The sequence below is a fragment of the Coturnix japonica genome, unplaced genomic scaffold, assembly GCF_054131305.1.
Source record: "Coturnix japonica strain WE unplaced genomic scaffold, WE-NBRP24 Scf044, whole genome shotgun sequence".
Classification (NCBI taxonomy): domain Eukaryota; kingdom Metazoa; phylum Chordata; class Aves; order Galliformes; family Phasianidae; genus Coturnix; species Coturnix japonica.
The window spans coordinates 851,862-973,757 of record NW_028188947.1 but is presented as its reverse complement, the minus strand read 5'-3'; the positions used below and the strand labels follow the sequence as shown (position 1 = coordinate 973,757).

Sequence of the window (121,896 nt, the reverse complement as noted above, 5' to 3'; positions counted from 1 at the left end):
TGAATTCTCCTAGTAACTGCCTCACTATGTAGCACGCAGCAGAGGTCTGATACCTTCCCTACTGAGACAAGTAGCATTGCCTTCTCCTTTGGGCTCTCCATACTCTTCCAAATTATTCTGATTGATATAGACCTCGATCCATGCTAATTATGCAGAGCTTCCCTTATAAAGTGTAGTTGCCATAGGAACAGTACCGGGTGAACAGGTGCGTGGAAAGCTGTGATATATTAAATGACAGCTACCCTCTGCCACTGCGATGCAGATTGCCATTCTCAGGGTTTATTTATAGCAGGTAGTAATTAATCTGTGTGAATCTCATTTCATTGAGAAGGAAAAAACAAAAACGCACAGAATCATTAGCAAGATTCCTAATTACATCCATACCTTTGATTCTCAAAATTTTGTTGCCATCAGACGGAGCTGTCATTATGAGAAACTCTAAGCTGTCACCTGTAACAAATACCTTCTTACAGCTACCACATTAAAACTTGCATTAGCGTTGCTGCAGTGGAGCAATAAAATAGTTTTTACCCTTTAAAAAAGTAAAGAAACAAAAAGGAGATATAAGCTTTAGTTGGCTTTTAAATGGAGGCTCCTAATTCTGGAATGGGAATCAAGTGTACAGAAACCTGAATTTAGCCCAGACACCAACTGTTTCTGTGCCTGAAGCAAGCCCCTTAACCTCCGTTTCTCAGTCACTGTCTCTCAGGTGTTAGGTGAACTAAGAGCAAACAGTCTGAAAGCACTTCAAAGATGAAAAAACGACTCGTTATGCTATGAAAGGGATAAGCACTGTAATTTAAATGACTGCATGAAGTAGACTTATCTACCAGGCATACCAGGCATGACTCAGCCTGGTGTCTTAGAGCTGCTTGCGTAAAGTAGATAAGCTTGAGAAGACAAAACTAAACTACATTTTCTGTGGCTGATGAGAACAATGATTCTCACAGCGAGGCAATACTAGCACCAGGTAGAGTACGTGGATCTTGCCTGTGTCTCAGTTTTCATCCTCTTGCTTTCTTATTATTATGTTTATGATCACAGCAAACACTCCAAGAAAATAGAAGTGATAGAAAATGATCACATTCTCAAAACACTCTTCTAAAAGTTTTGTCAGTACACATCTCAGATGAAAACATACAGTGATTCCCAGTCGCTGTTAGGGATGCCGTTGGAAACATTCTTACAGGCAAGTGTTAGAATCACAGCAGTGTTATGGGATACCCTGCAGAACATTATTCTAGAAATCATGCAAAGGATCCACATCAAGATTTAATTTCAGCTACATTCCAAAACAGCATTTCGTTCGTGGTTCACCAGGTTCATATTAGAACCCTGTAGGCAACAGGTAAACTTGCAGTTCTAAGATAAAGCAAAAAATCACAATGATGTAGCAATTACTCATTTCTTGAATAGACCCAGTTAAATCACAGCATGAAAAATGAAGGCTACATTGGTATATGCCTAACCTGCTGGGAAATCCTCCCATGATAAAATCCTTCTTGAGAATATAAATATTTCACAGAAATGGGTTACACATGGTCTGAACCCTGATATTAATCACTGCCTACTCAGACCATGACCTAGTTTTTAAGCTAAGCACATTCCACCTTTGCAACAGGCTCTACCAAGCTTAGTTCTGATGCTGGATAATACAGGGCAATAGAGAGAACATAACTCCTGCTATTGAGAAACTAAATCCCCTTTTACTGAGTCTTATACTAGACCTGCCTATATTTGATCAAATCCAAGAGATCTGATGAACATGAATTGAAATTCATTAGCAGTGTTTCCACATCATTATAGAAAATGAGGTCTCAGAACAATGGAAATGAGTTACTCTTGCAGACGAGACTGTTTCCACATCCAGGCTTGCGTGCTAAAGCTTTCTTCCAACTGGCCAGGAAGACCCACACCATTCTTAGTCTCAAGCAGATATTGCCCTGTTAGACCAGGCACAGCTGGAGAATGGGATGCTGTAACTTTAACTGCTGCTTGTATCCAGCATGAGTCAGGGACACTGAGCAGCCTGCAGACAGTTTGTATGTGCTTTGTACCAGTTAAAATGTTGCTAAACTGGGCAAACCCAAACAGATTTCATCCTACTTCACGCAGCAAGAGAGGCCTGAGTATTAATGCAAAACTTTAGTTGGCAGGATATCAAACCTGAACCTCTCAAATCAGCTCATTGCTCAAAAATCCCCATTCAGGCCAATTTTTTTCCTAAGTGTTCCCTGCCTAATTAAAGATCCCAGCCTAATTCACAGGTCAGAATTCCTCATGTTTTCCTACATCTGCCACAGGCCTCAAAAAATGAAAGAACACAGAGGCCAGCTTGGCAATTGGGAGCTCACATCTACTGGATGTTAACATGTAACCTCACAAGTTTCATCAGTTCCTTCAAAATCACTTCTTTTATCCCCAGTACCTGAATTGTCAGCTAGGAGAAGCTGCTGATAGCTTCTGAAGCTTACTGCATTACGTACTTGGTCTTCAAAACCAAAACCACATGGAGAACTGACCTTTGTAAACATGCTTTTTTCACTGTCTCTTCCTGATGCTGCTCCTTTGCTTACTGCACCTCACCATGGAGTCTAGTCCCAGTCAGACTGCAGCTTCCCCCAATAGGACCTCTCTCATTTTTAATCACACAACCACAGAACAGCAATAGTTCATAATGTAGTATATAACAGAGTTATGGTCAATCAAGGACATGGGCAAGAAAAGCACTGAATGGAAAGAGAAAATACTTCATTCTCCCCACCTCTTGCTAAGAGATGTTGGGGGGAAAAAAAAAAAAAAGACAAATTCTTTTACACCCAGGAGCTTGTCTTTTTTTTCCTTCCAACTCTACCCATTAGTTTAATAAAAGACAGTACTTGCTTTGCCTAATAATTATTAGGTCTAATGTCAAGAGAGTTAAGGTCTTAGTTAAACTCTATTTAAGCAGGATTTTAAATTTAAGCATGCAAACTTAGCACTCTTTACTGTGAGAGATCCCTTGTGTGCCCGTGTAAAAGAAGAAGGTGGACTGTATGGGTCACTGCTAGAACTCATTTAGAAATAGCAACCTGGATTATTTTTTTCTCCTCTCCCTTAGCAAAACCAGAAATATTAAAATGCAACACATGATTTCCACTAAGGCATTGGTTTTTACATGAAGCATATCAAGTACTCCATTTTGAACGCCTCTTCAGGGTCTCCCTTCTAAAGAAGCATCATGCAGTTCTAAGCTAAGGACCATACAACAGCCCTCTTCTGCAAATTCACATTCAGCTTGTGATTACTGTGTCACTTTTTCTAGGTGACACGACGTTTCTGCATCCAGAGGACAAGAGGAAAAGTTTTTCTGTTCTGCTAACGCAGGTTCCAAAGGTCTGATTCGTTATGAATCCATAAAAACAATCTCACAAGAGTTAACGCAGAATCAAAACTTATCACAGACTGATTACACCGCTGGGAAAATTGTCAGTAAAGGAAAAAGGGACCCACTATAATAACCCACATTCAAATTCCACTGCATGGCTGAAAAAGAGTCAGCTAGAATGACATCCAAACTAAACTTAGATTTGTGCAATCTGTGGAAAATACGTAATAACCATCAAGGTTTGGGTCCAGCAAACTTCTGGACAATTAAGGAAACCTTTTGTTGTTGTTTTGTTTTTAAATCAACAGGATTAACAACACACAGGAAATGGTCTTTATGAAGAAATCCAAGGCCTGCCTATCCAACTGTCTGTACAATTCATTGTCCGGTTTACTTCATGCTAACTTTGTCTTTCAGCCAAGCCAGCAAAGAGTTTCTCTATAATATTTACAAGAAAGCTTCGTTTCATTTCAGTCCTTTCCCCCAATCCCAAAAGGAAACTTCTCTTTTCTTCATTGAACACACTCCCCTTTTACATTGCTTTGATAATTCCCACTTCATTGGCCTTTGTCAGAACTGTCATCTTTTCACTTCTGGAAAACCTTACTGGGATGTATCTCGGGACATGGCATCAGTGACACTTTAGTGACCACAGAGTTTGCTGTTGAATGAGCCCAACCTGCTGACCCTCAGATTAGAAGTTAGGTACCACAGCAGGTCTCTGCTAGAGCTTCAGAGCAAGCAGCAAAACAGTAAAACATTTGGTAGGGAAAGGAGAGGCATCATGAAATAGCACAAACTTTCAATATATGCAGAGACAGGAGGAAAGCTATCCATTGCAAATATTGTATCATTTCGGTTTATTTTCCAATCAGCCTCATCTTTCTCTTGCTTACCAGATTACTGCAAGGCACGGCTGCAGTTGTCCCAGGGCTCCCAGGCTCTGAAGGCAGCTTTCACTGAAGAGAATGGATTTTCCTCATAAGGATCCTCACCCTGCCTGGAAACTCTCAGTCAAGCATGCTCTGTGTGCCACGCACCCTGAACCAACTAGTTTAGACCATGCTTGTTTAGACAAAGAAAAAGGAAAGATCAAATTTCACTGCGATGTTTGAAGCCACTGAGGACTGCCAGTCCCACAGATGGCAAGCCTAGAAGAAAGAACCAGCAGAAAAAATTAAGGGCACAATTATCTCAGAAGATACAATTGTTACAAGGTACGAGTGCACTGTATCCTAAAAATTTATGAAGAAACTTAAATTTATATTTATATACATGTATGTATGTATATATATATATATACATGTATATAAATATAAATTTAAGTTTCTTCATAAATATACATACATGTATATAAATATAAATTTAAGTTTCTTCATAAATACATAAAATAGATATTCAAAGAAAAGAGATGAGAATTCAGAGCCATCAGCTGCTATGGGACATCGATAGTCCATTGTGATGCAATTCCTGATCATTTTAGCTAATAAGCCAATAGACTGATCTACCCATGCAATCCCTGCAAACCCAGCTCTGTGCTCAGCAGGCATTTTGCAGAGGATATTGCATCTTTTTTACTGCAGCTTGAAGTAGATCAAAATTCAACCTCAGCAGAGGCACAACCAACAGCTGCTGCTCCCTAGCACAGAAAAAAGCCATTGGAGTGCTTTTCAAAGCTAACCTTCTCAAGCTTGTGCCTGTGACCTGCTCCCCTCTCCATTCTGACCTCACCCAGGAAGCTTGCCTTCCTTGTAGCACATTCATTTTGTCTCTTTTGCATGGGTTGTACAGGCTGCTGTGTTTTCTTTTCCATCCACATCTTCACCCTCATCCTTCCCCCTACCTTTTTTTTTACTTCTTTTTTTATACTGTGCAGGCAAGCTGCCAGCATTAACACTTTGGTTAAGGACTAAGCTCAATCACTGGCCTGTTTCAATACAAATCCCTGAGCTGCTCTCCTGGGGGAAACAGGTTCTTCACTCCCCACTCCTCATTCAGTTTTCCCTCAGGAAACACCCGGCAGGGAACAGGCAGGGACTGGCACTGTACCCCGGAAGGACAGAGGAATAACTGGCTCAGACACTGCCCTCAGACCCAATGCACCTTCGTTCAGTGAGAAATAAGGTAAGCAAATAAAAAAGCAGGGGAGAAGTTTCTCACCGCTTGCCCTACTCTGCTTTTGGGACATGCATCCAAATAGCTCAGAACTGTTCATACAAACACCTCATAGTGTGCACATCTCCATTAAATCAACACAGAAGCTTTTCCAGATAAATCTTCTCTGGAGAACAAACTTGGAAAACACGTGATTCTATTTCTTTCCTCACCTCATTAGTTAATGTGGGAGCGTTGTCTGACTCCCACATCCAGATCTGCTGCTGAACTGGTCTCTCTGGGCTGCTCTGCACATTGAGGCTCTTCTCACACATTACCACATGCCTCCTGCTCATCGAGATTCAAGTGCAAAACTCACACATCTATTTTTTTGTCTGTTTACCGATCAAGACGAAGGTATCCTAAATTGACCTTTTCAGGAATTGCTGTCTTTAATACAGTTACTCCTCTAAGAAGCCCAGCCCTACACAACCCTATCAGAGTAGAGAAACAAAACAAAAAAGGGAGAGTGGTGCCCAAGGTTCATGTTCTCCTCCACCTGCATACAAACCATTCTCACTGGATTCTGTCCTTGAAGCAGCTTTTACGCCAGCCTGCAGCCCGCTGTCTCTTGGGCAGAGTGCTTGTACTTCCAAACACAAACACCTTCCAGCAGGAGAGCAACTCTCAGCAGTTCTCCTCTACTCTTGTTGTCTCAAGCATAGCAACCTTGTTTAGTACGACTGAATATTAAGACAGTCTTAAAAACATGTTCTTATCTTCCTCCTTGCCCCACAATTGCTTCTAACTAATGTCTTCACTGATGTAGCAAAGTTATAAGCAATTAGTAAGTTCTAAATAAGGTGATTTGGCTTGCTGCAGGTTTTTGTTCTGAATTTAAAACTTAAGCATTTTTTCAGTGCCAGCCCGTTGCCTCCAACAGTCAAGACAAACAACCAAGGAGCGAGTTTTAGGACTGAGTCTCCCCTCACCTTAAGAATTCTAATCCACACCTTTTCACAGCACCCAGGTATACCTTGCCAGTGCCTGATTATTCCAGGTCACTCAAACCCTAGCTAGTGTGCGCACAACTCACCAAGGCAGACTGCTGGCTTCTTGCCCCCTCAAATCATCTTCCCAGCTCCAAGGCAGTCACAGGACACACTCAAGATGTGTTTCATGAATAAACTTGTTTGGAGTCACAATGCCCAAACAGGTCACAGAATTAGTCCAAGAAATAAACTGATGTGGGGCAGAGGGAGTGACGTCTTCTTTTTCACCCAGGTCATCTCAAGAGTCAGCTTTCCAGCACAGACCTGCAAACTGCAGCACAAGGCACCTGAACCACATGCCAGCTTTCTCCCTGAGGAAAATAGATAGCAGAGCCAATCCGACTCCTTCAGAGAAGAGCAGCTAGTCAGACAGAAGGAGAGAAGGGACTACTAAAAGCTGAGCCAATCCAGCAATAGGAAGCCAAGTCAAATCCATAAAGATATGTCCTTGGTTTTGGATTTTGGCTTGTTTTAAGGATTTTTCTCGGTGGTGTTCATGTTTGGTGAACTTTTTGTTGTTGTTGTTCTTGTGTTTTGTTTTTTAAAGATAGTGTTCTTGAAGAGTTAAACTCACTCAAGTTCATTTTACAATGAAATCGGAATGTTTTAGATGGAAACAACCTCTTATAAGTGTAATCCTATATTCCTAATAAGCAGAATTAACAGTTCTAGGACCATTGTTCTCTCACACACTGTAATGGAGAGCATTATACCAGCAATGGACCATCTGGAACAACAGGCAGGGAGAGCCTTGGAGGATCAGAATGGATAACCATTTGCAGACTACATGGTTTTGGGGGAGTGAGACTTTAATAGCAGAGTGCAAGCATCTGTTTTCCCAGATACATGATCTGATTTGAACCATGACTCTTTGATACTGGTACCTACTGTTTTACTAGAGCCAAGTGGCTCTAAACAATGTCTATTCAGTTACTGCTAGAGAGAAATAAACAAGTTAACAAGCTTATTTTCAATAAAGTTTAGAATTGGAAGAAGAATCTACTTATGTTGTGTAAATCTCCAGCTAGAAATTAAAATATCTGGACTTGGTTTAATTACATTTTGAATGTGGCCCCCAATAGGACTCTGTAACCTTTAGGGTTTAATAACTTCAGCTCATTTAATGTCCTTTCATTACATTACTGTAGCAATCCAAGAGTAAGGTTTGAAAACTAAAACTCTGTGCTTCCTCCTGGGCTTTCCTATATGTTCACCATCTTTAGCTTAGACTCCCAGGATACTCACGCCAAGTCTTACAAAATTGCCTTAGCAGAACAGAAAAATATCTTCTTTCACTTTATTCTATATACTTATTCTTTGTAGAGGAAGGAAAGGGGAAAAAAAGTTTGCCAAGCAATGCTCTGCTGAGTACCTACAGAAGATCCTGCCTAACTTCATGGAGAAAATCCAGGCAGCTCTCCTCATCCAGCCCCAGGAATAGGTCGGATAGCAAGGTACAGGCCCAAGACTGGCTGCTATGTTATGACCTGTTAAAAGACAGATTGCCCAACTTAAAACCTGCCACTAATAACCATGAATTTGAAAAACTCTGGATGAAGAGTCATAGAATTAACCAGACTGGAAGAGGCTTTTGGAGGTTGCATAATCCAACCATGCTCAAAACAGGGCTAACTTGCCCTAGTTGTAACAGCAAAGGACCCATTTGACAAAGTCTCCTACAGCACCTCCACTTCTCTCCTATGCATTATGTCAAACGAAGTGTTTTAGAATGTGGTTCTTGTGCTGACAGGCAGAATTAAAACATCTGGAGACTACATTTTCACATCTATGAACTCTAATGTCAAGGCAAAAATCATACTGGTGTGCAGGAAAGCAGAACCACAGAAATGCAGAGCGGGAGGCCAGTAGATGGGAAGCACCTCACTGCAGGAACCACTCTGTGCTGACACCACAGGTGGGATGCACATCACTGAGCTTCAGAGCTGATGACTGTGATACAAACATCTACTCTCCCTCCATAATCAGTGGAAAGAAATAAACCTCTCAGGCACAATTAATCTGACCTATTTAAGTGTTGCTTTAAGATAGCAGGAATTGCACTCGAGAATCTACTGACTGTCCTGATGTGATCTCCACTGACTCTAAAGAGACATAGTTGTAAGGAGATGAATCCTACCCAGTGATTGCTTTTACTCACAGCAAACCTTAAAATAGAAATAATGTGCATATGTGAACAAAGCAGGGGTGGAATATACCTTTCAAAGCCAATACCACTCAATGGAGACTGTAAAAGGATAGCGTTTCTCTTACAGTGAATAGATACAAATCTGTACAAAAGACTATAAAAATACATAGACATACACTTATAAGTGTTTCTCAGAGTTCCTTTCAACTACAATTTCTGCATCTCCAGGCAGCTGTCCCCCTTCATTAACAAGTGCGAATACATATCGAGATGCCTCTGACTCCACAAACAAACTGAATTCATGCTTTTACTTTACAGGGTGCTTTAAGAAAAAATATATATGTGTATATATATATATATTTTTTTTTTTTTAATGACACTTCATTAATTTTTTTTCCTAAATCCTGTTCATAATAAACTAATTTCTCATGGCCCAATAACAGTGTGGATAGGAGGATGTTCTCTCCATGGATTAACATCAGGACTGTAAGTCCCAGTGCCACAATTTGGCCATGCCCACACAGACAAGTACTCTTCCCTCATTTGCCACTAAGGAAAGATTAGGACATCGTTTAATTTCTAGACTGTTCTAAATCCAGAACTGCTAGAAACAGAAAAGACCAAGATTCTTTTGATTCAGAGCTACTAGATATTGGAAAACACTGTGAAATTAATGCAACAGCCCAGAAAGGGAATGCAGTACATGGAGTGCTAACGCACAGATATAGAGTCTGCTGGCATATTTTTTCTTGTCTAAAAGCAGCCATAAGGAAGAGGAGCTCTTCAAAGCTCAAAGCCCAAGAGGACATAGCAGTTGCAATGCTCCACTACGAAATGAGAAATGCATGCAGGACGTTTCAGCCCTATTGTGAACCTATTTCCTAAGAGAAGGTCAACTCAGAGAGGCACGGAGGGTATTCAAAAGGCAAAAGCTTTTGACCCACAGGAGCTGTTGCTATGCCTGATATGGCTCTGAACAAAGACAACTGTTAAATCCAGGTATTATACACATATAGAGCACTTATACTTGAGTGCATAAAATAGCCACTAGGGCAATTACCATTTAAAACCATAAAGGCAATGTTATAACAGAAGTCTAGTGTTGAACATCCTCTAAATATTATGGTTAAGGTTTTAAGCCTGATACCTACTCCACTACAAAATGAACGTGAAAACTGCAGCACCAGACTATAATCCGACGTAGGTTTAATCAAGACTGAAATTTGTCACTACAGACCTACATTTAATTTAACAAATACATAGGTGAAACATCTGTGAATCTACCACGGCAAGTTTCAACTTGATGTTATGCGCCCCATGTTTAACACAGGCCAAAAAGACAAAGCTCTGATGATGGAAAGCCTCAAATCAGGAACAAACAGCTCCAGATTTGTATGGCTTTGTACTGCTGCCACAGCACCCATATATGTCATTTATGTATACAAATCCACTCATACACACTGCTGAGCTATTACCAAATCTTGAAAGGAATTTCCCAGCTGCACAAAAATGAACTACCACTTGGGCTAGCAAATGAATTTGTATGTGCAGCAATAACATCTGATTGATGTCACTGTCACATTCTCTTTAGTTTCAGAGAATTTGATAACCCCATCAGATACTGCTGCTGTGAGGAGAATCCCTATTTGTTAATCCAAATGGCATCTGTTACTGGAAAAAAGTAGAGACATCATTCCTCAAAGATGCAGTTCATATACTGTTGTTCATATATTCCCAGCTAGACATGATTTCAAGTACTCTGAAGATTAAAGAGGAGCTGTTTTGTGTTTCAATTAAGAAACAATTTGAATCAAACAATCAGCTTGCCTGCTCCTAAGGAATTATATTCTCGGTACATATATTTATGCCTACACAAATTACCTTTTGTGCATTCTCCTGAGTGTGTGTGGCATGTAGCTGTGTGTTGAGCTGCCCAGTGGGTGCTGGCAGACACCATACCTCTGTACTCATATTTGGGAGGAAGACGTACCAGCAGCTGCCCCTAAGAAGTGTATTTATTGATGCTTGTACGCAAGTATGTCATGATGACCCATCGCTTCAGTTTTTCCTTCTGATCTCTTCCCCTCCCCTGCAAATCTCTGCTGAAGGCATAACAGTCCTTGAAGTATAGTTTTAAAGCAGATAAATGATTTCATTTAGGACTCGCCATAGATCCCTTTTTGTATCCCAAGCTATCAAGACCAGACACTATCCTCTTCAATTCTGCTAAAAGAGCAGAATGATACAAGTACAAGAACAGAGGTAAAAGTTGAATATGACAAGATTCATGTTATAGTCAGACATCAATTATATTACAAAAGCATTTTCATTTGTGTCTCTAACAGCTCTAGAAATAAACAAAAGGAAGGCACATATGATTTAAAAGTTACATCCGATTTTTAAAAGCCTGCTTTAAAAGTTCTGATTCCTATAACATATGTAAGAGCATTGAAAGTGGAAGAAGCACATGACTCTAAATAAGTACACGAAGATTTAATGCAATACAGGGTAGGCAGTGTAACTGCCATTAGTGAAGTTGCAAGAGCAATTGACCTTATAGGACAATGATATTTTAAGTGTCTATAAACTGGTAGTAAAGATGTTTCAACATTAAGTGCCCATATAAGACTTCAATAATGTTTGCGGGGTTTTTTTTGAGTACTTCATGTTTTACTACACTGCATTTCTGGTAATAACAGAGCAAGTAAAACACAGCTTAAGATTTATAGCTTAAGATGGTCAAGAAATAAAGTCAAAGTTTTCTTTAAACGTAAATTATTTCTGCTCTCAAAAAATAACCTTAAATATCCATTGTTCACTATGCTCTCAATAAAGCAGTCTTTAATGAGACACTAAAATTTGTTTGTGGAGACTTGTTTTGTAACAGCACTTAGGACAAATCTATTCTAGCGTCATGTACAACCGTAACAGTGTTCCCTTTAACTTATCATCTTACACTACATTTTTAAATTAGAAAGACCAGATTATCTTTAACTAGCTAGTCAGCTGCAGCTGATGCGCTGAGGACCCCACAACTTCAGGTTTCTCACTCATATTGTGAGAATGGCTCTTCCTTACAGTTTCAAGCACCCAGGACTGACGAATGAAAACCTAACATGATGCACTCTGCCACAGCTACTGAATGAAATCTTGAGTGTGCAAAGCATCTGACCCAAAGCCCAGATGTAGACATGAGAGGCATGCAAAGCGTTTCCATTCAGAAATGAGCATAACAAAGCAACTTTGATTTCCCATGAATCTGACGTCCAGGATGATCAGAAGGGTGAGCGAGCACAGTGATTTTCAACCTGAGATCCATCATCCAGAGACACTGAGCCTGTTGGCCCAAGCCCCATCATCAACTAAAGCAATGTGGGACTCTTACAGATGCCATGAATTCTGCAGGTTTCATTAAATGCCAGCAACTGACCAAAACATTCATAGGACTGCTCGTAAGTGTGGAATTTTGAAAGGCACAAGTTTCCCAGCCAATCAGACTAGTTTTCATATCTCCTGAGCATTATGTACCAGCATTTCCTATTTCCCTCTGATATTTTTATAATAGAAATTTATTACAAGAATTTAAATTAGCATCAACAAGATTAGTTAAGAGGTTTGTGACTTTACTAGTTTCTAGAGCATCCCCCTCATGTGATTTGACACGTGGCTGAAATTGGTTAAATTAAGTCAATGAAAAAGGGCTTGCATTACATATTTTGTTCAATTGCATCTATGCAGATTCACAAATTCTTCTTGCTTATAAAATGAAAGAGTCTGAAGTTAAATTGGATTTTATGTCATTTCCTTTAGGTTCTGCCCATAGGTTAGTACAGTGAGGTTACAAGAGTGTTCATGAAGAGCAAAACTGCTTTCCAGTTATGATTCTATGAGACTGGGCTCTTCCTACCTCCTCTCTTCACAGCAACAATGTGAAATTTAATTTAATCTATTTCAGAACTGCAAAGACAAGTACTTTTTTAGCAAAGCATAAGAGGGTTATCACTTTGAAGAACCACATTAGGCACTATAGTTCAGTCTTACACAAGAGATTAATTGACATGTGCTGTAGATTAATCAGAATAAGGCTTTTCATTATGAGTGGCCAAACATAACCAAATCACTTTGGAAGCAAATTACTGACTTGCCTAGAAATATATATGCAACAATTGCAAGTTTATTATTGCTGCTTGAGCAAATGAAACAGCCTTTCAAAAACATTTACCTTGATTCTACATGAACCTCCTCTCACCTGCAGAATGCCTACATTAAAACTAAAACTAATCAAAAGCTACTCCACACTCAACAGAGTACTAAGTTGTCAAGCACAACTGGCATTCTCCTCTCAACAGCAGTGCTTGAGTCAAATTTCTGGCTGAAAAGGCTGCATCCTTTCATATACATCCACTTGATAAACTATGTTCTACAAAGAGAAGTTTAATGAACAGGAAGAAAAGAAATGGAAATAGGAAAAAGAAACCACAGTTCTCCTTTTGTAGTATAGCCTTGTAACAAATAGTGCAGCGAAGAATATAGAAATTCTGATCTTTTGTCACCTGTCAAGGAATCCAAAGGAGGCAATACATGTTGTTGACACTGTGAAACCCAAACTTTTTCGTCTGACTCTCACACCCACTTTGCCCATTTTCCATTTGTTTTTAAATAAGGTCTGGAAAAAGCCCATAGAGCTACCACAGACTAAGAGCACAATTTAGGGCTGTAACACAACAGAAAGCACAACTACAACAGCAGAGGAGCAAGATCACAGGCTGCAACAAGTGAGGATTTGCTCAAACACAGCAGACACAGAAATAAAGAAAAGTAGCTACTTACTTTGAGAAGGCCTCAGGTATACAGGAATCTCCAACAAGATATCCTCACCTTCACCACCAACCCTCAAATGAGGTGTTGGAAAGGGTAGATCTTGGCTCCAGCCCTTCCAATCACTCAGACACATTACACGCACTTAAGCTCCCCTGGGTAGGCCCTGCCTTCCCACCAGGAGCTCCGTCACTGGTGCAGGCTGTGACTCAGCAGTTCTGCTTCAAGAGTATCTATGGGGAATGAAATAGAGAGAAACTTACCAACCACTGCACCGTGAAATTCCACAACATGAAGAGTATTTTCCTGAGTGCCACACCACAAAAGAAAAACCTTCATACACGTGTCCCATTTTTTCATAGGCTATTACTTTTGTTACATGCTTCACCCACCAGAAGGCAAGTTCTAGTTCAAATTCATTTTGATTCAAGTTTAATTAGCATCCTTTTCATGGAAAATTATCCTGTGTAACTGCTGACATGTCAGTGCATCACATACTTGTTGATCTTTGTTTGGAAGCGGAGAAAATACATTTTTATGGCATTTCAAAAGAAAAGTACATCCACGTGGAAAAAAAAAAAATCACACACTTGACTATAAAACACAAAAGAACTTCACGTGTACCAAAGCAGCAGCATCTGTACACTCAGCCCAGAAAATAATGTTTCTTTCCTGTGTTAAGTGCAAGTTTCTAGCACAAATTTACTTGGTGCAATTTTGTTCTGGAAAAAAAAAAAAAAAAAGTTAAAAACTGTTTGGATACACAGTGAAATCAGATGCAGTACATCTTTATTTTTAATGGAATAATAATTGTACCCAAATTTCATATTCAGCCTTTGAAACATTTACCAGGGAAAAAAAAAACAAACAAAGGTGTGCTGTGAAGGTTTTTTCAGCATGACTCATATTGCTGTCATAAGAGTAAAAAAGTTTGAATTGATTTTGGTTGTATTGTTTCTTTATCTATAGCAATTGTCTGTCCTCTACTATCTATCTGGCCACCTACTACTTGTGTCAAACGAAGAGATCATCTAGCAAGTGACCCCTGACTTTGATTAAGACACTGATTGCACTATTACCTGATTGCATATTTGTATTCCTTGTAAAAGAGTCTGAACTACAAGAAGAAAGTATCTAAGCTCAATTTTGAATGAAATATTTTTGTTTTGTTTTGCAATAGATTCACCTCTCCTAGCACCTATATCACACCATCTTCTAGAAGTAAACAAGTGTAAGCCTTAAGTGAGATCTGATTTTGTCACTTATCATCTAGACACAAATGGACACAGAGCAGTCTTGTAAATAAACTTACAGATAAACAGGTAAAGGGCAAAGACCAAAGATTTCAAAACAAGGTTTATATGAATAACGTGTCCTCTCTATGAACTCTGTTTGACAGTGGATTGTGCACATATGGGTTTTCCAGGGCATAGGACAGGATATGTCAGTCAGAATAAGGTCATGAGCCCAAATGCTGACAACTACATTGCATGTGGAACACAGAGCTCAAATGCCAAGACTGGGACTCACCTTCTGGCATAAACCACCCACGAATCCCAGAGCCAGCAACTACCAGCAACTCATGAGAAATGAAGCTTGCCAGCACGGGTACAACCTGGAAAACAAATCAAGGACTGATTGGCCAGAAATTTATTCCCACGTAAGGAGTATGTTATTTGATTTCCATGCCATTGTTCTTCTTTTCAGAGGAGAAGCTGAGTTATTCAAGCTCAGTTTCTCTTTGTACTTATTCAGTTCATTAGTTAATGAAGGCTTCCTTATATTAGTTAAATTCAGCCACCATTCATCTACCTGTTCCAGAGTTCACAACACATGCCCTCTGGCACTTCACAAAGACCAGAATCTGCCTCAAAACAGGAATAATATATCTTATGAAAATGGAGATGCTATTGTTCATATGCTTTACCCCTGACCTATTTCCTCTGCACTCACAGGGCTGACCTGTTCTCTATAATTTTATACTGACTAAAGCAGTAAAAGGCTGAAGTTTATTGTAATATTCCATCAGTCTTTGTTTAGCCAGAAAGGAGGAAACTGCATTCAATCTGTTTGGGTTCTTACTGAATAGTGAAGAGCTCTGTACTCATCCAAAAGCTGCAGGTTCCTCTTCCTCACTAGCAAACACTGATAGTCAGTTCCCTTCCTCAGGTCTTTTAATCCCTGTTCTGCTACTACACACACCAGCTTCATTTATACCCCTACAGGTCACCTTCAGCTCTTCTCTTTCAGTCTTAATTAAAGCAAGTGGGTGCTGCCTACCTGTAAATCTTTCCCAGACTCAAAGCTGCTTCTTCTTCTCTTATTTTAGAGATGCTGATGCACACATTTTCATACTCCCAAACTGACTATCCTTGCTGGCAATCCTAACTCATTGTTTAACAGTTTGTACGGAGCAAACTCTGAATAACGCACTGATGTGTCAATTATGTGGGGTGGCCACAAACTGCTTGCTGACATTCTTGGCAGTGCCAACACACTGCCTGCCTCTTAGCTAACTTAAGTGCTGCTGATTGTTAAAAACTCCACACTGACACCATGAAATGTGGGAAAAGGTACAGAGCTGTGGACACCACCTCACTGTGGGAGCAAAGGGGAGCCCTGCTGGTGGAGTCTTACTGATATTCAATCCCCACAAAAAAACAGAGCTTATTCCTACTCAGAATGTAACTGATCCAAGGCTTTGCAAACTTCCTACTTAAAGATTAGAGACTGCCTGACTCTAACATGGGCCATCCCAACCGTCTCAGTGAATAATGGTGCTGATTATGGATCAAAGTCTGGTAACTCAGCTTTTCCATCAGCAAACCCACAGAGGGCTGCTTTCAGTCACCTTTCTGACCAGGGTGTAGGATTGCGCACCAGAAAGTTACCACGTCACTCACTTTCCGTGCTTGAATGTGAACTTCAGGATTCTGCCTTAAATATCCCCAGCTTAGGCATAACCCACTGCTCACTTGTTTTGAGAGCTTCTCTCCTGATTTGCTCAACACAGCAGACATAGTTATTTCCTAATTGCAGACAAGCTCCAGATGTAGGTCAGGGAGTATTTAGCTAGAGGAGGCTAATAAAACAAGTCCCCAAGTGATGGGCTTGTCTTTGTTTCCCTGACATTGCTTACTTTTGAACATCAGAGACTACGAGACTGTTTTGGTACAGGAAGTATGTTATGGCTGATGTAGCATAACAAATACTAGCTCTACATCCTTCTATTTAGGCTTCAATAATGTCAGAGGGCAGAAGTGACAATCAATGTATTTTGCATTCAGCAGAGATGACAGGCAGCTAAGAGCAATGGACAGACACAACATGGCAGAACAGAAGGTACTTGCCTGGAATAAATATCATCTTTGCTCCAGGCCTTCAAGAAATAACATTTCCAGTTTAGATTAATTCGTAATGCACAATGTATGATTGCAGACCTTGCTTTTGTACACAGACCTGGCCTTAAACATTGTTTGAACTGGTGCTGTCAGTCCTTTCTTGATCATTAAATTTATTTCCTAAAACTTAAGAAGCGTAAATGAAAGGCAGCTTCTGAAAAACAGTATTCAACATTTTTATGGAAAGTAGGTTTCTGGCTCTGCTCTTACTAATGCACCCTTCAATCATAAATAATAAAACTGGTGAGTTCTATCTCTTTTTCAGAAAAGTTAGATGGAACTATCACCCAGTGTATACAAAATAGGGCTTCAAAGACACCTGCTCTGCAACATAATAGAAGAAATGGTGCTGAATGATGGATGGGAATCAGTTAAACTGATTTCTGGGACACGTTGTGCATTAATAAATCAGAGGCTGTGTGTTCACTGAAAGAAGCGTAGGAGGCACATTAAGAACTTTTACGGGAGTAAAGAAAAAAAAAGTTAACACTGTATTTCAAAGGAACCTACAGGAGGATTAGTACTAAAATCTTTTTATGAGCACTAATTCTGAGCACTTACATGAAGATCAAGAAAATAGTCAGCTCCACAGGAAATCCTGGAAGTTAATTTTTTTAGAAGACCCTGCCGCATTTCACTGCATTTAATGACAACCATGCGCTATTTCTGAAGCGCTCTTGCCCAGCTCACAGCAAAGGTATTAGTTCCAACACTGATTGCTAATTCTAACACTACAAAAACACCTTCCTGCTTAGCAAGAACACAGCTTCAGAAACCAAGAGAAAAGCACTGAAACTAGAATCAAATATACACCATCATGGATCCCAAGAAGTGCCCGCTGCAACACTATATTGTGAGCAGAGAGAGAAGCCTACAAGTCCTCGTGACTTGAGTCTGCAGACAACCTCAGTGCTATCTTATCTTCACCTTCCAAGTGGCTGGCTGAACTACATTTAAAAAGGAGGAAGAAAAAAAAAGAAATAAAACTCCTCCCAACCTGAACCAAAGATTGACTCCTTGCAGCTCCCAGGGACACAGAACTTGTGTAGGCAGAGAAATTTCACCGGAAAAAGGAAAAAAAACAGATATTTTGTCTTATTCATTTACAGAACGACCCTGCTGCTAATAGCACATTGAGGGTGCTGTTAGAGGCTACAGAGCAAAATGATTAAGACAACCATAGAACAGCTATATGCTAGGGAAACAACATTTCAGTTAATAAGACAAGATGGTGCAGAAGTCTGTGAACACAGAACCACTCTTCTGTCAATAAACTCTTACCCTGTTTTCCTACTTTATTCAATTACAGACTCTTAGAATAGATGTACCACCATATAGTGGGCTTATATACCATTCAGTTAAGGTAACCTAACCATAAATACTTCCATGATTTCAGTAAATTGGAAAAAAAACCACGGTAAGTGAATACAAGATATGTCCTTCATTTACTGTCATTGTAATATAGTCGAGCTACAACACAATCTTCATTTAGGCAGCTCTAGGTACTAGACCACTTTCAGCAATGGACATGTTATAGCACAAAGAAACACGGGTTTCTTGAAAGCACTCTTGCATCAAAAGCTTAGCATTGTTATGGTGTGTGCATTTTAATGGAGTGGATTGTGTTGTGTATTCATCCTACAGCTCATAGGAGACACATTTTCTAGAAAGCTAGAGGTTAGACAGCATTCTTAAGATGAAGAGCAGGCTGTTATGAGAAAACATAAAAACATGATTTGAGACAACTAAACTAGAAATTTAGAAATATATTGTAAGGCTTATAAATAATTGAAAAGAGAATGTTCCAAAGTTTTGATGTGTCATAAAAGCTTAGTTTAGAAGGTGATGAAATTATTTCAATTAAACAGAACAAATGTCAGCCGTGAATGCCTAAGCATTTTAATGTATTCATCCTGTAAAAGTACGGTGCATGCTGAGGCACGGAGGTGGTAGGGGCTCGCACAAAGGCAAGTTATTTGTGAATATAATTTGGACTGTACAAGAAATACGTTCCCAGACTGAGGAAGAGTTTCTCAATACAAAATCTGTAAAAGCTCCAGTGTTGCAGTAGAAAACACTGACTTCAGAATGACAATATACAAAGATGAGGATGCAAATGGTCCAAAGCTACCGAAACAGTTTGGTCATAGCAACAGAAAAAAAAACTTCTTTAACTTGATCCTAATGCATATAAAACAGTTTTGGAACAGACTGATTCCATCGTCTTAAATGGTAGCACTCCCCACCCTGTAAAGGATACAATATTTCATCTAACATAGGAGAAATATCTAAGTACCTAGTCAGTCCAAAGACAACATTCCCCTCAAGCAAAAACATGAACAAGGCAAAGAAGCTACGCACAAACAAATACAGTGGGTAAACCTGGTACTCAGATTATTTCCCTTTAAGAAAAAGTGACCAGAGAAAGAAAATAATCAGAAGGCAACAAGCTTTAAAGTAAACAAAAACAACCTGCTGCTTGGGCACTTCAGAAACTATCAACTGTAGGACCCCAAAAGCACTTCAGAATACAGCTGGTTTTGATACCATTTCTTCTTCTTTGAGCCTGATTCCCTCAACCAACCATATCATTGAACTTGATACCAGATTTATCATATTTGCTAAATAGTGAGCATACATTACATACAGGTGAGTAAACAACCTGTGATGGTGCCCAATACTCCAATCTGTGGAATTCAGAGATCCCAAGCTACAGACTGTGTCATATGCATGTATTCAGTATGCTGATGTACAATGTGCATTGTTAGTTATGATACATTTTCAATTTGGCTGCATCTAACAGCAGCACCATGGACTCAGCTGATGTTATATTACCTGTAGATGAAGGTCTTAGGAAGGTGGCTTTGTCACATTGTAGAGTGAGAACCAAAATCAGTACTTCAGGAAAGGTCTCTTTCAGGCAACTTCGTATTCTTACACATCTTCCTGTAGGAGAGCAAATAAATGGATGATACTTGTAGCTGCTCACAGCAGTTCCTAAACACCTAAGAACAAATGGATTTGAGTTATGACAATCATATCAAACCGACAAACATACAGAAAAATATAATACAAGCTCGAAGCACTAAAGAAGAGTGTTTATTACTGGTATTTAGCTTCTCCCAGTATCTTCCAGTCATTCTATCCAGCCAAAAACCAAAGCTTCCAGATCATACAAATAAAACCTGATTCCTTTGCTCCACAGTAATAATAATGTACTGGACTATATTTCATAGAACTTATTTGTGTCCTGCGAAACAGACTTTTCCATGACTGCCTGTTGTTAATAACCTCTCATGGGCTCACGGGAAACCTCAGTTTATGGCACAGCGGGAGAAATGTCTCCAAATAACAGTTTCATTTTAAACTTCTTTGGCAATCCAGCCAGGTGCACCAACCTCACTAAGGAACAGGGATAGAGTTCCATCTAAGAGACTGTCAGATGAGTGGTAACTCACAAAGCCAAGGAAAATGGGTATTTGGTAGGTAAAATCAGGCCTGTTGGAGACTTCACATGGGACAACTGGAAATATCAAAGGCTTGCTGAAGTGCAAGACTGAGCACAGCAAACTGAGAACAGACTACAGTAATAGCACTTAGGGAATGGTGGAAGCTGTTACACAATCATTACAAACAGAAAGAAGGCAAAACACTGCAGGTATTCAGCAATTTGTAAGAAACAGCAGCCTCTGACAGGGTGTGAGCTATGTAGACAAAGAATGATTATGGATCTTCAGGCTACAAATGAAATTCATTCCTAGGATTCAAGTGGAGAGCAAGCCAAACTTTTGTGAAGAAAACTAGGAGGAGGTCTCTTCATCACAGAGAGAGAGGAACAAATGGTGATACTTAAAAAAAAAAAAAAAAGTCATGAGAAGCATAGAAAAGGGGGGAAAAATCTTTCAATAATAATAGATGAGTCCAGAATAATCAAATGAAACACTTGGAAAATTTAGATATATGCAGCCATAAGCATAAAGCATAAGCATAAAACTACTTAAATCTGCTTTTAATTTCTATTGTAATTTTTATCTGCCCAAAATGGCTATTAGAGTTTGCTGAACAGCACAGTCATTGATATGTTGATACATGATTACACAAGGCACAATGTCACATTTGGCAATCCAAATCCTAATTAATGAACAGTCCTTGAAATAATACTAACTCGAATGATCAAAATTTAAAGTGATGAGCTTGCAGAAGGAAGCAGCATCCCATGATTTCTTTTCCACTGAACCATGAGATCTACAGGAACAAAATAGAAAATGAAAAATAAGGTTTTATGCAATCAAATTAAAGACAAAAGCAGAGAAGAAGAAAAACAATAACAGTTTCTTTATCATCCCGAGCACTGGTAGTAAGAGTAACTTATTCCTCATAGCCTGGAATGTCATGGCTGAAGCTGGAATCGAGAAATCAACAAGTCACAATCAGCATCTGGTTGATGGCCAGAAGGATGCTCAACATGTATTCCGGTATTAAAGACAATCTACAAGCAGATAATAACGTTGCAGCTTGCCTTGCCTAATGGTGTCCAGTGAATCCATATTTCACATCCCAGCCACACTTCTTGCACAGCCATCCTTTACATGAGGATTTCATACATTACAGAGGTAGTTAATCCGATACCAGCAGAAAGCACTTCCAGGCCTCCCATACATGCAGCAACCTATAGTAGCAGTAGCTGCATTCAACTTATAAAACTAAAACCAAGAGCCTCCTATTTCTAGGAATATATTATATGGCGAGGTACAGAGTAAATGAACAATAACTTGTATCTTTTCCTATGTATCATGGATTTAAGTTTTAACGAGAGCGGGGGAAAAAAAAACACTTTTATAGAGGATTTTACTAAGATGAGTGACACTGTTCTAATTACATTGAATAATCTTGAACCAAAGAATTTTTTCCATTTCATGCCTTTAATGGATTTAAAGAAAATAAAAAATAAAAAAGAAAGAAAAAAAGAAACCCACAAATTACCTTAAGAACTGAATAGTTCTGACGATTAACAATATTTAACCAGAAAAATACTTCAAAGACATTAAGCATCTTTCCAAAATCCCATTCACCCAGCCAACAGGAACAAGCAGGTTGGTTCTGCAGAACAACTAGCAAGGATATGGCCTGCCTCACTGATTTCCACAGCAAAGCTGACTTATCCCAAGGAAGACAGTGAAATGGCATCTGAACTCCTTACAGAAATGTGAAGGAGAACTCTACGGGTGATTTTAAGGAACTCATCTGAGTTCAGACTCCTTCCACAGCATCCTGCTGAAGACCAAGGAGATTTTTTTGCCTAAGGCCCTGAAGCCAGCTGCTGTGACAGCCTGTGCAATGGGGCAAAGACATATCTGATTGCTCTGGATCTGGATCTTCAGGATGTTAGGTCTCACAAAAACTGCTCAGTTGCCTTTTTCAAGGGGCAGGAAAACCCATAGGAATGATACCAAAGCTTTGGTCAGTTACCTTGACATTTCCTATAATACAAGCCAGGTTAAAAAAAAAAATAACAGGAAAAAAAAAAATTAACAGAAATCTAACATTTGCCTTGTTTCTAATGTTGAAGGACAAATGAACAAAAATAGAAGTGTGGTTTTCTCTTTAAACTTCTCATTTGAGGACCAGACCTAAGAGGTTTCTCACTCTATTCTGCAGTTTTAGACGAGACAACCCTGTGATGAAGGCTCTGCTCTTTGAAGAATCCTTCAGACCTCACATTCTCAGAGGAGAATACAGACAGAGGGACACATTTGCTACAAAATCCTCCCCCTTCTGCATGGCACTCCAGCTACTTTCAGATCTTGGTCCTTTTCTCAACCTTTGGGAATACCCTATTTAGCTTCAATAAGGATGCAGTTTGGGTAGTATTTCCTCACTACCATCTTCTCCCCTCCTCTACTGAGTGCCCCAATTTCACTGAACATGCTTGAAGTATAGATGTCTCTGTGAGAAAGTTATTAAAAAAAAACCAAACCAAATCACATTATATCCACAGTCAGGTCACAGACTGAAGAGGTAAGATCTGGACTAGAAGCACTGCTGACTTCCTAAATCAGTTTCACAAACCACACCAAGCATTCCACTGCTCTGCGCCAGCCACCCAAAAGATAAACTGAGGAGGGAAAAGAGAAATAAAGATAAGGCGTGATCACCACGAAGAGGAGAACTGTACACTCAGACACAGAGCGCCTCTACAGTGACACAGGTTCATGCAGATAAATGCATTTCCTCAGCACTTCAATAGAGATCAATAGCAATCCCTTGAGATAAACACCGCAAACAATATGCCACCACGGGAATAAATCAGAAGATTAGAAGCAGAAAGGATTATTTATGTAAAAGAGCTGCATTGCGTTTATTCCTTGGTTTGTGCAGCAGGTTTCTGAACGTCTCTGAGGAATTCTAAACTGTTCAATTAAGGACTGCTCATTACTTATAGCACTGAAAGGCAGCCACCCCAGGCCCGCTCTCTAGCCTCCACTAGCAATAGAGCCAGCATTGTTATCGTACATTGTTCTTTCCTTGAAGATGTGGCCATGGTTTTCAGATTATACAAAGAAAAGTCTCAGTCCTTTATTGCATAAGGAGAAACATGAATGCACCCTTATGCCAAAAAACTTGATAGCTACAGGACTGACAGCTGGTGTGAGAGCATGATGACACCACTCACTCACCACCTCCCCTCCAGTTGTTTCACCAAATACGACAGTCTTAGCAGACCCTGGCCTGTAGCCTTGGTAGAGGCAGATTTGTCCAGGACAGGTTTATGCAAGATCAGGTATTTCCACTGGATGTAAGACACTTTCAAGCTGGCATCTAAGAAACGCATCCTATGGAGAGAGTTTACCAGGGCTCCTAAAAGCAGTTTACAGTAATGGAAAACCAGTTCCTTAAAAGAAAATAAAATAAAATAAAATAAAATAAAATAAAATAAAATAAAATAAAATAAAATAAAATAAAATAAAATAAAATAAAATAAAATAAAATAAAATAAAATAAAATAAAAATAGAAATAGGAAGAAATCACACACAGCACAAGTGTTCCTCATGAAAGGTGCTAAGCCTTTGCAGTGCTGCAAGGAGTGCTGTTTCGTACAGTCCTGTTTTTAATTCAATTATCTCAAGCTCTGCTGGAGGTAAGGAAATGCTGTTTTGACACAAAGGCTTTGACTTCATATGGTATACAAGGCTAGAGATGGTAATGTTGGGCCTTCAGAAAGCTTCAACTAAAGTCACAAAATTCAATGAAAAATAGTATGGATTTTCCTTTTTGATAGGCGCAAGGATTATCTTCCATCACTAGAAAAAGCTATAAAGTTATATTCTGTGAGAATACCTTGAATTGATATTTCAAAGGGCTTCTTTTGAAAGAATGATTTATAGATCACAAAGATCAGTGGGTCTTTTATCAAAGAAAATGGATTCCTTTTCTGAACCACAAAGAAAAGAATAATGACATCCTAGACCATATTTTTGAAAGTTGTGTACAGCCAAGAAGACAATAGCTACAGCAGGTTACCACTTTACAGCAATGCGAACAACTCACTAATTACAGATGAAGTCCTTACAGTGCTTTGTGGAAGCCAGAAAGCAAAAGTTATAGTGCAGGAAAATTCACACTGAGAGTTATCTTACTCACTCAGCACATATTAAAAATTACATGGAGGTTTTCACTAATAAGTGCATATGACATAATAGAAAAATGGATACAAGTGTGCCAGTGTGCACACTTCATATCTTACCAGAACTCAAAACATGCATTTATGTTAAAGCATGCTCCCTGTATGAATTTTAAGTTACCTACTTCTTGACCACATCCCCTCCTCAGCTCAGCAATGAAATTCCTATCAAGTTTTTATTTGAATAGCCTGGATAGACAGGCTTTCCAAAATTATTTTCAGTGCTCAATGTGGTGGTACAGTTGATCTATTTCCATCATTTCATGCGCATCTGCTAAAGCATTACTCATCACAGCAGACATGAGATTCCCCCATTAGTTTCCTATAGAAAGTTCCTCCAACCCACCAAGCCCCAACCTTTTTCTGCAGCTCATGAGCTCACAGAACAGTCTAACCCATAACCCTTGGCACTCGACAACTGAGCTAAGTCAGGCTTAGCAAGCAAGAAGAAAAAGAGCATATTAAAATAACATAATGCAACCTGCAGCACGGTTTTTTTATTAGCTTAATCAAATAGACATGATAGTAAAGAAGATAAAATTAAGAGTAAATCCTTACACAAGTTTATCCCTTAGATTCCCAAGATATCCAAGGACAACATTATTTCTACAATATTTTTATCAGTGCTTATTCCTCTAGTGCAGCATCACATTGTGCAAAGGGTACAGTCACAGGTAAGAAAAATCTTACTTCTTTGCTGCTTCCCTTTGTCTTTTTACTCTTCTTGTCGTCGAAAGCTTTGTTCTTTTGGGTTAATGTGGCATGTCTCCAACACAGCCTTGGAAAATGACTATAATGTGATTTGGGTTTGGTGTCATTAAACCTGATTACCAGGGAGTGCTCATGAAAATCCATAATTACCACACAAAACAAAAGAGACTTTTGTTTTTGTTTTGCTGGGGAACAACAAAGAGCTTCACTTCAATTTAACTATTTGGAGTACTCAAGAAAAGTTAGTCATATTTTTCTCCCTCTGCACTTCTCTGGGCTTTGTAAATATCATAAAATACCAAAATCTGCTGAAAAAATCAATCTTCTCTCAAAACTGATTTCTTATATAATGCCAAATATACAGTCTTTATTTAAAATAAATAAATAAAAATAAAAAGCCCTAGAGAACATAAAGCGTCTTGATGGATGTGCTAGTGCTTTGGGTACAAGCTGGACTTTATGATTAGATCTATAATAGTGGAGGAAAAAAAGAAAAGTTGGCAATATCAGTGTAGTAAGCATTCAGATAATCGAACTGCCTCACCCCCCAGAACAGCAGTGTTGCAGGAGACATTAACCAGTAGCATGGTTCTCCTCCCCAGTTTTGGGGCAGTTCTACTACCATGGCTGATGGACAAGTGATGTCCACAAACCAGGAAAAGCTGGTTTAAGAGGCTTATAGTCTCTCCAGTTGTGTTAGATTAGAAGTTTATGTGGCCACAACCCTGGTTTTAAGCTAGTGGGTGTTCTTGAGCTACAAATGCCACAGACTCCTCCTCAAGCAGCTGTTATATCTGCATCCAGGGTTGTTCACCACAGGGTAAATACTGCCCCATTTTGACACTGAGACACACCAGGAATACCTGTGCAAAGCTTGCTGAACTCCATTCAGACACTTGATTAACTGTCCTCTATCTACCTGAACAGCAGGGTCTGTAGGCTGGGAAGCTGCCCTTGAAGTGCTCTAACATGCAAATTCAGCGCTGTAGGTGGAAACACTTGCTGTAAAATAATATTTGAGGAACTATCCAGCCCTAGGCAGTGAAGCTAAAAGACACTGACAATCTCAGTTGTAAAATGAGAAATGTAAGAGGTAGACCAAAGTCACCTTCACGTTGTATGAGAGAAGTAAGCAAACTCTCTGTTGATTATATTAGAAGCAGGTAAAATTCCACTCACACATTTGCCCTCCACATGCAGGATGATCACGCTATCTAAATATGTGAAAAATAGCAAGTTTACTGCAGAAGCTCTTGGCTTGCCTCTCATGCACAGATTTGTAGGTACATGCAAGTACAGCTGATAGATTAGCTAGCTAAAAATTCCACCACTCCCTTCTGATCCAGTTTCGATTAATTCATTAGAAACAAATACCTGCATATCCTCCCCCTGGCCAGTTCCTTTTCAGCCCCACTGTATCAGAGACTTAAACACTGGGAGCCAGGTGAGAGCTTCCTAAAGCTGGAAACTGTCAGCAGTTCAGACTGAAAAAAAGCCAGACAAACGGCTCCTGCATTTTCTAACCACTGAGAAGCTTTGGCTGCATGAGAGGTATTTAAGGCACCAAAAAGCTGTATGGTCATGTACAAAAGCACCAAATAACCCAGAGCTTCCATTTGCTTTCCAGTGAAAAAGAAAGCAGAACCTAGCTTACAATATGAAGGTGCATACAACAGACCTGGAGAGCTTTATCACACAAATCGAGTTGGTGGAAACAACCTCTTACACTTGCCACTTCCCCGTCATCTAAGAGTATTAAAAACAAATGAAAACCCCACCTGTTGGATTAACATTGAACCCGGACAAGGGACGATCACTTAATTTAGTAGAAAGTTTAAAACAACCTTCAAGTATCGTCAGCAAAGGCAGTGTAGAAATTCTCCTTTTTGCATGACACAGTTCTGCCAATTAGCCGAAAACTGCAATTACCAGTTCTTTGCTTTATTATTTGTGAAGAACCTAAACTTTCTGAGGATGATAAATGGCCTCGTGGAAAATGCAATGCTCAGTTCTGCTAAATTTGCACTTTTCTGTTGGTTTTTTTTTGTTCTTGTTTTTTCTTTTTCTTTTTTCCTTTATCTATTCTTCCATGTCATCTTTGAAGAGAAAGAGGCAGGGGCTGCTGGGGGAAACAGGGCAACAGGACACATATCAGGGCAGAAAATGGCAGGGAATGGTTTAGAGAAGAACACAGAGCTGTTCTCATTTAGCTCGCTGACCAGGGCCAAGGCATATTCCTACACCTTCATTAATTAAACAGAAAAGTTAACATTGTTAGCAACATTAAAAACAAAACCTCATTTAAATTGTTCTGAAACAAAATTAAAAATAAAAAAATAAAAAAGCCGATATATTCAGAGGATGACCTTTGAGAATTCTGGCTTCATTAACATTTCAAACAGCAAAGCACAAAATTAAGACAGGAAATAGAATTACAGAGCTATTTGACTGCAGAAGTATATATCATTAGCATGCCCATAATTAACAGGATACCAGTGTTTGTCCCATTGTCTCTGCTAATAATGGTGTAACATGCAAATGGGATTTCTTCTAAGAAAGTTAAAGGGGATATTTAAGTTCATTCCACGTTTCAAGCATACAAGCACAGCCAGACAAGCCCCTTTCTGCTCTGTGAAAGGGATGTCTCCATGCCTGCCTGCCTGCCCTCCCAGACTCCCACAAAACAATTGCAGAGGGAGGGCACCAGCTGCTGTGCTTGAGGCACAAAGGCCAGCTATCCAAAGTCAGACATCTTTTCCCACCTCACCACAGCAGTTAATTCTTTGGGGAGCTACCAGTGACCCACTCAAGTGTCATGAAAAGCAGTTCAGAGGCTAACATCACCCATCAACATGATGCCCTACAGGATAGCAGATATCATTCCTCTTACGGGGATCATATTCCTTAGACATGACAGCACAGCTCTGCCTGTCTCTTGTTCAAAATGCTGAGCTCCCATGACATCTGTCCATGACAGTTGTAAGCAGCCACACATCTCCACCGCCCTTACAGTGCTTGTAACTGAGCCCGCTCTTCTAAATGCTTCGGGACTTGGGATCCTGAAGCAAAAGGAGAAAAAGGCATAAAAAATAAAGCTTTACAGGCAAAATACAATTGACCACCCTATGTTAACAAAGGACTCCACTCTGGCCTAATTCACTAGAATAAGACATGAATGCAACACACTGAAATCAGACTGAGCTGAAGTGCTACCAGGAGTCTTCCTCTGGCATAAATCAGTGAAAATGTCCACCTTTGGGCAGCACACTTGGATCCTTCATTAGACTGCAAACAACCAATTGATGTACAGTTTCCCCACCAGGCAGATAACAAGCTCCTCCTCCTTTACAGGGCAGTGTGCATGGGTTGGTTCATAGTTATCACCCCACTCTTAAGATCATTTCTGCTGTTTTCCCAGTCATACTCAGTAGTCCTCACTGCTGTGAAACATTGCTCTGATATTCTGCCCAGTCTCAATTTCATTCTCTTTCCCTGTGTTAGATCTTCTCAAACAGATGCTCTTCATGGTGTTTGTACTCCCAAGCTGTGGCACCTGGAGGCTGCCTGATTGTAAACTGACAGGATGTAGCATTTTTCCATCTCTCTTTCATCAGATCAGCCTGAAAATCTGGTAAGATCCATCTCTGCCTTGTGATAGAGAGGCGAGACTCAGCTCGGAGTTTCTGAAAGGATCCTGCTTCTTCCGAGGGCACAAGTAAAGGCTGGGTGTGAGGGAGACTTGAAGCATTGCTGCCAGCCCTATAATTCTACGATTAAACAAGTTACATAATTTCAGTCTATTCCCTCTTTACCTCTTTTCCATGCAAACAGCCTGAAGTAGCACGGAATGCAGCTTATTGACTTGTAAGGAATGGGATGGAGAGGGGTAGAGGATTATCCATCACCTCCCTTTCTTTACATTACATCAGGGCATCATTTAGATTATAAGTTTGCTTACAAACTCCTTGATAAAAAAAAATCAGACAGATACTTAGCTGGTCAGCTGCTTTGGTTGCATAATAAACATGGACAGAATTTCTCATCCTCAAGCCATTGTTACAGCACAAACAAACTAAGGGCTAAGGAAATAATTACTGTGGGGCTGAGAGACTCAATAAACAGCAGAAGCTGTGGGATGAACCAGATTTGTTGATCCCAGCAGATAACTACAATTAGGATGTAATATTTCCTTAAGTTTTTGTTTACCCCTTTATTGTTTATCAGTATTAAAAAGGCAATTTATACTTTGCAGTTCTCTAGATTGACCAGTGTATTTCACAGCAGGCAGGTGAGATTAAACTGTCAATCACCACAAGCTGTCCTTTCCCTGTTCTTATATTATCAAAGCCTATTGAGATTAGAGCCATAGGAAACTGGAGGAAATGCGTTCATTTGCTTCAAGTTCATAAGCTTATGAAGTTTGATTCCTACACACCCGTAGTCTTCTTTAATAAAAAAGCAAAATCCCAGAAGTTCCTTCAATGGTAATGAAAGAATTTAAGACTGAGAAACATTATATGCATTTTCTGAACTTTTCTGAGACATCACAGAATGTCTTCCCAGAGTGCCCTAACACAGCAGCCAATTGGAAAAGAAACCTCCTAGAGGCTGACCTGTTTAAATGGGGAAGCCATTTATCCCGCTTGGCAAGATCACAAGAAAAGCTTCAAGCTGCTTTACTTTTCACAGATCCCTTACCCAGCGTCTCCCTCACAAAGCAGTCAGAAGAGTGGTCTGCAGGTGAGGGACGCTTCAAAACGCTTCACTGGCTCCACATATGAGCACCCAAAAAAAGTCTTTCCATGACACATCAGAAAGGTGAACGGATTTCTGTCTGGAGAAACTCTCTGCACTTTCCTAGGGGTCTGAACCAAAACTTTGAAGCCAGGGAAAACCATATATAAAATAGATTAGGGCTATAGCTGAGTTTGAACCCATGGAACAGAAAGATAAATAAATAAGAATACACTGAAATAAATAGACTCATTATAGTTGCAACATATCTTGTTCTAGTCAGCTTAGGCTGTAGGATTAAACTGACCAATAGACCTTTTTAAGACTCTGGCAGTCTGGAGCCATGACCACTGACCTGGGGAGCCTGTTCCAGTGCCCAGCCTCCCCATGGCTGAAGCCTTTTCCTGATATCCAACCTGAACCTCCCCTGTGTTATTATATAGTTAACATTCAGGTAAATTACTTAGCATGAGCTAATTCAAGTCATAAAATCCACAGGACATCTTGACACCATGACAAAGAGAACAGCATAAGGAAGCAAGGAAAGAATAAGAAATTGCCCACAGAAAACTGCCCATGGAGCTCTGTGTCAGAACGTAGGCATATTGCATAGCTTTATTTCTAGTGTAGGCAGAATCTGTCTTTTTCTTTCTAGACCTCTTGTCAAGACCAGAGAAGTGGCTCTTCCAACCAGAGAAACTTGGGGAAAGAAAGCACTCTGGGCTGCCACATCCTTTTCTGCTCTCTGTGCTGATCAAACTTGGCCAAACTTTACCTTTGGATGCTCACTGACAAGTCCCTATTAGCACAGAATTAAAAGAATTTATGTGAGCATTTTTCTTAGAAGCCTCTACTAGATACCCTTTATAATTCCTAGTCAAAACCTCCTTTCTTCCCACTAAAGCCCCCTGCCACTTAAAAAGGAGAATTGCCTCAGGACAGATGTATCCCTACTGAGAAACCACTGAACACTTCCTGTCCATCCCTTAACTCATGAGTCACATCCTCTGGGGTGTCAGTCAAACACACTGAAATTAAAAGCTTTCACAGCTTGGAGAACACAATGAAAAGGCAGAAATGTGAAAGAGTGAAGGACTGAAAATAGTTGCTCCTCAATATGATTGATTTTTAAATCCCCCGCTTCACACATATTAAGCAGCAGTCCTGCATATCCAGATGTATGTTTCAGTCAAGATGAATGGGCTCAATAAATCCAGTAAACAGGAAACTGTTGAGGACAGGTGGGCATAATTCTTTTTTCCAGCTCCAGTCTGCTAATTGATAAAGTATACGACTGTTGGCAGTTCATTTTTCTCACCCATTTACAGGAACTACAGCTACATATTCTTATGAAACTCCTCAGCAGCTTTAGACTGCAGAAGCAGGGGAATGGGGGAAGCAAAACCTTGCAGTTTGATAAACATACTGGAGCTAAGTGAAGATCTAATCTGGTACTATGATGGCTGACATTTTTGCAGGGTGAGACCTTTAGACAGAATCTACATCCAGATGCTTCTGTTTTCAGAAGTGGCCAAAATACACATCCTTGTGCTTTGCCCTCCCACCCTCAGATCTGGTAGCTCACAGTGCAGGATGTGTTTGAGGACATCTTTGGTGGGATCAAAACCAGACCTCACAATAATCACATTCAAGTTAATCGCTGCTATTGTGCTTGAGCACAACATCGACTGGAAGTGTCCAAATAAGTACTTTCATTTGGTGCTGTGCAAACTTAAAATTCATTGAGAGCGTCTCCTACCAATGACTCATCAGCAGCTATGGCGAAAAACAAAAGGTGCCACATGGGTTTCATTGTCACATTTTCTAAAGGGAGAATTGCCCAAGTGCAAAGACGAGACCAGGTTTCAAAAATAGTACAGCAAGATGTATCAGTGAAAAACACTGTCAGCAAAGTATTTGTTTCCCAGAGCAGGCAAGGACTAACACTACAGAAGCCATCTTATAAAGAAGACTATGAAGAATAGCAGACATTCTTCCTGGCAGGATTCAGAAAATGATACGTTACTGCAATGCATGGCACAAACAGAAACGAAGAAGCACAGCCAAGATGAGATTCGGAGTCTATGTTTGCAAGGAGCTTTTACACAGTAAGGGGACATGCTTGAGATTAACAGAGAAGCTTATTAACAGTAAGCCACCTTTCTATACTTACAGAAGTATCAAATCTAATGAGCAGAGGCAATGCCACAGCAGCAGTCCACAGAAGGACCTCAAGTCCCAGGAAAGAATCCAGACTTCAAGGGGCACATGCTGAGTGTGTTCCAAAACTTAGCACTAACCCTGTCTGCTCATCCAATATTGTTCAGCAGCAGCAGCAGCCATCACAGTAGTCTGCCTACTTGTTAAAGTTCACAGACAGCAACGGGAGAACCAAAATCAGTTTCCAGGAAGATATATTACAAAAAGAAACAAGCCCAGCAGTAAGAAAAAAAAATCCCCATCCACTGGTACTGTTGAGTACCAGTCTCCCTGCATAGATGTTAATGGGCAATAACAAGGAATTTTCATTCCCACAGACTTCATGTGTTTGAACCTCATCAAGTATACTTACAGCAACATAAGTAATGTGAAAGAAAAGGCAAACCCTGCGTTGTGATAGACATCCATGTCACCTTTCTGGTCAGGCTAACAGCTGGGCAACCAGCAAAGAAACCAGCTGGGAGGCAGCCAGGCTTGTTATCCTGCAGTAAAGATGCCATAATTTAGCAGGCACAAAGAGAAATCAGAAAGATTTATTTGAGACACTTGAGAGACCCCAGATAGTTTGTGGTAAAGGAGGAAGAAAAAAATAACTGATTTTTCAGTTCTTAAATGGAAGGGGTAAGATTGGGCCAAACACCTGCAGACATAAGCAGCAGTCACCCCTCTTCAGAGGCACAAATTAATCCACACAGAGCCCACGTGCAGCAGCAGGAGATACAGCCAGAGCTCTCTAGCTCTAGAAGGAAACTGTAGATGACTAACTGAGGGCCAAATAGTATTATCATTATTCACGTTGCCTGGTATATTACGCTGTGAGCGGTCCCTTTGGTTTCAATTAGTTGTTATCCTGATGGGTGCTGACTTAATAGCAGATAAATGCCCTTCCTTGGCAAGTGCTGAAATACCACCTTACGTGTTCCTACTGGATGCCTTATTGCTTTGCAGCTCATCAGTGCACTTGAACTGATCTCAAATAGGTCTCAATGCTATACCTCTTGCTTCAGAAGCCAGCTTTTTCCAGAGATGCATACCTTGACCATCAGCAGGACCCAGAGGAGCAGCTGGCCCAGGAACAACCCCAGCACTGAAGCCGTAAAGTTCATGGATTGCTATCCCTCATCTTCTGCAAGGTACATGTTGGTGAAGTGTGGCCAGGAGGAGGAGGCTGGAGAAAACATTTTTGATGTCTCAGTTTTAAGAGAGAGATAGAGAGGTGCTGGAGTGTTAGTTACAGCAGAGCCAGTGAGCTCAGAAGCCACCCCACGTGTTTCAAAATGGAGCTGTTCTGATTTTATATATGCCCTCTGCACAGGGCTGTGTGAGGGTCAAACAATCCTAAACAAAAATACTGAAGATAAACATAAACCTCCAGGAAGAAACATTTGTAAGAATCAGCTGCTACTTTTTCATTTCACAGCTTTTTAGGAGACTTTTACTGAAGGTTTTTTCATGGCTTCAAAAAAGCATGTTAAACACAGACTGGATGCCTTGTATTTATTATGCAGCCACTCTAGCTTGCATGGGAACAAGACATTGTTTTGCATTACATTTTTCTCCTAACATCTCCATTTGTATACAACACTAATCTTGCTCCATAGCAGGAACAGACTGACATAATGTCTTCTAAAACTGCATGTTTTTCAATTCCAGAGAGGAAAAAAATAAGAAAAAAGAAAGACCAACTTATTATTTTCTCCTCCTCCACCCCCATCTTCAACAGACAAAGCAGTTTTCCTATGACCCCAAGGAGCACAGGCCAACAGCAGAGCAAGCCTGGGGGCAGCAACATTATAGAAAAAGTTGAAGCCTTTGATGAGAAGTTCCCTTTTCATCTGTAACTTTAAGCTCTATCAATTGCTCAAACTGCTTTTTTCACCTCTGATGACTTTGCTGAGCAGAATGGACTTTTCAGCACCAGAGTGCCTAGGAAGACCCCAGAGGTAAAGCTCCAGGTAATATCTCCTACACAGGAGAAAGCAAAGCATGCTCCCAGCAACACCCGCAATGGTCAGCAGGGATTGGATGGTCATGCACAGCTTGTTTTCTTCTTTCCAGCTGCTCTGTTGGGCCTACCTGACAGGTGGGTAAGAGGATTTATCTCCCCTGTGGTAAGTAGGAAAGTTACATAGGAGTTCAAATTACAAAAGTTTTGACTGTATCATGTGCCTGTTCCAGCCTAAGTCTTAAGTAGCTGTCTGACAAACAACAGGTGCTTCTGCTAGCAAAACACATGAGGAAAGATGGGAAAAACAGTCCAAGGGAAATAAGAGGGGAAAGGCTTTACATCTTATGTGCCTTCCTCAGGACTTTATTGGTTGCAGGCTCACCATTAGATGCAGACTGGCTAGATACTGGGGAAAGCAGCCTAGCTCACTATGTCCACCTTGGAGCCAGTGACTTGTATTTTTACTCATGTATTTTTTAATGACTGAGGCCAAAAAACTGCTGGTGTAGATCTAGGAGATGCCAGTGACACCAGCTGGGGACAGCTAATAGAAATGTGTCTAAGTTCGTCTGCAAGAGACCATCAGAAGCCGAGGGAATGAAGAAGAAGAAAAACTCAAGTTATTCACAGCATGAACTAGGCACTTCCTACGCAGTCACTCATGGAAATAAATAGTCCCATTTTGACTCTCAGCCATTTTTAATCACAGAAGAATTGAAGCCTTGTTACCTTAGAAGCTTGTAGACATTTAATCACTCTAAACCTCATCATTCTTTGAAAAAGCAGCTGACTGGCTCCTTTCCTCTTAACCAAAATGCTGAACCTTGGTCTATTCATGCATAGCTCAGTTCAGAGCAGGGAGACCTGCACAACCCCAGCAACATCCAAGCATCTTTTCTCACACAGGGCTTTGGATGACCCAGAAAAGCTTGTAAAACAAGCAGAGATTTTCCTAATTAAATGGAGAGCATCAAAAGTAATCTAAGTTCTTAGAGAAATGTTACAGTGTTTATAAAGGGAAGATGATGCTGTTCAAACTGCTCCTGTGAGGACCATAGGAGCAGCAAGTTTCCAGCATCTAGAGTATGTTTGTCTACTAGATACTTAGTAATATATCTATGTACACTTATTAAAAGTGAAAACATATACAAGCCTTGGCAGTCTAGACACCCGCTGTGGATTTAACACATACTGCTTCTATGCCCGTTTATTTTCTCACATGCCTAGAGCGCACCCAACAAAGCCCAGAAGGCTTCAAGAAAAACCTTCTAGGGTGCAATACCACTGCCATAGGCAGAGGTAGAAAATAAATGACTTCAGGTGCTTTGGGAACATTAGTGGTGCTGCAGGCAGAGAGGCAGGCAGTGGAAAATAAATACAGCTAAGCAGCGGGAAGTAGATTACTTTTGCTCCTTCAGGTTTCCCACAGGGGAAGGGGATGGGAAATACGAGGCTAGAAAGGACTCCCAGAGTTACCAACACCCCTAGTTTCCAACTGAGGAAGTTATCCTCTTTCCTTTCAAACTCTTCAGCTCACCCTGCTAACATTGGGAAAAGCAAGCAGCGAGCTCTGGTGGAGTCCTGCACACCGGCTACCACCCACACCCCAGCTGGCAGCTCCAGGGCTGAGATATCTTGGCCAGAGAAAGGAAAAGAAAGCCTCAGGTGGAGCTCCTCTTGACTTGTAAAGCTGACACAACAGAGACTTGGCTAGCTTTAGCACATCAAGCAGGCAAGTTCCAGCCATGTGTCCTGCATAGCGCAAGTCTTGCATGGTGGAGCAGGAGAGAGGAGGCACCCAGACATCTTTTGCCAACCAAACTTGTGTTAAACAGAGCTAGGTACCCACCAAAACAGCATACATACACATACCTGCATGATCTGTAGCAGCTATCCTTTGGTGCAGATCTCAGAAGGGCTGAAACAGGGCCTGGGCAGGGGTGGGTAAAGGCCACAGGTGAGGCCTCACACAGCTGTTGGGGCAGAGGGGCCAGCGTGGCACTGGGAGGGGTCTTGCAGCCACCCTCACTCTCTGATGTCCCTCCTTTGCTCACACCAAGGAGTAGTTCACCACTTTTTCAAGTTAGTAGTCAGAAAAAATGCCGCCTCTAAGCATGTCCTTACCAGCTGTAGGCCCGCCCTTGGGGAGGCTGTTGGAGAGCCCGGATTGCCAGCACAGTGAATGTATGGCACCTACGAACTGTTAAATCACTCTTCATCAATGATAATCTCTGCAATTGCCTTAAACAAGAGCAGCTTTTGAACAGTCCTCACAGGATGAAAATGCACGAAGACAAATCTTTGTACACTAACAGCCTTCCTACCCACCTGCCTGCACATTCTGCATTGTGCAGGGCAATGACTGCTCCCGAGGATTCAGACTTCCCTCTCTTACGGCTTTTTAAGCCACATAATCCCACAGGAAATTTAGCTATCTTTTAAAAAGCAAAAGGAGAGAAGAGAACACAAACCTCCAGCCCTCCAGCCCTTAGAAAATAGTCCCACAGACACCTCAAAATTCCAAGATAGGGTGAGGAGAACTAATTTGTTTTTTCTTGTTTAAATCTCACACTATGACATTTTTTGCAGCTGGCAGTGTGCTCAGCACTCTTCAGCAGAGCAGCCTTTCTGCATGCTGCAGTACTACCTCTGTGTCACAGGCAAGAGAAAGGCAGAAAGAAATGCATAAGCCTCTCCCCAGTTTCCTCCCATTCTCCTAAGACCTGTGGGTGAACCATTGAACCAGTTGTTTGGAAAATTTCTGCTCCAGCAGGCTTATTCAATCATCCCAAAAAGAGACAGAGGCGAATCTTCAGCTCTCTCATTTTGAATTCACTGGGGCATTCCCCTGTGGAATGTCTCAAAGTACCGAGGGACACAGCCTCTATTTTATCATTATACCCCAACAGTAGTGAGCCCTTCCCCCTTTTCCTATTGGCTGAAGTACTTGGGGTTCACGTTCTTCTCGGTTTGCCTGTCAGCCATCACCCCCAGTAGGTACCCCCCCTTGTTTCCTTTGGTTGTACAGACTTTGCAATCTGGGTTCAGAGTTTGTTGTTTTGCCCAGATTCTTCATTAACATCATATGAAACTAAAAAAGTTTCAACTCACATTTGATTTTTAGCTTTCTTAGTGGAGATATTTTTTGAAATAACACTGTGAAAACATAGGAAATAATTTTTAAAGTAGCACTTGGCTTTTTAACGTGAATAAATTTAAAACTCCAGATTTACTTTTAACTTCTTTGCTTTTTCATTATTAACTTTCCCATATGCTGTACTCATCATAGCCCGATGTAGAAATATGAGGAAGTAATTTAATATGAAGATGGAAAAGGCTTGGATAGATAGAGCAAGTTCAGTCAGTCTGTAGAAAAAATGATCTTGCAATCCTTTCTGACAATGAAGAATGAAAGAACATCCTGGCATTTATTCTTGTCTGGATATCTGGAAGCTACTGAGGGTCTAGCGAGATCGAAGAGAGACTTGTCAGGCACGATGCTCTCAGAAGAGAGTGGAAAGTTGTACAGCCTGCACTCCCAAGAGCAGCGTGACCCATCTTTATGCAGGATAAAGCATATCACTCTGTGCAACAGGAATCTGAACAAAGGGATCTGCAAAGTAAATGTGTTAGGTACAGCAAGCTCTGTATTTGGGGTTACTGTATTTTCATTGCATTGTGAGCACCCAGAGGTCACCTACACTTGCTCCAAATGAGCCCTGATTCCCACTGCACAGCACTAGCGGGAGGTGAAAAAGCCTCTGTGCAGGTGGAGAAGACCTTCTGTAACTCAGGAAAACAGGGCTTCATTGCACCCTGCTGCTAACACCCAGAAGCAGTGAGGCAGGTACAAGTCATATGTATTTGTAGACCAAAGGCTTTGAATTTTGTTATGAGAAAGGAAGGAAATACTCGATAAAATTCTACTTTTAAGACTACCTCTCATCCCAAAGTGGTTATCTAGCAAGCAAAAAGGTGTCTGTATTGAAATGCCAGAGCAGGCTGAATTCCTCTGCAGCTGTCAGAAAATGTTTGTTTTCTGCATAAGAAAAAGCTTAAAAGCCTCCATATGGAAGCAGGAAGACTTTTTGGCATTTAAAGAATTAGCACAGAGAAGAAATCTATGCTTCAAGATATTTCTAGGGCTGACTGCAGCAGAACTGCAGGAGGGAAAAAAAAGAAGGGAAAGCAAAGAAGAAAACAAAAGCATTAACAATATGCACATTGACAAGCTACCTGGACAGTGGAACAAAAGTATATTTGGGAGTGCCACTGCTGTGGCTAAAATAATTAAATGAATAAACTGATGTCTTAAACAGTGCTACACTAAAATGGAGCAAACACAAATTAGTGGCCGTTCAAGAATTGTACACAGAAGATTTTAATTGGAAAGGGTATTCAAGTAACGTAGCACAGCTTGTACTAAGTTGTTTAGGAAAGATATTAGTTCTTTCCTTTAGGTTTATAAAAACATACACAAGGTCTGCAGCCTAGAAGCCATAGCCCACCTATGGCTCAGTCCTTGGGGAAAAAAAAATGTGATACAAGCCTTCCAAAACTGGAGGGATTCTGAAGATCACTGTTACCAAGAATAAGATGTTACTGAGCTAGATTTGCAGCCTCAAGTGAGTCACAGAAGAGAAGCATCAGTATGCTCCAGTTGGAGCAAAAGTGTTGGCTGCTTTCACAAGAGGCTGACTCCAATCTGAAATACAACACTGCCATTCTGCAAAACGTGTTTCTCCCTTCAGTCTTGATGTGATTGCAGCGTGGTGATATTCAGATACTATGAAGCTTAATTTAAGAGTCCATTTGCAGATGGAATGTTATTTGATAATCTGCATCTGTAAGCAAGAAGTTAGAGAAAATACAATGCAGAGCCAAGTTCAGGCACTGCAAACATGCTGTAGCAGTAATATAAAGGAAAACAGGGCAGAGGAAGAGAATATCTCCCCTCAGGGGAAAAGCAGTCTTACTGATGAACGAGATAAGACGATTAATAGCTAGAAGAGAGCAGATCAAAGGCTGGAAACTAAAATCAGTGTTAATATAAGCTGTCCACGCAGGTGACAAAAGCTCAGATCATGGTACAAAGACCAGATCAGATAAGAAAGAAGGCAGAAAGCTAACTTGCTTTTGACCCCTCTTTAAGATGGAAGAAGAAAGAAGCCTAAATGTCAGGCTGCCACACAGAGGGCTGCAGGAAGGCTCACAAGCCATAAAATCCAATCTAAGCATGCATGCAGGTAGCATTAAGGATCTTGTCTCTGCCAGCTCATAGCCAACCCAAACAAGGGCCAGAGCTTCACTTAGGAAAAGGCTTTTCAGGATCTTTCCTGAGGACAGAAAGCATTTGAGCCTCAGGACACTGGTACGTGTGTGCTTCATCTTGTGCCCACGGGCACGCTTTAGGAAGCATGAAGACCTGCAGGGGAGGAGCAGAAAGTCTGACTCCAAAGCTGGAAAGAGATGCTACACAAAAGGTCTTGAAGCACAAATATCCTTTAAACAACAATGGTAACGCGCACTGGTCTGCTCATAGCAAATATAAACCAGAGACAGGAATTTCTTCAAGGCTACTAAGGCAGAAAGCTCTGTAAATATTATCAGATGCAACAATGCGGGTTACAGTGAAATTTTCACCTCACCGAAGACAAAATACAGAGGTATCTTCAAGGGAGAAAAAAATCAACTGTAAGACATGGAGCCCTCATACCCTTCACTGAATACCCCATTGGTATTGGAGTTTAATAGTGCTGCTGGAGCCAGATGCAGCTGCTCATTGCTCTTGAGTTTTTTACTCAAGGGGTACAAAAGCTAAGGAATTGCCTTGCCAGGTAAGCATCCCTGCTAAGTAACCCTGATTAATCTATCAAATGATGACAGTGCTCTGAAAGGATGAGCAGCGCTGCGATCTTCATGGTTCAAGGCTTCACAGTTCAATGAAATCATCTCTTGTCAGCTTTCCGCAGGCTCTGTCAACTCCACAGATACTGCATCACACAGGTTGAAATCCTGTCTCAGTTAACAAATGCCCTTGCTATCTGGGTCTAGAAGCGTGCCTGGGAAATTTTATGAATGAGGTATTACGTGCTACTACATGAGGTACTACATGCATGGGGGTACACAGAGAATGCAAGAGAAGGGCACCAGTATCTGGAGAAACAGAATATTGAAAGCAGCCTGCAAAAAAGAGAAATCAAAGGTCTACTCAAGGGGAAAACAGGACGACATGGCACATGGGGTGGGCTTGCAAAGAAACCACTAACTCCCATCACTGCTGGATTTCCTCTCCACAGGTGGCACAGCCCTAAGCAGAACATCTGTATAGGTTGGTGACTTGTGACTGGTCGTGGACACCCAGTGCTACCTGAGCAGATGTAGGAAAAGAAGAAAGCCAACAGGGAAAGATATGAACAGAGACTATCTGGCTGGACTGCATCAGATACAGAGCTCTAAATCTGCTGAGAGCCAGAAAGTCTGTTCTCCCTTTTAGCCTACACAGATGTTTTCGTTAAGGTATTAGGTACAGCTCATTATAACAGCATCAAGATGTTTGATCGAGCATTACTGTTTATGGCAGAGAAAGAGCACTAGCTAACAGGGAAATTGGAGGCTCTTTTTCAAATATGCTGTGACTAGCAAATTTTAGCAACCTATGCTGCGAAAACCCTATTTTTTATTGAGGGAACAACATGACCCCATTGTGACAGTATAGGTGTTTACCCATTTTGCCTGGACTGCAGACACAAAAACAGCTTTCTGTACAACAGCACTTATTGTATTTCAGATTGTTCCAAGTCGCCTTTTAGCAGACATACTGCTAATGCTGGAGATGCTAGATACACTGAGGTACAGCAAGGAATCAGTTAGCTGTAGCTCTTAGATATCCCATAGCCAATAGAGAAACACTGCCAACAGGACCCTGCTCTAGGCTCTCTGATGCACTGATGGTAACGGCAGTTTATCGAGATGATATGCCGAGTCTCCAGAGCAGTTCACAGGTCCCCAGTTTTCCTCCTTTCTTGTGAGTCAGTTTACAAAAGCTGATTGCATTTACAGCTTTGATGAGCTCTGTGCATTCGTGAGAGCACAAATTAAATATTGCTTCAGCATATATGGGGATGTACAAAACCCCTTTGGTACACTGATGTTTTACCTCCACTCTTGCTGGAGGATTACATTTCCACCTCTCAGATACCTTCCTTCCCAGACCATACACATTGCACTAGGAACTCATTCCTGGATCTACAGCAACTTGTAATGTGTATGTAAGGAGAGACATCTGCTGTGGGGGCTCTCAGCCTAGCCCCTTCATGTGGTGAAGTGGTATCAGCCCTATACCAGCCCACACAGGAGCCCCCAGGTGCAGCCAAAATTATGCTCCCTGACGTCCCTTCCTATTCTGGTACTGAACCACCTTACAGCCTCTCTCCCCTGGGCCCCTTTCCTCAGCCCACACAGACACTGGCCAGCACAGAGAGCTCATGGACCTGTGGAAGCAATGTTTCTGCACCAGCTGATCCATGGGCAGCACTTGCTCATATGAAGAGCCTCCTCCTGCAGCCCTGTGCAGACAGCTGGGAGCTGTCACCCTTTGCCCTGCGAAGGCCTAAAACAGACGAAGTCTATTTGCTGCTGTAGCATCACTGAAGTAGCAGAATCCTCAGCAGGGTGATGGGAAAGCAAACAGTGAACTGATGGGCAGGACATCCACAGCCTCTCAGGGCTCTGTGTGAGATGCCTACTTTGTTGTCTCGAGGGAGGCGTGCTGCCTGAGGAGCCCATCTTATAAGAAAGCTGTATTTTTAAAAGCTATTTTAAAAAAAAAAAGTCTTTCTAAAAAGAATGAGGGATCAGTGAAGTACAAAAAAAGGAGCTGTAATGAAAAGTGCATGAAAAAAACGGGATAGTAAGGAACAGAGAAACTATGCAAGCTCATTGGAGGTTGCTTTTCTTACCACATGTGAGTCTCCCATGGTTTGTTAGTAGAATCTATACCTGCAAGCAGGCACGGAGAAAGCCCACTGTTGTTAACACTGGGTAACCTCTTCACCTGTACTTGAGTTAGATGAGACTTCACACCAAGAACAAAAGAGAAATACCTTTTTGGCACAGCACAGCCGTGCACTTGCATGTCTTGCCTGCAGCCAAAATGTCAAGCACGGCTGCAATAGGCAACCTCTAAGATCACCTTACCTTGAAATCTGGTTTCCTGAAAAATAGGGGGGCAAAATTTACCAGATGCTTTGTCAGATACTCGCTAAAATAACATCATCTCACAATTGTCAAATGCCCACGGATTGAAAGGGTGAGCAGCAAACTCAGCTGGCTCTATTAAGAACCTTATGGAATTTTTGCATGAGTTTGTTCTACTGAAAATAGGGCTTTAGTTATGCTTGGAAGGAGGTGAAGAGATTGTTGTTTCTGCGTTTCATGCGGAAGAGCCTGAAGCACACCCAGTGACATTGCATTTCACTTACCTTTAAGCTCTGAATCTACCTCTGGGGACCATAAAGTTCATGCTGAGAAACAAAAACAGCAGAAGAAAGGCACTTCTGAGACAACATCAGAATATTTGAGAAACTCGATGGGGAAGCAGAGAGCACAGGAGTTTGCCATGCAGTCCTCTTGTCAGGAGTCTTTCAGAGAGGGGTGGATCTAGCAAATTAATGTTACTGGGATGATAAAGTTTCTATCACACTGGGAATGAAAAGGAAATCGCCCAGTAACAAAAACAGAGATGGAAAAAGATGCTAAGAGAACTTCACTGCAGCACTTTGCTTTCCTGTAATGCTTTCCCCTTGTCTCTGTGCTGGTTTCTTTTGATCTGTGGGTCTTCCTTTGTGTCAGCTCACAGTGGGCTGCCAGGAGGCTCAGAGAGTGGAGCAAATCAATTGGTTTGTGTGCAGGCTGGGAGGAGGTGGCAAGGTGGTTTCCAGGGACTGGCACAGCGAGAGAAAGAGTTGCCTTGGCCTTTCTCTACTGGCATCCCAGTGCTGCCATAGCAGAAAAACTTTGAACCAGAAGGTGTGCCAGCAATGCCCATGCTGTAGATCTGGCCAGCTTGGAAAGCACCAAGTAGGCTGGCAAAGTGTTTGTGCCATCTCCTTGGCATCATTGCCAAAACAGTAACGCAGAACCTAAAACTGGTGATGCTTCAGAAAAGAGAGAACAGCAACAGCCCACCAAATCTGTCTTCAGAGCACGGGAAGCCATACCCAAAATTCTGCTCCAGCTGACATCGCAAAGGGAAGCTTCATGTCTCTCTTCAACTCCTAACGCCCCACACAGGGAGAAGGAAGGGAGGCTGCTGCCCATCCCTATGAGCCTTGGCCTTTTGCCTAGGTGTCACAGTGCTGCAGAGGGAAGAAGGACCTTTCCCAAAATGAACTTTCTTATTATCACTATGACTTTTTAGAAATAAGCCAGTGGTTTCTGCTGAGAAATATTGCACTTTTTGTTAGTCAATAAGAAAGGCAATTGAAATCCCATTGCAGCCTCCAGCATGTAACACTCTGAAGGTTAGCTTCAAATGTTTCCCAGTGCAGAATTAACCAGAACATACATCATCGCTTTTACAGGCAGCATCATTTCTGATATCTCCAAAGATAACAGTATGGATTAGGGGGATTATCGTGGCATTAGCTGCTCTGATTACCTTCCCTACAGTTTAATAACAAGAGCACTTAGACTGTAGGTGTATCAACAGAGTTTTAGATTTGCGAGCAAGGAAAGTTGGGGGTTATTAGCAGAACAAGAGGAAAGAAAAGGTCACACACTGCAATGTGCCTCTCAGGATGCAGCTGACATATTCAGTGGGGCAGGGAAGTGATTTTTCACTACAGCGTCATGAGTATTTTGACGAGAAGCAGTAAGGACTTTGAAGATCCATCTTGTCACATCCGGGCTGCTTTGGCTGCAAACTTAACCCATTAGAAAATAAGGCAACCACATTTGGCAACATCACCGCCTTTTAAAAACCTTACCTACGCTCTGCACACAGTTCACTTTGCTCCTGTTTATCTGCCTCTGTCTACAGTGACAATCCTGGATTGCACTGGTTTTATTTTAATCAGGAAGCAGACATTACTTCCCTGGGAATAAAAAGCCAGAAGATGGGGTCTCTGAAAAATGGTGTCTACTAGCTCCACTATCACTCCTTCTGCCCGACACCTTCCCCAAGGAGCTTCACTGCTCTCCCCAGAGGAACCACAGAATCACAGAATGACCCGGGTTGGAAGGGACCTCAAGGATCATGTAGTTCCAACCCCCCTGCCTAACAGGGCCACCAAACATACACATTTACTAGATCAGGTTGCCCAGGGCCCCGTCCAACCTGGTCTTGAACACCTCCAAGGATGGGGCAAGGAACCAACTGGTTGGTATTTTACTGTGGAAAACAGAGGGGTTGCTGAAGAACCTTACAGCTAAAATTACAAGCTACCAATGAGATTAAACATTTTTCCCAGGCGCACTTACCAGAGATAATATAGAATAAGTTTACATTTCTATTGTTCCTGCTCTCTCTGCTTGTTAAAGTGCAGAAGACAATCCGTGGTCGCTTATTTTGTATCTAAGCAACTGTCAGACTCTATATCTACTAATAAGAAAGGGTATAATTATATGCTGCTACTTTAATTAGCAGCAGATGCCTATGTTTATGAAGTAAAATGTAAGATTTTCTGAAGTGCAGTCTTGCTTATATGCAAATTGCAAGAGCACTTTCATGGGTTTTTAAAGCTTTTAGTGGGCCCGGGCAGCTCAAGTGGGGAAGGGCACGGGGTTCACACAACACACTGTTGGTGCTTCAGTGCTTTGCTGCCCCAAAGGCCTGTTTGGGAAAGCTGTGAGGTGAGGGCAGATCAGTGCCTGCAGTGCCCTTCCGACACCACCAGCACTGGAGCAAAGCAGGTGGCTGCCCTGAGCCAAAGGGCAAAAGCTGCCTGCTTTGGGCACCTGCTATAGTGCCCTGGAGACGCAGCTGCAAAGCAGCTGAGATGGGGAAGAATCCTTAACGTCAATTCTTGATCTCATTGAGGTGCTTCAGCAGCACATATTGATGCAATGCAGCATTTCTTTTCAGAAGAAATAACAGCAGGACTATTGCTGAGGGGCTCTGCATGTAAGAGCAATCGAGAGCACCAACAAAACAAAATGAAACCCCGTCTCCATGCAAACATGTGCAGGCACAGTATATAAATGAGAATAACCTTGTCCAGGATAGAAAATACTTGTTAGATGAGACTCTAATTTCTGTTATTCTGTATTTTTAGTCTTGTTTCCATAGAAACAGCACTTGTGATGATACTGTCCTGCAAGGTAGCAAATGGATATACATAAGTGTATGTTCGTATATGCATTCCCTCCTACCTCCTGAAGCTTTGAATGTATTTGCCAGCAAAGTTGGAAGTTCCACAGATAGCCAGATGCAACCAGTTCTGGGAGAGCGTCTGGGTAAGGAAGAAGTGATTGTGCAGTTCCTCAGCCAAAGAAATCTCATCAGAGGGCAGAGAGCCTGCCAAGAGGGGAACAAGAGGTGGGCCATGCCATTACTGCCGCATCTCCTTGAGCCTCTGTAGCAAAGCTCATCCTCGCATGGACACCAGCCTTTCTGTCAGCCGTGAGCCACATGTCCATGGGAAATCTGCTCCCATGTCTGGAAATCAAGACTCCCGTTCAGACGCTGGGAAAGTGCAAGAATCCCATGTGAAGGCTTGGCGCACCAACATAAAAACTGATGTCCGTCTTCCTTCTTTGCCCATCTTTTGGGGTCTCTTGCCTTGCTATGCGTGCAATTCACAGATAAAAGGCGGAGCAGCCAACCAAATTTGGCCCATTTCTTCAGCAAAATCCACTGTGCTACCTCTCATGGCCTTACATGCCAGATAAAGGACAGGTCAGATCACCTATCTAAATTAGAGAGAAATGCTGATTGTCTGCACTCATATTTCTCATTCTAGAAAGTTACTGAATCCTTTAGCATACCTTTATATTCCTAGATCTTACACCCCTCTGTAGTGGGTGTTATTCCAATCACAAGACTTAAGTTACACAAGACTGCACCCTAGCAGGCAGCAAGGGCTTGCAAGCACACAGCCCTTGCCTTTGTCTTCTCTTCCTGCACTTTCTAATCCCTAATCCACCCTCTGTGAGAGTTGGCAGCCACGGCTGTGCTTGCTGCAGTGCAGGCTGGCAGCAGAGACTCACGCCAGATGCTTTCCCACAGAGCCCGGGTTTGCTCTCGCTCTCACTCCTCCTCAGTTGTCAGTTCTCACTGAAGGTCACCCCAACAGAAAATGTCTGTTTGTGCTTGGCCTTCACGCACGTGGTGTTGAGGCAGCGCTCCTTTAGCAGGTACTGCTACGCGCACATATGGAGCAGAGAAAGCTGGCGGAGTGATTAAGCTGCATTAAAATGATCTCGGTATCCCATAGTTTTCTGAATAAAATATAATAAGCAAATGCCATTCTGAAATCCATTTAGGGGAATAAATATGTTTGCGTGGGTCAAGAAGAGCTTGTCAGTCTTGTGTGAAAAGATGAGTAACTTTTGAAATGTTTTCTTCAGGAATCTGAGGAACAAAAGAAGGAAAGTGATCATCTGATCATCAAGCGACGGCTGAGATCCAGAACAGCTAAAAAACCTTGAAGAAGCATGTTTGTTCCCCTTTCTCAGGACATACTTTTATCGTATTATTAAAACTGGTTGTTAATAAACAGTAACAGTTACTCCGTTGTGTTCTTAAATTTGTATATAGGTGTTTGTTGCAGAACGGCGGGAGAAAAGCAGACGACCACACCTGTCATTGACATATGATCAGCGAATCTCATTTAACCCTTGGCTGCGTGTACCTTTATAATACGGATAATTAGCTCATACATATTGCAAAAGTGCAGCTCATCATTGGTTCCCAATTACATACTATCCCCGAGTATCTTAACAGCTTGTTGTTATCAACTGAAACCTACTCCCTTGCTGAGTTCCCAGAACCATGGCTAGTTTCTCACCATCCCAAGGCATCTTGTTATTCTTGCTGTCCTTGCAGGTGTTATAGCTGCTTGCCTAGCTGCACCGTGATTACAACCCTTCTCAGCTAACTAGCTGTAAAAAACACTCTCTACAGAAAGGGAAAAACAAGACTAAAAGAGAAAAGCAGCAGTGAAAGCGAAAAGAAAGATTAAAGAGAAAAGCAGCAGTGAATAGGAAAAGCAAGACTAAAAGGGAAAAGCAAGACTAAAAGAGAAAAGGAAGACAAAAAGGGAAAAGCAAGACTAAAAGGGAAAAGCAAGACAAAAAGGGAAAAGCAAGACTAAAAGGGAAAAGCAAGACTAAAAGGGAAAAGCAAGACTAAAAGGGAAAAGCAAGACTAAAAGGGAAAAGAAAGACTAAAAGGGAAAAGAAAGACTAAAAGGGAAAAGCAGCAGAGAAAGGGAAAAGCAGCAGTGAAAGGGAAAAGCAGCAGTGAAAGGGAAAAGCAGCAGTGAAAGGGAAAAGCAAGACGAAAAGGGAAAAGCAAAATCAAAAGAGAAAAGCGGCAGTGAAAGGGAAAAGCAGCAGTGAAAGGGAAAAGCAGCAGTGAAAGGGAAAAGCATCAGTCAAAGGGAAAAGCAAGACTAAAAGGGAAAAGTGTCAGTGAAAGGGAAAAGAAGCAGAGAAAGGGAAAAGAAGCAGTGAAAGGGAAAAGCAAGACTGAAAGAAAAAAGCATGACTGAAAGGGAAAAGCAGCAATGAAAGGGAAAAGCAAGACTAAAAGGGAAAAGCAAAATCAAAAGGGAAAAGCAGCAGTGAATGGGAAAAGACAGAGTAAAAGGGAAAAGCAAGACTAAAAGGGAAAAGCAACAGTGAAAGGGAAAAGCAGCAGTGAAAGGGAAAAGCACCAGGGAAAGGGAAAAACAAGACTAAAAGGGAAAAGCAAGACGAAAAGGGAAAAGAAAAACTAAAAGGGAAAATCAAGACTGAAAGGGAAAAGCAGCAGTGAAAGGGAAAAGCAAGACTAAAAGGGAAAGCAAGACTAAAAGGGAAAAGCAAGACTAAAAGGGAAAAGCAAGACTAAACGAGAAGAGCAAGACTAAAAGGGAAAATCAGCAGTCAAAGGGAAAAGCAGCAGGGAAAGTGAAAAGACAGACTAAAAGGGAAAACCAAGACTAAAAGGGAAAAGCAGCAGTGAAAGGGTGAAGCAAGAATAAAAGGAAAAAGCAAGACTAAAAGGGAAAAGCAAGACTAAAATGGAAAAGCAAGACTGAAAGGGAAAAGCAAGACTGAAAGGGAAAAGCAAGACTGAAAGGGAAAAGCAAGACCAGAAGGGAAAAGCAAGTCTAAAAGGGAAAAGCAGTTGTGAAAGGGAAAATCCACAATGAAAGGGAAAAGCAAGACTAAAATGGAAAATCAGGACTGAAAGGGAAAAGCAAGACTAAAATGGAAAATCAGGACTGAAAGGGAAAAGCAAGACTAAAATGGAAAAGCAAGACTAAATGGGAAAAGCAAGACTAAAAAGGAAAAGCAAGACTAAAAGGGAAAAGCAGCAGTGAAAGGGAAAAGCAGCAGTGAAAGGGAAAAGCAGCAGGGAAAGGGAAAAGCAGCAGTGAAAGGGAAAAGCAAGACTAAAAGGGAAAAGCAAGATTAAAAGGGAAAAGCAGCAGCGAAAGGGAAAAGCAAGACTAAAATGGAAAAGCAGCAGTGAAAGGGAAAAGCAGCAGCGAAAGGGAAAAGCAGCAGCGAAAGGGAAAAGCAAGACTAAAATGGAAAAGCAGCAGTGAAAGGGAAAAGCAGCAGCGAAAGGGAAAAGCAAGACTAAAAGGGAAAAGCGGCAGTGAAAGGGAAAAGTAGCACAGAAAAGCAGCAGTGAAAGGGAAAAGGAACAAGAAAATGCAGCCCTGAAAGGGAGAAGGAGCCCTGAATGGGAGAAGCAGAACTGATAAAGAAAAGCAGCCCTGAAAGGGAAAAGCAGCCGCGAAAGGGAAAAAGAGACCTGAAAGGGAAAGGAACAGCATAAAGCAACACTGATAGGGAAAAGGAGTACAAAAAGGGCAAAGCACTGAAAGAGAAAAGGAGCCCTGAAAGGGAAAGCATCAAAGCAAGGGAAAAGAAGCGCGGAAAGGTAAAAGGAACAAGCACAGGGAGCAGGCAGGTAGGCACAGCAAAGCAGCAAGCAAAGCCCAATCTTTCAGAGGGGGCCTGCTAACAGGAACCCCAGCTATTGCCCTCCCAAAGAAACTCCACCATTTTGACAGCCAAAACAGAAACTACGGTTTCGGTTCTCATGACTCTTCCCTGCGCTCCCAAATAAATGGTTTCGTGACATCCTCTACCACACTGCAACTGCTCAGAATAATCAAAATTATATCATTCATGACATAAGAAACTCACTTTTGCCTGGTGGCAACGACAGTCCATTCCCATCCTGTCCCTCCATGTAATGAACATTGCATTTGGCCTTCTAACAGCTTCCTGGATGAATCCACCAAAAGCAAGGAAGCACCCTGCCCTTACTCTGAAGAGAGAAAGAAAGCAAGGCTCATGGAAACAGGCACACAAGGCTCGCAACAAGACACGGTGCTCCAGATCATGACAGAGATAGGACTACCACAGTGCCCGAACATGATTTACCACTAAAGGAAACATCTGGGGGCACTTCACAACTTCAGCACAAGCTGTAACGGCTCAGCATGTTTAGCTTTCTTATCGTTCAGCTGAAGAACGAGATACTCCGAAGTATCAGTCAGCAAGCACTCGGATGAGCCTGCCCTCTGGTTGTAACGATGACAGACATCATTACTGCCACCTCTGACACCTTACCAGGAGATGCTTCCATTTATTAGCCTGGTCTTGATTCCTTCCATCAGCAGCTGCTCCTAAACTGACCTCCATTCATACAGTGATACCACTGACTTCTAGCACGAGCTGACCTGCAAGACAGAGAAGAGAAAGCAGGATGGCAACAAACACTGACATAGCACGTTCAAATATTCTTGAACAGCCATAAAAGAGACAAAACAGGAGAGAAACGCATCCGCAGCAACACCCCAGTTCATAAAGAAATGCAACTCCAGCCTGGCCTCAGCAGCCCTTATATATTTCTTACACATTTGATTAAGCCAACTGCAATTTGAACCAGGAGAATTCACAGTCTCTTGCAAATGTCACCGTAAAGCAGAACAGGACAAAGCAAACGAAAAAAAAAAAAAAAAAAAAAAAAGGAAAAAAAAAAAAAAAAAGCAATACAAAGAAATATAAAGAAAAAAAGCAAGCCAAAGACCAGGGAATCAAAGTTTAAAAAAAACACAGAAAACAAATAGAAAAAAAACACATACTATCTGTAACAGCAGAAAGACTAGCACAGTGTGAATATACTACAAAGGTAATAAAAAAATGGCTCACCCATCACTGAGGATGGAAGTGCACAGAACAAACTCCACAGAGGAGAAACCATCAGAAAAAATTCCACCCAGGGGCAGTCAGCCTTCAAAAATGAGCTGTAAGAGAGGTGCAGCCAGGCTCCATCCCTTCCAGTCACTCAGCTGCAGTGCCATCACCTGCACTAACCAGGGCTGACCAGGTCCCTTCCCTAGGTGATAATCAGTGGCTCAGACTGTGATTCAACAGTTCTCATACAGCGTATCTAAAGAAAAATAGCAAAGCATAGATGAAAAACACAACAACAAATAAACCATGAAGGATTCTAGGAAATAACAAAGAATTTAAAAAAAAAATAATAATAATAAAAGCAAAGAAAAAATAATAAATCAAACAAAAGAAAAAAAGTAAGACAAAAACAGAAAAAAACTTATTTAAAACAAACAAACAAACAAAAAAAAAAACACGACATAGAAAACACCAAATAGGAAAGAAAACCATAGAACTGCAAAGGAAAAAAAATCACACAGCAAAGCAAAGCACAGACGATAAAAAACAACAAGGAAAACACACCTCCCTGACATGACATCTTGCCTCCTGAGCAGGTCACAGTGTCCCTCACTCAGATGTAGAGCAGGGAGGAAGCTGAGACCCCATGTGTTCCTTGCTGCGCACTCCCATCTAAAAGGTCCATATGCTCCTTGGGAAGCACAATGCCACCTGGGGAAAAGAGAAAGCAGGAACAGGACATGCAGGCGGCTATCACCCAGCAGAAGGCCAGATCCTTCCGTCTGTTATCCGCTCCTCTTTTTAGTCCTAACAGGGCCCCGAGGATACAGAAATAGCAGTGCTTAGCAGAAGGACTCGGAGAAGGACCGGTAGAAACTGTCAGGAGGACAACTGGCATCGTGTGGACACAAACAGGCTGTTGGTGCACGGAAGGAAACAGCACCTGAGCATTTCACCAGACAGGTTCCCTCCTCTCTGTCTTCCTGCAAAGATACAAGGATAAAAACCTCATTTTCTCTGAGCAACAATTGGAAACAAGACCAGAAAATTATTAATTCAAAGGCACTTTTAGGAGATGTATAACAGAGTCCTTCCCAGTTACACAAGCTTACGCTGTGGCCTTTGGAGAAACAAGCTGCCTTTGTGGTCCTGAGGGCTTTTTGTCATCTGTTGGGCACAGCAAGAGAGCTTTTCTTGTACAAATCTATGCCCTGTGTACCTTTCTCCATCCCAAAACCTAGAGTTGCGGTGCAGACACTGGATGCTGACCAGAGCAGTAAAAGAACAGAAGAGGGGAAAAGCAGATACAGGTAAGACACCTAAAAGAAAGGAAAAGAGCAGAAGAGAAGGAAGGATACGGTTAAGAACAAAGGACAGAAGATGGAAAGTGCTATAGAGGATTGGACTGGACATGAGCAGATCAGAGCTACACCAAGGTGTGGCTTCTCCCTGTGTCCCTGTCCACCACTGGCAACATCCCCCAATGACAGGGATGATGCTGCTCCAGCAGCTGATGGGGTTGTGGTCTGGGAGGAGGGAAGTTCAGGGGTGGGATAGTGAGGAGGAATTGGAGGGGGCTGGGAAATTGTTTGGGTGGGATTGTAGAGATCAGATATGACTGTTAGGATGGGGGATATTTGTTGGAAATATTGTCATTTCTATTACTCATTGCTTTGTATGATAAGTTATTAAATGCTTTGTGTTCCCTCTGCTACATCTCTGCTTGCAGTCATTTGTGCAGTGACAAAGGTCCTCAGCTCTACATGCCCCTCCAGGGCAGGATGGAGCACCACAGATAGCAGTGTTCCACAGCTGCCACCAGCAGCCCCAGCTCGTCCCTCCACACCTGAGGTGTGAGTGGCTGTGAGAGGAATGTCTCTGTGGAAGTGCAGCTCATTCCTCCCCTCTGATGGGGGCAGAAGGCATCTGCATTTCCCTCATGGCTCTTATTTCCTGTGTTACTGTGGGAAATGAGCTGAGCCACTGTGCCTCCCTACTATGGCAAGCTCTGCAGCTCTGCCACTGTCTTTATACTCAGCTGTTCCTGTGTGTAATGCTCCACACTTGGACCCTGCAGAGCCCAAAGGCCTCCTTGGCTGCTGTTACTCACCTGGACATTGAGGGTGCTGTGTCTCCAGTCTGTACCTGCTTCCAGGTGTCACTTGCAAGACACTGCGAGTCCACCTGGTTGGAACTGCAGTCAACAAACACAAACGTGAAAGAAATAAGAAAGGATTCTTTCATTTCACAGGCTTTCATCTCCATTGAAAGATGTTCTGCTGTGCAGCACAGCTGGGAGCATTTCATATGTGCAAAAAAGGGGGATAGGCCCTGGCTGTGCCGGGCCCCAAAGCAGCCCCGACTGTGCTGGGTTCCCCTCTCACCTGGGCCCTGCAGTGGCCTCAGCTGTGCCTGGTCCCCCTCTGCTCTGGGCCCTGAGCTGGCCCCAGCTGTGCCTGGTCCTCCTCCATCCTGGGCCCCAAGGCCCTGCCTCTGCCTGCTCCCCCTCTGCTCTGGGCCCTGAGCTGGCCCTAACTGTGCCAGGCCCCCCTCTGGCACAGGCCCTGCCTCAAGCCCCGCCCCCTGTGGGCAGCAGTGCTAGTGCCTGTTGGTTTTGCTCTCTTCCCTCTTCTTTCCCTGTTCTCTTCACAAATGCTTTCAGATCCCCCAGGATGACGTGCACTGATACTGCTGCCTTGTTCCTGCACAAACTTTCTGGGCAGCTCAGCTTTTTCTACAGAGCAGCGTGCCTTTGGAAGTGCTTGGAGGATCTAAACTAACAGCAAGAGAACACTGAGCTCTTCTGGGTCTTTCTAGACATGGCAAAGGGACAGGAGAGAGTGCTCAGCCTTGAGTGGTTGCTTGTATGCAGAAATCCCTGTCACGTTTGTCAACATCTGTGCTGTTTTGCTGTAGGCAGTAGTGTGTGACAAGAAGCCTACAATTATCAATTTAGTGAACGTAATTAATTGTAACAGTTCCCCTTTCTTCTTCCCTCGACACTTGGGTTATGGAGTTCTCCTATGCTATGTGCCGGTGTAATACCTCTGAGCCACAGCACTGTTGCGTTTAGCAAAGCTCATGGCAACAGGCTTTGGCCAACCTCAGAGCTACGTAGATGATGAGAAGATATCCGATGATAGGAGAGAAAATGAACAAGCTCCAAGGTAAGTGTTGTTTTTTCCTTCTAGTCAGCACGCCATCGCTAAATCTTCCATGCTGTGACTTTTATCGTGACAGTGATGATCCCTTAACCTCACACCTTTAGCACAGCACTTTCTGTGGAGATTCCCACCAGTGACAAAGTATTAGTGCCGCTTTTCTGCCTGTTTCTTTTTTGTCTGTATTTTCCAGAATGTGGGTATTTCTTTCATTGCCCACAAACTGCCCAGTGCTGGAGGAAGCAGGGACAAGAGTCAGGAGCAAGGGCAGAATAGTTTCTCTGTTAGTGAATGGAATGCCAGTGTTTTCTGCATATGGACTTGCCATAGTGCTTCTTACAAGGCCTCACAGTGGGATGAAATGTGCCCTGAAGCAGGTGTGCTTGCAGGAAGGCAAAAGAGAATTGCAAATAATGCTAAGGGGGGCCAGTAAGATGATCAGAGGGCTGGAGCACCTTTCCTGTGAGGACAGGTTGAGGGAACTGGGCTTGTTGTGCTTGGAAAAGAGAAGGTTCCAGGGAAACCTCACTGTGGCCTTCTAGTATTTGAAAGGAGCATATAAACAGGCAGGGGAATGGCTGTTTACGAGGGTGGATAGTGATAGGACAAGGGGAATGGTTTTAAAGTGATACGGGAAGTTTGGGGGCTGTGGGGTGGGATTAGGGTGCAGTGGGGTGGGTTTGGGGTCTATAGTGTAGGTTTTAGGGGGTATTTGGGGGCTAAGGGGTGGATTTCGGGTCCATAGGGTGGGTTTGGGGGGTATCCGGGGGTTATGGGGTGGACTTTGGGGGTTTTAAGGTGGGTTTGGGGGGCGTTAGGGGGCTGTGGGGTGGGATTAGGGTGCAGTGGGGTGGGTTTGGGGTCTATAGGGTGGGTTGGGGGAGGTATTTGGAGTCAGTGGGGGCACTCTAAGACCCCAGTTTAATGGGGGGGTGTCACGGAGTTCTCTCTAGAGCTCACTCCGGGACAGTGGGCACAAACCCGGGGCAGCAGGAACAAAAGCCCCCCCCCTTTTCTCTAGCGGCACGGCGGCGCGGCCCGGCGCGGCCCGGCCACGTGCGTTTAGGGAGACGGGGAAGGGAAGGGAGATTGCGATTAGGTCTAACAAAAAAGTGAGGGAGGAAAAAGGTGATCTGAGAACGAATGGCAGTTTAATAACCTAATAACACTAAACAACAACAAGAGAGTTTCAACAAAGAGAATACCAAGTCCCAAATCTCACCGATGGAGCTGTGGAAGGCAGGAAGCTCTGACCACGTTGTCTCCTCGCAGGGAGCCGGTCCAGCAACCCCGTCCCCTTCCTCACTTCCCTTCCAGTGCCCCTCCCCACATGCCCATTAAGGCAGTCACAGAAAAAAAACTTGTCCCCTTTACACCCATTATTAGCATGGTGTTCTGATGTGGAATACCAACACCAACCAAATTGCAAAACCATAGCATTCCACCCCTTATTACACATCATCACATCATGCCTAACTTTTATCAACATATAAACAGAACAGTAGTTAACATGCATTACATATGTACATACAGATATATATATAGATATATATACACACATGGAATCACAGGCTGTACTCCCCCAGCATCAAATTTCCCTGTGGCACACACTGAACATCCCCATCCTTCTGCATCATCCACCAGGTGCACCCAGGTCCCTGTGCAAAGACAGTTCCACGGAGGGGCCTCCCCTTTCCGGAGGCTGGAAGGACCCAAACCGCTTTTCCCAGCATATTCTTTACATGCACCACAGGAACCTTGTCTCCCTCCACGGTACGCAGGGAGTTGGACTGTGTAGGGCCGTCTCGGTTGGCTGATCCTCGGGTGTTTACCAGCCAGGTGGCTTCTGCTAGATGTTTCTCCCAGTTCTTAAATGTTCCACCACCCATCGCTTTCAGCGTGGTTTTCAGCAAGCCATTGTGGCGCTCGATCTTACCAGCGGCTGGTGCGTGATAGGGGATGTGATAGATCCACTCTATGGCGACGCCCATCTTGCCATTTCACCCCTAGAAACTGGATTTCTTGGGCAGGGCCCTTCACTTTGTCTCGCTTAATAGCGAAACCAGCAGACAGGAGGATTTGGATTATCCGTTCTCCTTTTTTAAAAACCTCCGTCGCTGTATCACCCCACACAACGATATCATCTATATACTGCAGGTGCTCTGGAGCACCGCCCTGTTCCAACGTGGCTTGGATCAGCCCATGGCAGATGGTCGGGCTGTGTTTCCACCCCTGGGGCAAACGATTCCAAGTGTACTGAACACCCCTCCAGGTATGCAAGGAGCCCCCTGGCCAGTCACTATACGATGTTTCTGCCAGTCTCTACCAGTGAGGCTTATCTCGGCCTCCAATACAGACAGTTCCTGCGAACCCCCAGTCACCCCATGTATATGTATCCGTTCTGTCCCTTCGAAACCTGAGGGTATCAGAGTGCACTGTGCACCGGTATCCACCAGTGCTTTATATTTTTGTGGTTCTGATGTGCCAGGCCACCGAATCCACACAGTCCAATACACTCTATTATCCCTCTCCCCCCCCTGGCTGAGGGCAGGGCCCCTCTATTGGTTGTCTGAGGCGGTAGAGGCAACCTCAGTAGTGGCTGACCTCTTTTGTAATTTTCTTACCCGAGCTCGCAGTACAAAATTGGGTTCGTCATGCCACTTCTTCATATCCTCTCCATGGTCACGCAGGTAGTTCCACATGGCACCACGTGACATAGGCTCACTGCGGTCCTTCACTCGGACAGGTGTGCGTTTGCGTCTGACAGCTGAGACTGCCACAGGTTCACTGTGGTTCCTTGCCGCAGACCAGCTCTTCTGCATGTTGTCCTGTCTTCTCTCCATTTGGTCCATTCTATCCACCATTTTACAGATGGCTGCGATGGTGGTACGGTGTGGCAGTAGTGAGTATTCGATATTTTGCAGTGAAAGGATGAGCTCAAAAATTTCAGGTCTCCTATCCAGCTCATCATACCTGTTAGAGTTCGTTAATAGTACACTGGAATACTTCACTGGTGCTGACCGTATGAGTTTCTTGCATATTTCCGGAGTACCGCTCACCTTTTCTGGGTCATGGTAATCCTCTGGGTCCCCAGGGACAAACGTGGGATCGAACAGCATTTCTGCCACAGCCATTTCTCTCAGGTACTGGATACCTTCCTCAGCTGTACTCCATTTTTCCAGTACAGGCTCCAAATCACTTTTGAGAAGACAGGTTGCCTTTACAGCTGATAGAATCCTCTCCCAGAGATTGGTGGCCCCATCGAGACATCTGCTGATCCCTCTATCAATAGATGAGTCTCGAGCAATGTTTCCTAATTGACGAGCCTCATCGCAGCTTAGGGACATGCAGGAGGCCCCATTGTCCCAACACCGGAGCAGCCAAGTGACAAGGCGTTCACCTGGGAGTCGGGCAAACTCCTTTCTCGCACTTTGGATTTCAGTAATTTTCAGAGGTTTACGAGTAGAGGAAGCAGTGACTTTTCCCTCATCATCACTATCTTCTCCGCGTCTGTTAGTCTTCTGGGTTGCCTTTCTCGGTGGTTTTGGGGAGGGTCCCTCACCAGGATCTTCCTCTACTTCCTCCATCCATTCCAGACGTGAGGGCACACGTTCCCATCTCTGGCCTTCATCGTCACTATCTTCTCCATGTCTGTTAGTCTTCTGAGTTGCCTTCCTTGGTGGTTTTGGGGAGGGTCCCTCGCCCGGATCTTCCTCTACTTCCTCCATCCGTTCCAGACGTGAGGACACACGTTCCCATCTCTGGCCTTCCACTGGGGCGACTGACACTGATGCTGGTGCTTCCTGTGGTCAGCTGGGATTAACTTGTTGCATTCCCCTTAGGGTTTGGATCTCATTCTCGAGACTCTCTATCTTTTTCATAAGCCATTCGATCTGAGATCCCCCTGATCTCCCACACTCACTCAGGGGTTCTATTAATTTCCCAAGGTCCCTCTGGTGTTCAGGGGTGAGATTTCCTGATACTGGGGGTCCCGATGCTTCTGGACCTTTTCCTGAGTCTCTCTGCGCTATTCTTTGCAAGTCTCTCTGCAATTTATAGTAAACTACTACAATTAGAGAGACTAACAACACAGTATTCCAATTGACACCCCAGTCATACTTAAGGAATTCAGAGCATTTGTGAGCCAGTTCAAGCACGGTGTTTGTGATGTTCGTTAGTCTGGAAGGGAGCCAGGCAGATATCTCTATCCCTGCCAGCCATCGGCTTAATAAATCTACCCCTACCCCCAACATCAGGAAGTCCTTAAGCCAGGACCACAGGAACCTGCGGACTATCAGTCCTACATACAGGGCTGCTGAAAAAAACCAACTAATTACTGTCCAAAACATTGCCCTGAGCTCTGCCCGCATTCTCCACCAAAAATGTCACGGAGTTCTCTCTAGAGCTCACTCCGGGACAGTGGGCACAAACCCAGGGCAGCAGGAACAAAAGCCCCCCCCCTTTTCTCTAGCGGCACGGCGGCGCGGCCCGGCACGGCCCGGCCACGTGCGTTTAGGGAGACGGGGAAGGGAAGGGAGATTGCGATTAGGTCTAACAAAAAAATGAGGGAGGAAAAAGGTGATCTGAGAACGAATGGCAGTTTAATAACCTAATAACACTAAACAACAACAAGAGAGTTTCAACAAAGAGAATACCAAGTCCCAAATCTCACCGATGCAGCTGTGGAAGGCAGGAAGCTCTGACCACATTGTCTCCTCGCAGGGAGCCGGTCCAGCAACCCCATCCCCTTCCTCACTTCCCTTCCAGTGCCCCTCCCCACATGCCCATTAAGGCAGTCACAGAAAAAAACTTGTCCCCTTTACTCCCATTATTAGCATGGTGTTCTGATGTGGAATACCAACACCAACCAAATTGCAAAACCATAACAGGGGGCGGGGGGGTCTCTTTGGAACCAAATTGGGTTGAAGGGGAAGGGGCGTGGGGGGCAATCTTTATGCCTACGGCGCCCCCTAGTGTTCACCCACAGCCACGACAGGGGAACTTTGTGTCCTTCCGTGCAGGGGGGCAGAGCTTAGGGGCGGGCCCATATGAGTGTATATGGCCCCCCCCTCCCATCATCAGCGCTTCCAGCCCCGGCGCTGCGCCGCACCCAACGCTGCGTTCCGGGTTTCTATATAAAGGGTGTGTGTGTTATTATTGAGTATATATTGAAGGGCGGGGGGGGGGCTTTATTTTGGGGGGTTCGCTTTATTTTGGGGGGTTGGTAAGGGAGGAGAGGGCAGTGAGCGGCGTGAGGCAGTGCAACAGCAATCCTTGCTGCTCTCTCTGCTTGTTTGCTCACAGGCATGTTTTCATGCTGCATGAAGGCTTTCTAAAGCTGTTAGCAGGGTCACTTGGGATAGGAGGAGGGGAAACAATTTCAGGCAGAAAGAGGGAAGATTGGCTTTGGATGGGAGGAAGAAGGATTTGGCTGGAGGGTGGTGAGGCACTGGGATGTCTTGCCCAGAGAGGTGGTGGGTGCCCAGACAGGCTTTCAAGGCCTGGCTGGACCAGGCTCAGAGCAACCTCATCTGGAGGTAGGTGTCCCTGTTCCCCGCAGGGCGGTGGGACCGGGTGCCCTTTTGGGGTTCCTTCCTGCTCCAATCGTTCCATGATTCTCTCATACAAAGGCGGCGACCGCATCCCAGACGGCAACTCGCTCTGGAGATTAAAATAAAAGCAGGTCACACTCTGCATCTGCTGCTTCCTGGCACCCCTCCCACTGCTGGGCAGGATGGAGGTGGCAGATGGAAAGTGCCATTTCCATCCCAAGACTGGCTGCAGCACCGCTCCCTTGGTGGCTGTGGGCACGTGTACCTTCAGTGTCACTGCATGTCTGTCCAGAGGCAGTTCCCACCCTGGGGCCGTTCTTGCTCATCCTGGGTTGCTCCTTGTTGGTGCCAGCCATGCTGGAGCTCATCCTTCAGATGTGTCTGCTCTGTACCAGATGCTCCTTCAGGATGCAGGACCCTCATCTGTGCTCTGCCTTCAACCCCCCTCCTGGGTGGCCGTGACTCCAACCCCAATGGCTTCTTTATAGGTCAATGTGGGATCCCAGACTCCAACCCCAATGGCTTCCAAGGCCAACATGGGCTCCCATCATGGGCTGGTGAGACACGGCAACAGCTGAACGCAGAGCTCACGAGGTACGAAGGGGAACTGAAGGCTGTGATGAAGAAGCTGAAGGAGGAATATGGCGACGTCGTGACCTTAAAGGGCCGAAGCTATGAGGAAAAGATGAGGAGGAACTGGGGGGAGATGCTCTACAGGCTGCAGCAGGGCAGGAGAGCTGCCGCCATGGGGGGCATCAAGCAGCCAAAGGTGGGAAGGTGCTGAGGTGGAGTTTGGAAGCCCCACGGCTTAATTTGGGGTCTGGTTTTGGGTTCATTTTGCATCGTTTTGGGCCTGTTTATTTAGGGTTTGGATTTTGGGTTCATTTTTAGGCCCACAATGTGTCAGTTCTGTGCGTTGAGGCTGAAGGGGGAGGTGGGGGGTTGAGGATGGGATGGAGGGGTTAATTGGATCCTATAAATGGAAGGGAAGGATTTGGGGCCATCAATGAAGGGGTTCGTTGGTTCCTATAAATGGAAGAGATGGATTTGGGGTGGTGGATGAAGGTTCATTGGTGATGGGTTTGGGGTCATGGGTGGAGGTACATTGGAGATGGATTTGGGGCTGTGGATAAAGGGGTTCATTGGAGATGGATCTGGGGCCATGGATGTATCAGAGTATCACAGTCTCGTGCGGGTTGGAAGGGACCTTAGAGATCATCGAGTCCAACCCCCAGGATTTGAGCCTCCTGTGTAGCAGAGCGGCACTTCTACCACTTGCGACACAGGGGGGATTTGAACCCGGGCCTCTGGTGTTGCAAAGTGGCGTCCTTAACCACTGTGCCACCGGAGGCACACAATGTAGCTTCATTGGTTCCTATAAATGGAAGGGGGGGATTTGGGGCCGTGGATGGAGGGGTTGATTGGTGATGGATTTGGGGATGGGGGCAGGGGAAGGGATTCATGATGTGGCTGCAGCTTTCTATAATGCATCATTTGGAGCCTTTTGAATGCTCTCTACTACGTGATCAACAACACCACCAGGCAATACAGCTTTGTGGCATCTCCTTTAAAATAAGGGGCTTTGGAAGCTGATCTATGACCAGTCCTATAAGCCGTGGCCATGGTGAAGCCAAGGAAATCAAGACAGGAATGTGACACGCCAATGAGTTCTGTTCCCTTTATTGCAGCACTGGGTGCGTGGGGATCACTGCAGCGACTACCCATTGATAGGCATAGCCTATACATGGTCATTAATCCCAATGACATGGGCAGAGATTCCAAGCATTAATGAACATCTCTGGTGGTGGTGGGATGAAGGCTAATAGCCATTCTCACTATAAATGCCCAACTCTCTAAGGGGGGGTGCCCAAACTGGTTCCTGTTGATGCTACGTCCAGCTGAGTCATCTATTCTGCCATCTTATCTTCAACACCAGCACATCTGCAATCTTATTTTCAACAGCAGCACATCTGTCCAATCTTCCCTTGAAAGCAAACTCTGCGGCCCACTCCCAGTTCTGTTCCTGAGCTGACATTTACTCCAGCGCCTTTGTCCTTCAGGTTGGATCTGCTTAAGTTGTGCATGATTCACAACCCTAACTCTGACCCAAACGCCATCCCAAACCCTAAACCAAAACCGAACCCTAATCCAAGGCCGAAGCCTAACCCAAACCCAACCCTACCCTAATCCAGTGCCAAAGCCTAACCATAAACCAACATAGACACAAACCCAAACTCAACATAGACACAAACCCAAACCCCAAACCTAAAACCAACTGTACCCCTAACCCAAACCCCGCATAGATACAAACGCAAACCACAAATCTAAAACAAACCCTACCCCAAACTGAAACCCCAAACCCAACATAGACACAAACCCAAACCCCAAAGCTAAACCCAACCCTACCCTGAACCCTAATCCAAATCTAAAACCAACCCTACCCTGAAGCCAAATCCAAATCGAAAACCAACCCTGCCCCAAACCCCAAACCTAAAACCTAAAAGCAACCCTACCCCAAACCCAAACCCAACATAGACACAAACCCAACCCCAAAGATAAAACCAACCCTACCCTAAACCCTAATCCAAATCTAAAACCAACCCTACTCTGAAACCAAATCCAAATCTAAAACCAACCCTACCCCAAACCAAAAGCCCAAACCCAAAACCAACCCTACCCCAAACCCAAACCCCAAACCTAAAACCAACCCTGCCCCAAATGCAAACCCCAAAGCTAAAACCACAGCTACCCCAAACTGAGCACAGACACAAACCCAAACCCCAAACCTAAAACCAACCCTACCCCAAAACCAACATAGACACAAACCCAAACCCCAAACCTAAAAGCAACCCTACCCCAAACCCAACATAGACACAAACCCAAACCCCAAACCTAAAACCAATCCTATCCCAAACCGAACATAGACACAAACCCTAATCCAAATCTAAAACCAACCCTACCCCAAACCCAACCCAAAACCAACCCTACCCCAAACCCAAACCCCAAACCTAAAACCAACCCTGCCCCAAATGCAAACCCCAAAGCTAAAACCACAGCTACCCCAAACCCCAAACCTAAACCCAACATAGACACAAAACCAAACCCCAAAGCTAAAATCAACCCTACCCCAAACCCAAACCCCAAACCTAAATCCTACCCTACTCCAAACCCAACCCAAAACCAACCCTACCCCAAACCCAAACCCCAAACCTAAAACCAACCCTACCCTGAACCCAAACCCCAAACCTAAAACCAATCCTATCCCAAACCCAAACCCCAAACCTAAAACCAACCCTGCCCCAAACGCAAACCACAAAGCTAAAACCACAGCTGCCCCAAACCCAAACCCCAAACCTAAACCCAACATAGACACAAAACCAAACTCCAAAGCTAAAACCAACCCTACCCCAAACCCAATCCTCAAACCCAAACCCAACATAGACACAAACCCACTGTGACCTTCAAGGACCCTCCTGTGCTGGTGTGTCACAATGACACTCTTACCTCATAGAAGCCACCCAGGGTGGGGCAGGGGCAGTGGGGCAGCACGGAACCCACCGGCCCCATTCTGCAATTGGTTCAGGTCCTGCAAGGAGCTGTGTGAGCGGTGCAGCAATGCGGGCCCAATTTGCCAGCGGAACATTAACAGCGCTGCAGTGTCTGAAGCTGCTGCAGGAGCAGAAGCAGGTGAGCAACGAATGGACGAGCAGCATTGGGTTGAGCTGCAGCTGGATGGAGGGCAACCTGCACATGGCATGGCAGCACTGGGTTGAGCTGCAGCTGGAGGGCACCCTGCACATAGCATGGCAGCATTGGGTTGAGCTGCTGCTGGATGTGTCATGTCACTCACATATACAAGAAGGGGAGCAGGGAGGACCCGGGGAACTACAGGCTGGTGAGTCTCACCTCCGTGCCTGGGAATATCATGGAACAGATCGTCCTGGACAACATGCTCCATTACATAAAGAGTGAGCATGTGATCCGAGACAGCCAGCACGACTTCATCATGGGAAGGTCATGCTTAACTAATCTTGTGGCCTTCTATGATGGAGTGACGGTGTTGGTGGACGAAGGGAAGGTGACTGATGTCATTTACCTGGACCTGAGCAAGGCCTTTGACATGGTCCCCCACCACATCCTCATCTCCGAATTGGAGGGAAGTGGATGTGATGGGTGGACAACTAGATGGATAAGCAATTGGTTGAAAGGCCGCAGACAGAGGGTGGTGGTCAATGGCTCTATGTCCAGGTGGAGGCCAGTAACGAGCGGTGTCCCTCAAGGGTCTGTCATGGGACCGGTGCTCTTTAACATCTTTATTAATGACATTGATAAGGGAATGGAGTGCACCCTCAGCAAGTTTGCTGATGACACCAAGCTGAGTGGTGCGGTCGATACGTTGGAAGGAAGGGGTGCCATTCAGAGGAACCTCAACAGACTAGAAAGCTGGGCTTGTGTGAACCTAATGAGTTTCAACATGGCAAAGTGCAAGGTTTTGCACTTGGGCCAGAAGAACCCCAGGCACCTGTACAGGCTGGGAGGAGTTGTCCTTGAGAGCAGCTCGGCAGAGAAGGACCTGGGGGTCCTGATGGACAGGAGACTTAACATGAGCCAGCAGTGCGCTCTGGCAGCCCGGAAAGCAAATGGGATCCTGGGCTCCATCAGGAGAGGGGTGGTCAGCAGGGATAGGGAGGTGATTGTCCCTCTCTACTCAGCTCTTGTGAGGCCCCATCTGGAGTATTGTGTCCAGGTGTGGAGCCCTCAGTACAAGAAAGACATAGAGATTTTGGAAAGGGTCCAGAGGAGGGCCATCAAGGAGCCTCCCAAGGAGATCATGCCATCCCAAACCATTCCCTGGTTCTTAATGACCTTCAAGGACTCTTCCATCACAAACCATGCTCTGCGTCTGTGACCTTCAAGGACCCTCCAGTGCTGGTGTGTCACAATGACACTCTGACCTCATAGAAGCCACCCAGGGTGGGGCAGGGGCAGTGGGGCAGCACGGAACCCACCGGCCCCATTCTGCAATTGGCTCAGGTCCTGCAAGGAGCTGTGTGAGCGGTGCAGCAATGCGGGCCCAATTTGCCAGCGGAACATTAACAGCGCTGCAGTGTCTGAAGCTGCTGCAGGAGCAGAAGCAGGTGAGCAACGAATGGACAAGCAGCATTGGGTTGAGCTGCAGCTGGATGGAGGGCAACCTGCACATGGCATAGCAGTACTGGGTTGAGCTGCATCTGGAGGGCACCCTGCACATAGCATGGCAGCATTGGGTTGAGCTGCTGCTGGATGGAGAGCACCCTGCACATGGCATGGCAGCACTGGGTTAAGCAGCAAAGGGAGGGCAACCTGCTCAAGTCATGGCAGCATTGGGTTGACCTGCATCTGGAGACAGATAACTGGGGTAGAAATGTCTTTATTTTGTAGAGGAAAAGAGGAATTCTTGAAACAATGGATTCTCTTATCCAACAAACCAACATTCAGTAAAGAAAATGTCTTCTTTGGGGATGAAAACCATTATTTGGTTTAGAAAATGCAATTTTTAGGGATGAAAATCATTTTATTTGGTAAGAAAAATGTATTTTTGCAAGGATAAAGAGTGATACTCAAGAATGAACTTTTTATTTCTTTCAGAGATAAGTACAGCTATTGGTGTCAAAGTTCTCTATATCTTGACAGAAATCAATATTTCGGGTGGAAATGTCCTTATTTTGTAGAGGAATACAGGAATTCTGGAAACAATCTACCATGTTATGCTCCAAAGCATCATTTTGTAGAGATAATGTCTACCTTTGTGGATGAAAACCAGTATTTTGTTTAGAAAATGCTATTTTTAGGAATGAAAAGAATTATTTTGGCAAGAAAATGAAATTTTGCAAGGATAATTAGTGATACTTATGAGATTCCTTTATATTTCTGAGATAAGCAAGGATATTAGTGTGAAAGTTTTCTACATTATGACACAACTTGATATTTCTGGTGGGAATGTCCTTATTTTGTAGAGGAATTTGGGAATATTAGAAACATTGTATTCTATTTTGCTCCAAAGCATCATTCTGTAGGGAAAATTTCTTCTTTTGGCGATGAAAAGCAGATGTGGTTAAGAATATGCTATTCTTAGGAATGAAAAGCATTTTCTTAGGTAAGGAAAAAATATTTTTGCCAGCATATGAACTGATACTTAATGGAGGACACTTTATTTCTGGAAGAAGCGGTGATATTCATGTGTAAATTGTAAGAATTTTATCAGAAATTGTCATTTTGGGTGGAAATGTCCATAGTTTGTAGAGGAAAACTGGTATTCTGGTAGAAATGCATCCTATAATGCTACAGTGCATCATTTTCTAGAGAAAATATCTTCGTTTGGTTATGAAAACAGGTATTAGGGATAGAAAATGCTATTTTTAGTGATGAAAATTCATATTTTCGAAAGAAACTCAAATATTTGCCAGGATAAATGGTGATGCTTTAGAGAGAACTTATTATTTCTGATCTATGTAGTGAAAGTCATGTGTAAATTTCAAAAATTAGAACAGAAATTGATCTTTAGGGGGGAAGTGTCCTTATTTGAAAAAGGAATTCCGGTATTCTGTAAACAATGTATCGTATTATGCTGCCAATATTCATTTTTTAGAGGAACTGTCTTCTTTTGAGGATGAAACCCAGTATTTTGGGGAGAAAATGCTATTTTTAGGGCTGAAAAGCGTTTTATTTGTTAAGAAAAATGTATTTTGGCAAGGATAAGAAGTGAAACTCAAGAATGTACTTTTTATTTCTTTTTGGGATAAGTACTGCTATTGGTGTCAAAGTTCTCTAAATCTTGACAGAAATCGATATTTTGGGTGGAAATGTCCTTATTTTGTAGAGGAATACAGGAATTCTTGAAACACTGTATTCTATCAGGCTCCAAAGGAACATTCTGTGGAGATAATGTCTACCTTTGTGGGTGAAAACCAGTATTTTGTTTAGAAAATGCTATTTTTAGGAATGAAAAGCATTATTTTGGCAAGAAAATGAAATTTTTGCAAGGATAATTAGTGATACTTATGAGATTCCTTTATATTTCTGAGATAAGCAAGGATATTAGTGTGAAAGTTTTCTACATTATGACACAACTTGATATTTCTGGTGGGAATGTCCTTATTTTGTAGAGGAATTTGGGAATTTTAGAAACACTGTATTCTATTTTGCTCCAAAGCATCATTCTTTGGGGCCAGATGGCGTGCATCCCAGGGTCCTGAAGGAGCTGGCTGAGGTGGTTGCTGAGCCGCTCTCCATCATATTTGAGAAGTCATGGCTGTCAGGTGAGGTCCCGGATGATTGGAGGAAGGGTCACATCACTCCCATTTACAAGAAGGGGAGCAGGGAGGACCCGGGTTACTACAGGCCGGTGAGTCTCACCTCTGTGCCTGGGAAGATTATGGAACAGATCCTCCTGGACAACATGCTTGATCACATAAAGAACGAGCATGTGATCCGAGACAGCCAGCATGGCTTCACCAGGGGAAGGTCATGCTTAACTAATCTTGTGGCCTTCTATGATGGAGTGACGGCGTTGGTGGATGAAGGGAAGGTGACCGATGTCATTTACCTGGACCTGAGCAAGGCCTTTGACATGGTCCCCCATCACATCCTCATCTCCAAATTGGAGGGAGGTGGATTTGATGGGTGGACAACTAGATGGATAAGCAATTGGTTGAAAGGCCGCAGACAGAGGGTGGTGGTCAATGGCTCTATGTCCAGGTGGAGGCCGGTAACGAGCGGCGTCCCTCAAGGGTCTGTCTTGGGACCGGTGCTCTTTAACATCTTTATTAATGACATCGATGAGGGAATGGAGTGCACCCTCAGCAAGTTTGCTGATGACACCAAGCTGAGTGGTGCAGTCGATACGGTGGAGGGAACGGATGCCATTCAGAGGGACCTTGACAGGCTGGAAAGCTGGGCTCGGGTGAACCTAATGAGGTTCAACACGGCAAAGTGCAAGGTTTTGCACTTGGGCCGGAAGAACCCCAGGCACCTGTACAGGCTGGGAGGAGTTGTCCTTGAGAGCAGCTCGGCAGAAAAAGACCTAGGGGTCCTGATAGATGAGAAACTTAACATGAGCCAGCAGTGCGCTCTGGCAGCCCGGAAAGCAAATGGGATCCTGGGCTCCATCAGGAGAGGGGTGGTCAGCAGGGATAGGGAGGTGATCGTCCCTCTCTACTCTGCTCTTGTGAGGCCCCATCTGGAGTACTGTGTCCAGGTGTGGAGCCCTCAGTACAAAAAAGATATGGAGATTTTGGAAAGGGTCCAGAGGAGGGCCACAAAGATGATCAGGGGGCTGGAGCACCTCCCCTATGAGGACAGGCTGAGGGAGTTGGGTTTGTTCAGCCTGGAGAAGAGAAGGTTGCGGGGTGACCTCATTGCAGCCTTTCAATACCTGAAGGGAACTTACTCCCAGGAAGGGAGTAAACTCTTCGAAAGGGCTGATAATAGCAGGACTAGGGGAAATGGTTTTAAGTTGAAGGAGGGAAGATTTAGGTTGGATGTTAGGGGAAAGTTCTTTACTAGAAGGGTGGTTAGGTCCTGGAACAGGCTGCCCAGTGAGGTTGTGGATGCCCCGTCCTTGGAGGTGTTCAAGGCCAGGTTGGACAGGGCCCTGGGCAACCTGATCTAGTAAAGGTGTATGTTTGGTGGCCCTGCTAGGCAGGGGGGTTGGAACTACATGATCCTTGAGGTCCCTTCCAACCCGGGTAATTCTGTGATTCTGTGTGATTCTGTGATTCTGTAGGGAAAATTTCTTCTTTTGGCGATGAAAAGCAGATGTGGTTAAGAATATGCTATTCTTAGGAATGAAAAGCATTTTCTTAGGTAAGGAAAAAATATTTTTGCCAGCATATGAACTGATACTTAATGGAGGACACTTTATTTCTGGAAGAAGCGGTGATATTCATGTGTAAATTGTAAAAATTTTATCAGAAATTGTCATTTTGGGTGGAAATGTCCATAGTTTGTAGAGGAAAACTGGTATTCTGGTAGAAATGCATCCTATAATGCTACAGTGCATCATTTTCTAGAGAAAATATCTTCGTTTGGTTATGAAAACAGGTATTAGGGATAGAAAATGCTATTTTTAGTGATGAAAATTCGTATTTTCGAAAGATACTCAAATATTTGCCGGGATAAATGGTGATGCTTTAGAGAGAACTTATTATTTCTGATCTATGTAGTGAAAGTCATGTGTAAATTTCAAAAATTAGAACAGAAATTGATCTTTAGGGGGGAAGTGTCCTTATTTGAAAAAGGAATTCCGGTATTCTGTAAACAATGTATCGTATTATGCTGCCAATATTCATTTTTTAGAGGAACTGTCTTCTTTTGAGGATGAAACCCAGTATTTTGGGGAGAAAATGCTATTTTTAGGGCTGAAAAGCGTTTTATTTGTTAAGAAAAATGTATTTTGGCAAGGATAAGAAGTGAAACTCAAGAATGTACTTTTTATTTCTTTTTGGGATAAGTACTGCTATTGGTGTCAAAGTTCTCTAAATCTTGACAGAAATCGATATTTTGGGTGGAAATGTCCTTATTTTGTAGAGGAATACAGGAATTCTTGAAACACTGTATTCTATCAGGCTCCAAAGGAACATTCTGTGGAGATAATGTCTACCTTTGTGGCTGAAAACCAGTATTTTGTTTAGAAAATGCTATTTTTAGGAATGAAAAGCATTATTTTGGCAAGAAAATGAAATTTTTGCAAGGATAATTAGTGATACTTATGAGATTCCTTTATATTTCTGAGATAAGCAAGGATATTAGTGTGAAAGTTTTCTACATTATGACACAACTTGATATTTCTGGTGGGAATGTCCTTATTTTGTAGAGGAATTTGGGAATTTTAGAAACACTGTATTCTATTTTGCTCCAAAGCATCATTCTTTGGGGCCAGATGGCGTGCATCCCAGGGTCCTGAAGGAGCTGGCTGGGGTGGTTGCTGAGCCGCTCTCCATCATATTTGAGAAGTCATGGCTGTCAGGTGAGGTCCCGGATGATTGGAGGAAGGGTCACATCACTCCCATTTACAAGAAGGGGAGCAGGGAGGACCCGGGTTACTACAGGCCGGTGAGTCTCACCTCTGTGCCTGGGAAGATTATGGAACAGATCCTCCTGGACAACATGCTTGATCACATAAAGAACGAGCATGTGATCCGAGACAGCCAGCATGGCTTCACCAGGGGAAGGTCATGCTTAACTAATCTTGTGGCCTTCTATGATGGAGTGACGGCGTTGGTGGATGAAGGGAAGGTGACCGATGTCATTTACCTGGACCTGAGCAAGGCCTTTGACATGGTCCCCCATCACATCCTCATCTCCAAATTGGAGGGAGGTGGATTTGATGGGTGGACAACTAGATGGATAAGCAATTGGTTGAAAGGCCGCAGACAGAGGGTGGTGGTCAATGGCTCTATGTCCAGGTGGAGGCCGGTAACGAGCGGCGTCCCTCAAGGGTCTGTCTTGGGACCGGTGCTCTTTAACATCTTTATTAATGACATCGATGAGGGAATGGAGTGCACCCTCAGCAAGTTTGCTGATGACACCAAGCTGAGTGGTGCAGTCGATACGGTGGAGGGAACGGATGCCATTCAGAGGGACCTTGACAGGCTGGAAAGCTGGGCTCGGGTGAACCTAATGAGGTTCAACACGGCAAAGTGCAAGGTTTTGCACTTGGGCCGGAAGAACCCCAGGCACCTGTACAGGCTGGGAGGAGTTGTCCTTGAGAGCAGCTCGGCAGAAAAAGACCTAGGGGTCCTGATAGATGAGAAACTTAACATGAGCCAGCAGTGCGCTCTGGCAGCCCGGAAAGCAAATGGGATCCTGGGCTCCATCAGGAGAGGGGTGGTCAGCAGGGATAGGGAGGTGATCGTCCCTCTCTACTCTGCTCTTGTGAGGCCCCATCTGGAGTACTGTGTCCAGGTGTGGAGCCCTCAGTACAAAAAAGATATGGAGATTTTGGAAAGGGTCCAGAGGAGGGCCACAAAGATGATCAGGGGGCTGGAGCACCTCCCCTATGAGGACAGGCTGAGGGAGTTGGGTTTGTTCAGCCTGGAGAAGAGAAGGTTGCGGGGTGACCTCATTGCAGCCTTTCAATACCTGAAGGGAACTTACTCCCAGGAAGGGAGTAAACTCTTCGAAAGGGCTGATAATAGCAGGACTAGGGGAAATGGTTTTAAGTTGAAGGAGGGAAGATTTAGGTTGGATGTTAGGGGAAAGTTCTTTACTAGAAGGGTGGTTAGGTCCTGGAACAGGCTGCCCAGTGAGGTTGTGGATGCCCCGTCCTTGGAGGTGTTCAAGGCCAGGTTGGACAGGGCCCTGGGCAACCTGATCTAGTAAAGGTGTATGTTTGGTGGCCCTGCTAGGCAGGGGGGTTGGAACTACATGATCCTTGAGGTCCCTTCCAACCCGGGTAATTCTGTGATTCTGTGTGATTCTGTGATTCTGTAGGGAAAATTTCTTCTTTTGGCGATGAAAAGCAGATGTGGTTAAGAATATGCTATTCTTAGGAATGAAAAGCATTTTCTTAGGTAAGGAAAAAATATTTTTGCCAGCATATGAACTGATACTTAATGGAGGACACTTTATTTCTGGAAGAAGCGGTGATATTCATGTGTAAATTGTAAAAATTTTATCAGAAATTGTCATTTTGGGTGGAAATGTCCATAGTTTGTAGAGGAAAACTGGTATTCTGGTAGAAATGCATCCTATAATGCTACAGTGCATCATTTTCTAGAGAAAATATCTTCGTTTGGTTATGAAAACAGGTATTAGGGATAGAAAATGCTATTTTTAGTGATGAAAATTCGTATTTTCGAAAGAAACTCAAATATTTGCCGGGATAAATGGTGATGCTTTAGAGAGAACTTATTATTTCTGATCTATGTAGTGAAAGTCATGTGTAAATTTCAAAAATTAGAACAGAAATTGATCTTTAGGGGGGAAGTGTCCTTATTTGAAAAAGGAATTCCGGTATTCTGTAAACAATGTATCGTATTATGCTGCCAATATTCATTTTTTAGAGGAACTGTCTTCTTTTGAGGATGAAACCCAGTATTTTGGGGAGAAAATGCTATTTTTAGGGCTGAAAAGCGTTTTATTTGTTAAGAAAAATGTATTTTGGCAAGGATAAGAAGTGAAACTCAAGAATGTACTTTTTATTTCTTTTTGGGATAAGTACTGCTATTGGTGTCAAAGTTCTCTAAATCTTGACAGAAATCGATATTTTGGGTGGAAATGTCCTTATTTTGTAGAGGAATACAGGAATTCTTGAAACACTGTATTCTATCAGGCTCCAAAGGAACATTCTGTGGAGATAATGTCTACCTTTGTGGGTGAAAACCAGTATTTTGTTTAGAAAATGCTATTTTTAGGAATGAAAAGCATTATTTTGGCAAGAAAATGAAATTTTTGCAAGGATAATTAGTGATACTTATGAGATTCCTTTATATTTCTGAGATAAGCAAGGATATTAGTGTGAAAGTTTTCTACATTATGACACAACTTGATATTTCTGGTGGGAATGTCCTTATTTTGTAGAGGAATTTGGGAATTTTAGAAACACTGTATTCTATTTTGCTCCAAAGCATCATTCTTTGGGGCCAGATGGCGTGCATCCCAGGGTCCTGAAGGAGCTGGCTGAGGTGGTTGCTGAGCCGCTCTCCATCATATTTGAGAAGTCATGGCTGTCAGGTGAGGTCCCGGATGATTGGAGGAAGGGTCACATCACTCCCATTTACAAGAAGGGGAGCAGGGAGGACCCGGGTTACTACAGGCCGGTGAGTCTCACCTCTGTGCCTGGGAAGATTATGGAACAGATCCTCCTGGACAACATGCTTGATCACATAAAGAACGAGCATGTGATCCGAGACAGCCAGCATGGCTTCACCAGGGGAAGGTCATGCTTAACTAATCTTGTGGCCTTCTATGATGGAGTGACGGCGTTGGTGGATGAAGGGAAGGTGACCGATGTCATTTACCTGGACCTGAGCAAGGCCTTTGACATGGTCCCCCATCACATCCTCATCTCCAAATTGGAGGGAGGTGGATTTGATGGGTGGACAACTAGATGGATAAGCAATTGGTTGAAAGGCCGCAGACAGAGGGTGGTGGTCAATGGCTCTATGTCCAGGTGGAGGCCGGTAACGAGCGGCGTCCCTCAAGGGTCTGTCTTGGGACCGGTGCTCTTTAACATCTTTATTAATGACATCGATGAGGGAATGGAGTGCACCCTCAGCAAGTTTGCTGATGACACCAAGCTGAGTGGTGCAGTCGATACGGTGGAGGGAACGGATGCCATTCAGAGGGACCTTGACAGGCTGGAAAGCTGGGCTCGGGTGAACCTAATGAGGTTCAACACGGCAAAGTGCAAGGTTTTGCACTTGGGCCGGAAGAACCCCAGGCACCTGTACAGGCTGGGAGGAGTTGTCCTTGAGAGCAGCTCGGCAGAAAAAGACCTAGGGGTCCTGATAGATGAGAAACTTAACATGAGCCAGCAGTGCGCTCTGGCAGCCCGGAAAGCAAATGGGATCCTGGGCTCCATCAGGAGAGGGGTGGTCAGCAGGGATAGGGAGGTGATCGTCCCTCTCTACTCTGCTCTTGTGAGGCCCCATCTGGAGTACTGTGTCCAGGTGTGGAGCCCTCAGTACAAAAAAGATATGGAGATTTTGGAAAGGGTCCAGAGGAGGGCCACAAAGATGATCAGGGGGCTGGAGCACCTCCCCTATGAGGACAGGCTGAGGGAGTTGGGTTTGTTCAGCCTGGAGAAGAGAAGGTTGCGGGGTGACCTCATTGCAGCCTTTCAATACCTGAAGGGAACTTACTCCCAGGAAGGGAGTAAACTCTTCGAAAGGGCTGATAATAGCAGGACTAGGGGAAATGGTTTTAAGTTGAAGGAGGGAAGATTTAGGTTGGATGTTAGGGGAAAGTTCTTTACTAGAAGGGTGGTTAGGTCCTGGAACAGGCTGCCCAGTGAGGTTGTGGATGCCCCGTCCTTGGAGGTGTTCAAGGCCAGGTTGGACAGGGCCCTGGGCAACCTGATCTAGTAAAGGTGTATGTTTGGTGGCCCTGCTAGGCAGGGGGGTTGGAACTACATGATCCTTGAGGTCCCTTCCAACCCGGGTAATTCTGTGATTCTGTGTGATTCTGTGATTCTGTAGGGAAAATTTCTTCTTTTGGCGATGAAAAGCAGATGTGGTTAAGAATATGCTATTCTTAGGAATGAAAAGCATTTTCTTAGGTAAGGAAAAAATATTTTTGCCAGCATATGAACTGATACTTAATGGAGGACACTTTATTTCTGGAAGAAGCGGTGATATTCATGTGTAAATTGTAAAAATTTTATCAGAAATTGTCATTTTGGGTGGAAATGTCCATAGTTTGTAGAGGAAAACTGGTATTCTGGTAGAAATGCATCCTATAATGCTACAGTGCATCATTTTCTAGAGAAAATATCTTCGTTTGGTTATGAAAACAGGTATTAGGGATAGAAAATGCTATTTTTAGTGATGAAAATTCGTATTTTCGAAAGAAACTCAAATATTTGCCGGGATAAATGGTGATGCTTTAGAGAGAACTTATTATTTCTGATCTATGTAGTGAAAGTCATGTGTAAATTTCAAAAATTAGAACAGAAATTGATCTTTAGGGGGGAAGTGTCCTTATTTGAAAAAGGAATTCCGGTATTCTGTAAACAATGTATCGTATTATGCTGCCAATATTCATTTTTTAGAGGAACTGTCTTCTTTTGAGGATGAAACCCAGTATTTTGGGGAGAAAATGCTATTTTTAGGGCTGAAAAGCGTTTTATTTGTTAAGAAAAATGTATTTTGGCAAGGATAAGAAGTGAAACTCAAGAATGTACTTTTTATTTCTTTTTGGGATAAGTACTGCTATTGGTGTCAAAGTTCTCTAAATCTTGACAGAAATCGATATTTTGGGTGGAAATGTCCTTATTTTGTAGAGGAATACAGGAATTCTTGAAACACTGTATTCTATCAGGCTCCAAAGGAACATTCTGTGGAGATAATGTCTACCTTTGTGGGTGAAAACCAGTATTTTGTTTAGAAAATGCTATTTTTAGGAATGAAAAGCATTATTTTGGCAAGAAAATGAAATTTTTGCAAGGATAATTAGTGATACTTATGAGATTCCTTTATATTTCTGAGATAAGCAAGGATATTAGTGTGAAAGTTTTCTACATTATGACACAACTTGATATTTCTGGTGGGAATGTCCTTATTTTGTAGAGGAATTTGGGAATTTTAGAAACACTGTATTCTATTTTGCTCCAAAGCATCATTCTTTGGGGCCAGATGGCGTGCATCCCAGGGTCCTGAAGGAGCTGGCTGAGGTGGTTGCTGAGCCGCTCTCCATCATATTTGAGAAGTCATGGCTGTCAGGTGAGGTCCCGGATGATTGGAGGAAGGGTCACATCACTCCCATTTACAAGAAGGGGAGCAGGGAGGACCCGGGTTACTACAGGCCGGTGAGTCTCACCTCTGTGCCTGGGAAGATTATGGAACAGATCCTCCTGGACAACATGCTTGATCACATAAAGAATGAGCATGTGATCCGAGACAGCCAGCATGGCTTCACCAGGGGAATGTCGTGCTTAACTAATCTTGTGGCCTTCTATGATGGAGTGACGGCGTTGGTGGATGAAGGGAAGGTGACCGATGTCATTTACCTGGACCTGAGCAAGGCCTTTGACATGGTCCCCCATCACATCCTCATCTCCAAATTGGAGGGAGGTGGATTTGATGGGTGGACAACTAGATGGATAAGCAATTGGTTGAAAGGCCGCAGACAGAGGGTGGTGGTCAATGGCTCTATGTCCAGGTGGAGGCCGGTAACGAGCGGCGTCCCTCAAGGGTCTGTCTTGGGACCGGTGCTCTTTAACATCTTTATTAATGACATCGATGAGGGAATGGAGTGCACCCTCAGCAAGTTTGCTGATGACACCAAGCTGAGTGGTGCAGTCGATACGGTGGAGGGAACAGATGCCATTCAGAGGGACCTTGACAGGCTGGAAAGCTGGGCTCGGGTAAACCTAATGAGGTTCAACACGGCAAAGTGCAAGGTTTTGCACTTGGGCCGGAAGAACCCCAGGCACCTGTACAGGCTGGGAGGAGTTGTCCTTGAGAGCAGCTCGGCAGAAAAAGACCTAGGGGTCCTGATAGATGAGAAACTTAACATGAGCCAGCAGTGCGCTCTGGCAGCCCGGAAAGCAAATGGGATCCTGGGCTCCATCAGGAGAGGGGTGGTCAGCAGGGATAGGGAGGTGATCGTCCCTCTCTACTCTGCTCTTGTGAGGCCCCATCTGGAGTACTGTGTCCAGGTGTGGAGCCCTCAGTACAAAAAAGATATGGAGATTTTGGAAAGGGTCCAGAGGAGGGCCACAAAGATGATCAGGGGGCTGGAGCACCTCCCCTATGAGGACAGGCTGAGGGAGTTGGGTTTGTTCAGCCTGGAGAAGAGAAGGTTGCGGGGTGACCTCATTGCAGCCTTTCAATACCTGAAGGGAACTTACTCCCAGGAAGGGAGTAAACTCTTCGAAAGGGCTGATAATAGCAGGACTAGGGGAAATGGTTTTAAGTTGAAGGAGGGAAGATTTAGGTTGGATGTTAGGGGAAAGTTCTTTACTAGAAGGGTGGTTAGGTCCTGGAACAGGCTGCCCAGTGAGGTTGTGGATGCCCCGTCCTTGGAGGTGTTCAAGGCCAGGTTGGACAGGGCCCTGGGCAACCTGATCTAGTAAAGGTGTATGTTTGGTGGCCCTGCTAGGCAGGGGGGTTGGAACTACATGATCCTTGAGGTCCCTTCCAACCCGGGTAATTCTGTGATTCTGTGTGATTCTGTGATTCTGTAGGGAAAATTTCTTCTTTTGGCGATGAAAAGCAGATGTGGTTAAGAATATGCTATTCTTAGGAATGAAAAGCATTTTCTTAGGTAAGGAAAAAATATTTTTGCCAGCATATGAACTGATACTTAATGGAGGACACTTTATTTCTGGAAGAAGCGGTGATATTCATGTGTAAATTGTAAAAATTTTATCAGAAATTGTCATTTTGGGTGGAAATGTCCATAGTTTGTAGAGGAAAACTGGTATTCTGGTAGAAATGCATCCTATAATGCTACAGTGCATCATTTTCTAGAGAAAATATCTTCGTTTGGTTATGAAAACAGGTATTAGGGATAGAAAATGCTATTTTTAGTGATGAAAATTCGTATTTTCGAAAGAAACTCAAATATTTGCCGGGATAAATGGTGATGCTTTAGAGAGAACTTATTATTTCTGATCTATGTAGTGAAAGTCATGTGTAAATTTCAAAAATTAGAACAGAAATTGATCTTTAGGGGGGAAGTGTCCTTATTTGAAAAAGGAATTCCGGTATTCTGTAAACAATGTATCGTATTATGCTGCCAATATTCATTTTTTAGAGGAACTGTCTTCTTTTGAGGATGAAACCCAGTATTTTGGGGAGAAAATGCTATTTTTAGGGCTGAAAAGCGTTTTATTTGTTAAGAAAAATGTATTTTGGCAAGGATAAGAAGTGAAACTCAAGAATGTACTTTTTATTTCTTTTTGGGATAAGTACTGCTATTGGTGTCAAAGTTCTCTAAATCTTGACAGAAATCGATATTTTGGGTGGAAATGTCCTTATTTTGTAGAGGAATACAGGAATTCTTGAAACACTGTATTCTATCAGGCTCCAAAGGAACATTCTGTGGAGATAATGTCTACCTTTGTGGGTGAAAACCAGTATTTTGTTTAGAAAATGCTATTTTTAGGAATGAAAAGCATTATTTTGGCAAGAAAATGAAATTTTTGCAAGGATAATTAGTGATACTTATGAGATTCCTTTATATTTCTGAGATAAGCAAGGATATTAGTGTGAAAGTTTTCTACATTATGACACAACTTGATATTTCTGGTGGGAATGTCCTTATTTTGTAGAGGAATTTGGGAATTTTAGAAACACTGTATTCTATTTTGCTCCAAAGCATCATTCTTTGGGGCCAGATGGCGTGCATCCCAGGGTCCTGAAGGAGCTGGCTGAGGTGGTTGCTGAGCCGCTCTCCATCATATTTGAGAAGTCATGGCTGTCAGGTGAGGTCCCGGATGATTGGAGGAATGGTCACATCACTCCCATTTACAAGAAGGGGAGCAGGGAGGACCCGGGTTACTACAGGCCGGTGAGTCTCACCTCTGTGCCTGGGAAGATTATGGAACAGATCCTCCTGGACAACATGCTTGATCACATAAAGAACGAGCATGTGATCCGAGACAGCCAGCATGGCTTCACCAGGGGAAGGTCATGCTTAACTAATCTTGTGGCCTTCTATGATGGAGTGACGGCGTTGGTGGATGAAGGGAAGGTGACCGATGTCATTTACCTGGACCTGAGCAAGGCCTTTGACATGGTCCCCCATCACATCCTCATCTCCAAATTGGAGGGAGGTGGATTTGATGGGTGGACAACTAGATGGATAAGCAATTGGTTGAAAGGCCGCAGACAGAGGGTGGTGGTCAATGGCTCTATGTCCAGGTGGAGGCCGGTAACGAGCGGCGTCCCTCAAGGGTCTGTCTTGGGACCGGTGCTCTTTAACATCTTTATTAATGACATCGATGAGGGAATGGAGTGCACCCTCAGCAAGTTTGCTGATGACACCAAGCTGAGTGGTGCAGTCGATACGGTGGAGGGAACGGATGCCATTCAGAGGGACCTTGACAGGCTGGAAAGCTGGGCTCGGGTGAACCTAATGAGGTTCAACACGGCAAAGTGCAAGGTTTTGCACTTGGGCCGGAAGAACCCCAGGCACCTGTACAGGCTGGGAGGAGTTGTCCTTGAGAGCAGCTCGGCAGAAAAAGACCTAGGGGTCCTGATAGATGAGAAACTTAACATGAGCCAGCAGTGCGCTCTGGCAGCCCGGAAAGCAAATGGGATCCTGGGCTCCATCAGGAGAGGGGTGGTCAGCAGGGATAGGGAGGTGATCGTCCCTCTCTACTCTGCTCTTGTGAGGCCCCATCTGGAGTACTGTGTCCAGGTGTGGAGCCCTCAGTACAAAAAAGATATGGAGATTTTGGAAAGGGTCCAGAGGAGGGCCACAAAGATGATCAGGGGGCTGGAGCACCTCCCCTATGAGGACAGGCTGAGGGAGTTGGGTTTGTTCAGCCTGGAGAAGAGAAGGTTGCGGGGTGACCTCATTGCAGCCTTTCAATACCTGAAGGGAACTTACTCCCAGGAAGGGAGTAAACTCTTCGAAAGGGCTGATAATAGCAGGACTAGGGGAAATGGTTTTAAGTTGAAGGAGGGAAGATTTAGGTTGGATGTTAGGGGAAAGTTCTTTACTAGAAGGGTGGTTAGGTCCTGGAACAGGCTGCCCAGTGAGGTTGTGGATGCCCCGTCCTTGGAGGTGTTCAAGGCCAGGTTGGACAGGGCCCTGGGCAACCTGATCTAGTAAAGGTGTATGTTTGGTGGCCCTGCTAGGCAGGGGGGTTGGAACTACATGATCCTTGAGGTCCCTTCCAACCCGGGTAATTCTGTGATTCTGTGTGATTCTGTGATTCTGTAGGGAAAATTTCTTCTTTTGGCGATGAAAAGCAGATGTGGTTAAGAATATGCTATTCTTAGGAATGAAAAGCATTTTCTTAGGTAAGGAAAAAATATTTTTGCCAGCATATGAACTGATACTTAATGGAGGACACTTTATTTCTGGAAGAAGCGGTGATATTCATGTGTAAATTGTAAAAATTTTATCAGAAATTGTCATTTTGGGTGGAAATGTCCATAGTTTGTAGAGGAAAACTGGTATTCTGGTAGAAATGCATCCTATAATGCTACAGTGCATCATTTTCTAGAGAAAATATCTTCGTTTGGTTATGAAAACAGGTATTAGGGATAGAAAATGCTATTTTTAGTGATGAAAATTCGTATTTTCGAAAGAAACTCAAATATTTGCCGGGATAAATGGTGATGCTTTAGAGAGAACTTATTATTTCTGATCTATGTAGTGAAAGTCATGTGTAAATTTCAAAAATTAGAACAGAAATTGATCTTTAGGGGGGAAGTGTCCTTATTTGAAAAAGGAATTCCGGTATTCTGTAAACAATGTATCGTATTATGCTGCCAATATTCATTTTTTAGAGGAACTGTCTTCTTTTGAGGATGAAACCCAGTATTTTGGGGAGAAAATGCTATTTTTAGGGCTGAAAAGCGTTTTATTTGTTAAGAAAAATGTATTTTGGCAAGGATAAGAAGTGAAACTCAAGAATGTACTTTTTATTTCTTTTTGGGATAAGTACTGCTATTGGTGTCAAAGTTCTCTAAATCTTGACAGAAATCGATATTTTGGGTGGAAATGTCCTTATTTTGTAGAGGAATACAGGAATTCTTGAAACACTGTATTCTATCAGGCTCCAAAGGAACATTCTGTGGAGATAATGTCTACCTTTGTGGGTGAAAACCAGTATTTTGTTTAGAAAATGCTATTTTTAGGAATGAAAAGCATTATTTTGGCAAGAAAATGAAATTTTTGCAAGGATAATTAGTGATACTTATGAGATTCCTTTATATTTCTGAGATAAGCAAGGATATTAGTGTGAAAGTTTTCTACATTATGACACAACTTGATATTTCTGGTGGGAATGTCCTTATTTTGTAGAGGAATTTGGGAATTTTAGAAACACTGTATTCTATTTTGCTCCAAAGCATCATTCTTTGGGGCCAGATGGCGTGCATCCCAGGGTCCTGAAGGAGCTGGCTCGGGTGGTTGCTGAGCCGCTCTCCATCATATTTGAGAAGTCATGGCTGTCAGGTGAGGTCCCGGATGATTGGAGGAAGGGTCACATCACTCCCATTTACAAGAAGGGGAGCAGGGAGGACCCGGGTTACTACAGGCCGGTGAGTCTCACCTCTGTGCCTGGGAAGATTATGGAACAGATCCTCCTGGACAACATGCTTGATCACATAAAGAACGAGCATGTGATCCGAGACAGCCAGCATGGCTTCACCAGGGGAAGGTCATGCTTAACTAATCTTGTGGCCTTCTATGATGGAGTGACGGCGTTGGTGGATGAAGGGAAGGTGACCGATGTCATTTACCTGGACCTGAGCAAGGCCTTTGACATGGTCCCCCATCACATCCTCATCTCCAAATTGGAGGGAGGTGGATTTGATGGGTGGACAACTAGATGGATAAGCAATTGGTTGAAAGGCCGCAGACAGAGGGTGGTGGTCAATGGCTCTATGTCCAGGTGGAGGCCGGTAACGAGCGGCGTCCCTCAAGGGTCTGTCTTGGGACCGGTGCTCTTTAACATCTTTATTAATGACATCGATGAGGGAATGGAGTGCACCCTCAGCAAGTTTGCTGATGACACCAAGCTGAGTGGTGCAGTCGATACGGTGGAGGGAACGGATGCCATTCAGAGGGACCTTGACAGGCTGGAAAGCTGGGCTCGGGTGAACCTAATGAGGTTCAACACGGCAAAGTGCAAGGTTTTGCACTTGGGCCGGAAGAACCACAGGCACCTGTACAGGCTGGGAGGAGTTGTCCTTGAGAGCAGCTCGGCAGAAAAAGACCTAGGGGTCCTGATAGATGAGAAACTTAACATGAGCCAGCAGTGCGCTCTGGCAGCCCGGAAAGCAAATGGGATCCTGGGCTCCATCAGGAGAGGGGTGGTCAGCAGGGATAGGGAGGTGATCGTCCCTCTCTACTCTGCTCTTGTGAGGCCCCATCTGGAGTACTGTGTCCAGGTGTGGAGCCCTCAGTACAAAAAAGATATGGAGATTTTGGAAAGGGTCCAGAGGAGGGCCACAAAGATGATCAGGGGGCTGGAGCACCTCCCCTATGAGGACAGGCTGAGGGAGTTGGGTTTGTTCAGCCTGGAGAAGAGAAGGTTGCGGGGTGACCTCATTGCAGCCTTTCAATACCTGAAGGGAACTTACTCCCAGGAAGGGAGTAAACTCTTCGAAAGGGCTGATAATAGCAGGACTAGGGGAAATGGTTTTAAGTTGAAGGAGGGAAGATTTAGGTTGGATGTTAGGGGAAAGTTCTTTACTAGAAGAGTGGTTAGGTCCTGGAACAGGCTGCCCAGTGAGGTTGTGGATGCCCCGTCCTTGGAGGTGTTCAAGGCCAGGTTGGACAGGGCCCTGGGAAACCTGATCTAGTAAAGGTGTATGTTTGGTGGCCCTGCTAGGCAGGGGGGTTGGAACTACATGATCCTTGAGGTCCCTTCCAACCCGGGTAATTCTGTGATTCTGTGTGATTCTGTGATTCTGTAGGGAAAATTTCTTCTTTTGGCGATGAAAAGCAGATGTGGTTAAGAATATGCTATTCTTAGGAATGAAAAGCATTTTCTTAGGTAAGGAAAAAATATTTTTGCCAGCATATGAACTGATACTTAATGGAGGACACTTTATTTCTGGAAGAAGCGGTGATATTCATGTGTAAATTGTAAAAATTTTATCAGAAATTGTCATTTTGGGTGGAAATGTCCATAGTTTGTAGAGGAAAACTGGTATTCTGGTAGAAATGCATCCTATAATGCTACAGTGCATCATTTTCTAGAGAAAATATCTTCGTTTGGTTATGAAAACAGGTATTAGGGATAGAAAATGCTATTTTTAGTGATGAAAATTCATATTTTCGAAAGAAACTCAAATATTTGCCAGGATAAATGGTGATGCTTTAGAGAGAACTTATTATTTCTGATCTATGTAGTGAAAGTCATGTGTAAATTTCAAAAATTAGAACAGAAATTGATCTTTAGGGGGGAAGTGTCCTTATTTGAAAAAGGAATTCCGGTATTCTGTAAACAATGTATCGTATTATGCTGCCAATATTCATTTTTTAGAGGAACTGTCTTCTTTTGAGGATGAAACCCAGTATTTTGGGGAGAAAATGCTATTTTTAGGGCTGAAAAGCGTTTTATTTGTTAAGAAAAATGTATTTTGGCAAGGATAAGAAGTGAAACTCAAGAATGTACTTTTTATTTCTTTTTGGGATAAGTACTGCTATTGGTGTCAAAGTTCTCTAAATCTTGACAGAAATCGATATTTTGGGTGGAAATGTCCTTATTTTGTAGAGGAATACAGGAATTCTTGAAACACTGTATTCTATCAGGCTCCAAAGGAACATTCTGTGGAGATAATGTCTACCTTTGTGGGTGAAAACCAGTATTTTGTTTAGAAAATGCTATTTTTAGGAATGAAAAGCATTATTTTGGCAAGAAAATGAAATTTTTGCAAGGATAATTAGTGATACTTATGAGATTCCTTTATATTTCTGAGATAAGCAAGGATATTAGTGTGAAAGTTTTCTACATTATGACACAACTTGATATTTCTGGTGGGAATGTCCTTATTTTGTAGAGGAATTTGGGAATTTTAGAAACACTGTATTCTATTTTGCTCCAAAGCATCATTCTTTGGGGCCAGATGGCGTGCATCCCAGGGTCCTGAAGGAGCTGGCTGAGGTGGTTGCTGAGCCGCTCTCCATCATATTTGAGAAGTCATGGCTGTCAGGTGAGGTCCCGGACGATTGGAGGAAGGGTCACATCACTCCCATTTACAAGAAGGGGAGCAGGGAGGACCCGGGTTACTACAGGCCGGTGAGTCTCACCTCTGTGCCTGGGAAGATTATGGAACAGATCCTCCTGGACAACATGCTTGATCACATAAAGAACGAGCATGTGATCCGAGACAGCCAGCATGGCTTCACCAGGGGAAGGTCATGCTTAACTAATCTTGTGGCCTTCTATGATGGAGTGACGGCGTTGGTGGATGAAGGGAAGGTGACCGATGTCATTTACCTGGACCTGAGCAAGGCCTTTGACATGGTCCCCCATCACATCCTCATCTCCAAATTGGAGGGAGGTGGATTTGATGGGTGGACAACTAGATGGATAAGCAATTGGTTGAAAGGCCGCAGACAGAGGGTGGTGGTCAATGGCTCTATGTCCAGGTGGAGGCCGGTAACGAGCGGCGTCCCTCAAGGGTCTGTCTTGGGACCGGTGCTCTTTAACATCTTTATTAATGACATCGATGAGGGAATGGAGTGCACCCTCAGCAAGTTTGCTGATGACACCAAGCTGAGTGGTGCAGTCGATACGGTGGAGGGAACGGATGCCATTCAGAGGGACCTTGACAGGCTGGAAAGCTGGGCTCGGGTGAACCTAATGAGGTTCAACACGGCAAAGTGCAAGGTTTTGCACTTGGGCCGGAAGAACCCCAGGCACCTGTACAGGCTGGGAGGAGTTGTCCTTGAGAGCAGCTCGGCAGAAAAAGACCTAGGGGTCCTGATAGATGAGAAACTTAACATGAGCCAGCAGTGCGCTCTGGCAGCCCGGAAAGCAAATGGGATCCTGGGCTCCATCAGGAGAGGGGTGGTCAGCAGGCATAGGGAGGTGATCGTCCCTCTCTACTCTGCTCTTGTGAGGCCCCATCTGGAGTACTGTGTCCAGGTGTGGAGCCCTCAGTACAAAAAAGATATGGAGATTTTGGAAAGGGTCCAGAGGAGGGCCACAAAGATGATCAGGGGGCTGGAGCACCTCCCCTATGAGGACAGGCTGAGGGAGTTGGGTTTGTTCAGCCTGGAGAAGAGAAGGTTGCGGGGTGACCTCATTGCAGCCTTTCAATACCTGAAGGGAACTTACTCCCAGGAAGGGAGTAAACTCTTCGAAAGGGCTGATAATAGCAGGACTAGGGGAAATGGTTTTAAGTTGAAGGAGGGAAGATTTAGGTTGGATGTTAGGGGAAAGTTCTTTACTAGAAGAGTGGTTAGGTCCTGGAACAGGCTGCCCAGGGAGGTTGTGGATGCCCCGTCCTTGGAGGTGTTCAAGGCCAGGTTGGACAGGGCCCTGGGCAACCTGATCTAGTAAAGGTGTATGTTTGGTGGCCCTGCTAGGCAGGGGGGTTGGAACTACATGATCCTTGAGGTCCCTTCCAACCCGGGTAATTCTGTGATTCTGTGTGATTCTGTGATTCTGTAGGGAAAATTTCTTCTTTTGGCGATGAAAAGCAGATGTGGTTAAGAATATGCTATTCTTAGGAATGAAAAGCATTTTCTTAGGTAAGGAAAAAATATTTTTGCCAGCATATGAACTGATACTTAATGGAGGACACTTTATTTCTGGAAGAAGCGGTGATATTCATGTGTAAATTGTAAGAATTTTATCAGAAATTGTCATTTTGGGTGGAAATGTCCATAGTTTGTAGAGGAAAACTGGTATTCTGGTAGAAATGCATCCTATAATGCTACAGTGCATCATTTTCTAGAGAAAATATCTTCGTTTGGTTATGAAAACAGGTATTAGGGATAGAAAATGCTATTTTTAGTGATGAAAATTCGTATTTTCGAAAGAAACTCAAATATTTGCCAGGATAAATGGTGATGCTTTAGAGAGAACTTATTATTTCTGATCTATGTAGTGAAAGTCATGTGTAAATTTCAAAAATTAGAACAGAAATTGATCTTTAGGGGGGAAGTGTCCTTATTTGAAAAAGGAATTCCGGTATTCTGTAAACAATGTATCGTATTATGCTGCCAATATTCATTTTTTACAGGAACTGTCTTCTTTTGAGGATGAAACCCAGTATTTTGGGGAGAAAATGCTATTTTTAGGGCTGAAAAGCGTTTTATTTGTTAAGAAAAATGTATTTTGGCAAGGATAAGAAGTGAAACTCAAGAATGTACTTTTTATTTCTTTTTGGGATAAGTACTGCTATTGGTGTCAAAGTTCTCTAAATCTTGACAGAAATCGATATTTTGGGTGGAAATGTCCTTATTTTGTAGAGGAATACAGGAATTCTTGAAACACTGTATTCTATCAGGCTCCAAAGGAACATTCTGTGGAGATAATGTCTACCTTTGTGGCTGAAAACCAGTATTTTGTTTAGAAAATGCTATTTTTAGGAATGAAAAGCATTATTTTGGCAAGAAAATGAAATTTTTGCAAGGATAATTAGTGATACTTATGAGATTCCTTTATATTTCTGAGATAAGCAAGGATATTAGTGTGAAAGTTTTCTACATTATGACACAACTTGATATTTCTGGTGGGAATGTCCTTATTTTGTAGAGGAATTTGGGAATTTTAGAAACACTGTATTCTATTTTGCTCCAAAGCATCATTCTTTGGGGCCAGATGGCGTGCATCCCAGGGTCCTGAAGGAGCTGGCTGGGGTGGTTGCTGAGCCGCTCTCCATCATATTTGAGAAGTCATGGCTGTCAGGTGAGGTCCCGGATGATTGGAGGAAGGGTCACATCACTCCCATTTACAAGAAGGGGAGCAGGGAGGACCCGGGTTACTACAGGCCGGTGAGTCTCACCTCTGTGCCTGGGAAGATTATGGAACAGATCCTCCTGGACAACATGCTTGATCACATAAAGAACGAGCATGTGATCCGAGACAGCCAGCATGGCTTCACCAGGGGAAGGTCATGCTTAACTAATCTTGTGGCCTTCTATGATGGAGTGACGGCGTTGGTGGATGAAGGGAAGGTGACCGATGTCATTTACCTGGACCTGAGCAAGGCCTTTGACATGGTCCCCCATCACATCCTCATCTCCAAATTGGAGGGAGGTGGATTTGATGGGTGGACAACTAGATGGATAAGCAATTGGTTGAAAGGCCGCAGACAGAGGGTGGTGGTCAATGGCTCTATGTCCAGGTGGAGGCCGGTAACGAGCGGCGTCCCTCAAGGGTCTGTCTTGGGACCGGTGCTCTTTAACATCTTTATTAATGACATCGATGAGGGAATGGAGTGCACCCTCAGCAAGTTTGCTGATGACACCAAGCTGAGTGGTGCAGTCGATACGGTGGAGGGAACGGATGCCATTCAGAGGGACCTTGACAGGCTGGAAAGCTGGGCTCGGGTGAACCTAATGAGGTTCAACACGGTAAAGTGCAAGGTTTTGCACTTGGGCCGGAAGAACCCCAGGCACCTGTACAGGCTGGGAGGAGTTGTCCTTGAGAGCAGCTCGGCAGAAAAAGACCTAGGGGTCCTGATAGATGAGAAACTTAACATGAGCCAGCAGTGCGCTCTGGCAGCCCGGAAAGCAAATGGGATCCTGGGCTCCATCAGGAGAGGGGTGGTCAGCAGGGATAGGGAGGTGATCGTCCCTCTCTACTCTGCTCTTGTGAGGCCCCATCTGGAGTACTGTGTCCAGGTGTGGAGCCCTCAGTACAAAAAAGATATGGAGATTTTGGAAAGGGTCCAGAGGAGGGCCACAAAGATGATCAGGGGGCTGGAGCACCTCCCCTATGAGGACAGGCTGAGGGAGTTGGGTTTGTTCAGCCTGGAGAAGAGAAGGTTGCGGGGTGACCTCATTGCAGCCTTTCAATACCTGAAGGGAACTTACTCCCAGGAAGGGAGTAAACTCTTCGAAAGGGCTGATAATAGCAGGACTAGGGGAAATGGTTTTAAGTTGAAGGAGGGAAGATTTAGGTTGGATGTTAGGGGAAAGTTCTTTACTAGAAGAGTGGTTAGGTCCTGGAACAGGCTGCCCAGTGAGGTTGTGGATGTCCCGTCCTTGGAGGTGTTCAAGGCCAGGTTGGACAGGGCCCTGGGCAACCTGATCTAGTAAAGGTGTATGTTTGGTGGCCCTGCTAGGCAGGGGGGTTGGAACTACATGATCCTTGAGGTCCCTTCCAACCCGGGTAATTCTGTGATTCTGTGTGATTCTGTGATTCTGTAGGGAAAATTTCTTCTTTTGGCGATGAAAAGCAGATGTGGTTAAGAATATGCTATTCTTAGGAATGAAAAGCATTTTCTTAGGTAAGGAAAAAATATTTTTGCCAGCATATGAACTGATACTTAATGGAGGACACTTTATTTCTGGAAGAAGCGGTGATATTCATGTGTAAATTGTAAGAATTTTATCAGAAATTGTCATTTTGGGTGGAAATGTCCATAGTTTGTAGAGGAAAACTGGTATTCTGGTAGAAATGCATCCTATAATGCTACAGTGCATCATTTTCTAGAGAAAATATCTTCGTTTGGTTATGAAAACAGGTATTAGGGATAGAAAATGCTATTTTTAGTGATGAAAATTCATATTTTCGAAAGAAACTCAAATATTTGCCAGGATAAATGGTGATGCTTTAGAGAGAACTTATTATTTCTGATCTATGTAGTGAAAGTCATGTGTAAATTTCAAAAATTAGAACAGAAATTGATCTTTAGGGGGGAAGTGTCCTTATTTGAAAAAGGAATTCCGGTATTCTGTAAACAATGTATCGTATTATGCTGCCAATATTCATTTTTTAGAGGAACTGTCTTCTTTTGAGGATGAAACCCAGTATTTTGGGGAGAAAATGCTATTTTTAGGGCTGAAAAGCGTTTTATTTGTTAAGAAAAATGTATTTTGGCAAGGATAAGAAGTGAAACTCAAGAATGTACTTTTTATTTCTTTTTGGGATAAGTACTGCTATTGGTGTCAAAGTTCTCTAAATCTTGACAGAAATCGATATTTTGGGTGGAAATGTCCTTATTTTGTAGAGGAATACAGGAATTCTTGAAACACTGTATTCTATCAGGCTCCAAAGGAACATTCTGTGGAGATAATGTCTACCTTTTTTGGATGAAAACCAGTATTTTGTTTAGAAAATGCTATTTTTAGGAATGAAAAGCATTATTTTGGCAAGAAAATGAAATTTTTGCAAGGATAATTAGTGATACTTATGAGATTCCTTTATATTTCTGAGATAAGCAAGGATATTAGTGTGAAAGTTTTCTACATTATGACACAACTTGATATTTCTGGTGGGAATGTCCTTATTTTGTAGAGGAATTTGGGAATTTTAGAAACACTGTATTCTATTTTGCTCCAAAGCATCATTCTTTGGGGCCAGATGGCGTGCATCCCAGGGTCCTGAAGGAGCTGGCTCGGGTGGTTGCTGAGCCGCTCTCCATCATATTTGAGAAGTCATGGCTGTCAGGTGAGGTCCCGGATGATTGGAGGAAGGGTCACATCACTCCCATTTACAAGAAGGGGAGCAGGGAGGACCCGGGTTACTACAGGCCGGTGAGTCTCACCTCTGTGCCTGGGAAGATTATGGAACAGATCCTCCTGGACAACATGCTTGATCACATAAAGAACGAGCATGTGATCCGAGACAGCCAGCATGGCTTCACCAGGGGAAGGTCATGCTTAACTAATCTTGTGGCCTTCTATGATGGAGTGACGGCGTTGGTGGATGAAGGGAAGGTGACCGATGTCATTTACCTGGACCTGAGCAAGGCCTTTGACATGGTCCCCCATCACATCCTCATCTCCAAATTGGAGGGAGGTGGATTTGATGGGTGGACAACTAGATGGATAAGCAATTGGTTGAAAGGCCGCAGACAGAGGGTGGTGGTCAATGGCTCTATGTCCAGGTGGAGGCCGGTAACGAGCGGCGTCCCTCAAGGGTCTGTCTTGGGACCGGTGCTCTTTAACATCTTTATTAATGACATCGATGAGGGAATGGAGTGCACCCTCAGCAAGTTTGCTGATGACACCAAGCTGAGTGGTGCAGTCGATACGGTGGAGGGAACGGATGCCATTCAGAGGGACCTTGACAGGCTGGAAAGCTGGGCTCGGGTGAACCTAATGAGGTTCAACACGGCAAAGTGCAAGGTTTTGCACTTGGGCTGGAAGAACCCCAGGCACCTGTACAGGCTGGGAGGAGTTGTCCTTGAGAGCAGCTCGGCAGAAAAAGACCTAGGGGTCCTGATAGATGAGAAACTTAACATGAGCCAGCAGTGCGCTCTGGCAGCCCGGAAAGCAAATGGGATCCTGGGCTCCATCAGGAGAGGGGTGGTCAGCAGGGATAGGGAGGTGATCGTCCCTCTCTACTCTGCTCTTGTGAGGCCCCATCTGGAGTACTGTGTCCAGGTGTGGAGCCCTCAGTACAAAAAAGATATGGAGATTTTGGAAAGGGTCCAGAGGAGGGCCACAAAGATGATCAGGGGGCTGGAGCACCTCCCCTATGAGGACAGGCTGAGGGAGTTGGGTTTGTTCAGCCTGGAGAAGAGAAGGTTGCGGGGTGACCTCATTGCAGCCTTTCAATACCTGAAGGGAACTTACTCCCAGGAAGGGAGTAAACTCTTCGAAAGGGCTGATAATAGCAGGACTAGGGGAAATGGTTTTAAGTTGAAGGAGGGAAGATTTAGGTTGGATGTTAGGGGAAAGTTCTTTACTAGAAGAGTGGTTAGGTCCTGGAACAGGCTGCCCAGTGAGGTTGTGGATGCCCCGTCCTTGGAGGTGTTCAAGGCCAGGTTGGACAGGGCCCTGGGCAACCTGATCTAGTAAAGGTGTATGTTTGGTGGCCCTGCTAGGCAGGGGGGTTGGAACTACATGATCCTTGAGGTCCCTTCCAACCCGGGTAATTCTGTGATTCTGTGTGATTCTGTGATTCTGTAGGGAAAATTTCTTCTTTTGGCGATGAAAAGCAGATGTGGTTAAGAATATGCTATTCTTAGGAATGAAAAGCATTTTCTTAGGTAAGGAAAAAATATTTTTGCCAGCATATGAACTGATACTTAATGGAGGACACTTTATTTCTGGAAGAAGCGGTGATATTCATGTGTAAATTGTAAGAATTTTATCAGAAATTGTCATTTTGGGTGGAAATGTCCATAGTTTGTAGAGGAAAACTGGTATTCTGGTAGAAATGCATCCTATAATGCTACAGTGCATCATTTTCTAGAGAAAATATCTTCGTTTGGTTATGAAAACAGGTATTAGGGATAGAAAATGCTATTTTTAGTGATGAAAATTCATATTTTCGAAAGAAACTCAAATATTTGCCAGGATAAATGGTGATGCTTTAGAGAGAACTTATTATTTCTGATCTATGTAGTGAAAGTCATGTGTAAATTTCAAAAATTAGAACAGAAATTGATCTTTAGGGGGGAAGTGTCCTTATTTGAAAAAGGAATTCCGGTATTCTGTAAACAATGTATCGTATTATGCTGCCAATATTCATTTTTTAGAGGAACTGTCTTCTTTTGAGGATGAAACCCAGTATTTTGGGGAGAAAATGCTATTTTTAGGGCTGAAAAGCGTTTTATTTGTTAAGAAAAATGTATTTTGGCAAGGATAAGAAGTGAAACTCAAGAATGTACTTTTTATTTCTTTTTGGGATAAGTACTGCTATTGGTGTCAAAGTTCTCTAAATCTTGACAGAAATCGATATTTTGGGTGGAAATGTCCTTATTTTGTAGAGGAATACAGGAATTCTTGAAACACTGTATTCTATCAGGCTCCAAAGGAACATTCTGTGGAGATAATGTCTACCTTTTTTGGATGAAAACCAGTATTTTGTTTAGAAAATGCTATTTTTAGGAATGAAAAGCATTATTTTGGCAAGAAAATGAAATTTTTGCAAGGATAATTAGTGATACTTATGAGATTCCTTTATATTTCTGAGATAAGCAAGGATATTAGTGTGAAAGTTTTCTACATTATGACACAACTTGATATTTCTGGTGGGAATGTCCTTATTTTGTAGAGGAATTTGGGAATTTTAGAAACACTGTATTCTATTTTGCTCCAAAGCATCATTCTTTGGGGCCAGATGGCGTGCATCCCAGGGTCCTGAAGGAGCTGGCTGGGGTGGTTGCTGAGCCGCTCTCCATCATATTTGAGAAGTCATGGCTGTCAGGTGAGGTCCCGGATGATTGGAGGAAGGGTCACATCACTCCCATTTACAAGAAGGGGAGCAGGGAGGACCCGGGTTACTACAGGCCGGTGAGTCTCACCTCTGTGCCTGGGAAGATTATGGAACAGATCCTCCTGGACAACATGCTTGATCACATAAAGAACGAGCATGTGATCCGAGACAGCCAGCATGGCTTCACCAGGGGAAGGTCATGCTTAACTAATCTTGTGGCCTTCTATGATGGAGTGACGGCGTTGGTGGATGAAGGGAAGGTGACCGATGTCATTTACCTGGACCTGAGCAATTCCTTTGACATGGTCCCCCATCACATCCTCATCTCCAAATTGGAGGGAGGTGGATTTGATGGGTGGACAACTAGATGGATAAGCAATTGGTTGAAAGGCCGCAGACAGAGGGTGGTGGTCAATGGCTCTATGTCCAGGTGGAGGCCGGTAACGAGCGGCGTCCCTCAAGGGTCTGTCTTGGGACCGGTGCTCTTTAACATCTTTATTAATGACATCGATGAGGGAATGGAGTGCACGCTCAGCAAGTTTGCTGATGACACCAAGCTGAGTGGTGCAGTCGATACGGTGGAGGGAACGGATGCCATTCAGAGGGACCTTGACAGGCTGGAAAGCTGGGCTCGGGTGAACCTAATGAGGTTCAACACGGCAAAGTGCAAGGTTTTGCACATGGGCCGGAAGAACCACAGGCACCTGTACAGGCTGGGAGGAGTTGTCCTTGAGAGCAGCTCGGCAGAAAAAGACCTAGGGGTCCTGATAGATGAGAAACTTAACATGAGCCAGCAGTGCGCTCTGGCAGCCCGGAAAGCAAATGGGATCCTGGGCTCCATCAGGAGAGGGGTGGTCAGCAGGGATAGGGAGGTGATCGTCCCTCTCTACTCTGCTCTTGTGAGGCCCCATCTGGAGTACTGTGTCCAGGTGTGGAGCCCTCAGTACAAAAAAGATATGGAGATTTTGGAAAGGGTCCAGAGGAGGGCCACAAAGATGATCAGGGGGCTGGAGCACCTCCCCTATGAGGACAGGCTGAGGGAGTTGGGTTTGTTCAGCCTGGAGAAGAGAAGGTTGCGGGGTGACCTCATTGCAGCCTTTCAATACCTGAAGGGAACTTACTCCCAGGAAGGGAGTAAACTCTTCGAAAGGGCTGATAATAGCAGGACTAGGGGAAATGGTTTTAAGTTGAAGGAGGGAAGATTTAGGTTGGATGTTAGGGGAAAGTTCTTTACTAGAAGAGTGGTTAGGTCCTGGAACAGGCTGCCCAGTGAGGTTGTGGATGCCCCGTCCTTGGAGGTGTTCAAGGCCAGGTTGGACAGGGCCCTGGGCAACCTGATCTAGTAAAGGTGTATGTTTGGTGGCCCTGCTAGGCAGGGGGGTTGGAACTACATGATCCTTGAGGTCCCTTCCAACCCGGGTAATTCTGTGATTCTGTGTGATTCTGTGATTCTGTAGGGAAAATTTCTTCTTTTGGCGATGAAAAGCAGATGTGGTTAAGAATATGCTATTCTTAGGAATGAAAAGCATTTTCTTAGGTAAGGAAAAAATATTTTTGCCAGCATATGAACTGATACTTAATGGAGGACACTTTATTTCTGGAAGAAGCGGTGATATTCATGTGTAAATTGTAAGAATTTTATCAGAAATTGTCATTTTGGGTGGAAATGTCCATAGTTTGTAGAGGAAAACTGGTATTCTGGTAGAAATGCATCCTATAATGCTACAGTGCATCATTTTCTAGAGAAAATATCTTCGTTTGGTTATGAAAACAGGTATTAGGGATAGAAAATGCTATTTTTAGTGATGAAAATTCATATTTTCGAAAGAAACTCAAATATTTGCCAGGATAAATGGTGATGCTTTAGAGAGAACTTATTATTTCTGATCTATGTAGTGAAAGTCATGTGTAAATTTCAAAAATTAGAACAGAAATTGATCTTTAGGGGGGAAGTGTCCTTATTTGAAAAAGGAATTCCGGTATTCTGTAAACAATGTATCGTATTATGCTGCCAATATTCATTTTTTAGAGGAACTGTCTTCTTTTGAGGATGAAACCCAGTATTTTGGGGAGAAAATGCTATTTTTAGGGCTGAAAAGCGTTTTATTTGTTAAGAAAAATGTATTTTGGCAAGGATAAGAAGTGAAACTCAAGAATGTACTTTTTATTTCTTTTTGGGATAAGTACTGCTATTGGTGTCAAAGTTCTCTAAATCTTGACAGAAATCGATATTTTGGGTGGAAATGTCCTTATTTTGTAGAGGACTACAGGAATTCTTGAAACACTGTATTCTATCAGGCTCCAAAGGAACATTCTGTGGAGATAATGTCTACCTTTTTTGGATGAAAACCAGTATTTTGTTTAGAAAATGCTATTTTTAGGAATGAAAAGCATTATTTTGGCAAGAAAATGAAATTTTTGCAAGGATAATTAGTGATACTTATGAGATTCCTTTATATTTCTGAGATAAGCAAGGATATTAGTGTGAAAGTTTTCTACATTATGACACAACTTGATATTTCTGGTGGGAATGTCCTTATTTTGTAGAGGAATTTGGGAATTTTAGAAACACTGTATTCTATTTTGCTCCAAAGCATCATTCTTTGGGGCCAGATGGCGTGCATCCCAGGGTCCTGAAGGAGCTGGCTCGGGTGGTTGCTGAGCCGCTCTCCATCATATTTGAGAAGTCATGGCTGTCAGGTGAGGTCCCGGATGATTGGAGGAAGGGTCACATCACTCCCATTTACAAGAAGGGGAGCAGGGAGGACCCGGGTTACTACAGGCCGGTGAGTCTCACCTCTGTGCCTGGGAAGATTATGGAACAGATCCTCCTGGACAACATGCTTGATCACATAAAGAACGAGCATGTGATCCGAGACAGCCAGCATGGCTTCACCAGGGGAAGGTCATGCTTAACTAATCTTGTGGCCTTCTATGATGGAGTGACGGCGTTGGTGGATGAAGGGAAGGTGACCGATGTCATTTACCTGGACCTGAGCAAGGCCTTTGACATGGTCCCCCATCACATCCTCATCTCCAAATTGGAGGGAGGTGGATTTGATGGGTGGACAACTAGATGGATAAGCAATTGGTTGAAAGGCCGCAGACAGAGGGTGGTGGTCAATGGCTCTATGTCCAGGTGGAGGCCGGTAACGAGCGGCGTCCCTCAAGGGTCTGTCTTGGGACCGGTGCTCTTTAACATCTTTATTAATGACATCGATGAGGGAATGGAGTGCACCCTCAGCAAGTTTGCTGATGACACCAAGCTGAGTGGTGCAGTCGATACGGTGGAGGGAACGGATGCCATTCAGAGGGACCTTGACAGGCTGGAAAGCTGGGCTCGGGTGAACCTAATGAGGTTCAACACGGCAAAGTGCAAGGTTTTGCACTTGGGCCGGAAGAACCCCAGGCACCTGTACAGGCTGGGAGGAGTTGTCCTTGAGAGCAGCTCGGCAGAAAAAGACCTAGGGGTCCTGATAGATGAGAAACTTAACATGAGCCAGCAGTGCGCTCTGGCAGCCCGGAAAGCAAATGGGATCCTGGGCTCCATCAGGAGAGGGGTGGTCAGCAGGGATAGGGAGGTGATCGTCCCTCTCTACTCTGCTCTTGTGAGGCCCCATCTGGAGTACTGTGTCCAGGTGTGGAGCCCTCAGTACAAAAAAGATATGGAGATTTTGGAAAGGGTCCAGAGGAGGGCCACAAAGATGATCAGGGGGCTGGAGCACCTCCCCTATGAGGACAGGCTGAGGGAGTTGGGTTTGTTCAGCCTGGAGAAGAGAAGGTTGCGGGGTGACCTCATTGCAGCCTTTCAATACCTGAAGGGAACTTACTCCCAGGAAGGGAGTAAACTCTTCGAAAGGGCTGATAATAGCAGGACTAGGGGAAATGGTTTTAAGTTGAAGGAGGGAAGATTTAGGTTGGATGTTAGGGGAAAGTTCTTTACTAGAAGAGTGGTTAGGTCCTGGAACAGGCTGCCCAGTGAGGTTGTGGATGCCCCGTCCTTGGAGGTGTTCAAGGCCAGGTTGGACAGGGCCCTGGGCAACCTGATCTAGTAAAGGTGTATGTTTGGTGGCCCTGCTAGGCAGGGGGGTTGGAACTACATGATCCTTGAGGTCCCTTCCAACCCGGGTAATTCTGTGATTCTGTGTGATTCTGTGATTCTGTAGGGAAAATTTCTTCTTTTGGCGATGAAAAGCAGATGTGGTTAAGAATATGCTATTCTTAGGAATGAAAAGCATTTTCTTAGGTAAGGAAAAAATATTTTTGCCAGCATATGAACTGATACTTAATGGAGGACACTTTATTTCTGGAAGAAGCGGTGATATTCATGTGTAAATTGTAAGAATTTTATCAGAAATTGTCATTTTGGGTGGAAATGTCCATAGTTTGTAGAGGAAAACTGGTATTCTGGTAGAAATGCATCCTATAATGCTACAGTGCATCATTTTCTAGAGAAAATATCTTCGTTTGGTTATGAAAACAGGTATTAGGGATAGAAAATGCTATTTTTAGTGATGAAAATTCATATTTTCGAAAGAAACTCAAATATTTGCCAGGATAAATGGTGATGCTTTAGAGAGAACTTATTATTTCTGATCTATGTAGTGAAAGTCATGTGTAAATTTCAAAAATTAGAACAGAAATTGATCTTTAGGGGGGAAGTGTCCTTATTTGAAAAAGGAATTCCGGTATTCTGTAAACAATGTATCGTATTATGCTGCCAATATTCATTTTTTAGAGGAACTGTCTTCTTTTGAGGATGAAACCCAGTATTTTGGGGAGAAAATGCTATTTTTAGGGCTGAAAAGCGTTTTATTTGTTAAGAAAAATGTATTTTGGCAAGGATAAGAAGTGAAACTCAAGAATGTACTTTTTATTTCTTTTTGGGATAAGTACTGCTATTGGTGTCAAAGTTCTCTAAATCTTGACAGAAATCGATATTTTGGGTGGAAATGTCCTTATTTTGTAGAGGAATACAGGAATTCTTGAAACACTGTATTCTATCAGGCTCCAAAGGAACATTCTGTGGAGATAATGTCTACCTTTGTGGCTGAAAACCAGTATTTTGTTTAGAAAATGCTATTTTTAGGAATGAAAAGCATTATTTTGGCAAGAAAATGAAATTTTTGCAAGGATAATTAGTGATACTTATGAGATTCCTTTATATTTCTGAGATAAGCAAGGATATTAGTGTGAAAGTTTTCTACATTATGACACAACTTGATATTTCTGGTGGGAATGTCCTTATTTTGTAGAGGAATTTGGGAATTTTAGAAACACTGTATTCTATTTTGCTCCAAAGCATCATTCTTTGGGGCCAGATGGCGTGCATCCCAGGGTCCTGAAGGAGCTGGCTGGGGTGGTTGCTGAGCCACTCTCCATCATATTTGAGAAGTCATTACTGTCAGGTGAGGTCCCGGATGATTGGAGGAAGGGTCACATCACTCCCATTTACAAGAAGGGGAGCAGGGAGGACCCGGGTTACTACAGGCCGGTGAGTCTCACCTCTGTGCCTGGGAAGATTATGGAACAGATCCTCCTGGACAACATGCTTGATCACATAAAGAACGAGCATGTGATCCGAGACAGCCAGCATGGCTTCACCAGGGGAAGGTCATGCTTAACTAATCTTGTGGCCTTCTATGATGGAGTGACGGCGTTGGTGGATGAAGGGAAGGTGACCGATGTCATTTACCTGGACCTGAGCAAGGCCTTTGACATGGTCCCCCATCACATCCTCATCTCCAAATTGGAGGGAGGTGGATTTGATGGGTGGACAACTAGATGGATAAGCAATTGGTTGAAAGGCCGCAGACAGAGGGTGGTGGTCAATGGCTCTATGTCCAGGTGGAGGCCGGTAACGAGCGGCGTCCCTCAAGGGTCTGTCTTGGGACCGGTGCTCTTTAACATCTTTATTAATGACATCGATGAGGGAATGGAGTGCACCCTCAGCAAGTTTGCTGATGACACCAAGCTGAGTGGTGCAGTCGATACGGTGGAGGGAACGGATGCCATTCAGAGGGACCTTGACAGGCTGGAAAGCTGGGCTCGGGTGAACCTAATGAGGTTCAACACGGCAAAGTGCAAGGCTTTGCACTTGGGCCGGAAGAACCCCAGGCACCTGTACAGGCTGGGAGGAGTTGTCCTTGAGAGCAGCTCGGCAGAAAAAGACCTAGGGGTCCTGATAGATGAGAAACTTAACATGAGCCAGCAGTGCGCTCTGGCAGCCCGGAAAGCAAATGGGATCCTGGGCTCCATCAGGAGAGGGGTGGTCAGCAGGTATAGGGAGGTGATCGTCCCTCTCTACTCTGCTCTTGTGAGGCCCCATCTGGAGTACTGTGTCCAGGTGTGGAGCCCTCAGTACAAAAAAGATATGGAGATTTTGGAAAGGGTCCAGAGGAGGGCCACAAAGATGATCAGGGGGCTGGAGCACCTCCCCTATGAGGACAGGCTGAGGGAGTTGGGTTTGTTCAGCCTGGAGAAGAGAAGGTTGCGGGGTGACCTCATTGCAGCCTTTCAATACCTGAAGGGAACTTACTCCCAGGAAGGGAGTAAACTCTTCGAAAGGGCTGATAATAGCAGGACTAGGGGAAATGGTTTTAAGTTGAAGGAGGGAAGATTTAGGTTGGATGTTAGGGGAAAGTTCTTTACTAGAAGAGTGGTTAGGTCCTGGAACAGGCTGCCCAGGGAGGTTGTGGATGCCCCGTCCTTGGAGGTGTTCAAGGCCAGGTTGGACAGGGCCCTGGGCAACCTGATCTAGTAAAGGTGTATGTTTGGTGGCCCTGCTAGGCAGGGGGGTTGGAACTACATGATCCTTGAGGTCCCTTCCAACCCGGGTAATTCTGTGATTCTGTGTGATTCTGTGATTCTGTAGGGAAAATTTCTTCTTTTGGCGATGAAAAGCAGATGTGGTTAAGAATATGCTATTCTTAGGAATGAAAAGCATTTTCTTAGGTAAGGAAAAAATATTTTTGCCAGCATATGAACTGATACTTAATGGAGGACACTTTATTTCTGGAAGAAGCGGTGATATTCATGTGTAAATTGTAAGAATTTTATCAGAAATTGTCATTTTGGGTGGAAATGTCCATAGTTTGTAGAGGAAAACTGGTATTCTGGTAGAAATGCATCCTATAATGCTACAGTGCATCATTTTCTAGAGAAAATATCTTCGTTTGGTTATGAAAACAGGTATTAGGGATAGAAAATGCTATTTTTAGTGATGAAAATTCATATTTTCGAAAGAAACTCAAATATTTGCCAGGATAAATGGTGATGCTTTAGAGAGAACTTATTATTTCTGATCTATGTAGTGAAAGTCATGTGTAAATTTCAAAAATTAGAACAGAAATTGATCTTTAGGGGGGAAGTGTCCTTATTTGAAAAAGGAATTCCGGTATTCTGTAAACAATGTATCGTATTATGCTGCCAATATTCATTTTTTAGAGGAACTGTCTTCTTTTGAGGATGAAACCCAGTATTTTGGGGAGAAAATGCTATTTTTAGGGCTGAAAAACGTTTTATTTGTTAAGAAAAATGTATTTTGGCAAGGATAAGAAGTGAAACTCAAGAATGTACTTTTTATTTCTTTTTGGGATAAGTACTGCTATTGGTGTCAAAGTTCTCTAAATCTTGACAGAAATCGATATTTTGGGTGGAAATGTCCTTATTTTGTAGAGGAATACAGGAATTCTTGAAACACTGTATTCTATCAGGCTCCGAAGGAACATTCTGTGGAGATAATGTCTACCTTTGTGGGTGAAATCCAGTATTTTGTTTAGAAAATGCTATTTTTAGGAATGAAAAGCATTATTTTGGCAAGAAAATGAAATTTTTGCAAGGATAATTAGTGATACTTATGAGATTCCTTTATATTTCTGAGATAAGCAAGGATATTAGTGTGAAAGTTTTCTACATTATGACACAACTTGATATTTCTGGTGGGAATGTCCTTATTTTGTAGAGGAATTTGGGAATTTTAGAAACACTGTATTCTATTTTGCTCCAAAGCATCATTCTTTGGGGCCAGATGGCGTGCATCCCAGGGTCCTGAAAGAGCTGGCTGGGGTGGTTGCTGAGCCGCTCTCCATCATATTTGAGAAGTCATGGCTGTCAGGTGAGGTCCCGGATGATTGGAGGAAGGGTCACATCACTCCCATTTACAAGAAGGGGAGCAGGGAGGACCCGGGTAACTACAGGCCGGTGAGTCTCACCTCTGTGCCTGGGAAGATTATGGAACAGATCCTCCTGGACAACATGCTTGATCACATAAAGAACGAGCATGTGATCCGAGACAGCCAGCATGGCTTCACCAGGGGAAGGTCATGCTTAACTAATCTTGTGGCCTTCTATGATGGAGTGACGGCGTTGGTGGATGAAGGGAAGGTGACCGATGTCATTTACCTGGACCTGAGCAAGGCCTTTGACATGGTCCCCCATCACATCCTCATCTCCAAATTGGAGGGAGGTGGATTTGATGGGTGGACAACTAGATGGATAAGCAATTGGTTGAAAGGCCGCAGACAGAGGGTGGTGGTCAATGGCTCTATGTCCAGGTGGAGGCCGGTAACGAGCGGCGTCCCTCAAGGGTCTGTCTTGGGACCGGTGCTCTTTAACATCTTTATTAATGACATCGATGAGGGAATGGAGTGCACCCTCAGCAAGTTTGCTGATGACACCAAGCTGAGTGGTGCAGTCGATACGGTGGAGGGAACGGATGCCATTCAGAGGGACCTTGACAGGCTGGAAAGCTGGGCTCGGGTTAACCTAATGAGGTTCAACACGGCAAAGTGCAAGGTTTTGCACTTGGGCCGGAAGAACCCCAGGCACCTGTACAGGCTGGGAGGAGTTGTCCTTGAGAGCAGCTCGGCAGAAAAAGACCTAGGGGTCCTGATAGATGAGAAACTTAACATGAGCCAGCAGTGCGCTCTGGCAGCCCGGAAAGCAAATGGGATCCTGGGCTCCATCAGGAGAGGGGTGGTCAGCAGGGATAGGGAGGTGATCGTCCCTCTCTACTCTGCTCTTGTGAGGCCCCATCTGGAGTACTGTGTCCAGGTTTGGAGCCCTCAGTACAAAAAAGATATGGAGATTTTGGAAAGGGTCCAGAGGAGGGCCACAAAGATGATCAGGGGGCTGGAGCACCTCCCCTATGAGGACAGGCTGAGGGAGTTGGGTTTGTTCAGCCTGGAGAAGAGAAGGTTGCGGGGTGACCTCATTGCAGCCTTTCAATACCTGAAGGGAACTTACTCCCAGGAAGGGAGTAAACTCTTCGAAAGGGCTGATAATAGCAGGACTAGGGGAAATGGTTTTAAGTTGAAGGAGGGAAGATTTAGGTTGGATGTTAGGGGAAAGTTCTTTACTAGAAGAGTGGTTAGGTCCTGGAACAGGCTGCCCAGTGAGGTTGTGGATGCCCCGTCCTTGGAGGTGTTCAAGGCCAGGTTGGACAGGGCCCTGGGCAACCTGATCTAGTAAAGGTGTATGTTTGGTGGCCCTGCTAGGCAGGGGGGTTGGAACTACATGATCCTTGAGGTCCCTTCCAACCCGGGTAATTCTGTGATTCTGTGTGATTCTGTGATTCTGTAGGGAAAATTTCTTCTTTTGGCGATGAAAAGCAGATGTGGTTAAGAATATGCTATTCTTAGGAATGAAAAGCATTTTCTTAGGTAAGGAAAAAATATTTTTGCCAGCATATGAACTGATACTTAATGGAGGACACTTTATTTCTGGAAGAAGCGGTGATATTCATGTGTAAATTGTAAAAATTTTATCAGAAATTGTCATTTTGGGTGGAAATGTCCATAGTTTGTAGAGGAAAACTGGTATTCTGGTAGAAATGCATCCTATAATGCTACAGTGCATCATTTTCTAGAGAAAATATCTTCGTTTGGTTATGAAAACAGGTATTAGGGATAGAAAATGCTATTTTTAGTGATGAAAATTCATATTTTCGAAAGAAACTCAAATATTTGCCAGGATAAATGGTGATGCTTTAGAGAGAACTTATTATTTCTGATCTATGTAGTGAAAGTCATGTGTAAATTTCAAAAATTAGAACAGAAATTGATCTTTAGGGGGGAAGTGTCCTTATTTGAAAAAGGAATTCCGGTATTCTGTAAACAATGTATCGTATTATGCTGCCAATATTCATTTTTTACAGGAACTGTCTTCTTTTGAGGATGAAACCCAGTATTTTGGGGAGAAAATGCTATTTTTAGGGCTGAAAAGCGTTTTATTTGTTAAGAAAAATGTATTTTGGCAAGGATAAGAAGTGAAACTCAAGAATGTACTTTTTATTTCTTTTTGGGATAAGTACTGCTATTGGTGTCAAAGTTCTCTAAATCTTGACAGAAATCGATATTTTGGGTGGAAATGTCCTTATTTTGTAGAGGAATACAGGAATTCTTGAAACACTGTATTCTATCAGGCTCCAAAGGAACATTCTGTGGAGATAATGTCTACCTTTTTTGGATGAAAACCAGTATTTTGTTTAGAAAATGCTATTTTTAGGAATGAAAAGCATTATTTTGGCAAGAAAATGAAATTTTTGCAAGGATAATTAGTGATACTTATGAGATTCCTTTATATTTCTGAGATAAGCAAGGATATTAGTGTGAAAGTTTTCTACATTATGACACAACTTGATATTTCTGGTGGGAATGTCCTTATTTTGTAGAGGAATTTGGGAATTTTAGAAACACTGTATTCTATTTTGCTCCAAAGCATCATTCTTTGGGGCCAGATGGCGTGCATCCCAGGGTCCTGAAGGAGCTGGCTCGGGTGGTTGCTGAGCCGCTCTCCATCATATTTGAGAAGTCATGGCTGTCAGGTGAGGTCCCGGATGATTGGAGGAAGGGTCACATCACTCCCATTTACAAGAAGGGGAGCAGGGAGGACCCGGGTTACTACAGGCCGGTGAGTCTCACCTCTGTGCCTGGGAAGATTATGGAACAGATCCTCCTGGACAACATGCTTGATCACATAAAGAACGAGCATGTGATCCGAGACAGCCAGCATGGCTTCACCAGGGGAAGGTCATGCTTAACTAATCTTGTGGCCTTCTATGATGGAGTGACGGCGTTGGTGGATGAAGGGAAGGTGACCGATGTCATTTACCTGGACCTGAGCAAGGCCTTTGACATGGTCCCCCATCACATCCTCATCTCCAAATTGGAGGGAGGTGGATTTGATGGGTGGACAACTAGATGGATAAGCAATTGGTTGAAAGGCCGCAGACAGAGGGTGGTGGTCAATGGCTCTATGTCCAGGTGGAGGCCGGTAACGAGCGGCGTCCCTCAAGGGTCTGTCTTGGGACCGGTGCTCTTTAACATCTTTATTAATGACATCGATGAGGGAATGGAGTGCACCCTCAGCAAGTTTGCTGATGACACCAAGCTGAGTGGTGCAGTCGATACGGTGGAGGGAACGGATGCCATTCAGAGGGACCTTGACAGGCTGGAAAGCTGGGCTCGGGTGAACCTAATGAGGTTCAACACGGCAAAGTGCAAGGTTTTGCACTTGGGCCGGAAGAACCCCAGGCACCTGTACAGGCTGGGAGGAGTTGTCCTTGAGAGCAGCTCGGCAGAAAAAGACCTAGGGGTCCTGATAGATGAGAAACTTAACATGAGCCAGCAGTGCGCTCTGGCAGCCCGGAAAGCAAATGGGATCCTGGGCTCCATCAGGAGAGGGGTGGTCAGCAGGGATAGGGAGGTGATCGTCCCTCTCTACTCTGCTCTTGTGAGGCCCCATCTGGAGTACTGTGTCCAGGTGTGGAGCCCTCAGTACAAAAAAGATATGGAGATTTTGGAAAGGGTCCAGAGGAGGGCCACAAAGATGATCAGGGGGCTGGAGCACCTCCCCTATGAGGACAGGCTGAGGGAGTTGGGTTTGTTCAGCCTGGAGAAGAGAAGGTTGCGGGGTGACCTCATTGCAGCCTTTCAATACCTGAAGGGAACTTACTCCCAGGAAGGGAGTAAACTCTTCGAAAGGGCTGATAATAGCAGGACTAGGGGAAATGGTTTTAAGTTGAAGGAGGGAAGATTTAGGTTGGATGTTAGGGGAAAGTTCTTTACTAGAAGGGTGGTTAGGTCCTGGAACAGGCTGCCCAGTGAGGTTGTGGATGCCCCGTCCTTGGAGGTGTTCAAGGCCAGGTTGGACAGGGCCCTGGGCAACCTGATCTAGTAAAGGTGTATGTTTGGTGGCCCTGCTAGGCAGGGGGGTTGGAACTACATGATCCTTGAGGTCCCTTCCAACCCGGGTAATTCTGTGATTCTGTGTGATTCTGTGATTCTGTAGGGAAAATTTCTTCTTTTGGCGATGAAAAGCAGATGTGGTTAAGAATATGCTATTCTTAGGAATGAAAAGCATTTTCTTAGGTAAGGAAAAAATATTTTTGCCAGCATATGAACTGATACTTAATGGAGGACACTTTATTTCTGGAAGAAGCGGTGATATTCATGTGTAAATTGTAAGAATTTTATCAGAAATTGTCATTTTGGGTGGAAATGTCCATAGTTTGTAGAGGAAAACTGGTATTCTGGTAGAAATGCATCCTATAATGCTACAGTGCATCATTTTCTAGAGAAAATATCTTCGTTTGGTTATGAAAACAGGTATTAGGGATAGAAAATGCTATTTTTAGTGATGAAAATTCATATTTTCGAAAGAAACTCAAATATTTGCCAGGATAAATGGTGATGCTTTAGAGAGAACTTATTATTTCTGATCTATGTAGTGAAAGTCATGTGTAAATTTCAAAAATTAGAACAGAAATTGATCTTTAGGGGGGAAGTGTCCTTATTTGAAAAAGGAATTCCGGTATTCTGTAAACAATGTATCGTATTATGCTGCCAATATTCATTTTTTAGAGGAACTGTCTTCTTTTGAGGATGAAACCCAGTATTTTGGGGAGAAAATGCTATTTTTAGGGCTGAAAAGCGTTTTATTTGTTAAGAAAAATGTATTTTGGCAAGGATAAGAAGTGAAACTCAAGAATGTACTTTTTATTTCTTTTTGGGATAAGTACTGCTATTGGTGTCAAAGTTCTCTAAATCTTGACAGAAATCGATATTTTGGGTGGAAATGTCCTTATTTTGTAGAGGAATACAGGAATTCTTGAAACACTGTATTCTATCAGGCTCCAAAGGAACATTCTGTGGAGATAATGTCTACCTTTGTGGGTGAAAACCAGTATTTTGTTTAGAAAATGCTATTTTTAGGAATGAAAAGCATTATTTTGGCAAGAAAATGAAATTTTTGCAAGGATAATTAGTGATACTTATGAGATTCCTTTATATTTCTGAGATAAGCAAGGATATTAGTGTGAAAGTTTTCTACATTATGACACAACTTGATATTTCTGGTGGGAATGTCCTTATTTTGTAGAGGAATTTGGGAATTTTAGAAACACTGTATTCTATTTTGCTCCAAAGCATCATTCTTTGGGGCCAGATGGCGTGCATCCCAGGGTCCTGAAGGAGCTGGCTCGGGTGGTTGCTGAGCCGCTCTCCATCATATTTGAGAAGTCATGGCTGTCAGGTGATGTCCCGGATGATTGGAGGAAGGGTCACATCACTCCCATTTACAAGAAGGGGAGCAGGGAGGACCCGGGTTACTACAGGCCGGTGAGTCTCACCTCTGTGCCTGGGAAGATTATGGAACAGATCCTCCTGGACAACATGCTTGATCACATAAAGAACGAGCATGTGATCCGAGACAGCCAGCATGGCTTCACCAGGGGAAGGTCATGCTTAACTAATCTTGTGGCCTTCTATGATGGAGTGACGGCGTTGGTGGATGAAGGGAAGGTGACCGATGTCATTTACCTGGACCTGAGCAAGGCCTTTGACATGGTCCCCCATCACATCCTCATCTCCAAATTGGAGGGAGGTGGATTTGATGGGTGGACAACTAGATGGATAAGCAATTGGTTGAAAGGCCGCAGACAGAGGGTGGTGGTCAATGGCTCTATGTCCAGGTGGAGGCCGGTAACGAGCGGCGTCCCTCAAGGGTCTGTCTTGGGACCGGTGCTCTTTAACATCTTTATTAATGACATCGATGAGGGAATGGAGTGCACCCTCAGCAAGTTTGCTGATGACACCAAGCTGAGTGGTGCAGTCGATACGGTGGAGGGAACGGATGCCATTCAGAGGGACCTTGACAGGCTGGAAAGCTGGGCTCGGGTGAACCTAATGAGGTTCAACACGGCAAAGTGCAAGGTTTTGCACTTGGGCCGGAAGAACCCCAGGCACCTGTACAGGCTGGGAGGAGTTGTCCTTGAGAGCAGCTCGGCAGAAAAAGACCTAGGGGTCCTGATAGATGAGAAACTTAACATGAGCCAGCAGTGCGCTCTGGCAGCCCGGAAAGCAAATGGGATCCTGGGCTCCATCAGGAGAGGGGTGGTCAGCAGGGATAGGGAGGTGATCGTCCCTCTCTACTCTGCTCTTGTGAGGCCCCATCTGGAGTACTGTGTCCAGGTGTGGAGCCCTCAGTACAAAAAAGATATGGAGATTTTGGAAAGGGTCCAGAGGAGGGCCACAAAGATGATCAGGGGGCTGGAGCACCTCCCCTATGAGGACAGGCTGAGGGAGTTGGGTTTGTTCAGCCTGGAGAAGAGAAGGTTGCGGGGTGACCTCATTGCAGCCTTTCAATACCTGAAGGGAACTTACTCCCAGGAAGGGAGTAAACTCTTCGAAAGGGCTGATAATAGCAGGACTAGGGGAAATGGTTTTAAGTTGAAGGAGGGAAGATTTAGGTTGGATGTTAGGGGAAAGTTCTTTACTAGAAGAGTGGTTAGGTCCTGGAACAGGCTGCCCAGGGAGGTTGTGGATGCCCCGTCCTTGGAGGTGTTCAAGGCCAGGTTGGACAGGGCCCTGGGCAACCTGATCTAGTAAAGGTGTATGTTTGGTGGCCCTGCTAGGCAGAGGGGTTGGAACTACATGATCCTTGAGGTCCCTTCCAACCCGGGTAATTCTGTGATTCTGTGTGATTCTGTGATTCTGTAGGGAAAATTTCTTCTTTTGGCGATGAAAAGCAGATGTGGTTAAGAATATGCTATTCTTAGGAATGAAAAGCATTTTCTTAGGTAAGGAAAAAATATTTTTGCCAGCATATGAACTGATACTTAATGGAGGACACTTTATTTCTGGAAGAAGCGGTGATATTCATGTGTAAATTGTAAAAATTTTATCAGAAATTGTCATTTTGGGTGGAAATGTCCATAGTTTGTAGAGGAAAACTGGTATTCTGGTAGAAATGCATCCTATAATGCTACAGTGCATCATTTTCTAGAGAAAATATCTTCGTTTGGTTATGAAAACAGGTATTAGGGATAGAAAATGCTATTTTTAGTGATGAAAATTCATATTTTCGAAAGAAACTCAAATATTTGCCAGGATAAATGGTGATGCTTTAGAGAGAACTTATTATTTCTGATCTATGTAGTGAAAGTCATGTGTAAATTTCAAAAATTAGAACAGAAATTGATCTTTAGGGGGGAAGTGTCCTTATTTGAAAAAGGAATTCCGGTATTCTGTAAACAATGTATCGTATTATGCTGCCAATATTCATTTTTTAGAGGAACTGTCTTCTTTTGAGGATGAAACCCAGTATTTTGGGGAGAAAATGCTATTTTTAGGGCTGAAAAGCGTTTTATTTGTTAAGAAAAATGTATTTTGGCAAGGATAAGAAGTGAAACTCAAGAATGTACTTTTTATTTCTTTTTGGGATAAGTACTGCTATTGGTGTCAAAGTTCTCTAAGTCTTGACAGAAATCGATATTTTGGGTGGAAATGTCCTTATTTTGTAGAGGAATACAGGAATTCTTGAAACACTGTATTCTATCAGGCTCCAAAGGAACATTCTGTGGAGATAATGTCTACCTTTGTGGGTGAAAACCAGTATTTTGTTTAGAAAATGCTATTTTTAGGAATGAAAAGCATTATTTTGGCAAGAAAATGAAATTTTTGCAAGGATAATTAGTGATACTTATGAGATTCCTTTATATTTCTGAGATAAGCAAGGATATTAGTGTGAAAGTTTTCTACATTATGACACAACTTGATATTTCTGGTGGGAATGTCCTTATTTTGTAGAGGAATTTGGGAATTTTAGAAACACTGTATTCTATTTTGCTCCAAAGCATCATTCTTTGGGGCCAGATGGCGTGCATCCCAGGGTCCTGAAAGAGCTGGCTGGGGTGGTTGCTGAGCCGCTCTCCATCATATTTGAGAAGTCATGGCTGTCAGGTGAGGTCCCGGATGATTGGAGGAAGGGTCACATCACTCCCATTTACAAGAAGGGGAGCAGGGAGGACCCGGGTTACTACAGGCCGGTGAGTCTCACCTCTGTGCCTGGGAAGATTATGGAACAGATCCTCCTGGACAACATGCTTGATCACATAAAGAACGAGCATGTGATCCGAGACAGCCAGCATGGCTTCACCAGGGGAAGGTCATGCTTAACTAATCTTGTGGCCTTCTATGATGGAGTGACGGCGTTGGTGGATGAAGGGAAGGTGACCGATGTCATTTACCTGGACCTGAGCAAGGCCTTTGACATGGTCCCCCATCACATCCTCATCCCCAAATTGGAGGGAGGTGGATTTGATGGGTGGACAACTAGATGGATAAGCAATTGGTTGAAAGGCCGCAGACAGAGGGTGGTGGTCAATGGCTCTATGTCCAGGTGGAGGCCGGTAACGAGCGGCGTCCCTCAAGGGTCTGTCTTGGGACCGGTGCTCTTTAACATCTTTATTAATGACATCGATGAGGGAATGGAGTGCACCCTCAGCAAGTTTGCTGATGACACCAAGCTGAGTGGTGCAGTCGATACGGTGGAGGGAACGCATGCCATTCAGAGGGACCTTGACAGGCTGGAAAGCTGGGCTCGGGTGAACCTAATGAGGTTCAACACGGCAAAGTGCAAGGTTTTGCACTTGGGCCGGAAGAACCCCAGGCACCTGTACAGGCTGGGAGGAGTTGTCCTTGAGAGCAGCTCGGCAGAAAAAGACCTAGGGGTCCTGATAGATGAGAAACTTAACATGAGCCAGCAGTGCGCTCTGGCAGCCCGGAAAGCAAATGGGATCCTGGGCTCCATCAGGAGAGGGGTGGTCAGCAGGGATAGGGAGGTGATCGTCCCTCTCTACTCTGCTCTTGTGAGGCCCCATCTGGAGTACTGTGTCCAGGTGTGGAGCCCTCAGTACAAAAAAGATATGGAGATTTTGGAAAGGGTCCAGAGGAGGGCCACAAAGATGATCAGGGGGCTGGAGCACCTCCCCTATGAGGACAGGCTGAGGGAGTTGGGTTTGTTCAGCCTGGAGAAGAGAAGGTTGCGGGGTGACCTCATTGCAGCCTTTCAATACCTGAAGGGAACTTACTCCCAGGAAGGGAGTAAACTCTTCGAAAGGGCTGATAATAGCAGGACTAGGGGAAATGGTTTTAAGTTGAAGGAGGGAAGATTTAGGTTGGATGTTAGGGGAAAGTTCTTTACTAGAAGAGTGGTTAGGTCCTGGAACAGGCTGCCCAGGGAGGTTGTGGATGCCCCGTCCTTGGAGGTGTTCAAGGCCAGGTTGGACAGGGCCCTGGGCAACCTGATCTAGTAAAGGTGTATGTTTGGTGGCCCTGCTAGGCAGAGGGGTTGGAACTACATGATCCTTGAGGTCCCTTCCAACCCGGGTAATTCTGTGATTCTGTGTGATTCTGTGATTCTGTAGGGAAAATTTCTTCTTTTGGCGATGAAAAGCAGATGTGGTTAAGAATATGCTATTCTTAGGAATGAAAAGCATTTTCTTAGGTAAGGAAAAAATATTTTTGCCAGCATATGAACTGATACTTAATGGAGGACACTTTATTTCTGGAAGAAGCGGTGATATTCATGTGTAAATTGTAAAAATTTTATCAGAAATTGTCATTTTGGGTGGAAATGTCCATAGTTTGTAGAGGAAAACTGGTATTCTGGTAGAAATGCATCCTATAATGCTACAGTGCATCATTTTCTAGAGAAAATATCTTCGTTTGGTTATGAAAACAGGTATTAGGGATAGAAAATGCTATTTTTAGTGATGAAAATTCATATTTTCGAAAGAAACTCAAATATTTGCCAGGATAAATGGTGATGCTTTAGAGAGAACTTATTATTTCTGATCTATGTAGTGAAAGTCATGTGTAAATTTCAAAAATTAGAACAGAAATTGATCTTTAGGGGGGAAGTGTCCTTATTTGAAAAAGGAATTCCGGTATTCTGTAAACAATGTATCGTATTATGCTGCCAATATTCATTTTTTAGAGGAACTGTCTTCTTTTGAGGATGAAACCCAGTATTTTGGGGAGAAAATGCTATTTTTAGGACTGAAAAGCGTTTTATTTGTTAAGAAAAATGTATTTTGGCAAGGATAAGAAGTGAAACTCAAGAATGTACTTTTTATTTCTTTTTGGGATAAGTACTGCTATTGGTGTCAAAGTTCTCTAAGTCTTGACAGAAATCGATATTTTGGGTGGAAATGTCCTTATTTTGTAGAGGAATACAGGAATTCTTGAAACACTGTATTCTATCAGGCTCCAAAGGAACATTCTGTGGAGATAATGTCTACCTTTGTGGGTGAAAACCAGTATTTTGTTTAGAAAATGCTATTTTTAGGAATGAAAAGCATTATTTTGGCAAGAAAATGAAATTTTTGCAAGGATAATTAGTGATACTTATGAGATTCCTTTATATTTCTGAGATAAGCAAGGATATTAGTGTGAAAGTTTTCTACATTATGACACAACTTGATATTTCTGGTGGGAATGTCCTTATTTTGTAGAGGAATTTGGGAATTTTAGAAACACTGTATTCTATTTTGCTCCAAAGCATCATTCTTTGGGGCCAGATGGCGTGCATCCCAGGGTCCTGAAGGAGCTGGCTGAGGTGGTTGCTGAGCCGCTCTCCATCATATTTGAGAAGTCATGGCTGTCAGGTGAGGTCCCGGATGATTGGAGGAAGGGTCACATCACTCCCATTTACAAGAAGGGGAGCAGGGAGGACCCGGGTTACTACAGGCCGGTGAGTCTCACCTCTGTGCCTGGGAAGATTATGGAACAGATCCTCCTGGACAACATGCTTGATCACATAAAGAACGAGCATGTGATCCGAGACAGCCAGCATGGCTTCACCAGGGGAAGGTCATGCTTAACTAATCTTGTGGCCTTCTATGATGGAGTGGCGGCGTTGGTGGATGAAGGGAAGGTGACCGATGTCATTTACCTGGACCTGAGCAAGGCCTTTGACATGGTCCCCCATCACATCCTCATCTCCAAATTGGAGGGAGGTGGATTTGATGGGTGGACAACTAGATGGATAAGCAATTGGTTGAAAGGCCGCAGACAGAGGGTGGTGGTCAATGGCTCTATGTCCAGGTGGAGGCCGGTAACGAGCGGCATCCCTCAAGGGTCTGTCTTGGGACCGGTGCTCTTTAACATCTTTATTAATGACATCGATGAGGGAATGGAGTGCACCCTCAGCAAGTTTGCTGATGACACCAAGCTGAGTGGTGCAGTCGATACGGTGGAGGGAACGCATGCCATTCAGAGGGACCTTGACAGGCTGGAAAGCTGGGCTCGGGTGAACCTAATGAGGTTCAACACGGCAAAGTGCAAGGTTTTGCACTTGGGCCGGAAGAACCCCAGGCACCTGTACAGGCTGGGAGGAGTTGTCCTTGAGAGCAGCTCGGCAGAAAAAGACCTAGGGGTCCTGATAGATGAGAAACTTAACATGAGCCAGCAGTGCGCTCTGGCAGCCCGGAAAGCAAATGGGATCCTGGGCTCCATCAGGAGAGGGGTGGTCAGCAGGGATAGGGAGGTGATCGTCCCTCTCTACTCTGCTCTTGTGAGGCCCCATCTGGAGTACTGTGTCCAGGTGTGGAGCCCTCAGTACAAAAAAGATATGGAGATTTTGGAAAGGGTCCAGAGGAGGGCCACAAAGATGATCAGGGGGCTGGAGCACCTCCCCTATGAGGACAGGCTGAGGGAGTTGGGTTTGTTCAGCCTGGAGAAGAGAAGGTTGCGGGGTGACCTCATTGCAGCCTTTCAATACCTGAAGGGAACTTACTCCCAGGAAGGGAGTAAACTCTTCGAAAGGGCTGATAATAGCAGGACTAGGGGAAATGGTTTTAAGTTGAAGGAGGGAAGATTTAGGTTGGATGTTAGGGGAAAGTTCTTTACTAGAAGAGTGGTTAGGTCCTGGAACAGGCTGCCCAGGGAGGTTGTGGATGCCCCGTCCTTGGAGGTGTTCAAGGCCAGGTTGGACAGGGCCCTGGGCAACCTGATCTAGTAAAGGTGTATGTTTGGTGGCCCTGCTAGGCAGAGGGGTTGGAACTACATGATCCTTGAGGTCCCTTCCAACCCGGGTAATTCTGTGATTCTGTGTGATTCTGTGATTCTGTAGGGAAAATTTCTTCTTTTGGCGATGAAAAGCAGATGTGGTTAAGAATATGCTATTCTTAGGAATGAAAAGCATTTTCTTAGGTAAGGAAAAAATATTTTTGCCAGCATATGAACTGATACTTAATGGAGGACACTTTATTTCTGGAAGAAGCGGTGATATTCATGTGTAAATTGTAAAAATTTTATCAGAAATTGTCATTTTGGGTGGAAATGTCCATAGTTTGTAGAGGAAAACTGGTATTCTGGTAGAAATGCATCCTATAATGCTACAGTGCATCATTTTCTAGAGAAAATATCTTCGTTTGGTTATGAAAACAGGTATTAGGGATAGAAAATGCTATTTTTAGTGATGAAAATTCATATTTTCGAAAGAAACTCAAATATTTGCCAGGATAAATGGTGATGCTTTAGAGAGAACTTATTATTTCTGATCTATGTAGTGAAAGTCATGTGTAAATTTCAAAAATTAGAACAGAAATTGATCTTTAGGGGGGAAGTGTCCTTATTTGAAAAAGGAATTCCGGTATTCTGTAAACAATGTATCGTATTATGCTGCCAATATTCATTTTTTAGAGGAACTGTCTTCTTTTGAGGATGAAACCCAGTATTTTGGGGAGAAAATGCTATTTTTAGGACTGAAAAGCGTTTTATTTGTTAAGAAAAATGTATTTTGGCAAGGATAAGAAGTGAAACTCAAGAATGTACTTTTTATTTCTTTTTGGGATAAGTACTGCTATTGGTGTCAAAGTTCTCTAAGTCTTGACAGAAATCGATATTTTGGGTGGAAATGTCCTTATTTTGTAGAGGAATACAGGAATTCTTGAAACACTGTATTCTATCAGGCTCCAAAGGAACATTCTGTGGAGATAATGTCTACCTTTGTGGGTGAAAACCAGTATTTTGTTTAGAAAATGCTATTTTTAGGAATGAAAAGCATTATTTTGGCAAGAAAATGAAATTTTTGCAAGGATAATTAGTGATACTTATGAGATTCCTTTATATTTCTGAGATAAGCAAGGATATTAGTGTGAAAGTTTTCTACATTATGACACAACTTGATATTTCTGGTGGGAATGTCCTTATTTTGTAGAGGAATTTGGGAATTTTAGAAACACTGTATTCTATTTTGCTCCAAAGCATCATTCTTTGGGGCCAGATGGCGTGCATCCCAGGGTCCTGAAAGAGCTGGCTGGGGTGGTTGCTGAGCCGCTCTCCATCATATTTGAGAAGTCATGGCTGTCAGGTGAGGTCCCGGATGATTGGAGGAAGGGTCACATCACTCCCATTTACAAGAAGGGGAGCAGGGAGGACCCGGGTTACTACAGGCCGGTGAGTCTCACCTCTGTGCCTGGGAAGATTATGGAACAGATCCTCCTGGACAACATGCTTGATCACATAAAGAACGAGCATGTGATCCGAGACAGCCAGCATGGCTTCACCAGGGGAAGGTCATGCTTAACTAATCTTGTGGCCTTCTATGATGGAGTGGCGGCGTTGGTGGATGAAGGGAAGGTGACCGATGTCATTTACCTGGACCTGAGCAAGGCCTTTGACATGGTCCCCCATCACATCCTCATCCCCAAATTGGAGGGAGGTGGATTTGATGGGTGGACAACTAGATGGATAAGCAATTGGTTGAAAGGCCGCAGACAGAGGGTGGTGGTCAATGGCTCTATGTCCAGGTGGAGGCCGGTAACGAGCGGCGTCCCTCAAGGGTCTGTCTTGGGACCGGTGCTCTTTAACATCTTTATTAATGACATCGATGAGGGAATGGAGTGCACCCTCAGCAAGTTTGCTGATGACACCAAGCTGAGTGGTGCAGTCGATACGGTGGAGGGAACGGATGCCATTCAGAGGGACCTTGACAGGCTGGAAAGCTGGGCTCGGGTGAACCTAATGAGGTTCAACACGGCAAAGTGCAAGGTTTTGCACTTGGGCCGGAAGAACCCCAGGCACCTGTACAGGCTGGGAGGAGTTGTCCTTGAGAGCAGCTCGGCAGAAAAAGACCTAGGGGTCCTGATAGATGAGAAACTTAACATGAGCCAGCAGTGCGCTCTGGCAGCCCGGAAAGCAAATGGGATCCTGGGCTCCATCAGGAGAGGGGTGGTCAGCAGGGATAGGGAGGTGATCGTCCCTCTCTACTCTGCTCTTGTGAGGCCCCATCTGGAGTACTGTGTCCAGGTGTGGAGCCCTCAGTACAAAAAAGATATGGAGATTTTGGAAAGGGTCCAGAGGAGGGCCACAAAGATGATCAGGGGGCTGGAGCACCTCCCCTATGAGGACAGGCTGAGGGAGTTGGGTTTGTTCAGCCTGGAGAAGAGAAGGTTGCGGGGTGACCTCATTGCAGCCTTTCAATACCTGAAGGGAACTTACTCCCAGGAAGGGAGTAAACTCTTCGAAAGGGCTGATAATAGCAGGACTAGGGGAAATGGTTTTAAGTTGAAGGAGGGAAGATTTAGGTTGGATGTTAGGGGAAAGTTCTTTACTAGAAGAGTGGTTAGGTCCTGGAACAGGCTGCCCAGGGAGGTTGTGGATGCCCCGTCCTTGGAGGTGTTCAAGGCCAGGTTGGACAGGGCCCTGGGCAACCTGATCTAGTAAAGGTGTATGTTTGGTGGCCCTGCTAGGCAGAGGGGTTGGAACTACATGATCCTTGAGGTCCCTTCCAACCCGGGTAATTCTGTGATTCTGTGTGATTCTGTGATTCTGTAGGGAAAATTTCTTCTTTTGGCGATGAAAAGCAGATGTGGTTAAGAATATGCTATTCTTAGGAATGAAAAGCATTTTCTTAGGTAAGGAAAAAATATTTTTGCCAGCATATGAACTGATACTTAATGGAGGACACTTTATTTCTGGAAGAAGCGGTGATATTCATGTGTAAATTGTAAGAATTTTATCAGAAATTGTCATTTTGGGTGGAAATGTCCATAGTTTGTAGAGGAAAACTGGTATTCTGGTAGAAATGCATCCTATAATGCTACAGTGCATCATTTTCTAGAGAAAATATCTTCGTTTGGTTATGAAAACAGGTATTAGGGATAGAAAATGCTATTTTTAGTGATGAAAATTCATATTTTCGAAAGAAACTCAAATATTTGCCAGGATAAATGGTGATGCTTTAGAGAGAACTTATTATTTCTGATCTATGTAGTGAAAGTCATGTGTAAATTTCAAAAATTAGAACAGAAATTGATCTTTAGGGGGGAAGTGTCCTTATTTGAAAAAGGAATTCCGGTATTCTGTAAACAATGTATCGTATTATGCTGCCAATATTCATTTTTTAGAGGAACTGTCTTCTTTTGAGGATGAAACCCAGTATTTTGGGGAGAAAATGCTATTTTTAGGACTGAAAAGCGTTTTATTTGTTAAGAAAAATGTATTTTGGCAAGGATAAGAAGTGAAACTCAAGAATGTACTTTTTATTTCTTTTTGGGATAAGTACTGCTATTGGTGTCAAAGTTCTCTAAGTCTTGACAGAAATCGATATTTTGGGTGGAAATGTCCTTATTTTGTAGAGGAATACAGGAATTCTTGAAACACTGTATTCTATCAGGCTCCAAAGGAACATTCTGTGGAGATAATGTCTACCTTTGTGGGTGAAAACCAGTATTTTGTTTAGAAAATGCTATTTTTAGGAATGAAAAGCATTATTTTGGCAAGAAAATGAAATTTTTGCAAGGATAATTAGTGATACTTATGAGATTCCTTTATATTTCTGAGATAAGCAAGGATATTAGTGTGAAAGTTTTCTACATTATGACACAACTTGATATTTCTGGTGGGAATGTCCTTATTTTGTAGAGGAATTTGGGAATTTTAGAAACACTGTATTCTATTTTGCTCCAAAGCATCATTCTTTGGGGCCAGATGGCGTGCATCCCAGGGTCCTGAAAGAGCTGGCTGGGGTGGTTGCTGAGCCGCTCTCCATCATATTTGAGAAGTCATGGCTGTCAGGTGAGGTCCCGGATGATTGGAGGAAGGGTCACATCACTCCCATTTACAAGAAGGGGAGCAGGGAGGACCCGGGTTACTACAGGCCGGTGAGTCTCACCTCTGTGCCTGGGAAGATTATGGAACAGATCCTCCTGGACAACATGCTTGATCACATAAAGAACGAGCATGTGATCCGAGACAGCCAGCATGGCTTCACCAGGGGAAGGTCATGCTTAACTAATCTTGTGGCCTTCTATGATGGAGTGACGGCGTTGGTGGATGAAGGGAAGGTGACCGATGTCATTTACCTGGACCTGAGCAAGGCCTTTGACATGGTCCCCCATCACATCCTCATCCCCAAATTGGAGGGAGGTGGATTTGATGGGTGGACAACTAGATGGATAAGCAATTGGTTGAAAGGCCGCAGACAGAGGGTGGTGGTCAATGGCTCTATGTCCAGGTGGAGGCCGGTAACGAGCGGCGTCCCTCAAGGGTCTGTCTTGGGACCGGTGCTCTTTAACATCTTTATTAATGACATCGATGAGGGAATGGAGTGCACCCTCAGCAAGTTTGCTGATGACACCAAGCTGAGTGGTGCAGTCGATACGGTGGAGGGAACGCATGCCATTCAGAGGGACCTTGACAGGCTGGAAAGCTGGGCTCGGGTGAACCTAATGAGGTTCAACACGGCAAAGTGCAAGGTTTTGCACTTGGGCCGGAAGAACCCCAGGCACCTGTACAGGCTGGGAGGAGTTGTCCTTGAGAGCAGCTCGGCAGAAAAAGACCTAGGGGTCCTGATAGATGAGAAACTTAACATGAGCCAGCAGTGCGCTCTGGCAGCCCGGAAAGCAAATGGGATCCTGGGCTCCATCAGGAGAGGGGTGGTCAGCAGGGATAGGGAGGTGATCGTCCCTCTCTACTCTGCTCTTGTGAGGCCCCATCTGGAGTACTGTGTCCAGGTGTGGAGCCCTCAGTACAAAAAAGATATGGAGATTTTGGAAAGGGTCCAGAGGAGGGCCACAAAGATGATCAGGGGGCTGGAGCACCTCCCCTATGAGGACAGGCTGAGGGAGTTGGGTTTGTTCAGCCTGGAGAAGAGAAGGTTGTGGGGTGACCTCATTGCAGCCTTTCAATACCTGAAGGGAACTTACTCCCAGGAAGGGAGTAAACTCTTCGAAAGGGCTGATAATAGCAGGACTAGGGGAAATGGTTTTAAGTTGAAGGAGGGAAGATTTAGGTTGGATGTTAGGGGAAAGTTCTTTACTAGAAGAGTGGTTAGGTCCTGGAACAGGCTGCCCAGGGAGGTTGTGGATGCCCCGTCCTTGGAGGTGTTCAAGGCCAGGTTGGACAGGGCCCTGGGCAACCTGATCTAGTAAAGGTGTATGTTTGGTGGCCCTGCTAGGCAGGGGGGTTGGAACTACATGATCCTTGAGGTCCCTTCCAACCCGGGTAATTCCGTGATTCTGTGTGATTCTGTGATTCTGTAGGGAAAATTTCTTCTTTTGGCGATGAAAAGCAGATGTGGTTAAGAATATGCTATTCTTAGGAATGAAAAGCATTTTCTTAGGTAAGGAAAAAATATTTTTGCCAGCATATGAACTGATACTTAATGGAGGACACTTTATTTCTGGAAGAAGCGGTGATATTCATGTGTAAATTGTAAGAATTTTATCAGAAATTGTCATTTTGGGTGGAAATGTCCATAGTTTGTAGAGGAAAACTGGTATTCTGGTAGAAATGCATCCTATAATGCTACAGTGCATCATTTTCTAGAGAAAATATCTTCGTTTGGTTATGAAAACAGGTATTAGGGATAGAAAATGCTATTTTTAGTGATGAAAATTCATATTTTCGAAAGAAACTCAAATATTTGCCAGGATAAATGGTGATGCTTTAGAGAGAACTTATTATTTCTGATCTATGTAGTGAAAGTCATGTGTAAATTTCAAAAATTAGAACAGAAATTGATCTTTAGGGGGGAAGTGTCCTTATTTGAAAAAGGAATTCCGGTATTCTGTAAACAATGTATCGTATTATGCTGCCAATATTCATTTTTTAGAGGAACTGTCTTCTTTTGAGGATGAAACCCAGTATTTTGGGGAGAAAATGCTATTTTTAGGGCTGAAAAGCGTTTTATTTGTTAAGAAAAATGTATTTTGGCAAGGATAAGAAGTGAAACTCAAGAATGTACTTTTTATTTCTTTTTGGGATAAGTACTGCCATTGGTGTCAAAGTTCTCTAAATCTTGACAGAAATCGATATTTTGGGTGGAAATGTCCTTATTTTGTAGAGGAATACAGGAATTCTTGAAACACTGTATTCTATCAGGCTCCAAAGGAACATTCTGTGGAGATAATGTCTACCTTTGTGGGTGAAAACCAGTATTTTGTTTAGAAAATGCTATTTTTAGGAATGAAAAGCATTATTTTGGCAAGAAAATGAAATTTTTGCAAGGATAATTAGTGATACTTATGAGATTCCTTTATATTTCTGAGATAAGCAAGGATATTAGTGTGAAAGTTTTCTACATTATGACACAACTTGATATTTCTGGTGGGAATGTCCTTATTTTGTAGAGGAATTTGGGAATTTTAGAAACACTGTATTCTATTTTGCTCCAAAGCATCATTCTTTGGGGCCAGATGGCGTGCATCCCAGGGTCCTGAAGGAGCTGGCTGAGGTGGTTGCTGAGCCGCTCTCCATCATATTTGAGAAGTCATGGCTGTCAGGTGAGGTCCCGGATGATTGGAGGAAGGGTCACATCACTCCCATTTACAAGAAGGGGAGCAGGGAGGACCCGGGTTACTACAGGCCGGTGAGTCTCACCTCTGTGCCTGGGAAGATTATGGAACAGATCCTCCTGGACAACATGCTTGATCACATAAAGAACGAGCATGTGATCCGAGACAGCCAGCATGGCTTCACCAGGGGAAGGTCATGCTTAACTAATCTTGTGGCCTTCTATGATGGAGTGACGGCGTTGGTGGATGAAGGGAAGGTGACCGATGTCATTTACCTGGACCTGAGCAAGGCCTTTGACATGGTCCCCCATCACATCCTCATCTCCAAATTGGAGGGAGGTGGATTTGATGGGTGGACAACTAGATGGATAAGCAATTGGTTGAAAGGCCGCAGACAGAGGGTGGTGGTCAATGGCTCTATGTCCAGGTGGAGGCCGGTAACGAGCGGCATCCCTCAAGGGTCTGTCTTGGGACCGGTGCTCTTTAACATCTTTATTAATGACATCGATGAGGGAATGGAGTGCACCCTCAGCAAGTTTGCTGATGACACCAAGCTGAGTGGTGCAGTCGATACGGTGGAGGGAACGGATGCCATTCAGAGGGACCTTGACAGGCTGGAAAGCTGGGCTCGGGTGAACCTAATGAGGTTCAACACGGCAAAGTGCAAGGTTTTGCACTTGGGCCGGAAGAACCCCAGGCACCTGTACAGGCTGGGAGGAGTTGTCCTTGAGAGCAGCTCGGCAGAAAAAGACCTAGGGGTCCTGATAGATGAGAAACTTAACATGAGCCAGCAGTGCGCTCTGGCAGCCCGGAAAGCAAATGGGATCCTGGGCTCCATCAGGAGAGGGGTGGTCAGCAGGGATAGGGAGGTGATCGTCCCTCTCTACTCTGCTCTTGTGAGGCCCCATCTGGAGTACTGTGTCCAGGTGTGGAGCCCTCAGTACAAAAAAGATATGGAGATTTTGGAAAGGGTCCAGAGGAGGGCCACAAAGATGATCAGGGGGCTGGAGCACCTCCCCTATGAGGACAGGCTGAGGGAGTTGGGTTTGTTCAGCCTGGAGAAGAGAAGGTTGCGGGGTGACCTCATTGCAGCCTTTCAATACCTGAAGGGAACTTACTCCCAGGAAGGGAGTAAACTCTTCGAAAGGGCTGATAATAGCAGGACTAGGGGAAATGGTTTTAAGTTGAAGGAGGGAAGATTTAGGTTGGATGTTAGGGGAAAGTTCTTTACTAGAAGAGTGGTTAGGTCCTGGAACAGGCTGCCCAGTGAGGTTGTGGATGCCCCGTCCTTGGAGGTGTTCAAGGCCAGGTTGGACAGGGCCCTGGGCAACCTGATCTAGTAAAGGTGTATGTTTGGTGGCCCTGCTAGGCAGGGGGGTTGGAACTACATGATCCTTGAGGTCCCTTCCAACCCGGGTAATTCTGTGATTCTGTGTGATTCTGTGATTCTGTAGGGAAAATTTCTTCTTTTGGCGATGAAAAGCAGATGTGGTTAAGAATATGCTATTCTTAGGAATGAAAAGCATTTTCTTAGGTAAGGAAAAAATATTTTTGCCAGCATATGAACTGATACTTAATGGAGGACACTTTATTTCTGGAAGAAGCGGTGATATTCATGTGTAAATTGTAAGAATTTTATCAGAAATTGTCATTTTGGGTGGAAATGTCCATAGTTTGTAGAGGAAAACTGGTATTCTGGTAGAAATGCATCCTATAATGCTACAGTGCATCATTTTCTAGAGAAAATATCTTCGTTTGGTTATGAAAACAGGTATTAGGGATAGAAAATGCTATTTTTAGTGATGAAAATTCATATTTTCGAAAGAAACTCAAATATTTGCCAGGATAAATGGTGATGCTTTAGAGAGAACTTATTATTTCTGATCTATGTAGTGAAAGTCATGTGTAAATTTCAAAAATTAGAACAGAAATTGATCTTTAGGGGGGAAGTGTCCTTATTTGAAAAAGGAATTCCGGTATTCTGTAAACAATGTATCGTATTATGCTGCCAATATTCATTTTTTAGAGGAACTGTCTTCTTTTGAGGATGAAACCCAGTATTTTGGGGAGAAAATGCTATTTTTAGGGCTGAAAAGCGTTTTATTTGTTAAGAAAAATGTATTTTGGCAAGGATAAGAAGTGAAACTCAAGAATGTACTTTTTATTTCTTTTTGGGATAAGTACTGCTATTGGTGTCAAAGTTCTCTAAATCTTGACAGAAATCGATATTTTGGGTGGAAATGTCCTTATTTTGTAGAGGAATACAGGAATTCTTGAAACACTGTATTCTATCAGGCTCCAAAGGAACATTCTGTGGAGATAATGTCTACCTTTGTGGGTGAAAACCAGTATTTTGTTTAGAAAATGCTATTTTTAGGAATGAAAAGCATTATTTTGGCAAGAAAATGAAATTTTTGCAAGGATAATTAGTGATACTTATGAGATTCCTTTATATTTCTGAGATAAGCAAGGATATTAGTGTGAAAGTTTTCTACATTATGACACAACTTGATATTTCTGGTGGGAATGTCCTTATTTTGTAGAGGAATTTGGGAATTTTAGAAACACTGTATTCTATTTTGCTCCAAAGCATCATTCTTTGGGGCCAGATGGCGTGCATCCCAGGGTCCTGAAGGAGCTGGCTGGGGTGGTTGCTGAGCCGCTCTCCATCATATTTGAGAAGTCATGGCTGTCAGGTGAGGTCCCGGATGATTGGAGGAAGGGTCACATCACTCCCATTTACAAGAAGGGGAGCAGGGAGGACCCGGGTTACTACAGGCCGGTGAGTCTCACCTCTGTGCCTGGGAAGATTATGGAACAGATCCTCCTGGACAACATGCTTGATCACATAAAGAACGAGCATGTGATCCGAGACAGCCAGCATGGCTTCACCAGGGGAAGGTCATGCTTAACTAATCTTGTGGCCTTCTATGATGGAGTGACGGCGTTGGTGGATGAAGGGAAGGTGACCGATGTCATTTACCTGGACCTGAGCAAGGCCTTTGACATGGTCCCCCATCACATCCTCATCTCCAAATTGGAGGGAGGTGGATTTGATGGGTGGACAACTAGATGGATAAGCAATTGGTTGAAAGGCCGCAGACAGAGGGTGGTGGTCAATGGCTCTATGTCCAGGTGGAGGCCGGTAACGAGCGGCGTCCCTCAAGGGTCTGTCTTGGGACCGGTGCTCTTTAACATCTTTATTAATGACATTGATGAGGGAATGGAGTGCACCCTCAGCAAGTTTGCTGATGACACCAAGCTGAGTGGTGCAGTCGATACGGTGGAGGGAACGGATGCCATTCAGAGGGACCTTGACAGGCTGGAAAGCTGGGCTCGGGTGAACCTAATGAGGTTCAACACGGCAAAGTGCAAGGTTTTGCACTTGGGCCGGAAGAACCCCAGGCACCTGTACAGGCTGGGAGGAGTTGTCCTTGAGAGCAGCTCGGCAGAAAAAGACCTAGGGGTCCTGATAGATGAGAAACTTAACATGAGCCAGCAGTGCGCTCTGGCAGCCCGGAAAGCAAATGGGATCCTGGGCTCCATCAGGAGAGGGGTGGTCAGCAGGGATAGGGAGGTGATCGTCCCTCTCTACTCTGCTCTTGTGAGGCCCCATCTGGAGTACTGTGTCCAGGTGTGGAGCCCTCAGTACAAAAAAGATATGGAGATTTTGGAAAGGGTCCAGAGGAGGGCCACAAAGATGATCAGGGGGCTGGAGCACCTCCCCTATGAGGACAGGCTGAGGGAGTTGGGTTTGTTCAGCCTGGAGAAGAGAAGGTTGCGGGGTGACCTCATTGCAGCCTTTCAATACCTGAAGGGAACTTACTCCCAGGAAGGGAGTAAACTCTTCGAAAGGGCTGATAATAGCAGGACTAGGGG

The 121,896-nt window shown here is 43.7% G+C and overlaps 2 long non-coding RNA genes across 6 annotated transcripts; both read right to left on the bottom strand.

Annotated features, from left to right (window-relative positions):
- Nucleotides 1-308: 308 nt before the first annotated feature.
- LOC146752526 (uncharacterized) lies at nt 309-49,820 on the bottom strand. 2 transcript variants are annotated; one of them, XR_014940549.1, is made up of 6 exons: nt 49,543-49,820; nt 19,714-19,824; nt 15,008-15,092; nt 13,490-13,710; nt 6,558-6,784; nt 309-4,432 (listed from the first exon to the last, which is right to left on the bottom strand). It is a non-coding gene; the product is annotated as an uncharacterized LOC146752526 (long non-coding RNA). The 2 variants fall into 2 exon arrangements; XR_014940550.1 differs by lacking the exons at nt 309-4,432; nt 6,558-6,784; nt 13,490-13,710 and adding an exon at nt 13,717-14,199.
- A 115-nt stretch (nt 49,821-49,935) lies between these two features.
- Nucleotides 49,936-53,057, bottom strand: LOC146752525 (uncharacterized). 4 transcript variants are annotated; one of them, XR_014940548.1, is made up of 4 exons: nt 52,923-53,057; nt 51,103-51,249; nt 50,709-50,794; nt 49,936-50,081 (listed from the first exon to the last, which is right to left on the bottom strand). It is a non-coding gene; the product is annotated as an uncharacterized LOC146752525 (long non-coding RNA). The 4 variants fall into 4 exon arrangements; XR_014940546.1 differs by lacking the exon at nt 52,923-53,057 and adding an exon at nt 52,649-52,735; XR_014940547.1 differs by lacking the exon at nt 52,923-53,057 and adding an exon at nt 51,482-52,290.
- Between the last annotated feature and the right edge of the window lie 68,839 nt (nt 53,058-121,896).